At 36.4% G+C, this 144179-nt stretch overlaps 1 protein-coding gene across 11 annotated transcripts; it reads left to right on the forward strand.

Moving 5' to 3' along the window:
* The first annotated feature begins 7982 nt into the window (after nt 1-7982).
* Nucleotides 7983-116595, forward strand: LOC121326868 (adhesion G protein-coupled receptor L2-like). Of its 11 annotated transcripts, XM_041270468.1 has the most exons (26): nt 7984-8562; nt 37076-37251; nt 58565-58778; nt 72497-72606; nt 76285-76299; nt 77237-78037; nt 82866-83153; nt 83729-83832; nt 84436-84621; nt 85280-85318; nt 92419-92602; nt 93681-93806; nt 94414-94619; nt 95076-95249; nt 95749-95958; nt 96842-97062; nt 97766-97832; nt 101295-101386; nt 103440-103484; nt 103748-103774; nt 106131-106299; nt 109317-109445; nt 109599-109695; nt 111120-111248; nt 112136-112153; nt 114598-116595. In XM_041270468.1, exons 2-26 carry the CDS (start codon nt 37176-37178, stop codon nt 115350-115352), a joined length of 4482 nt encoding a protein of 1493 aa, XP_041126402.1. In that variant the 5' UTR covers nt 7984-8562; nt 37076-37175; the 3' UTR covers nt 115353-116595. The 11 variants fall into 11 exon arrangements, with proteins under 11 accessions (XP_041126392.1, XP_041126393.1, XP_041126402.1 ...); XM_041270460.1 differs by lacking the exons at nt 103440-103484; nt 103748-103774 and having other exon boundaries at nt 7985-8562; XM_041270458.1 differs by lacking the exons at nt 103440-103484; nt 103748-103774 and having other exon boundaries at nt 7983-8562; nt 109317-109695.
* Nucleotides 116596-144179: the final 27584 nt, after the last annotated feature.

Here is a 144179-nt window from a genome sequence, read left to right on the forward strand (position 1 = left end):
AAACGTTCCATCAAACCGTCCATCTGCGGGTGATAAACAGAGGTTTGAATGGACTTAATTTGCAACAATTTATACAATTCTTTCAAACATTGTGACATGAAGTTCGTTCCGTGATCAGTGAGAATTTCTTTTGGAATCCCTACTCTCGTTATAATTTGTACTAGCTCTCGAGCAACTGCTGCGGCACTAGTGGATCTCAATGGTACTGCCTCTGGATATCTGGTCGCGTAGTCCACCACTACTAAAATATGCGTGTATCCAGAGTCAGACTGGCTAAATGGACCCACTATGTCCATAGCAATGCGTTCAAAGGAAACTGAGATCAGGGGCAGTGGGACCAGCGGGGCCGGGCGAACCCGCCTCGGCGCTACTTGCTAACATTCCGGACACTCCGTTACATATCGCGTCACCTCACTATAGACTCCCATCCAATAAAATCGAGCCAATATTCGTTCCCGAGCCTTATCGCTACCTAAATGGCCCGAACATGGGACATCGTGAGCCAACCGCATGATCTCACGTCGAAAAGACTGAGGAACGAGTAATTGTGTTACAGTCTGGCTTGTGCTCGTGGCTTGAGATACCCTATACAGCAAATCCCCAACAATAATGTGGTGAGGATATGTAAGCGGCCGGTTACCCTCTATATCCTTCCCCTCGATAGACCGAACCTGCCCCCACATGTGTGCCAGCGAAGGATCATTTTTTTGTTCCAATGCTAGGTCCACATCTCGGTCCCAGAACTTTGGGATATCGAGCGGAGCTACAGTAGCTTCAGCACTGGGGGCCTCAGTAACCCACCCCCGCAGGTCACACTGAGTCCCAATCCCCTTTCCCTTACATTTAACAGACTCTGAAGTTTTCCCCACCAAACCCCAGCCTTGTCTCATTGACATTCCTTCCCATTTCTCGACCCTTTGCTCTTTTTTTGTTTTTTTCGGGCGAAATCGGGAATGGAACAAATCAGCTTGCAGCGGGAATATTTTCCCAATAGTTTCCCCCGCTGCTCCCATGGTCTTACTGGAGACTGGCGTTACCGTTTTTTTAATCATTGTTTCAAAATATGACCAGCCTTGACCTAAAATAACTGGATATGGCAACTTTGCAGCCACTGCCACGATTATGCGGCGGGTATGACATCCAATCGTGACATCTAATTTAGTGAGGGGGTAATCCTTGTTATCCACGTGAATACAGGAAATGACCACCACCCCGCGTGACCACCAAGGTACCCCCGCCAACAGAGCTTCTTCAATTAAAGTCTGCCCACATCCTGAGTCCACTAACGCGTGGGTACTCACATCACCAACTCGTACATCAACAATGCAAGGCCCCTCCCATTACCCCTGGACTTACCTGGTGCTGTTAGTAAGTAATGGGAGGTCGCACCACATTCCATCGCTGCTAGATAATTCCGCGCGAGGTGGCTGACCTCATGGCACCGGTAGCACGTGGAGTGAAAGGGCGCCCACGGAGCTTGTATGTCCCGCTGCCAATTTGGCAGTGGGGAGGGGTTCTCTGCTCTCACCCCGCTGGGGGTTGACCTCGCCCTCCATTGGGGTGGAGGAAGGCCGCCCGTGGCGTGTTGATGAGAAGTAGCCCCGTGGGGGGACTGTCCTTGGACTCGCCATCCGGGGTCGGTTGGAGGGAGGAGCGGGGGTAGCTGCCATGGGAGCTAGGGCTTGCTCATGTGTCAGGGCTTGGTAGGCTGCCTGGGCCTCTCTGATCAAATTTGGGCCCAACTGGGTAGCCCACCACTCCCGAGGCCACTGAGCTGCTGTTGCCTGCCTTTCAAAGGCAACCAAGTAAGCCTCGGGGTCATTCTCCAGCGACATCTTCACTACCCTCCCCCGACTGGCCTCAAGGAACAAGCCATGCATCCTCTCCATCATGGCCGTCAATGATTGTTGATGCCTCCGCTCCTGCGCCTCCAACAGCGCTGCCAATGCGGTTGGGTCCATTATAATCCCTCTTCTTGACACCAAGTGTGGTCAGGTGCAGTGAATGAAGCAGGTCCACACAATCTTTCTCCCAAAACAGTGCTTGTTTTAATGATAACAAAAATAATAACAAAACAACAACACAAATAAGTCCACCCCTTTACGCAGCAGCTCTTCTTAGTTGAAAATAAAAAGTAAACAAAAACGGGACTTTGTCCGTCCCCACGTTCTCCGTGCATGCAGTGCTCTTGGTGCTGAGAAGCGTGGTGCCGTGAGTGGTGCTGTGCTGTGCTGTGCTGTGCAGTGCAGTGCAGTGCAGGGACGTGCTCTATGTTTTACCGGTCCGCGGCTCGCTCCTCCTCTGCAACACAAAACACACGTAATCCCAAAAACAAAGCAATACAGGCTCCGGCCGTCTATTTTCATTATCAGCGTAAGGGGAGGTTTTGACGTAGCTGCTCCCCTTTGTACCCAGCAAACTCCTCCCCGCAGTCACCGCGTTGCCATGGTTTCCCTAATAGAGGGCTGCCCCGCAGCTGACTGCAATGGAATCGTCCTGAGTACTTGCAGCTACACGCCCCTCCTAATATGGTCACCTTCCGGTTTCCACCTACCACAGAGGTGGCAGCTCTAGGAGGCAGCTTACCTTCCCCCTTACACAGCGCCCTTTCTAATTGGGAGGGAGATTTACAGCATCGATCCTTTCTCTCTCTATCACAGTGTTATAAACATGCTTCAAAATAAAGATTTTAAAGCTGTTTAACATAAATAGTTGTTACCAAGTTATAATTTAGACTTCAAACTATCAAAATAACACAAAAAGAAATAAAATTGTTCAGGAACGCCATTGTTTCTATTTTCGCCTCTGTAGCAAAAGGAATCTTGGCGACATGCAACTGATTTTGTGGGAGCAGGTCACATTTGAGCATTTTCTTATGAACACTCTTGTCTGTTTACCTCCCCAGTGGTAGTTTCTTGATACCAGTGCTTGCCATTATGCTACTCTGTGAGACAAACATGCCCCTGTTTACTTGCAGCAGGAGTAGGTTACAAACTGATATTGAGTTATAGCCTAGGAAACAAAACAGATTTTTACAACATGGCCTTGTGCAAATATGGGTACACATTACATAGTAATAACTGAGCTATTTTGGAAACTAAAGTGTAATTATAGGATCATTGAACTGTAATCCAGTGATAATGATTCAAGCATTACTTGATAACTAAGTACTATAATTTTTAATTAAATCCTTTTATTTTGTATTAAGTGGTGGTTATAAAAATTGATGTTTTTTATATTAATTATCCAGTTATAGGAATCACTGAAATGAACTCATAGTCTTATATATTAAATTACTTTTCTTATTCCAAATGCTGCGTATGAGCCATGCTTTAACAAGTGAACGTTGTTATCCCTTACTGTACTTTAATTGCACTATAGCTACCAAAGTAATTATGTACCCTGCAACTGAAAGTGTAACATCTTGAAAAACAATGAATCCACTTTGTTTTGCAGGCTAGAGATTCAAACTGTGACCAAAAAATGAACATCAGCCAAAGAAACAGCCTTTTACAGACTATATAGATTTAAAATGTAAAACACATGCAAATAAAAAAAAAAAAAGTAATAATACTCACAAGCTTATTGCAAATCCGAATGCTGGAAAGAAAAATCTACTCAACATCCCTCAGTAACTTACAGACACTATCTAATGAGATTCCTTTAATTTTAAGGAAACAAGGAACAGATTCACGGGAATGGATTTTTGCACTCATTGCAAGTCTTTAATGATTAATCCCGCTGTATAACAAGCACTCAGTAAATCCAATGGTTTGTATATTCCCATGATTAATCCCGCTGTATAACAAGCACTCAGTAGATCCAATGGTTTGTATATTCCCAGAAGACTGCAGCTCTTATTTGTAGACTGAAAATTGCTTTTTGGTGTGTCATTGGTAGGAGTAAGAGATTTAAAACTACCCTTACAGATGTAAGCAGACATTTATAACTGTAATAAAACTAAGTGCACCGAATGCTGCTTTACTGATAACACTATATAACACAGTTTTTGTTCCTGGGTAGTAAGTGTTATTTCCTAATTGCTTATGCCTCAAAAGTATAGAAAATGGCTATTATTCCCCACAAACTTTACTTTTGTGACCAGGACAGTGATATTTTGAACTATCACTATTTCCAATGAGAAAACGGGAGCTTTTGTGTCTTTTTGTTCACATAAAGTCAGCCTTGCCTTTTCTTTGATTAACCAGGTGAAACACTAAACACTCAATATTAGGAACACAACATTTTACAGATAGGTAGAGTGAAACACACAGAATGCTTTTAAGTAAAATGTCAGGAGGAAAAAGGTAGCCTCACCCAGAAGCTGTTCTCCCAAGTGATAGAATCTTTACAACATTTGGTAATGGAAGGTTCCTAAAAAAAATCCAGTCAACCTTTTCATCTCAAGTGAAATCAATTCCGTTTATATGGCAGGAAGTTACAGCTTGAGAGAGAACAGGTTTAGCAAAAATTGCCATTGAACCAAGAGACTAAATAGAAGTATTAAATACAGAGGGTAACACAAATATAATTGCTTCCCTAAATGCGCAGTCTTTCGATTACTGGTCTGGAAAGGCAACTGTTTGAGCCAGACGGGAACTTAGATACAGGTCACAACTCCAAGTTGCCCAGTTGCCCATGCCTACATAAATATTAACTAAGCTACTGTGGTAGTGTTATGATTGGTAGACTGATTGGCTTTTTCCTCTGTGAATTGGTTGTTCCAAAAGGTCACATTAAAGATTTAGACTAAGCTTTGATAATTATATATATATATATATATATATATATATATATATATATATATATATATATATATATACACACACACACAAACACACACACACACACATATATATATATATATATATATATATATATATATATATATATATATAATATATATATATATATATCCAAGCCTAAAACTCTAATAATGGGTTCAGAAAAAAACCCAAAAAACTGAAGAACTGTATTAATGTCAGTGAGCTCACATCTGGTGAATATTTATAACCACACATTGTGTTGTTATGTTTTTTGGCAAAAGCAACCTGAACCTGTTCACAATCTGTAGTCTGAATCAATGTACACCAGGGATTTCAGAAACTAAAGTGTTCAATGACAAAGCTGCCCAAAACATATTAGGAGTGCACACAAGGTTAATCTCGGAACATTTCTACTCCATGGAGTGTGTATTATTTTTGTGAATTCTATATAATAGCTTGACAGCAAGTAAGCAAGTGGTAGTCCATCTGGCTACTAAAGGGAAAAAGCCCTCCCCTGCCTGCCATCCCCTTTTTAGTTTCAAAACATGAATTGAAGTGGAACTGAAAAGCTTCAAGGATGGAACCAATAATAATAATATTTGTTAATATAATATTTTAAATGGTTTCAGATAAAGATTGCAATTAATTTGTTCACATTCATTCAGGATTATGATACAAAAGCATGATGTTAAGACTTTCCAGTTGAACAGATGCATTTGGATATTACATTTAAAGTATGTTCTGCTATAATTTCCCCCTTCTCATACTTATGTGTTTATTATTCAGATTATTTTCTTTTACTTTTTTAATCAATAGGATCTACGTCTTACATGTAGGATAGCTACACAAACAAACGCCCTGACTGAAGAATTGGTATTTACATGCCTTTGTCGGAAAGGAAAAAAAAAAAAAAATCTGTGAATTCCAATGTTTGGTTTGCCAACACCGTGATTTATCAACTTCTTTTTTTTTAAACACAAACATAATTTTGTTGGATGAAACGAAAGGTTTTTTTTTTAGTGTGAAGAAAATCTGAATTGAAAACAGTTTTCCAACGGTTAAAAAAAAAGTCTGGTTAAAATGTTTGAAGCCCAGCAACCTCTGCTAGCCACTGAGGTAATGCATTCCTTCTGTTTATTTGAAGTGAAATTGTCATGACCGGTAAGAGAATCATTTAACATAAAACAAATGGAACGTGTGTTTTCAAGGTAGACCGTGAAATATATTATCAATTTCATTTGCAAGTACTATGAGTGAGTTTCCTAATAGGTTTGTGTATTTCCCATACATAATATGTACAGCAAATCTCTTGAGTGCAGGCAGGGAGTAAAACATTATGTGAATACCATATTGTATGAGTAGCTGACAGCCTCTTTGGGTTTACTTGTATTTTGTAATCCTACATATTGTATTCTTCCTTAGAACTGAAATAATTCCATAATTCCTGTAATGCCATGAAAGTACAACTTAACTGCAAATCAAAAGGGTTCTGTACGATCACCATCTGCTTGGCTTACAATATTATAAAAATTGCAATTATTAAAGTGAGAATGGCTACTTAGTGGTCTCCAATTGATACATGGACACATAAAAAAAAAAAAAAAAAAAAAAAAAAAAAACCATAGATGAATTAAAAATATAAAGGTTTGAGACTTAAAGATTTGGTTTAAAGGAACCACATATGCTATTACTTTCAGTAGTACTTATACATAAACATTATTTCACAAACTATGAATTTCTGCCATTGGATGACCTTTTATACATCTGTTTTCTCTTATTGTATAGCAAAAGATCTATTATTATGTAAAATTATGCTTATGAAAACATAAGTATGCCCCATTCATCCTTTCACCTTCACCTGGTTAATTTTACTTAAATTAACATTTCCCCTAACAGTTTCAAGTAGTCTTTTATTAAAGCCAGGTGTATGCCAGCTCTTTGCCAAGTGTACTGCATTTGGACATAAAGCTCCAGTCAGAGTAGTAATCCCAGGGATTTTTTTTCTTTACTGTTAGTGAACATATGGATACTAAAATAGAAGGGGATCATGGTTTCATTGAACAATAAAATGTTTGTGGATATTCATAGATTTTTACAAGTGTGCTGTTTTGTTAAAAGATAGTTCTGTCAGTGAGAAATGATGCTTTTCTTTTATAGAAAATAGCTTGTTACAAATTTGCTGTTTTTCAGAGAATTAAGAAGGAAATTGTGACTTGTGGGGCAGCATACGAAACACAACACAAATATAGAAAATTCTTAAATAAAATTTAAGATCCATTTTGTGAATTCCATTTGAATTGTTATTATGAATTATCATTTGCGAAATGAAATGTGTTTTTTTAATGTTTGCATTTTGATGATTATGCACACATAGTGCTATGCTTGTAATAAAAAAGGTGTAATGAAATTACAACCTGATCCAAACATTAACATTATCTGGATCTGATGTTTGCTAAACTGTTTTATTAATTCATAAATAGGTTAACATATATTAACTAACAGGTAACAAAAAATGAGCAACACTATTGTAAGCTTGTGCTGAGCAATTAATAAATAAAAAAGGTGCCACTTAAAATAAAGTGTGACCAAACTTTGTTCAGTACAAGGGCTGTGAGATATACAGTGATCTTCTGAGATGTTTTAGAGTACAGTAAAATAAATGAATACCTGTGCCTGGAATGAGTGATGACAAATTCATCAGCAAGTGATTGCCTTAGCCACAGCTCCTCTGTGGCAGGCAGCTCAACTTTCCTCTCATCATTGCCGCAATGCCTTTTCAGTATTTATTGAGTCCAGCTAGAGAAAAAAGGGATCTACTCTGTTTTTTTTTTTTTTCTGTAGCACTAGTTTTACTGTAAGAATAGGTCTTCAATCATTGGTTGAGCAGGGTGGACTGCCTACTGTGAGAGAGATTACAGGGCATGTAGCAGTTGAAATGGAGTGGGAAATGACCAGTGGTGGCATATACTTACAGATAATCTGCTTTGCTTTTGTGCTTTGTTGTCTGTAATCTTCTTTTTGCAATAGCCTGGGCTAAAAAGGAGCTGAGATTTAGTCTTGCTATACATGAAAATATGTTTATATGATTAGTTGCTTTTGGAGCTTGAGAAGGGAGACTCCAGTCCAGTGCTGGTGGGAGAATCTCTGTCAGGTCTTGCCTGCAACTCATTCAAAGCTTGCTCATGCAGAAGGGGAGCCTGCATACAAATCACTCAGCTTTTTTTTTTTTTTTGTTCTGCACTGGATCTGTTTGCTGGCTGCTTGCTTAGTCTCAAGCCATTCCCAGAGCCTTGTGAATCGGAGCTTCTCAAATGTTAGGAGCTGAAACTGTATCACACTTAAGGCCTCACTGTCAACCAGGGAAATACAGATTGGATTCACATCAGCAGAGTGAAAGGCAGAGGAAAAAGCTTTCATTTAAGAAATTTTGAGCTAATCATAGCTCCTTTTTCTGCTGTTTCTCCAGCAGTTTTTTTTTTTTATTTGGCAGTAAGAGAAAGCCAGAATAAAGACTGTTCTTCATTCTAGTTCCACTAATAGCTTGACATGGAGCACTGTATTCAAACTGCGGAAATGTGTGGACTTCAAGAGAAATCTGCTGCCTGATAAAGCACTATCTGCGCAGATAACTAAAGCATGCAACAGAGCTGCAGAGCTTTGCTTTCATACTTCATGCTGTGCATTGAGCTGCATTGGAGTTCCTATTACAAGTTTGCCTGCCTTCTACTTTGCTTGATTGTTTGACTGAATCTGCCTTTCCTAAAAAAAGAAAATCAATTTTACTGTTTTCAAAAAGGTAAGAGTCAAAACAAGAGCATGTTTTTTTTCTCATTTGTGGTTCTCTTTTTTTTTTTGGTTTGCTTTTGTGTGTGCCTAAAACGTTTTAACCAAATGATGAGGTCTAGCTGTTGTATTGTAACCTAACTTTGGGGGAGTCTTAAATACTAAGAAATACTGTCAAATTCCTTGCTCAGTTTAGACAGCTTCAAGCTCCTTTTTACTGACATTTGTACTCTTTAAATCATTCATCGTTCTCTGAAGGTATACGTGGAAGTACTCCTGGTACTAAACAAATTAGACAGGCGCTGGACAACTTTAAGGATTCAAACAGATAACAAAAAAAATAGAAAGCACGTTTCAACATGAATTATGTTTTAAAAAAGAACAGAACCGGCCTGTTCGAAGTAATTAAAATGATCCAAGAGGTGCCATGGTTAATTGAAAAAATGGTTAATCAAAACACAACCAGATGTGGACTGATTTGGTAGGCAGCCTTTTTTCAGAGTCCGAATGAATGGAAACGATTAGGAGGGTGGATATAGCTTTCATATGAACCAGAACAAGTAAAGCACCATTTAATTGGAATTCATGCTTTTAAAGTTATGGCAAGAAAAGTTCTGTGGAATAATTGTTGGTTTTGTAAATATTATGCAGTGTCGGGGAAGGATGCAGGAGTCACTGTGTGTTTAAAAGAAAAAAATAGTTCAGAAGGCTAGCTATCTGACTATTCAAGGCCTATACCTAAATACACTATACACTAAAGGAAACCCTTCAGATGATAAATTGCCAGATATACAGTGTGTGGTTTTTTTTTCCTTATTTTTTTGTATGTCTGCTAAGCTTGGTATTTAAAAAGAGCAGTTCCCTTCCACCTTGTAAATACTCTGGCTAAATAGTAAACATAGGTGAGTGTATGTTACAAAGAACTATGCAATAACGCAGAGCAGCAGTGCAAATTAGATCTTGACACTGCACATGTATATTATTTACAAATATGCAAATACTTCACGGCATCCATGTGTAAACCTGAGGCATATTTTAGTCCTAAGATTATTTAGATTTTTGCAGGCAAACTAATTGTGAAAATGCTATCTTGAAGTGTAGTGTTTTTTAAATTGAGTAGTGAAACTGCTGATTTTGATGTAAAAGTGCAGCTCAAATCCATATATTCCTCTAAGCTTTGTGGCATAAATGCACACAATGACACTTAGGCCTGTCTAATATGTACTGGTTAATGTGAATGCATTCAGGTATACTTTCAGCATGCATTCTGGATGAAAGCAGCTGCATATACGTGGTTAGGTTTATTAGACTTATATCAAAGGGTATCTGATTTTCCGTAAATTTACAAAATAATGCAATATTTATTTGAAATGTTTTGTTTCACAAATATAATGATTATCAGTAAAAAAATAAATCTATACATGCTTAAGTTTTTAGTTAAGGTAAATTTGAAGGAATATTTGGATTTGCAATTGATAGAAACTACACAAAACCCATAGTTATTTAAATATGAAGAGCATAGAAAATAAATTAAATTGTGTTAACTAGAACTGGAATAACAGTCCTTATTAGTTTTAAAAAAAGTCAAATAAAACAAAGATAGAGCACTGCGATTTTAAAATTATTTAAAACTCTAAAATTACTTTAAAAACAACACATTGGCAGAATATAATAGCTTTAATATACATTAGCTTACTCTAAAACAAAACTCGTATGTGTAACAAAATGCTTCAGATTTTCTTTAGAACTTGCTTTTTTTCTTTATTGTTTTTTTTACAGTGCACAGTATCTGCATTTTTTTAAGTAATGGCAGAATTTGAAAAAAATAACTTTAAAATGTGACTTGCCGTTTTTTTAAATTTATTCTTTTATCAAATGTTACAGAATTGTTTTCATAATTGTACTTCACAGATGACTGATAAACTATAATATTTTGAGGTTCGGTGGTTCCCAGATAAAATGATGGCACATTTATTTAAAATTTGTGCTGCACAACAGACATGTTTAACAGAAAAGAAAAAAAACAGTGCAGCATTTGAGTGAAGGGAGGAATTCAGGAGAACAAATGTTCTGTTGTTTGATTTCTTTGGCCACACTGTGATTCACTCCCTTTGTTCTGTTTCCCTTAAAAAGAGGTGCCATTTCACATCATTCTGCGCAAATTGTTTGAATTAATGGAAGTGCGAATTCCTACTGTTTGAAGGAATTGATTAGCATATCAAAGTAGTCACAGATCCAGCTCAATTGAGAAGACTTCAGCCTGTCTCCCATTTGTAATGAAGCTTAGGCCGAAAGGGCAAGGGAGATTGCAAAAGGATAAAATAGGGAGGTGGACTGGCTCTGTGTCTACACTTTCACTATTTTGTGATGATGTGTGTGGGGACATTTAATTTATGCTGAGGATCCCTTATAAGTAGTTTTTGAAAAATGTGTTACTTTTTTTTAATTAGGTGATGGTGCGGGTTGTTTTATTTGTTTTGTTTTATTTTACTTAGATGACTTTGTGGGAAAGCAAATAATTACCCGAGTTACAGTGATTTGTGAACTTTGTCGCTGAAATGTTGAAAAAAAACATATCAAAGTCCATTTGAAAATGGCTTAGCTAAAGTGTAATGTGTCTTCTTTTATTTTCAAGATCTTGAAATGCGTGACAGTCTCCTAGAATTGCTCCTCATTTTCTGAAAAACCTGTCTTCTCTTTTGTTACTACGACAACAAAGACCCAGGGTGTGCGTTTTTGTGTTTTTTGAGAGAAGGATTAGAGGTCTTAATTGCTTAACTTTAAAAACAACTTTCTTTTTTGTAGTTCGATACAGGTAAACCATTGCAAATTTTCACCAGAAAATGACCTTTATTTTAGTCATCATTGGTAACAAATAAAACAGAAGGATCCAAAATTACGTTCCATGCAGTTTTTGTAGCCCTGCTGTGATTCTCACATTCCCAACCTAAACTCAATCTGGTTTTAATAAAGCTGTGCTTTAGAACTTGTTTCTACGAGTTAACGTTGTTTATTCCAGTAGACACTCACATATATGATTTTTAGTTATTTGGTTCAGCCAAATATACTTTTCATAAAAAAGCCATAAGCTTTGTGTGGAGATTGACAATGCATTTATTTGCCTCAAACTGCAGCTGCTGTTTGTCTTTGGCTAAGAGGGATATCTCCGCTTCTATTTGTATTCCTCTTCAAAATCAATACTCCAATCTAGCTTGGATACGATTTACAATTAATGAAGATATTCTTTAATAATGGGGGTGTTAATGAGAAGATGGTACAGCTTACAGCATGTTTAGTGTCTGTGGAAGTTCAATAAAGTATTATAGTTGAAATGATCTGTAGTTATCTAGATTTTGACTGACACATAAAGTGCTGAACCCTAGCAATTATTTGATTATTTACTATGTAAGTGTCCAGCAACTAAGGACTTCTATAAGGGACTTTAGAACTTTAATTATGGTGATGAATTTAGTTTCAGGTTGTTTTTTTTTTTTTTTTACTGGAGGTTTTGTTGGTCGCCTGTCCAAGTCACAGTAATGTAGCTTTAAGTTATTTCCCAGGAATGTATTTTACCAGTGTATCAGTACACTAAATATGAAGCTTTTTGTGGTGTCAAAGGACCACATATCGACGTAATTGCCATTATCACACTTAGGTCGCTGTTAACCAGGCTGTTCTGAATTCAGAGTGCTGCAAAAAAGTACATTAGCCATTGTGCTATTAGTGATAATCTGTAGATTGCCTTGGAATTGTAATACTTATATTCACACCACGCAGGACATGAATTTGGCAAAAAAGAAAAGGAAGGTATGTGAGGTAAATGCATGTAGATGCGACAAAATTGGACCACTTAAAGAAAAATTAAAGTGGTGCAGTTAGTCCTTCACCTAACATTTTCAATCACAGCAGGTTAATTTGTCTCACAACAGGAAACAAACTGGAAGGTGCAGATAGGTCTGGCTGAAGAGAAGGATTTTGTGGTTAGGTGGGGGACATGTAAATCAATGATTTCTGTTTCAGCTGACAAAGTCGAGACGCTTTCCTCTTTTTCCAGCAAATTTGGGAGCCACGCTGTGTAGATAACTGCCCACCATCACAGTGAGTAAACAAGCCCTTTTAAAATAGCTACAGCAAATTTAAGGCAACACATCCGCCGTGTTGAGCTTGCTCCAGAATGTCTTTTTTATGACTTTCACAATTAGCAATCAGTAAACACAGGGGGTTTGGATGTTTCCTCACTCTTGAATTGGACCACAAGTGCCTTTTCATCAAACATGTCTTTCCATTCCATTGCCAAATTATTCCTCAGCAGTAGAGAGATCACCACCCCTCTCAAACTACCTAAATCCTCTTGTGCGCTTTACTACTCTTCGATTGCGACATTAACGCCCTGAGACAGGGATAAAAGAGGTTAGTCTTTGGGTTGTGTGGCAAACAATTGTAACTCAGGGGGTTATTTGGTGTGTGGCAGTCAGACAAAATCATTTCATGTGGCCAAAGGGCCCATTGTATGTACCGTATAGTCAGAATTTGCGGCACAATTTAATTTAAAACTAGTCTTTATTTTTATTATTTAGAAGAAAAAAAGATAGCTTATGGAAGAAATATATTTCCAATCGCACACTTTCCATGTATATAAATTGGAGGTGTAATATTACAGCCAGCAGAAATGTGAGCACCATGTTTTAAATACATACAGTATAACTTTCAAGACACAAGTATTAGTCCAAACCTGAACTTTATCTCAGTTTAACTGGAGACATTGTGCTGGAAGTTAACCAGAACAGCAAATAGCACCCAGTACAAGCGTTGGTTGTGCAGATTCATATAACTTTCATGATCAGAAAAGCAGGCTTCATTTTAAAAAAGGATACCCCTGTGTGATGGTAAATATCGCTTCCAGAGCCAGGTGAAGTATTAGGAAGGACACTAATACCATCTGGTGGAAAGTTTATATATTTTAAGAGATTAACATTCAATTATGAAATTTCCAGAATCCCCTCAAACCATGTTTAACAGCAGATTACTGTCATTATCATCTGTTGTATCTAGCCATGTCACTTTCAGAAGGAAGGGAGCTATTCACTGTAGGAGTTTAATGTTCAGCATTAACATCAAAGGCAGATGGAAGGCACTCTTTTTCAAGGAAATCATACCGATTAAAAAAGGCGCTACAAACAAAAGATACTGTAGTCTCTTGCAAATGTACCCCACGCTGTAATCTTGTAAACCACTGACTGCTGTGTAATATTAAATCGCCAGTACTATTTAGACTACACTGATCAAGAGGTCGCTTTCTGACATTTTTTTTCAAATACTTGGATGAATTACTTTGATAATGTATCAGGTGTGTTTCAATGACTCACAGTTTTGTATTTTACTTTTGGCCTGATTTGTGCAAGTCTTGTTAGACTGCTCTATCAGGTTCAGCCTGGCAACTTGAGCGCATTTAAACAATTAAAATAACTGAACAGATCATACCAAAATAACTGTGTGTGGTATATAAACATAAATGCAAAAAATAAACAATTGGCTGTAAAAGTCAACTGTAAATATGACAAATAGAACAGTATAGTAAGTTTTATGGTTGACTTGTGAAAGAATCTGATATACAAATTAGGTTAATTTACATCTCCTCACACACAAAAAATTAACACTGATCTGTATTTATTTTGCATTTATATATTAATTTATTCATTCATTTTAAGGAAAGTATTTCCTTCTGTTATGATGCACTGCGCCAATATCTACACAATGTAATGAGGAGTTAAAATTCAGTTTTCCAAGATACATGAAAGGCATCTAAATAGGCAGAATAAAACTGCTGTACAATTGTATATGCCTTTATGGTAGACTCTCTTCCCTCCACAAGAAATCAGCTAGAAGTATGTGAAATATATTTGACAATACTTGAGCATTAAAGGCACTAAGTTGCCTTCATCTGGTGGTGAGAATGGAAAATGTTTATTTATTAGACAATACTCATGTTTGCTGTGCCACAATACATTCAGATTTTTTGATAAACAAGATATGGATTCTTACTGTTGAGCTGCATCTGTGTTGTGAAACATTTTCCATTTAAGTGTCACATAAGTAAGCCTGCAAGGCAGAGCTTAAAATAAACACTTGTTACTGGGCACTAGTCATGACTGCCGAAAGAGTAGCTTGGCTCTCAGATACGAAGCCTGTAGCAGCCTGCCAAGGAAATATAGCATCATTGTAAAGCTAAAACCAAACTCCTTCTGTCCATCGTTCAGACAACTTGTACCTCGTCTCTATTAAAACATGCAGGAGAATCATTTAGAGATGGTACAGTGAGATTTTAGTTTTTTGACTGCTCTTGGTTGTAAAGGTCACTGTCCTTGGCAAAATAATTGCAAGGTAGACTAAGAGGGAGCAAAATGGAAAATTCTCAAAGTTATATATTTTTTTGTTTGTTTCGCCAACCCACATCGATGGCAGTTTATCAAAAGCGGGAAAGAAGTAGAAATGCTGTGACGTGTTTTTCTTGGAAAGGATTGAAAACCAAGAGGAAGTTGACACTTAAAATATGAATTCATGAAAATACAAGGATGGTTCAGACTATTCTGTTTTTTTAATGAGTTATTTATAATTAGTATTTATTATTTTTTATATAATTAGTACTAACACATTAGATGCCCGATACTCAGCAGGTTACATCAATTTCTTAATTTATTTCTATATTTGCTTGAACTATTACATCTATATATTTGTAGTTTTAAATAACGGGAATTAACTGGATATTAATTCCCGTTTATTTAAAACTACTATGTATAACTACTATGATATATATATATATATATATATATATATATATATATATATATATATATATATATCCTCATAAATTCTGGCATGTGATTGGTTAAAAAGAAATACCAACTATTGCTCCTGTGATGCTACATATGATGAATAGTTTTTTTTTTTTTTTTTTTTACAAACTCTCTCAAATTACGTCATCATGCTGAGCATCTTTCCTCTCTTCACTCAAAGCAAAATGGCGTATCTGTCTTGCTGGACAGAAAATAAATTACAAAACATACTACAAAACAAAGGTGCTACAAACACTAAAGTCGTCATAAAAACTTAACTTTCAGTGTTTTCTGACTTCCTAAAATTCAAACAAATCCAACCTGTTGAAATTAATATGACTTTCACATACTCAATTGACCTCAGAGATTCTATGCCACAGTGAGAAAGTTATTTCTTTATTTGTTCTGTGACAGCTATATTTAAACAAAATATATAAAATCATATTTAGTATACAATCTTGCCTCACTTACTTTCTTGACTAAAACAAACAACAATTGGCCGTTGGGGGGGGGGGGGGGGGTGGGGTGGTGGGTGGGGGGTCCCGAGGGGAGGGGGGGCTTAGGTCGGCTAGGGTGTCCTTAGCTCACCGTGCACCAGCGACCCCTGTAGTCTGGCCAGGCGCCTGCGGGCTTGCCTGTAAGCTGTCCGGGAGCTGTGTTGTCCTCCGGCGCTGTAGCTCCTGGATGGCTGCATGGTGAATTCGCAGTGTGTAAAGAAGCGGTCGGCTGATGGCACACGCTTCAGAGGAGAGCGTTTGTTCATTTTCGCCACTCACGAGTCAGCGCAGGGGTGGTATCGGTGAGCTGAGCCTAAATAATAATTGGGCATTTCAAACTGGGAGAAAATAACAACAACAACAAAAAAAAAAAATTGGCAAACGACTCAATTTAAAAAAACAAAAAACCCCAAAAAGCAAATATGGACTGCAGACCTCGGCACATAGTGTGAAACTAAAGGCCCCTTGGGAAGAACTATAATTACCTCCAGGACTTTTGCTTCGGGCAATACAGTTCCCTCTTCAGGGGTGAAATTCTCAACAAAAAGGTGCAGGTACTCATATGCAAACATTTATTTATGTTGTTTTGTTTCAAGATATCCTAGAAAAGGGATGATGTTATAAAAAATTGTATAAAAAAATAACTATGTGCTATGAAAAAATTATACAAAAAGGTCTAAGTCAAACAATGCACAATAGGGGCTAAAATACCCCTCAATTTTTTTTTTTTTTTTTTTTTTTTTTATGTAATGGGTACTACGACTACTAATGATGTCATTGGCCATTTTAATCTCCATAGTATTCTCTGAAATCATCGCCATACTTTCCAGACCCTGAGTATGCATATACAACAGGACCTGGCTATGCTACATTAATAGCCTTGGGTTAGAACATATAACCCTGTTTTTTTAAATTTATTTTGTACTTATTACCTATCTTATAATAATATGTTCTGTGTGCTTCTCTGTTGTGTTTCTGTGTAGATTAATTACCACCAAATATTTTTCAGGCAGAAACTGTATAAAAGTCAACTTTTTAAAAATGTATTTTATCCCTGGTATTGTGATTTCTGCACAAGAAACAAAGTGACACATTTTCATAAAGTAATATCATTATTGTGGTTTACATCTGCCTTTTTTTTTAGATGTGCACACAAGTGAAAACTCACATTTAATTTAAATAAACTCTTCAGATTGTTTTAGATAAGGGGGCATTGTACAAAGAAAAAAACACTTCACCATTTTTTTTCCTGTTTATTGCAGTCCTCATAACAGAAAATACTAGGATCACAAAAAAAAAAATGTTGATCATTTGCTTAACATGTGCCTTGCACGTTGGGCCAGTGTTTGAAAAGTGTGAAGCTCACCTCCATCTATATCCCTATTCTGACTCACTTACCAAATCTGAAGCATCGCTTTGTTAATCCTGTTTTTTTTATTTTATTTATTAGTCTGTAGTTGACTTTTACCCCATTTTGAAAAAGCCAATTGTATTATTTTAGGCTTGTCTCACCGTTACCACCCCCAGCTGACTTGGGAGTGGCGAAGACGAACACACGCTCTCCTCCGAAACGTTTGCCGTCAGCCAACCAATTTTATTCACTCTGCAGGCCCACCAGGTGGTCACCTCAGAGCTACAGTGTCGGAGGACAGCGCAGCTTTGGGAAGCTTACAGGCAAGCCCGCAGGTGCCCGGCCAGTCCACCAGGATCGCTGGTGTGTGGTAAGCTGAGCACACCCTGACCGACCTAAGCCCTCCCCACCCAGGCGACGCTCTGCTAATTGTGCGCCGCCCCTTGGGAACTCCCATCCACGGTTGGCAGTGGAATAGCCTGGACTCAGACCAACCAGCACCTCCAGGGCTGCGAGCTGCTAGTCTGTCACCCCACGGTTGGCAGTGGGAGGGCATGGACTCGTTTAAAAGTGCAAATTCTGGCAATGCGGTAAATTAGTGCAAGGCAAAACGCGTTATGATAATTATTTCTAATATTTATCAGCTATGTAATTTATGGTGAACACTGCCATGGATTTTTGCCTTCAAATTCATGTGCAGCAATGGGCATTTGAATATTCAAATATTCTCAGCCACAGTAAAGAAAAAAATTATTAATTCATAATAATGATAATTACTCCACACCACTGTTTTCATGTTGCACTGCTAAGGTCTTCACTTGTTGATCAACAAATGAGCATTGACACAAAGCAAAATCGGCAGAGATTTGTGACGAATGCCAGAATGAAATCTGATCAGAATGAAAGCTTGGCCCATCATCATGCAGTGATTATACTGATGTTAATGGTGTTCAATAGCAGCTAACAGAAGCAGTATGAGGAAACAGAATGCAAGCAGCGGGAACTGTGCTGAATGAAAGCTCATTTGAGAAACCTTGCGCTAGTAGACTGTGTGAGTGGATGGAATGCATCCATGTTGGATGAAAAGCAGATTACTGTAAAACTTCAATTAAACGTTTTTAAAAATGAACAATAAAAGCAGTAAGTATCATTATCAAAAATAATGTATTGTTTAATCTTAAACTTGTACATTTTTAATACAACAAAACACGTTAAAATACGCCAAGAGGTTTGTATCGGTCCCATTTTCAGCAAGTTTAAAATTATCAAAACTTTAATAATGTAATAACTGCATTAAACAAATATGCATTACATGTAGGCCTACCTATTTATTAATCCTGAGAATCACTTTCATCACTGTCATTTATTAGCAGTTCATTACACTCAAGCTCCTTCTCATCTTCCTCAGCTTCAATGGCAATGTACAATATTTGCCAGCAGACCCGGCACGTATTGGAGACAGGCGATTATTTGAGACCCAGCAATTATTTTAAGTTTTACGGTAAATAAGTGCAGCCAGGGCCGGAGGTACATGGTCGTCTAGAGTGGGGACGGGCACCCCTGCCCCAGTTGAGTAACCGGAATCAAAGATATACCCTCAGGGGCCTTCAGTTTTTCCCACTATGACCTCCTCTCCAGTATATATATATATATATATATATATATTATATTATAATATATTACTCCTACTATTCTGACTTTCTGACTCACACATTCTTCTGTGACTTATTCAGTAATAACAGTAATAAATACATTATAACCTATGAAGCGGTAAACTTTTAAAGAGCTGTTATGCAGTTCACAGGTCATGTGATTAGTTTATTATTACCTAGACACTGAAGAATGTTGTTTTCTACTAACTAGCAAAAACAGTTAATTTCCTGAAAATGCATTTACATTTGAATGTAGCTTCTTTTCTTTCCCTCCTTGATTGTCATCCTAATAACCTGCTTGGGTTCCCTGAAGTCAAACTGCAAGGCCTGCGCCTGTCTCTTAAATATGTCCTTTGCTTTTGCAGAACTTCATTACCACTATGTGAATAATGCAATATGATAGGTGTCCCCAGAAATGTATCTGTGTTGCTCGAAAAAAAAAGAAAAAAAAAAGCAATTTAGAAGCAGTGACATGCTGCTTAACAAATAATGATGGCCAGTCGGGCCATAAAGAGCTGTATACCCAATCCTAATTAGGGCCGCAAGAGTATTCCAGAGGATGCGAAATGGTTCTCATATAGCTATTTTGTTTTTTTCATCAAGGTTTATTGCTTTGAGCCTGGAAGCAGTCTATCCACACTAGTCTGTTATTTACTAAATAATTATTTCCAATGCATAATAATAAAGAACGATACACACTATTAGAAGTGCACACAATGACTACCACATGCAGGCAAAGTGCAGCCTGCAGCCAAACTCCATTGATTTCTTTGGAGGCACATAGTAAACTTAAATACAATTTGCTTATAATTACAAAGAAATGTGGTTTGATAAACTAATGCATCCTGTGTTCGTAGCTAGGTTAATGTGAAGTGCAGTGATTATTTCAGTCTCTGTGGATTTGTTCAATTACTTGGGTTGCTTAAAGAAAAACAACATTGTATTTTAATGTAAAAAAAAAAAAAAAAAAAATAGTAGGACTTGTTATTAAGACCACCCAAGATCATTGGAATGTGTGTATTATGCATGTGTTTATCTTTCTGTTACTTGTTAGGTTAAGCATGTAGTTAATATAAGAAACAAGCTGTCTTCTTTATCTGACTAACTTTTCTGTTTGTTGTGTAATAATCTTACCAGTGTTTTGTAATCTGTCAAAGGGCTGTTAACACAAAAGAAGCATTGTTGTAGTCAGTATATAAACCATTAACTTGAATTACCACATCTGTGATTTTAATCTCGACTACTGAAGGCTGGTATCAACAACGCAACTGGGGGCTCAGCACCTGCTGCTGTCTCTGGGAGTGTGCTTCCCCAGAACATTCAGCAGCATCATACTCATACAGCCCCACTGACTCAGCCAAGAGGATCGGAAATATGACAACCCAAAAGCAATGGGCCATTTGTGGGTCATGGAGTCAACTTACAGAATTTCTGGGGAAACTGCTTGAAAACAAAAGGACAAATGTCACTCCAAATAGAGATGTTTAAATGAGAATCCTGCCCCTGGGGTGAAATTTAGTTCTGTTGAAGTTGGATGTAATGTCTCCCTCTACAGAGCACAGCATTAATCACGGCCTGACAAGAGAACGTGTGCTGAACAAAACAGGCCCCCTGTTGGTCTTGTCATTGATTTTCGCAATCTGTTAGGAGTACATTATTAACAGTAAAATTCACACTCGGGGACTCAGGCTTGCCCTCTTTATTTCAAAGTTGAGAGTAGGTGTCTTAGAAACTGTCTGTTTCATCTGAAAGTCTTCAGGGGTACCTATCCTCACTGGCTGCTTGACTATACTGTGTGAAAAGCTGCTTCCTTTCCAAATTGCTGTTCATTTACCTCAGGTAATTGAGTAAATAACAATCTAAAGTCTAAGACCTGGTTTTCTAAATTGCTCAGTTTTACACACCTCACTGCAGGGAATTGCTTGGGAGAAGATATCTTTAAAATAACATAGATCACAGGTGTAGCACTGGCCTGTCTCTCTAATCTTTTTTTTTTTGTCCTCAAGGTCACAGACTAAAGAGTGTTTCATAATAGTTTCCTAAACCCTTTTTCAACTTTATGTTCAGCATGCTTTATTCAGAGTAGAATCAATATTATTTAGGAGCACCAGTCTGTTTTTATGGACTATGCAACCCAGACAAAAGAAGTATGAGTGTGCCATTGCTATAATATAAATGGATTTCAAAGATTTCTTTTAGGTTTATTGACTGTGGAAAGCCTCACCTTTTATTAGACCTTTTATTTGGTGCATGATTCCATGTATTAAAATGAAAAAATAATCAGTGCAATAAATCATTTAGTTTATCTCTTTAAAAAAATAAAAAATACATTGTATTTTCATTTGCACTATTTAAAGTTATGTTATTGTTTAAATTAAAATGTAAATTATTTCTCACAAACCAGCATAAAAAATCTTAGTTTTTTCTTTATTAAAACCCAAAAGCAACATATTATAAATGTGATGTGTAACTCTATATCCCATTCTGTTATCATTTTTTAATAACATTTTGTTTAACATTTTAAAACTCTTAATGTATACTCTAAAGGACACCAGAAGTTGTCTTGCCAAGATTTTGATAAAACAAACAAACAAACAAAAAGTATATGTGCTGGATAAGTTACTAAGAGAGAAAAATAAAATGCGAATATGTCCAGCGATGCCACCTAATACAAAATTGTTGTTTTTCACTCAAGTAAACTTTCCTACAAAACACACATTAGATTCTGCATTATTGTACCTGCAAGGCTGCTTTGGGCATTTACGGTATTGAACATTATTCAACATCTGACATTGATTGCTAGTTTGTCTGACAGGATGCTACCCAGCACCCATTATAGTCAGAAATCATTCTTAACAGCCTGGAGGGGACCGAGGAGCCACTGCTCCTTAAACTTTGTTTTAAGCTTCTAATAGTTGTTCTTTGTTGTGTCTGATAATATCTCTCAGGCTCTTTTTTTTTTTTTTTTATACTTGCTCTCAAAATATCTTCCTGTTATTTGCCCCATAGCTCTAGTTCAATTAGTACAGACCGAGGCAGTCACACAAACATCAGATAACATTCCCTGTTAGAGAAGCAGTGCTTCTGGAATATAGATCTTGTTGTGCAATGCATGTACTCTGGGTTTACTTTATTTACACCACTTGGTTACAGTTGCACTGTTTAGCCAGAACAGCTAAAACATGTGCATTTATTGCTGTTGTTTAATTGATTGTGTAACTGAAAAGGTTGTAGCCCAAGGGGAAAAAACACACTTTAAAATTTCTACAGTAATTGCAGCTTGAGTGCTGAGATGATTTGTTTATTGTTGAGCTGTATAGATGAATCAGATTAGCAATATGTGATATGTTGCTTTGGGTGGTCTTTCCTTTCCGTCAGTTGGTAGGGCATGTGGTAAGGTGTCTTTTTCTGTAGTGCTGGAATGTAAAACATTCCCTTGGCTAAGTGTGACAATTGTCTGTATTGGGTGACATACAGAATGTATACAAAAATCAAGAATAACATTATATTTTTTATCCTGCAACATGGATATAATGGAGGCTTGTGGATATGTGTGCCAGTTTTGCATTTACCTCAACAACCACTCATCCAGTTGTGACGATACTTGGCTAAGAAATCCTATAGCACACATTATTGAGAGTATCAGAATCTGGGGATATATATATATATATATATATATATATATATATATATATATATATATATATATATTATTATATATATATATATAATATTTGGTGGCACCGACAGGAAAAAATTTAAAGATTCAAGTGTGTTCGCTATTGATTTTCTCAACCTTTCCACTCGTCTAGGCCGGTAGAGGGAGCCTTTGAAATGAAGGCAAGGCCGTATTTTGGTCAAAGCCAAGGTTTACAGACTTGAAGATATTATATTTTATTTTATCATGTTTTGGATATGCACAGTTTTGACATATCAAATTATAATTTTTTATTGAAAAATAAAATAATCTTAATTTTATCTGTAAACCGATAATGAAATAGGGGGTTCTGTTATTCAAAACACATTAAAGGGATTTTGCATTAAAAAATAAATCATCAGCCACAGATATACCTGTTTCATAGGTAAGTAAACTCTGATTAAAAATTCAGAAGATAAAGAAAAATAAAAATGTGTGGTAGTTTTAATTTATATTTATAGGATTTTAAATACATTTTATTCAAAATACTTTTTGTCTTGCAACTTTATTGTTTAATTTGAAATTTAAACCATATTTTAAAATAATAAAAAGGCGGGATTATTATTATTATTATTATTATTATTATTATTATTTATTATTATTATTATTATTTATTATTATTAAATGAGTATTATAATAATTATTATAATAATATTTGCCATTTTTCTTTTATAATAATTGCCATAAATTACAAAGAAAAAATCAGAATTGTACAATAACCCAAAGTACATCTACAGTACATAAATTCAGCATAGCAACTCTGGTTCATACATAACTATTGTAGTGACCTCGGTTAACGCAGACAGACGCATTACAGAGGTCGAGGCAATCCACACACAGCCGGAGGGTGGGCATGAACCTGGTACCTCTTGCACAAAAGCATAGCGCAGATACCGCTGTACAAAAGAGCCGGCTCCTCTGTGATGCACCTGCCTGCATCAACTGAGATCGCTACATTTGTGTCAGAAGTGGACACAGGTACCCTGGCGAGCAAGTCCGGGGCAGACTTGAGGCTGGCAGTGGAGAGTGTAGTGTGCACTGGGGAAGGCAGTAGCAGGGCTGGTAGGTGACGTAATCTCACACAGAGACATAAACCCGTTATACGCTTCTTGCAAAGAAGCCGGCTCTTTTGTACAGCAGTGTAGACGCTATGCTTTAGTGCAAGAGGTCCCGGGTTTGTGCCCACCCTCCGCCTGTTTGTGGATTGCCTCACCGTGTCTGATGCACCTGTCTGTGTTAACCGAGATCGCTACACTACATAATACTCAATGTAAAATATGTAGTTAAGCTAAAATAACATTGTCAAATGGTTTTGAATTAGAAATGCTTCTCTGTGTATTCAACATTGAGAAAGACAGTATTATTGCTACTTATTAGCCATGGATCTTCAAAAACCTTGATTAGGTCAATCCTTTTAACAAATTACCTTTGCTAAAGCCACACATGTCTTTAAATAGGATAATCCCAGCTAGTCTGGAAGTTCAGTATGCCTTTGTGGCACTAAATAGCTTCTCAAGTCAAGAAACAGTTTAGTAGATATCTCTGGAAGCGACTGATGTCTAACAAGGAGATTTACTTTACTGGCAAGGGCTATTGTCTAAGAATGATCCTCTCACAGCACGTTCATGAATTATCTTAACTACTTAGTTGCATGTTGATATGAAACATGTTTATAACGGTAAGAGTGTTAGCCTCAGCAATTACACTTCATTAGGATTACTGCATGCAGATTTACATGGAAATCTTGATTAGAGTTTGAATTCCTATTTTGCAGCACCAGATGGAAACTACCCCCAAATTGTCTTTACAGAGTGCCCAGACAGCCACCTTTCAGGATTTGCACCAGCGTTGTATTTCCTGAATGAAAAACAATTATAATTAGGGGTCTACCTAAATCGAGATGTTGCGGAAATGGGGAAATTGAGGGGGTCACTGCAAACTTCAGCTCTTTTAGGAGCCAATGCACACTGGACAAGTACAGAGGAAAAAAAAAGAAACCTTGCACAAAGCAAGCAGCACAAACTACATATCTTCTTTCTGTAGATAGGCTTTTTTTTATTATTCCTTCGCCATCCTGTGGGTATTGTACTTAGGCAAAATAAATAAATAAATAAATAACATTTACAAAAAAAAAATACTCCAAAGCGGTTAACATTATTTTTTACTGTTCAAATGACAACAATGTTTTAATCATGCTATCGGTGTGTCTGTACTGGCTTTTCTGTGACCTGGACTATATAGTACGGGGTGGTTCAAAGTCAGTGCTGCATTGTTTTGATTTTGGTTGCTAAAATCTAGTTTTCAGCATTGGAGGTAGAATACCAGAAATGGACGATAAAGCAAAGTATATTTCCCAAAGAAACTGTAGATGGAGGTTTTTGTTTTGCACATCTTGTAATGTGTCTTTGGAGAAAATAAGATTGATCGCTATTTAACTTCAGAATCAGGATCGCACATTAAATGAAAGGTTACTACAGAAGAACAGAACGTAAAATAAACAGCTTTCAGAAAACAAACTGGGAAGTCAGCGCAGACAAAAAGTCGCCAAGTTAAATCAGCCCTACAGGTACGATCTAGCACAGACACCTCACATTTTAGACCCGAATAGGCACATTTTCTTTGTTTTGACTCTGTACTAATAAAATAAATTGTACATGACAGCGAATGTGCTGCATGCATTGCCTTTATTAAAGTATGCCAGATGCCCTTGGGTAACCGAGTTTTGGGACTGCTTCTGATCGATTTTCACATCTGTATAATTTGGCAAAGCTTTGCCTTACACTTACAACCAATTCAGTGGCTGCAGACGTGCCGTCTCAATGTATGGGCAGGTCCACACCAGACAGAGGATGTCGGCAGTAACTGCAGGGGGATGTTGCATGCTTGCCTTTAACAAATGACAGCACACTGTTTTAGTAAAGAAGCAAGTACCAATATTTTTAGGCTTTTGTAGTTCTCTGAAATATTTTCTGCTTATGTTTATTTAGTGTTTAAACAGGTCAGTGAAATCCTAATTTTATTCCATAACCTACCCACAAAAAATATGTAAATTTACCGCGATTTAAGTAGACCCATAATTATAATAAATACGAAAATGACCAACAATGTGTTCTTGGATAAAATATCCAATTATGAGTAATCACAGACAACAGAAGTGCAGTTGGCAGATCTGCCTGTGTCTATGAATATACAAACTGTAGTGATATTAATTAGAATTATATTTGTTATCACAGAGAAGCATACTGTCTTAAACATACACAGGGCTTGGTGGTAGTGATTGCTATATCTGCTGCCCTGCTATGGGTGGAACGAGATAACAACTCTGCAAGCAATCCATTTACATTAGCCATTTTTATCACCTCATGATTTCAATTCTTGAAAAGACTCAAGGTTGAGAAAAGAACGCTAAACAACGACAGACATTCTGCATGACTACCACTGTGCCAGATTTTTTTTTTTTTTTTTAAACTAAAATGTCCCCTTTCTCTAACCTTATAAAATATTAAGCCAGGAAATTGAAACTGGTGTGGAAACAACATTATGCAAGAGGAAAGGAAAGAAATCACAGACAGACAAACAGTTTTGTATTTGATTTGCACAGAATTTACAACACCTTATACTTAAAGTGCAAGCCTTTCAAATGCTGTCTAACTTCCAGATGGATTTCTTTTTGCAGTCATATCTCATAACACTTAATTTAATTAGTGAAATATTTTGCTTTTATCTAAAAAAAAAAAAAAATGTATTCAGTACAGTCAGTACTGAAGCATAACAATCTGTCCTAACATCTTCCTGTACTTCTTTTAACAAAAGACAAGATAGTATGTCTTATTACAGTGCATATTTTAATAATATAATGAATGCTTTTCATCACTGTAAACAAGGTAAGCTGCTTGCAGCAGAAATCTACCCCAGTACCCCTTTTTTTAAACTTAACAAGCTTGTAAATGAAGCAATTCAAATACATTCATATCATAATAATTCTGGTAATGTTGGTCTTTAGCATGTGTTAACGAACATGTAATGATGCTGACTGAGCCCTAAGCATCTGAGAGACCGCAGCATCAGATGCATTGAAACAGGATCTAATTTAACTTGGTTTAGGGGACGATGTTTTTCCTTGTTACTATGCTTTACTTTTGACCTAAAATAGCATTGTTGTTTCTGTATGTGTGCCAGTAAAGTTTTATGCTGACAAAGGGATGGTGTTATTTGTTAAACCAAGGCAGTGTAACTGAATAATATGTTTTTTTATTCATTCTATGGGCAGGAATAGGGGGTGAATGTTTAATGACACATTGGATGATTTGTTGAAATGTCTTTAAGTATTGTATTTTTAATATATAATTTTGTTCTCACTAAAAACTTTTTTCTCCAAAACAGTGTGGAGTATGTTGTGTAGATAAGTGGGAAAAAATCCTCATTTAAATGCATGAAACTCTGAGGCACTGAGCTTTATTAATTTAATGATATTCACGATGGGTGTTGTTAAAAAAGTTAAATTAAATAAGGATGCAGTACCATCCATTTATCGGGTTGGTACCTGCAGGACAGAAGCATCTTCTAGTAAAAAATGTAAAATCACCAGGAATCAAGTGGTTGCCAGGAAAATAGAGGTGCAGTGTAAGGGTATGATCCTATCATTTCATTATAATTATCTCTTACTGTTTGATGAAAATATGTATAAAGTGACGCGATTATATACCCATGTACATTATTAATAAATAATGTAATAAAATGATCTTGTATGCATTCCTGTGAAGTCTCTCGATTTCGTCGGGACACTCTCGTGTAAGATGATCTGCCTCCGGATTATTTAGATCGCCAATCTTAACATAAAGTTCAACTTTATTTATTTGTTATTATTTTCTCCATCCAACTTGCAAAAATGTCTTAGGCTGCTTTATGATGTTGATATAAGCTATATCAGATTCTAATTGGCTACAAGTTAAGAATAAAGTATTATTTACTGTATATGTAAGAATTATTATATTGATTTGCTCTGAGAAAGTTGTGTAGTAAGTCCGAAAAAGGAGACCTCTGGTTCTCGTGTTTTCATAACTATGTACTAAACCGCATTCCAAATACATCATATAATACACAGATTCTACTTGACGTATTGACAATACCAGTCTTTGGAAACTGGTCTCTGGTTAAAGCATGTGCTAGTGTAATCACAGTTGTGTTGTGTGCATGGGCTGAAACAAAGCAACACTCTTGCATTCTGCAGAGGTCAAGGTGAGCTTTAGGGAACTTGTCAGACCGACAAGGTTTACAATTTCTGACTAATTCGGTACTTCTGCAGAATATTTCTTAAAATAAATGGATTAAAGTATTGGGTTTGGGCGGTGGCTGTTACACTTATTCCCATCCGGTCATTTTGAATGATTGTACGGTAGTGTTTTCTTCAATGATCCCCCACGTGTAACGTGAGAGAGATGCAATGCCTGTTTCAATCTGTTGGCGTGTGTGTGTGTGTGGTTTAATGTGGTAAATCTTTTGTGAATAGCTGTTTACAAGATTATTAGTCTTATTTTATTGATGTCAGGATAGTTCTGCATTAAGTTTTGATACATGTTTTGCACAGAACAACCAGTCTCATTAAATTAAGTATGACATATTAAATGGTTTACATGTCTTAATTAGACTGGCCTGTTGCACTTCATCTTTAATGTCTCATTGTTTGTGTATAAAGGAAAAACTAGGTGCGTTTGTTGTCAAGCTGCATTTGTTGTATCTAATAAGTTTAATTAGACTGACATTTCTAAATGCCATACCTGAGTAACCACTCATTTAATAAATAAATAAATAAATAAATAAAAAGTCATAGTGACATTGTGTGATTTTTTTATATCGAGTATTAATTCGGTACTTCATCTACTTTTTGCGAAAAAGGGGGTAAAGATATCATCACTATATAAATATATATATATATATATAATATCGGAGATATATATATATATAATATATATTTAAATTTTATAATTCTTATTAATGTTATAAATAAGGCTCGGTCGATGCCTAATTTTTCACTATCGATATATCGTTCTCCAAATATGACAATGCATCGATTCACTGACGTTATGAAAGAGTAAAAAAAAAGTGGACCTGTGGATTACTGTGTAACATTTCAAGTAATGCTTTAAAAACTATTACGCATATTAAATTGATTATATCAGTATAGTAATTAAATATATTAAACTATTGTTTATTACCTTATTCGTGTTGATTTGTACTAGTTGGGGTCAAAGCAGAATCCAAAGTTGTTTAAATCCATAACCAGTCAGAGTAACAATCAATCATGAGAAAAACTATGCAGGACCTTTTAATAAAACGCACAACAGTAACAGCAGTGTGTTTCTAAAACACAGATATAAAAGACCACATTTCTGTTTTTCATCCCTATCCGGTAATTTAGTTTGTATTACAAAGTAGTTTTATGCAATGCAACGTGTAAAAATGGTTCCACTGCTCCCTGCATCCTCTTTAAAAAATAAAAATAATAAAATAAAAAATTTGCGGCAGTCCCGATGTAGTGTACCAGCAGAACAGGGTATTGCAGTAGTGTGCTAAACGATAAAAACAAAAACTAAATAGTTATGATGTTGACAGCTACCCTCAGACATGTTCTACAACATTGATTTTTATGTCATGAACGGTTTGAGATGGTGTGCTTTTTACAAATGCACATTTTTTAAAGGGTAGCGCTACCTCTGCATCTAAATGATCAATCAAATTAGTTGTGTTACAGGAGTATCCCAAACATTATTTTCTTTGAGCTCAATTCACAGACTAAAATATATTTTAAATATATAAAAAAAAGGGGCCAATTTCTATATATCAAAGTATAAGGATCATAATTTTCTACCATATATTAAAAAAATATGTTTGTTCAGACCTGAGGGGAGCAGAGAAGCTCTACGCTTAATAGATTAAAAAAAAAAAAAAAAAAAACAGATTCCAATTTTAATAAAAAAAAAAAATAAATCCTTTCTTAAAACCCTTAAGAACGGCTTAACTATCGATAGTTGTCTCAGCCTTAAATTATGAAATCGTAATTATGGATAAGAATGTAAATGACATTTCTGTAAGCTCATCTACTGTATTATGTTTTAGTTCTTGCTTCCTATGTGATCAGAGTGCATATCAATGCAGAATGAATAGTGGTGTATTTGCATGTCATCTCAAAGCTTAATATGGTAGATGTTTAGCATAACACTCCAACATATCTAACAGAAGAAAAATCTACATCAAATCCATATTTGGTGTGACCACCCTTTGCCTTCAAAACAGCATCAATTCTTCTAGGTACACTTGCACAAAGTCAGGGATTTTGTAGGCATATAGTCAGGTGTATGATTAAACAATTATACCCAACAGGTGCTAATGATCATCAATTCAATATGTAGGTTGAAACACAATCATTAACTGAAACAGAAACAGCTGTGTAGGAGGAATGAAACTGGGTGAGGAACAGCCAAACTCAGCTAACAAGGTGAGGTTGCTGAAGACAGTTTACTGTCAAAAGTCATACACCATGGCAAGACTGAGCACAGCAACAAGACACAAGGTAGTTATACTGCATCAGCAAGGTCTCTCCCAGGCAGAAATTTCAAGGCAGACAGGGTTTCCAGATGTGCTGTCCAAGCTCTTTTGAAGAAGCACAAAGAAACGGGCAACGTTGAGGACCGTAGACGCAGTGGTCGGCCAAGGAAACTTACTGCAGCAGATGAAAGACACATCATGCTTACTTCCCTTCGCAATCGGAAGATGTCCAGCAGTGCCATCAGCTCAGAATTGGCAGAAAACAGTGGGACCCTGGTACACCCATCTACTGTCCGGAGAAGTCTGGTCAGAAGTGGCCTTCATGGAAAACTTGCGGCCAAAAAGCCATACCTCCGACGTGGAAACAAGGCCAAGCGACTCAACTATGTATGAAAACACAGGAACTGGGGTGCCGAAAATTGGCAGCAGGTGCTCTGGACTGATGAGTCAAAATTTGAAATATTTGGCTGTAGCAGAAGGCAGTTTGTTCGCCGAAGGGCTGGAGAGCGGTACACGAATGAGTGTCTGCAGGCAACAGTGAAGCATGGTGGAGGTTCCTTGCAAGTTTGGGGCTGCATTTCTGCAAATGGAGTTGGGGATTTGGTCAGAATTAATGGTCTCCTCAATGCTGAGAAGTACAGGCAGATACTTATCCATCATGCAATACCATCAGGGAGGCATCTGATTGGCCCCAAATTTATTCTGCAGCATGACAACGACCCCAAACATACAGTGAAAGTCATTAAGAACTATCTTCAGTGTAAAGAAGAACAAGGAGTCTTGGAAGTGATGCTATGGCCCCCACAGAGTCTGATCTCAACATCCTCAAGTCTGTCTGGGATTACATGAAGAGAGAGAAGCAACTGAGGCTGCCTAAATCCACAGAAGAACTGTGGTTAGTTCTCCAAGATGTTTGGGCCAACCTACCTGCCGAGTTCCTTCAAAAACTGTGTGCAAGTGTACCTAGAAGAATTGATGCTGTTTTGAAGGCAAAGGGTGGTCACACCAAATATTGATTTGATGTAGATTTTTCTTCTGTTCACTCACTTTGCATTTTGTTAATTGATAAATATAATCTATTAACATGTCTATTTTTGAAAGCATTCTTACTTTACAGCATTTTTTCACACCTGCCTAAAACTTTTGCACAGTACTATATATATATATATACCTATATATATGTATAATTATATATATATATATATTCTATATATATAGATATATATATATATATACATATATATATATTATATATATATATATATATATATATATAGATATATATATATATATATATATATATATATTATATATATATTATATATATATCTATATATAATAATATATATATATCATAGTCAGTTGAACAGTTGAATGTGATGTGTAAATTTACTAAATCTCAAGGACTAATGTAAAATTTATTTAACTGTAGTTGATTGAATGGTATTCTCTCTCTTTAGAGCTTTAGTCCTTTTCTTCACCTTCTGATTAATCTGCTTGTATTAATGTCAGACCATTATTAATTCCTGACCTGGGATGGACTAGGTGAAGACACCATTTAAATTTGTGGTAAAATTAACCATATCTTTCAGGATGTGAAAGGAATCATTTTGTGTTATCTGTAAATGAATGTCACTTTAAAATTTAATTTACGATAATTCACTTCACTTCTACTGAAACATTAAGATTATTGCTAAAATTGTATAACACCCATACTAAAGCTGTGTAACCTTTACAAATCATTCCTGTTACAGGCAATATTGACAGACAAGTCTAGTCCTCGGTTTAACAGGATTTATACTGCATGGTCTAACCTAGTCCCAGGAATTTAACACAATATTTTTTCCCCTGTCTTCAAAATGACATTTTTACCACAGAACCTGTTTTTTCTCATCTCATTAAGAATTTATATACATAGCCATTGCTTGTATTAAAAGATATACAAAATGTCAGGTACTTGGGGGTACAGGGGGGGACACATCTGATTTACTCACCATGCATTTTTAATGCCGGCTTTGTTTGACTTTGAAACCTTGGCTTGCCTAAACTGATTTATGGAATAAGTCCTAATAAGTTCAGGACTGAGTTAAGCGTTGCATTCATAAAAAAGCTAAACATTAGCATGTGGGACTTCGTCTAAGAAAATGAGTTGAAGCTTCATTTCATTTTTATGTTGTGAGTGTTAGTGTCTGTTTTTCAATTGTTCTGTGAGTCCTTCACTTCAGTTTATATTCACTCAGTCACAGTAAAGAATAATATTCATAAATGAATGCTGGGATATACGTAGGTTTGTGTGTAAAACAAAGTACTAAATGCTCTTGAATCAGTATTACGATCCGACTGTTTCTTTCTGTATGTCTCTTTTGTTACCGATTCTACAGGTAAATATTAGCCACACACTGCATTCAAGGATAGAATCTCGTCATAAGTTAAGAAAGTCATCTGATTTTAGTCCTTTATTTTTATTTTAGGTTTTATCAACCAAATTACTGTCCAAGTTTTATGTGTTGTAATTTTTTCACCACTTTTCACACAGAATGTTGCCCTCTCAAGCATGAAGATAAGTAATTTCCAAAGGTAACCATTGGTTTTGTGAACATTTAAGTATTTAATTATTCTTAGGAAAGGGAGAAATGTGACGGTCCTTTCCTATTTGTCTTGGAAAATCCATAATTATTGTGATACATGGCAAACAACCTTTTAAAACAACAAAAAAAAGATTTTTACAGTAATAAAGTAAAAGTTTTAGAACCTATTGCTCTGATCTTTTGCAGCAGGTAGATCCTGTACAGTCCAACTGTTTTCTAATTAACCTGTTTTAGGACTATCTCTTTTTCATGCTCTCATTTTTTAAGGTTACTGGAAGAGTCAGTTAAGGGCTTGTATTTAGTGCTTATTCAGCTTGCAGTATATTTATTTAGCTTCAATTCTCCCTATTTTCTTTGAAAGCTTAATTAACGTAGTCTTCCAAAAACCTTTCTTTAACCTTTACCCACCCCTTATTGATGGCCAAGTGTATGACAGATTGGGGGTCATTATTGTTTCATTTAGTAGCCATATGTTTTGTCCAAGAGGGAATGTGTGTATCGATTAATTGAATGGCTAGTAGCAATGATTTATGCATTTTGAACAGTGAGTGAAATATATTTTGTTGTTTAAATGTAGTCACTTTCTATGTTGCACTAAATTGGATATATATTAAAAAATAATCTAAGATCTTTAGCAGAAACAAATATATAATGTAATTTGATGTTTGTGTCAGACTACAAGTTTCTGTATGTTGGATCTAATGATTATAAGCAGTAAGATTTTTACCAGTATTCTTTTTAAAGGTGTCAAGAAGAATACTGGATGCGTAAACCTTAACGTGGCCACCCAGTTTGGATTCTTTCTCGACTAAAAATGGAATGGCTGTAACAGAGTGTACAACTTATCTGAGTTCTCCAGATTGGTGATGACCTTTGGTCCTGGTCATGTGTGGTACTCAAGACTGGATCAAGCATAGCAACTCAACTGCCCAAATTCAGTGCTGTATCAGTCCCCACAGAACAGGCACATCTGATCACCTGCGAGCTGCTCACATTTTTTAAACTTTTGAAAAGCTGTGTAAATGACATACAATCCTACCGGAAAATATACCTTCTTAAAGCCTTGTCAGGGCTGTCATTATATAATATGCCTCAGCTGCAAGACAGGGTCCTTGGCTGGTTGATATTAGAGTGACAGGGTGTGCAGGAAAAGTCACGCTGAGATTAGCAGAAATGGGGGCACTTTACCCTCTCTATAATCTGCATATTCCCCTCAGATGCCTTTAAAAAAACAAGTTTGGGGATATGACTGTCAGGAATATATGTTTATTTGAAGTTAATTCAGGTGGAAATAAAGTAAAATAATTGTTGTTTGGGATGTCCCTATAATATAGGGCTGCTTATAGAAGATACGCATTTCAGAGCACTGTCTATTAACCTCTTAAATGTGAAGTGGTACACATATTTAGCTATGTTGGCTTACAAAAAAAAAAAAAAAAAAATATCCAACTGAGAAGGGAGACCTAACAGTGTTTAATGAGGAAAATGGCAGTCAGGCAGACTGCCTAAGACTTACCCTTTGGTGTCTAAAACGATCAGCATGTTAAACATTCTCAGCATGATACAAAGATATTACAGCTTGTAACTGTTAGCACTGATTTACAGAACACCATCTTCATGAAAAGGGATTTTTTTGGGGGGGCACCAACTGTTTCTTTACTACAGTTGTACATAGGTGCTGTAGGTATTTTGCTGGCTGTTTAGAACTTTCATGAGAGAGAATTAGTGCAGTGCTAAGTGAAATTAAACCAAGAACTAATGTAGCCAGGAGTAAGTGACCCTGGTAGTTTTTGAAGATTTAACAGGGTCAAAAAGAAGAGAGGTAAAAACTGGTGAAAGGAATAAGCCTGAAGCTATCACCCAAGTTCTGAGGTCTTTCTTTTACCCAGTAGGAAATGTTCAGAATAGGAGCGCAAGTCCTTATCAAATGTACTGTTGTAGAACAAATCCTTATCAAATGTACAGTATATTATTATTATTATTATTATTATTATTATTATTATTAGGCTTCCAAGCCCATGGCTGTGAAGCCTGTTTTGTTGTTATTATTTTTATTATATTTGTAATTTTTTTTTTTTTAACCTTAAAAGTTGCATAAAATGAAAAGCATTGCATGAAAGCTCTTGAAATTTCATAGAGTTGTAGATGCCAATGGGAACTAATGTCCACAGCTGAATTGGTAACAACGTTTGGCAGCCATATTGGATTTTACGACAAAATTTGGACAATTTACAAACATCTTGTCGGAAACCACTTATGTTCTGAAACTTGGTATACATGGTTAGGGATTGTTCAAGGTGCACAGTGCTTGAAATGAAGCTGACTGGTTCAGTGGTATGGCGGCCATGTTGGATAACCTAATTAACACACAAATGTCTTCTCCAAAACTGCTAATCTGATAGAAGCAAAACTTCATACGTAATCCAAGTATGGTTTTCTTTAAGTCTGCCCTAATTAAGTTGATATACAGTAAAAAAAAACATGACTGCCATGGGCCAATCAAATTTCAGCATTGCTCTAGTTGCATATGTTGTGCATAAAATGAACACCATTGACAAAAACTGTTAAATTTCACAATAACTCCTTGGAAGCCGTAAAGTTGCTTGCAACTTCTTCTTCTTCTTCTTCTTCTTCTTCATTTATTTATTTATTTTACAAAAGGTGGAATTAAGTCTGCAGTTTGTAACTTATTAAAATGTCAGAAAAATCCCTTCAACTTTTATGTCTCTTAAAATGATGAGGGTTTTTTAAGGCTTATTCTTACCTGCTGATACATTCTCCCTATACATGTATAATACAAAAAGAGTGGTCCCTGCAGTGTTTTTGTTCTTTTCATTATAAGCCGACTGCATGTGTCTAGTGACTAAACCGCAGAGCTGAGACAGAGGATTTGATCTATAGAGAATGTGTAGGGTTGTGATCTCCAATTTTCTGTTTAGATTCATAATACATGTGCAGTATATAGGCTTATATGTCCCATGTTGTTTCAAATCTTGCTCCAACTTAATGTATCACTTCACAAAGCACAATCAGTTGATTTTCTTGTACTTTCCATGTATGAATTAATGAGTATACTGCTGGTTAGAAACAGATTTTAAACAGGCTCTCTCATTTTAGATATGTTTTAATGCAGTTTTTTTTTTTTTTTTTTTTTAAAGAATATGTGCATTGTAAATGTTGCATTCAACTTTAGTAGTTAGGCGATACATTCCTAGACATGCTATACTAAAAGGTTTGCTTTAATAAATTGAACTGTTCCTTCTAAAATAATTATAGTGGGACCAGACTTAAGATCTATAAATCACCAGCTGAAATACAAAAACAAATGAAAACATGGTGCACCAGCTTGTGTTACTTCAAGGGCTTGATCATTTTATTTTATACAGCTGCTTTGCAAACAAAAAAGAAGGTGTGCTTTTCATTGTTAGAAGCCACTGAGGTATACCGGGAAAACAAGGAATAGAAAGTAGAGTGGTTTATTTGTCTGAAGGAATGACTCATTTAGTGGCATTTTTGGCATGCTGTCTTTTTCAAATTTGACAAACATTTAAAATCTTTTCAGTGGATCTAAACTAAAGTTTATAGAGTGCTGTGTTAGAGAGTCAAATCTTTATTCCTAAAAAAAAATACATGTCTGTAATGGGGACTTACAAGCGGTTGTCTGCATTCCCCTTGATTTTCCCCAGTAAGGTAATTGTTTGGTTAGGTAAGGTGTTGGGTGCAGTCAGTTTAAACAGTTGGGAAAACAGGGCAGTTAAAGGAGCGACAACTATCTGTCTAAATACACAGGTAGGGATTGTGTTTCAACCAAAGCTTCTTCAGCAGCTGCCTTATCTAATCAGTACACTGCCTGTAAGTCTTTGGCAGCTCTAAAAGGAATTAAAAGCCTCCCAATAGATTGGTTTGAAGGGAGGGCCTACCAGTTACCTCTTCAGTTTACTTAGGGAGAACTTTATACTGTTTGGCTATTTGTTTGTTTATGTGAAAGTGTTTTTGTAGCCATTCCGGTGTCAGTTGTGTGGTTTGGAGGCGGGCCTTTGAGCAGTGGTAAGTTTGCTTCTAGTAGTGTCTTGCTTAGGGCAAATAGTTATTTTCCGTGCGGGATCTCCCTTTTCCAGGATTACCTTCCTTCTGACTATCTCAAGGATTGTCATCATTGAAACAGTTGCTGGCTAACAACAAGAGGGGATTTATACCAAAGTCTTTCATTTTACAAAAAGGATTCCACTAAAAAAAGCAGTTTTGATACATTCTGAAAAAAAATGTAAAAATACATTTTGTAAAAAGAACAAGGAGAAGAAATTGTTTACTTTGGTCTATCATTTCTACATTATGAATAACTGATCCTTTTGATTGTTTTTAGGCAAGAAGATCAATAATGAAGATCGTTAACATTAGCAAGGCTGGAATTGTATAACTACAAATCTCATTATTACTTTTCTGGAAAATCTCTGAGAAGTACAATGGCATCTTCTGTTTGGAAGCTACCGATTCTGTGGTGTCTGATTTTTGCAGCGGCTCACTTGCAGTGTACAGAAGGTAGGTCCGCTCACTATTCAAAATTAAATGGCTTTTGATCAATAGATGCAAATCTACATTTTAACATAATAATAATACACAATATTTAAAAATGGGGTACTGATTAGGCTTCCCTGTTTTTTTAATGCAATTTATTAAAATGTGTAAATGTGAATTATTTTAACCCTAATGAATACTAAAATTTATTTACAATTTTAATTGTACTGTTTTTTATATATATATATATATATATATATATATATATATATATAATTTTGTAACTTTGGATGTGTCTTTTACGGGTTCCCAAGGATGAAACCAGAGATACACAGAAATTTCCTTGAGGGTTTGTTCCTCCATGGGGTTTTAGTTTTGCCAAAACACTTTTAAGCCTTCATACATTTCTTATGGTGTGTAGTTTTGAAGAGGGGTGTCTCCAAGGACAGACAACTAATCTTATGAGGTTTCATTAGAAGGTAAATTGTGATTTGTTTGAGATTTTATGCATGTGTGCGTACCTTGCCCCTGGAGGCCATATAGATTTTTATTCATGCATTATAGTCAAGTCTCAAAACATGAAAGGTGAAGCTGGGTTCTGGAACCTCTAAGACAGACATGTGTTAATTAGAATGTGGTTATCTTTGACTTGCATAATTCATTGTGTCTTGAATTAAACACACAGCAATGTATTAAGTTTTTTTTTTAATATATATATATATAGGATTATAGAATATATAGATATAATATATATATATATATATATAATGTATCACCATATTTCCCTCATCATTACGTTTTGTTCACAAAAAAAAATGACGACGTGTACTAAGCAAACATATATATATATATATATATATATATATATATATATATATATATATATATATATATATATTTTTTTTTTTTTTAATTGGCTCGTGTCTGATTGTGTTTTTGATCACTTGAATCTTTAACATTGTTTCATGTGTGATGTACATACTAAGAAATCGCAAAATCATATGTTATTTTAGCTCTAAAATATTTCTAATTTTCTGATCTTGCACAAAGTGATGATTAGGCATAATGTATTTTGTTTTCTAAAAACAACATATCAGAGAATTTTACTGAATGCCTATCTTACTGTTTCCACAGTAAATTCATAAATTATTTTTGATTTTGCAGAGATTAGTGGTTGAATTAGTGAGCTTAATTTCTTTGAAATCCTCTCGTGTTGTGCAGAAACAAATTATTCTCATCATGTGGAGAGGACATGGGTTTTAAAAAATGGCTCTCATTATCTAGTATACCATATTTATGATGTTATTCAGGATGTAAAAAACTATTGGTTGCATGAGAGAGAAGCTGCAGTGGTATTAATAATGATTAACACAAGACACTGCAGACAGGGCATGTCCTGCAGTCTGTCTATTTTACAGTAAAATTATGGGTTCGATTCTAAATTACTATTGTGCTCCTCTGACTTTAGGCCACTTTTCTTAGCTGGTTTGCAAGGAGTTCTTAAATAAAATCTAATAATATTCACCTTATTATTGACCTTCAATATATGTAAGAAAAATTACTATATTACTATATTGTAATATAGTAATAAAGTGCCATTTAAAAAAAAAAAAAAAAAAAAGAAAAAAAAACAGCCAAAAATAAGCTGTACAATACATCTGAGAAAAGTTGAAATGTCCACAAAACAAAGGCAAGCAAAACATTTGTAAACTGTCATATCTATCAACATTTACTTTTAACACAATGTAAAACATGCCATTGTCTTCTAACTTAACAGTGTCTGCTAATTCAGATTCCTAAACTCCAAATAAACATGAAAAGCATACAGCCTTGCAAAATGTTGCCATCATACAGTGTCACTGAGGCTATGCTTTACCGTTCCTCTTTGGTTACTACAGCTGTAATTTAGAAGGTGTAGCAGTAGGTAATTAATAACCTGTCTGTATAAAAGTAGTTAAAAATAATTCCAGCAGCTATAGACGCAGGTAAATGATACAGTGAAAGCAGTCTATTAAGAGTTTAAAAATGTAGACAGTTGTCAATTAGTCTGTAAAATCATTGCTAAGCTATTGCTGTAGGATTATTTGTTAATTGGAAGTGTGTCTGTAATGTGTGCACATTTTAAAATGACTGTTTGCAAGTGGTGGTCCATTGTGGACCTCTATTTTACTGCAAAGTATTCACCCAATTGATCATAATTTTTGTTGAAAGGCTGAAGGACAAAAATAATGTATATATTTACTCCAGTCAAAGGCCAGATACGTGTGTGAACAAGACTGCAACTAAATTACTACACATGGTGACCTTCAGTGCTGCTCACAGTGGACAATACAAATATAAATATGTGTGTATATCAAGAAAATAGACTGGAGTTTGCAAAATATTACGTTTATATGCCTCAATGATTTATTCAGTATATTTTCAATTTTTTTTCCTAAGCCTAATGACAAATAAATATTTAACTACTTACAGTTGTTGAATTCCACTCCAAACGATAAGGATCTAACTTACACATTCATGATAGTAGCTTTGAAGAGTTGATACTGACTGTGATATACAAACACTAGTTTTCAAGACCTCAAAAGTCTCTTCAGGTGTAAGTTGACATTTTAGTGACATTTAAATTAGGTCTCAATGTCCACTTGCACCTTAAGAAGAGACTTTTGAGGTCTTGAAAACTGTTTTGGTATATCACAGTTAATCTAATAAAAAGTATGAACTTTTTACATCTATTAACTGGATTATGTTTTTTTTATTTTTTTTATTTGCTGTGTACCACACTCTTATCTTTTGACTTTTATTTTATAAGGTGTTAATTAACATTACATTGTTGAATAATTTCTATTTCTATAATTGATGGCAAGCTTCTGACAATGAAGTAGTTTATTCTGGAATACTCAATTCCTATTGTCATAGTTCTGGGTTTTATTTTGCATCTCATTACACTGTCCAGACATATTTTTGTTTTGGTTGTCAAAGCCTTGCATGTTTTTATTTTGTTTTGTTTTGTTTTGGGAAGTACTTGCTTCTAGTGTGCCTTGGTAATGACAGGAAACTTCTTAATCCCTTTGTTTTAGAGGTTATAGTAAACAGTTTTAGTAGTATCAGCTTTCAGACTCCTACAACTTCTAATGTCCACATGGAATTCAAAGCACACTTAGGGGCACAGTCTGGCAGCCCACGGAGCCAGGCTTGAGAGGCCATCATTCCAGTCCATCATCAGCTGTCAATCTGCTGATCCAGAGATAAGGTGACAATAGGCTAAGAATCTTCAGTTACAAGGTGTGACTGAACTGGTCTCCACCTCTTGGTAGTCCTTTAATTCCCACTGATTTGTGCTAGAGAAGGTAGATTTAAGGTAGTTTTCGACAACTTCACAGATGTCTTTACACACGTTCCCCATTGTCGTGTAGGGTGGTTTGTGATGGGCATTCATTCAAATGCCAATGAATCTATGCAAATGCATAAGTGCTTCACCCATCTTCACACCATGCCTATTTGTGTTAAACAAAAGAAAAATTGCCATTTTCAATAAAATACAGATAATCTTTTAGAGGTTCACATCTGTTACTTTAAATGTACTTAAGGAAGACCAAATTGGTTTGTGAATAAAGACTATAATGGTTGCTTGATGTTTTAGAAGTACAGTGTTGGCGCTATGAAATCCTGTGTGCTGGATGAAAGGCTCTGTACAAATGCAAGTTCCATTCCCAAATGTGTAGTTACATTAAAATGCAACCCTACACTGAGAACGTGTTTCAAAGACATTTATTTTCTTTGCTCAGATGCAAGATCTACCAGCATGATAGCTCTTTATGAACAAGTTTCCTGAACCTTTTATTGTAAATTAATACAATGCATTTGTATTGATGGTGTATGCAAAATGGAGCTCTTTGTCTTGAGTTTTGTTACTGAATCCTCCAAAAAAACTTTAACGTTTTGTTTTGTTCCTTTTTTTTCCATCCTTGACAATGATATCACAAGTTATCTGACACTATACAGTCAGATAATATACAGTATAACAGTACTGACTGGACATGAGTCACAAATGTTGATACAGTGAACTAGCAGCCGTGCAGGTGACTCTAGAGCGAGAATGGCCTTGTTTTATGGCTAGGATTGTTCATGGCTTTGATACCCTTCACTACATAATGTGTTCTATATGAAAAAACAAGAAAATACACTGGAGGGGTGTAATCTGTCTGAAGAATGCGCCGAATTAAAGCAGCATACATGTGGGAATGCAAGAGTTGCATGCAGAATGCCTTGGCAGATAAGTACAATTGCAATTACCATTCTATTGTATATTTAAATTATATAAAACACAATTAAATTCATTTTAAACCCTGACATGTACCTCAAACAAAGACAGCTGTAAAACAGGGCATGGTAATAAAGGTCATGGATGACCATGGGTTTGTCTTTTCTAAACTGCCTCAATATTGTTGAGTCTTAAGGTTATTAGGCTTCAGAGGATTAGGATGCTAAAAGCAGTAGCATTCATTTCACATGACTGGCATGAGCTTATGCATTCCTTGTGGAAAAAAAAAAGCCAGGCATGATCCAAAAACACCCTGTTACAGAGTAAATAAGTGAATCCCATCTGGTCTGGAGAAGAAGGCCTGCATCCTACATAAAATGTTCATGTCAGTGCTGCCTTTTGTGGTTTCTCGGTTCTCATCGAAGAAGAAGGTTTTGCATCTTGACAGGCCAAATGGTGTGCTGAATGAGAATGATCATATCCAGCAGCTCTCATTTCCAGGTGGCAGTTTGGTGTGAGCATGGATAGAAAAGCTGCACCATTCTTTCGGGCCGCACCAGGAATAGTTCCATTAGCAAGTTACCCATTACCTCAGCCAGTTTACATTTTGTGAACAAACAGCTTTACCAGATGCTTTTTTTTTGCAAGAACATGTAGTCAGTACACAAATTTGGTGTAAAATTATTAACGTACATGAGAAAATATGTGATACTAACCTTAAGTCTCAGTTGTGGAGAGTAACTTGCTTTGACGTTGAAAATGTAGATAAGCTGCCAAATGGTTACATACTGTAAATAGTTCAATGCACACAGCTCTCTTTGTATTTCAGAATGCTATTCATCAATAAAAAAGTAATTCATATAATTGATTTGTGCATTTACCTTATACTATGGTATGTCAGGTCAAAGTGGTAATGCATTTAAAAAAAAAAAGATTAATAAAGCATTGAAATAATTTAACAGCAATCCATTTCTTTTTTAGAAAGGGTCCTATTTTAGATGTCACTCATCTTGTGTTATGCTATGAATTTGAATGTAATGAAATTGGACCTCTTGGTTATTATCCACTCACACTTTGCGAAGTGCCATCTTATGCATTCACAAGTGAGGAAGATTGCAGTTTTATTTTCTACTGTCAATTGTAGATTCACAAGCTAGCTGCATTATTAGAATAAACCTGTAATTGATTTGAATTCTGACACCGTGCATTGCAGATTATGGTAAGGAAAATATTCTAAATAAAATAAAATATTTAGTGAGGTGTTGTGGTGTGATTAGGATCAAACACTGTAAAAACTCAGAGACAAGTCCTTGTCATTTTTTTTTTTTTTTTTAATGGCTTAAGATGTGGTATCTTCTGCCTGCATTTAGAAAAGGTCATGTCCTCTTTGAGGATGGCCCAGTAAACTGGAGCCAGTAAGAAAATAGTACAGTAGAGCAGATGTAGTTTGTGCTTAGATGGAAAAAAGCTACCCCAGTTCTGTTTTGTCATTGTGATTTATTTCCTAATTACAGCTATGCAGGGATATTCTAATTTACCTCTAAGCAATGAACATTTCAAGAAATTATCATGGTAAATGTTCAAATTTTGTATTCCAGAAATAAAAAATGTGACTCTGAGACACACTGTGTGTGTGTGTGTGTGTGTGTGTGTGTGTGTGTGTGTGTATATATATATATATATATATATATATATATATATATATATATATATATATATATATATATATATATATATCAGACTTGTAGTCGAGTCCAAGTCTTGAGTATCGAGTCCAAGTCACTATCGTTCGAGGTCGAGTCACGAGTCATCGGGGTCTGTTACTATCATTCGAGTCTGAGACACGAGCCATCAGGGTCCGAGTTATTATCATTCAAGTCAGAGTCACGAGCCATCAGAGTCCGAGTCACTATCATTCAAGTCCGAGTGTTGAGTCCGAGTTACTATCATTCGAGTCCGAGTCACTATCATTTGAGTCCGAGTCACGAGTCATCAGGGTCCCAGTCACTATCATTTGAGTCCAAGTCTCGAGCCATCAGTATCCAAGTCACTATCATTCGAGTCCGAGTCACTATCATTCGAGTCGAAGTCATGAGCCATCAGAGTCCGAGTCACTATCATTAAATTCAGAGTCACGAGGCATCGGGGTCCGAGTTACTATCATTCGAGGCTGAGTCACGAGCCATCAGGGTCCGAGTCACTATCATTCGAGTCCGAATGTCGAATCCGAGTTACTATCATTCGAGTCTGAGTTACGAGCCATCAGGCTCCGAGTCGCTATCATTCGAGTCCGAGTCACAAATCTGAGTCCTTGAAACAAACTCAAATTAGTGTTCATTCAACTAGTGGCAGTAGTGGGGGACCAGTTTACCTAATGAACATTGTCCGATTTGTATTTTCTAGCTAGATTATTATTAAAATACATTAAAAACAACGTAAAAGACTGGAAAATATGATAAATTAAATTTAAAAAAAGATGTAAACAACCGAAAAAAGCATAACGTAATCTTGTAACAGAAGATTCTAGAGGAGAATGTCAGTCCATCCACCCTTGAGCTGAAGCTAAACTGAAAGTGGGTCTGCAGCAAGACATACAAGCAGATCTACAAAAGAATGGCTGCAAAAGAAATTCCACGTTTTAGAAAGGCCTAGTCAAAATCCAAACCTAAACCCAATGGAAATGTTGTGGCAGGACCTGAAGCGAGCTGTCCATGCAAGGAAGCTCTCAAATGTCACCGTGTTGAAGGAGGAATGGGCCAGAATTCCTCAAAACCAATGAGAGACACTAACCAACAGTTATAGGAAATGCTTAGTTGAAGTCATTGCTGCTCAAGGGGGTACCACCAGTTACTGAATCTAAAGGTTCACATACTTTTTTCACACATGGATATTGAATGATGAATCGTTTGTGGATAAATAAATGTTGAAAAAGTATCATGTTTTTTGTGAGGTTGTGTGTACGCTGAAATCTAACTTGCTTCCAATTTCTTATTTTTACTATGATTGGCTGCAGATAACAGAGCTAACCAATGATTGGATAATGTTTTGTTGGGTGGGTTTTTATTGTGCCCAGGTTTCCTAGTAACTAATATTATTGGTGTAATGAAAATAAAAAAGGACTCCATTAATATCTCCGAGTTACGAAGCCCAAGTTTCAGACTTCAATAGTAATTGAAACCTTTGCTGACATACTGTATGTGTCTCCCTGTCCTTTACATTCTGTCTGTTCACTGAGGATGAAGATAGAACATGTCAGAAGGTCAGCAATCAGATAATTTTTCTACCTTGTTTTTCAAACACTGCTGCTAGTCACTTTATTACCACTGTATGTACTTAAGTCTTGAAAATAAAAGATTGTAAAAGAACAAACTGAGTTAAGATTTTCTTTTACAACTAAAATCAATACAGGCATGCTTTGTACTGCATCTTCACATGTATCTTTTTTCTTTGTCAAGAAGTAATAATCATACAGGTTCTGTAAAACAGGATATACTGTATGTCTGCTTCAGTTAGTCTTGGTATGTCTAGGTTATTGAAGCTGCAGTAGTTGAAGAAGCCAATATACAGTAGAGCTGTGAAAACCAAAAATATTTTGTTGTTGTATAGTGAGAAACAATAGACCAGGACTTTCACAGTATTGTCAAGAGTATTGTGACACAAACTATCGGCAACCCCTAGCCAGAACATTGTCTAACGCAGTTTATAACTTAATTCTGTGTACAATTACATAAATAAAGGATTCGGTTTGTGCATTAGTGCCATCAAGCACGAATACCCTAGTGAACTGGGAAATAAATGCCATGTGTGGGTCAGATGCAACACAGGCTGAATAACACTAAGAAAATGTATACATATTAGGTAAGGAACAGTGCTCCTGATGCAGAAAAAATTGAATGTGCCTTGCGAAGTCTAGATGGGGCATAAAGACAACTTGTGTTTGCCTGAACTGCCATCATTGACCCATGTAGAATATTCCATTATGGATAGAGTCATACAATGGGTTATTGAGGGCAAAAAGGAAGCCTTGTGTTTCCAGATCCTTTTTTATTTTATCACTGGGTCTGTTTCTTTCAGAAAAGGATCACAGAACAGCAAGGTCAGCAATGGAGTCAATCAAAAGACAGAAAACTGCTTTTGTAGATAAAAGTCATATTGAAAATGTCATGTATCATATTTTATAAAAACATTTTTCATTTTCTAAAAAAATCCTCTTCTGAGGAAGCTCTTTGCAAGCAGTTCACTTATGATTGCCATGGTTACCGTTGGGCCTTTTTAAATGTATATTTGTCGTCTTAACTGCTTCTTGACTCTTGTAACTGAAACGTTTATTTTTCTGTAGTATTTTGGATAGGTCTCTCGGAATGAACTGGCCAAACAAGTACGTTTTTAGTTTGAATTGGTTATTATAAAAGACAATAGCATCCTTATATTTTCACATGTTTGTTTGCAGTGTAAAACATGTCATGTTTTCAGAAAGGCACTCCTTTTGTAACCCACAGTGTTTACTTAGAAAATAAATGGTTTAGCCCAGGTCAGCATCAATTAATGGTCCTCTTTAAAATCCTTAATGGGTTATTTTTTATGGTTCATAAAATATGTGCTTTTTATGCTCATAGTGCATCGTTCTTAAAACATATTTTATTTTCTACTTCATTATCCAGAAAAGATGTCTTTCTGTGCAAGCACATCTCTGTAATTAATTGGTCTGTTAAATTGAAGGTACATGCTGCATTGAAGAGGGTAATTCATCTGTGATAAGCCGGGAGCTTAGTGATGTCATACTGGGGCTGAGAGGGACCAAACCTGAAGCAGGGCTGGGAGTCCTGCCTTGTTCCTAATTAGTAGTACAAGTAGGATCTTTTGGGTTGTCTCTGAACATAAGACAACTCTGAGCAAATGGAATTTATAAAGATCACTTACTGGAGATAATAACAGTTTTTAAAAGTCCCAAATGATACCCTTCCATAACGAACCAGTCTTGCTGCAGTATACCAGGTTGTTCTGTGAGCTCTGTGGATACCGTTATTGGAAGGGAACAATTCTGTGCAGCTATTATTATTTTTTATTATTATAATTTTTTTTCAAATCCCATCCAAAAAGGTTGTCCTTCTGCTACTGAAAGTAAAACAAATGCACGATTGATTTTTCAATTGGTTAAACAACATAATAAAATACAATATAATTTAATCCCTACTTGAAAATGCTGTATGTTTTAAATTACATTATTTGATAAGTAATATGTACTGTTCTTGGTTTTGATAAGTAATATGTATTGTTCTTGGTTTATTCATCAGTATACAGCTAATTTATAACATAATACTTAAGGAAAACATACATTGCTTTTATTATCAACACTTATGTGAGAGGGGGTGTGGAGTTCATGCCAGGAATCGCTCGACCATGGTCATCTCCACAAGCCTGGCTTTGGTGGTCGCATCCTGGTTCAGCCATCCCATGGCGTAATCCTTCAGCCGATGGGCGATGGTCCGGGAGTGTTTCCCCGCTGAAAAGATCTCCTGAAATTTCCTCTGGAAGCCCTCTGGAGCAGCTCCCACTCGATTGAGGATAGCCATCTTCAGAGTGGGGTTGTCCATCATCCCGGCCGGTGACAGAATTCCCACCGCCGCCTGTGCCTCCCCCCTGGCCTCAAACGCGTCCAGATCGGCTTGCCCTCTTTTCTTGTTCCAGACACTGTCAGTCTTGTTTTGTTTACTCCATGTTTACGAATCCCGCTCCTACTGTCATTTCTCCTAAAGGGCAAGAGCAAAGGAACATCAAAGAGTCATTTTTATTGGTCGATCGACACTCCAAGACCCTCCTCCCAACCACTCAGAGAGAGACGCAACACACCCTCACCTAACCTCTGTGTCATTGATTGGCAGGCGGATCCCAGAGGGTTCCCAACTCCCCCCCCGAGGATCATTTAATAAATTTAATGTAAAATAAATCCACCTGTGCTTTACAGTTCTGGTAAATTTGGACTGTTAACTAGCTGCTTTAAAATATCAGTTGAAAAATGTTTGCACCATCTGACTATATTTATGTCTGCTTCCTGGAAAACTGCATTTTCTAAAGACTGGAATGTTTTCCAAAACAGCCTTTTATTTGCTTAGAAGATGAATAAGAGTCACCATAGTCATCAGATCAGAATCAGATTTCAGAATTCATAATCGGGTATTCAGTATACAGGACTAATCTGGTTATATTCTGAAAATGTCGCAACATGAACTGTTTGGAATATTCTTACCCTACATATTCTGTAATCTAAATCTGGAGTGTACATGATTGTTCTACTCAGAAGGTTAAACATTATGAATATGTGGTCACACGTATGTAGACTGATTGCCTATCATGTCAAGATGTCCTTGATTCCCAATGTCAGTGTCCCTGGGTTATCAGATATTGGACACTGACATTGTTCATCTGCAACTCAGTCTCTCGACATTTAAAGTAGATTCTTAGTCAATAATGAACAGTAAAATGATTTATGTCCTTGATGAGCTACATTGGTTTTAATTTCATTTAAAAGTGGATTTATTAGAAGCCTTTGTTCTATAAAATAATTATGTTTGCAGTTAAGACAGTAAGCTATATGCTTCCTTGTATCACAATTAAATCATAGGCGTGTCTTTCCTGTTTTAACAGTTCACCACTTTATTTAAATACATAAAGTAGGCATGTCCTACTTGGCTTATGTTTACCGGGAGCATCCTCTATGAGATACTGTGCCGACCCCAGCAACGAATCTGTTGTGTCTGTGAGGTTTTGTGGGATTTTTTTTCCAGTCTATGGGTTTCTTTAGATGATAGAATGTAAACATTTGCTTAGGCAATAAAAACTTTTCTTCAAAGGAAACCCTCCTGAAAGCCAAAGGCAAAACCTGGGGCGTTCTTTTATAATTCCTATATACAATAAATGCTAAGTTCTGTTTTGCAAAAGCATATACCTATATCAAAGATGGTACTGATAGCCCATCCGTTGTTGCTATGGAAGAAAAAGATGCAAATGAGGTGGAGGAAGCTGGATCTGAATACAAATGAGGTTTAGAACCTATACTTTCACTAAGAGCTGCAGAGATTAATGCCATGTGGAGGGAAAAGACTGAAGGCTGTCAATCAGGATTATGCTTTTTTCCTCTATAATCGAAACCAGGATTTTGGCTAAAGACAGCCTAAGAATGTGTGTTTTCTTCTGAGTTAATTCCACTGCTTAATTCTTTTTGCAGAAATATTTAATGTAAATAAGCAAACACATGACTAAATATGTACTACCGGTACTTCATCTTTTGCAGATGTGTTAAATACAGTACAAGGAAAGTATATAATTTAAGTAACATATTTTGACCAACCTATTGCAGTATAATGACTGAAGCAAATGTGGAGTTAATGCCTTGATGTAACAGATGGCCTGATGGCTTCTTAACAGAAAATCCAAACCTATGTTATAACCAGTGGAGTAGCATATTTTATGACTTGTTGTATATATCTATTAATTTTATCAGCCTAGGTGACCCATTGTAAAACAATTGCAGAACATGAAAGCTTACCTTTATTAAGCATGTTATAGCACTGCCATTTATTTGGGGCTTATGACATTTCTATTATATTACATTAAAGCTTGGACAGATACAAATCTAAGGTGTTGCAGCTGGTGGTAAAATGCAATATCTTGTTGGTATTTCCAGGGTGCTGTATTCAAACATGCATACACATTTTTCAATGAAAACCTGACTTCCTAAGACAACATGTTTCTTTAAAGGATATTGGTGGATTATGGAATCAGCACTGTGGGGAGGAATCTTGACTTGAAAGCTCCTTTTCCTCCGTTATACGTCCTCTGCTGGTGTTACTGAAACAAAATGAGAGAACTCAAGCTGAGTTTCCTGTGGTTCAAATCTAATTCTATAGGCTGCACTCTCCTTTCCCCCCAAATCCCCATAGCAAGTGACCTTGTCAACCAAAAGTGTGGAATAAAGGGAGGCAGCCAGGGACTGCAGCTCATTTACAAGCAGCTGTTTGCTACTGTCAGAACAAAGGCAAATCAAAGCTGTATTAAAGGAGGATGACAAGCATCATGAGGTCTGTGCCCCCTCTACTCCCTTTCTTGTAGATTGTTCTTTGCAGAATCACCAGTTTTCCAAAGATATACTCTAGAAACATGTACATTCTGAAAAAAAAGTATGAACAGCATGATGGCAGGTGATTCATCCTAAAACAGGTGGATTTGACTTGAATTAAAACCTTTTTCGTTTAATTTACACTTGATCAGAACCCTGTTGGTGAAGAGACAATGTGTTAAACCTGTACATTATTATTATTATTATTATTATATTATTATTATTATTATTATTATTAGTACATCTTTCCAGTCAATACATAAACAGTAGACTAGCTAAGCCTGGTAGTCTGACTTGATTTTAGAGCTGGCTGTTTACTAGTTATTCAAAAGGTTATTACTGATATTTCATCAACAACATAAAACATAGACGAGATAATGCAAGTCTAGTATGGAACATATTATGATCAATCCCAAATGGTCCGGATTAGTCAGTCTACATTAATTTTGTTTCTAAGGTCAAATAAAACGGTGCTCCTTAACCTTGTTCCCTCATCTTATTTATCAGCATGATTTTAAACACATGGTAATGTTGAAGGCAATGTAGAATTTAATTCTGAATTCCATTTTGAATTGAAGAACTTTAGATTTGTATTCAGCTTTTAAAATGACCTAAGAAAACTCACAAGTTACACAGGGATACAAGTCTCATCTGACACAAAGAGCACTTAATAGAAAAAATAGGAACGAGTTGCTGAAATTCATTTTTCAACTCATTGGAAAGCACTTACTCTCCTCCACACAGACAGTATTTGAAGTGAGGGGGAGGGAATGTTGGAGGCACATGGCATTATTAGCCTGTTTTATAGAACTACTGTATACTGTTTTCAGAGTACAGCTTTGTACCACAACTTTTTCTAGGGCCATTAATTATCATCGCTTCTGCTTTAGGATTTCATCTTAACTGTAGGCAGGCCTTAAAAACACTCTGAAGAATTGGGAGTACAATTACTCTTTTATTATCAGCCGTCTTGAATTCAATATGTTAAGCATTAATTTGAAAAAATGTATCAATCTGTTAAAAACTGCACTTGTATCTCAACGGTGCCCATGTTAATGATCCTCAGGTTGTAAAACTGAGGAGGACATTTTGTTCATTGTAGTCACATACAAGCAGATGGTTACTTTCCAATTGGTTTGCCTTGAAGAAGAAATGAAAATATTATAGCACCAGGGAGAGATGCTGTAAATTTTCAAATTAGCGGGTCGTTTTTTCGACAACTTTATGCTTGTAAAACAGCTCAATGTCACGTAAAAGGTTAAAAGCTAGTGTAAATAGCATAATGGGGATTTAGAAATAAATAGTGCCTCATATGGTTTATGGCCGTGTATAGCATGCAGGGAAGAGATTTCAGCACCGATAGAGCGTTTTTTTTTTGACTGGCTTTTTCATGTTTCATGACTGGCTTTTTCATGTTGGTTATCATATTTCAGTACAGCACACTTACTATAAACTTTTATATACCACAAACCCATGTTTTACAAAAAAAAAAAAAACACAGCTTGGGGGGTATTGCTGTATTTTCTGACAAATCTCCCACTTCAGGAGAATATTCAGGATTGGCGATGTTTCTTAACGCTCGAAGGGCTGATGAGGGCATCAGTACCAGCCAAAGAGGAATGGTGCGAAATAAAATCCCTGGTCTATTAAACTGTATGCATTCAAGAAAGAAAGAAAAAAAAGCTTTGGTTATTGATTTAGAAACAGTTGCTGTAAGTCACAAGATCCAGTGATTGCCTAGACAGTAGCAATAATCAGGAGAACCATAGGCTCTGGGTTTTAACACTAAATTAGTGAGACCTAGCTACTAAACACAGCTGCTAAGACCTTTCCAATGCAGCTATAATTCAATTCGATTTCTAATCTTGGGCCCTGATAAAAATATACTCTATTATTATTTTTATTAATATTTACTGGGGCTTGCCAGTTAATTACAGTCTGCAGACAGAAAAAGGAGGTCCCTGAATACAGCATATTGTGTTGTAGCATTGCTCTGTTCACTTGAGTTCAATGCCGGCTCCACGACTGCTTGAAAGGAATAGAAAAGCTACTTTCTCAGTCGCAGACCAGAATGGGTGATAAGGCTTGGTGTCAACAGGGTCAGGACTGGGATCACAGCAATTATGGCACTGGAATACTGGTTTCCATGGCAAAAGGATTGAGGAGTCCTTGTAATTTATTATTTACTGCTTTGGATCCTCATTCCATCATTTAATTAGCAGGAGGAAAGTCTTTGAAGCCAGTCACTTTCATGTTTAAATAGAAGCATTGTAGCACTACGTATGTATTTATTGATTTCATTGTTTTAAAAGAAGGCCCATTAAGAGTGTCTTGGACTGAGTGTGAAATTGTGAAAGGCAACAAAGGGAGGAATTTGTGATGAAACAAAAGCTGCTGGTATTTTGTGCACTGACTCAACATTCGCTTTGTACTTCAACACTAAAACTCTTGCCCCCTATTCTCCCTATTTTACAACTGGGCCCAGCAGATCTTTTGCATTAAATACAGCAACATGTACTCCCAGGACTGCTAAGAAAGCTGTCATAGGGTTGCTGAGTGTCATAAATAATGCAGCACAGGTAAAGGTCATGTTTATTTCAGTAGAGACACACTGCCACATGAGGTTGTCTGTTTTAAGAAATCATATTAGAATTTGATTTCTTAAACAAAGTAATGAGATGAATACCATTTTAAAATACTTGACTAAAATGACTATGATTTTTTTTTTTTTTTTAATTCAGGCATTTCAATAAAACCTGTTGAAAGTTAAATATTGGCCTGAAGTAGTCAAAATTCCAACCACGAATAAACAACCAAGGGCTGTTCCCTTCCTTTACTTGAGTATAACAGAGCATGGATTATCAAAATGGAGCATATAAAATAACTTATGTAATACATTAGTGTTTTTTTTTTAAATGCAATTTAGTGAAATATGTATTTAAACATTTTTCTTGCGCCATTACAGAATTCCGCTGGTATGACATCATTTTTTTTAAAAAGACAAAGTACCAGGACGTTCACATTTTTTAAAAACAAAATTGTTGTAATGAGCTAGTTAAATCATTTTAAATAAGCCTTCAAATAACACAGTACATTCTACTCTTGTCACTGAGGTCCTAAGGCATTACTGATTTCTCTTTCATTTGTTTTTCAAGCCAGCTCAATAAAAGGCTGCAGGTGAGAATGCTGAAGTCGTCATGAAAAGGAATCGTTATATTTGAAATAAAGCTGGGGTTATTGTCTTTAAAGTTATTGTTTATATTCCTTTAGTAAGGGAATTGCTTTATCTGGATACTTTTTAATGCGTGTCTTTGTGTGGTGTACAGTATGATAAAATTATTTCAAGGCAACAATCAACTGTATAAATAGCATTTCATAGAAATACTGAGACTTGTAAATGAATACTGGTAAATGCAAACATAGTTTTTGGCAGGCCTACCATATTAAATATGTGTGTGTGTCTGTTTTTGTTTTGTTTTTTCATACCTTGGATCAAAAATGTAAACTGTTATTTAAACAGAAAAATAAAAACATGTTTATATTGTATGACCTTTATTTTGTGTGTATTTCAGGGTGGGTGACATTTGTGTAAGGCACTGTGCAGACTTGAATATGACTTGGCGACCAGGCAATTTTAAATTGAGTTTTGCTGGTCTCAGTCTTAATCCACTTTGCATTACTGTCTATGGCTGTGCATGAACTATTGATGTTGATCTCAAAATGGCTTCTCCCATGACCTACTGCAGTCATTGAAGGTAGTTTAAATGTGCTGTAAAGTGCTTTGAGGTGCTTTATTGTATAATGAAAATAAAAACCAAACTGATTGTAAGTCTTTATCAGACATTTGCAAAGTATAAATTGAGCGTGTCTAAGCCATTTGTCTCTATTTTCTAAATATTTTTTAGAGAAACCCTACTGAGATAAAAGGTGGTTCGTGTGACAGAAGTTGTGACTGAAGCCATTTGTTCACAGATAGTTGTGGGACAGACTAGCAGTTACTGCCTTCCTGAAATTGATTTGCCAATGTCACTCAACACTAGCCCAGGGACATCATTCTACATGGGGGTGAGAAAGTAGTTCAGCCCCAGCCTTAATCAATCCAGAGGCCCCTGACATGTGTTTGGGAGTGTGCAGTGGTTTTGTCATATATGAACTGCACATTCGATCATTTCACAATAAAAAAGAATCTTACAAGCAAAATATATTGTGGTATCATATGCAAACATGAATGCTGTCTGTTTTATTTTATGTCTATTGCTAATCTCCTGTTCGTCCTATAAATATGTACTGACTTTCAATTTACTGCTGTTTGACTATAAAATGTGTTTTATGGAACACCACTATGTTTTGGCTTCTGCATCCTACTCAAATCAACCTAAATCACACTCAGTACAGTATTACATGGAAACTGTGGGGAAAGTGAAAACAACTGCTTTCCTAACTTTTGATTTATTGTTGAAAAGGATAACCAGTTCCTTTTGAAATGCTCAAATCTTCTGAAGTCTAGTTTGACTTTTATATAATAAAGTATAAAAACAGCCTTGTACAGTGTTGTAGCATTCAGAGTTTTAGACTGTGTTTAGTAGGGCAATGCTAACCAATGTATCATATTTATGAGACCATAGCACAATTGATTTGTGCTTGGTACATGTGACCTTGTCTACTTGATGACACTGGACTAACAATGTAGGCCAAAGGGAAAAAAAAAAAAAACTAATCTGTAAAAATGTTTTTCTCCTCAGATAAACTAGGAGTCAACAATCTGACAGAGATCTGCAATAAAAAAATTGAAATGAAAGTGTGTCATGTCTTGATTAAAGTGCAATAAAATCTGAGCATCAAACAATATATTTAATTATTCGATTGGTTTGTATCTTACATTGTTAGAAGTTCTTTCCAAATCCATCAATAACAGTTGACTGAACAGTGGAGAATTTGTTTTCATCTAATGACATTAAAATGAAATCAGCTGTCAAAAGTGTTCATGTAACCATCGTTTAATTTTTAAAAAAACTTTTAAGCATACTGCTCCGTAAAGCCTTGAAGTGCTTCAAGGCTTTACAGAAAAATATATACTACTGCTGAACAGTAAAATTAAATAAAACCAGTTTTAAACAATATTTTATTGCATGTGGAACAGATTTTCATTGACATGCAATATTAGTGTGGAAATCTATTTGAAGCAGAGACAAACTTAAGTTAACCTAATAATTAATATTTGCCATATCCTTCAAGTTGTAATAAATTTAAAGAGCCCATAAATGAAAACACTAATCATTGAGTCCAATCTTGGGTCCAGTAGCTTTCAGTTGAATTACTTGGCCCATTAAACATAATGAACAGGTCATGACATCAGCCCTATTTGAAAAACAGGGCAGGTTAGGGGTCAATGTTGTTGTTCTTCTGTCCAGTGGCATTTGTGTGTACCCAGTGAGTACCACCATCTCAAAAACGCCAGTAACCACAAATGTAAATAAACTTCATAGCATTTTGAATTTGCATTAACGCTTTAGAGAAACAATTTTTTTCTTAGTTATGCACAAAAATGTCATTAAGACACAAATGTGGTAAATGGGGCAGAACATGTCATTCTGCAATTGCAAAAAAAAAAAAAAGAAAAAATTATAAAAAATATGCACGTTATAATATGTCTTAATTTATTCTTGTAAGCTACAGTATGTCCTACAAAAAAAACAAGATGTACAGCCTGCATATACCATAAAGACACACATAGCAAATTGGCCAGTGTTGAAATCTCAGTGTTAATCTTTAGTGTTGATTTTAGGTGTTAAATTTTCACATTTGACACCATGCAGTGTTGTTTTATATCTAAACCAAGGTATGTTTCACAGTGTAAAATAAAGTACACTAATCCAGACTAACAACATCCAGGATTTTAGTCAGTGGTTTCTGTAATGGCGCTGCTTCTGCCAATGCTGGAGAAGTTCAAGATAGGCTAATATTGTAACGGGCACAGCTGGACGGACTTGCCTTGCCACCTGTTGGCTGATTGTGTGCCGTGCCCAGAGCTGACCTCCACAAATATGTTCATTAGAAGCAGAGGATATAGGGTAAGGGAAACACTGTTGTTATAAATGTTGTGATTATTTTAAGTGCCCCTATTGGTTATTTTGCCATACCCTGTAACTGTTGAAACCTTCCTGTGTTGTTTTATGTACTAGTTCTCTGGAGTGGGGAAAGGGCTTTCTGTGTGTGGATTGGAGTGTTTGGATGGGCTGACTTGGTGATGGCTGCCTAAATAAACCATGTTGTATCTGTGAGCCTTGATGTGTGTCTCCCCGATCATTCCTGTGCTCGCCACAATATTTTCATTTACTTTAGAGGCAATGAAGCAATATTTGACAAATTATGAAAATATTAGATTATATTTGTTAAGTGTACATAGTTTATATACAGAGAGTACAATTGTGTGCTCATATGAGTTAAGTTGTCACTACTGCAGTGTTAATATCACTCTCCCAGTGTTATTTCCAAACACTTAAGTAGTTAATTTTGCAATAAATGGGTGCTAGTTATACAGTGAAAGAGACGTAAATTTAACTCCCATTGTGTTAAATGTTTTACACTATGAAAGTGTTATTTAAAAAAAAAAAACTTTTCAAAAGTGTAACTTTTACACTGTGGAGTGTGAAGCCATATGTACACTGGAAAAGTGTTAGATTTGACTCCTACAGAGTTAATTTAACACTGGCCAATTTGCTGTGCATATTGTATACTGTTCTGTAGCTAGGAAGAACGGAACACCTTAAAGTTGCAAAGTCGATCATCTGGAAGTCTGTTAAACGGATTGCCCATTTATCCTTTAATGTGTGTTCCGACATTCATTTGGGTTTTTCTGGCTACAGAACAAAGGTTTATATCTGGCAGCTCTGCTTTTAAAAATTTTAAAACTTGATGCTTTCCATGTTTTTTGAACATGCGATGCATCATTGTTACTTTCAGGTATGGTTCAATTATACAGACAATCAGTTAACCAGACTGTTTATATCCTCCATTTTGTTCACTTACTTGACATTGTACTGTATCGCTACAAGGTACTTACACAATTATCTAAAAAGGGCTGTTTCATGGGGATACAGGTATTAATCATCTTACGGGGGGGGTCTGGTTTACTATGTTCATTCTCAAAGGTTGGTTGTGTTGTACAGTAAGTACGATAGCTGATTTCTTAAGAACATAAGAAAGTTTATAAACGAGAGGAGGACATTCGGCCCATCTTTCTCGTTTGGTTGTTAGTAGCTTATTGATCTCAGAATCTTGTTGCCTAGTATTCAGTAGTAAAAACAAACAAATAGTAAACATGCACTATGTGCAGTTACTGGGTAGATGGCACCCAGCATCATAGCCTTAGCCCAGTGAAGGTCTCTGGTAAACAGTTAGAGCTATGTACACTTAAACTTTAAGAAGTGCAAACAGTGTCATCCATGACAGCCAGGGTCTTTGAGTAATTAGCAGGAATAGCACAAGAGAAGAAGGCAGTGTTTTCAAGTGCCAATCTTACAAAACAAATTAGAGTATGAAAGGAGTAATGACACTTTTTTTGCAAGGCACCAGAGTGTGAACAGAGATTCATTAGGGAAGCACAGCACTGTAAACATAAACGGCCTTGGCGACGGCCAAGTCAGAAAGTTGCCACTAACAACAATAATTATTGACATTGCATGTAATGCAACAGTCCTCTTAAACAAAGCAGAAATCTACAGTCATCTCAATCGATACCATTCTTTTCTCCAAAGTGTTGTATATCCAAAGTCCACTTAAAAACAAATAGTACATTAACAGGTTTGTAACTCGCCTTTATTTTATAGCTGGGGAAAACAAAGCTGTCTTCAAAATCATTTATACAAAAAGGTGAAAAGTGGAGCAAAATAGTTAATTTTACCATAAGCACTACTATTTGGCCGTGCTCACATTTGCAGAGCACAAAGCCAGGCTATTGATTTTCCCCTCGCTCAGCTTCCCACCACTTCTTTCTTCGATTGTCGGGGCTGCAAAATGGATTCAATTACACTTCATGTTGTTCAGATGCTTGTTTTTTTTCTTTACTGATAGAAAAAAGATTGCAAATAACCCAACAGATACCAATGATATGTTAGTAAGCATTGTACCACACCAACTGCTCTGGTCTGGTGTTATGTTTACATATAGCTGACTTCAGATACAAAAACATTTACATTAAACATTTTGTTCCTAGCATACATGATAAATCTTTTTTTTTTTTTTTTTTTTTTTTTTTTTTTTTGTTCAGTCTGAGGTGACCAAGAAAGTAATCACTTTTTGTCAACTATATTTGCAGGCATTTTAGTTTATTGACTGGTTTCACAAACCCCAATTATAAGGTCATTATCATAATTAAATGCAAGCTTATGCGCTGTTCGTAGTGTAAAACCAGCCTTTTTTCTTTCTTTTTTATTTGTTATATTTTTATCATTGAATCCAATTTGTTTGACACATGTCACATATGATGGTTCACTGTACTGATGTGTAAAATAAAGCTCTTTTTGGTTCAGCTCAGTAAGGTTGCACTTTATTCATAATATACCCAGTTCAGTGTACTCTCTTTGTGACAGAGGGAAGATCATTCTGTGTGGTTTATTGTTAACAGTGCCACATTAATTATCTAGACACTGCTTGAAATACATTCTTTACGGTGACCCTTGCAGAACAGTGGAGTATGTCGAATCCCAGCAAAATTTCAGCTACTACAGTACAATGGGAACAGACTACAATGAACTCACTGAAAACAGTTTTCATTTTAATGAATGGGTACGGACAAATTTGAATGGCATGTTTGCGGAGCATAGTGACGTGGGTTAACAAGAATAAATCAGTACTCAAAAACTCTTTCTTTACTTTTTACCCCTGACAGGAATGTTTACTTTTTAACTTTGATTTGCTATCTGCCTGTGCTGATGAAAGGGTTTGTTCTTTTGCCTCAGGGTTCAGCCGAGCAGCACTGCCATTTGGTCTGGTAAGGAGAGAGCTGTCTTGTGAGGGATATCCTATCGATCTGCGCTGTCCAGGAAGTGATGTCATCATGATTGAAAGCGCTAACTATGGCCGGACAGATGACAAGATCTGTGATGCCGATCCCTTTCAGATGGAAAATGTCAACTGCTACCTCCCAGATGCCTACAAAATCATGTCACACAGGTCAGTCATGTCAAACACTTTCAGAACACGCAGTAACTACAGTATTGTTGCATGTGTTCAGAATATGATTTTTATGGAGAAGTATTTCAGCTTGTCACAACTCAATCATTATACATTCTATAAGATGCAGCCAACTCAAAAAAAAGTACAACAACAAAAAAAAAAAGTAAGAAATATGTTTAGCAAATTTTCACTTTTATGAACCCGGCTCTTAGCAATTTTAAATATTGGGGTTATCTGTTGCTTGTGGAAGATGGGGGGTTAACTTTAATTAGTTTAGAAAAGCTAGATTTGGAGTTCCAGGACTCCCTTCTCTCTGGCAGGCTTGAACGCAGTTAGACCACCCTTCATTATGGCAAGGGAACAGTGGGGCCTTCATGCATATTAAGCTTAAACCCTTTCCTGCCTAAATAAAATGACCATATACAGGCATGAATATGACCACTTTGAGTTTTAGTGCTTGTAGTTTGGCAACCCTAAATCAGAAATTCAAACCGAATAGATCCACAGAAAGGCCTTACATAGTTGTTTCCAATGATATAATATCTTTTGTTGTGTAATGTATATGATCTTTTTTATATAAGACGCGATCCTAGAACAATCATAACAAACCTTTATAATTATAAATAATATTATAATAAAACTGCCAATTTCTACCCCCTTCTAAGTTACATATAGAAAAAATATTGGACCATTACAGTTGCGAAAATACAAAATCAGATTTCAAATGTCTTCTATGTCTGCATGACAAAACGCCCTACTTACAGACACTGTCAGCTATTTTATGGGAGTAGTGCAGACTAAGCAAAATATCACAAAGTACATTGCCAAATCACTTGTAAAACCTTTTAACCTTGAAATATGTGAATAAATTCAAGTAATGCATTGTTTTTATTAAATTATGCAATAATTTTGCATTATGAAGAGAAACATCATGTTTATAAACAAACGTTACAGAAGTCAATATAACCATGAATAGCAAATAAAACAAATTAAAAGTTTATAGAAAAACTAACTTTAACCACAACAAAAAGTGTATAGAAAAACTATCTATAAATGGCGACAAAGCTATATTGGGGTACTGAAATAACTGTTGCCACCACTATAGAGCAAACAAATAAAAAAATGCATTTCATTTTTGGCATATAAACATAATGTATTGTATATCTCCTGACTTTCAATAATTTTGCATGAAGAGATCATATTTATATACAAAAGTTATAGAATTCAATATAACCACGAGCACTATATGGTGATCTTAAAGCTGTGAGCGTAAAGATAATGGGGTGATACAATAAATGTGGCCACAACTGTTAGCAAGCAAACAAATAAATACAAGTGATGTAGTGGGGTGTATATACTGTCAAGTATTAGAATTAGTCTCCCCTCGATATTGTCCTCTTCCACTTCATGCGTTTCCTGTGTATGCATTTTTGAAGTGTATCATCCAAATTGGCATGTAGGGATACCATTTTTTTATTCCTAGTGCCCAACCTTATTCAATGACAAAGCTCAGAAAGACTGATTTGATTTCCCCACGGCATATTATTATTAAAAGAGATTACGTCATGCTTAAGCTCTGAAATTAGAGTGGTCTGGCACGTAGGGGTCAAATTGTACTAAATTAGTGCCATGTGTAAGAGCCATAAGATCAGGCTGGTTTTGGTCCTTGTTGGATTATATCCAGGGAATGACCAGAGCGTCAATATGCAGTGCTATGTAGCATGGCCCATAATATATATATATATATATATATATATATATATATATATATATATATATATATATATATATATATTCCAATGCATTATCAGTTTAGACAAGATCTTGGTATGGATAGGTTGTGAAAAAGAATTTCTCTAATGTTGTAGGTCATTATCATGTCTAATTTGGCCATGTTAAGCAAGGTTTTTTTTCTGTTTTCTGGCAAAACAGTGAAATAGGAGGATATGAGCCTGTCAGCAAATTTATCTGTCTGGGGAAATAAGAAATAATGAAATAAAAACTCCACAGCAGCAACATCAGATGTATTCATGGGTTCAGTTAACTCTTATTTGGTAAAGTCAGGTAGCTGATTTCGTATTGCTGTCTTGAAGATTCAGTATACTATTCTATCCCTTAAATTACCTTGTAAGGTAGGTTTACTGTAAATATGTCAATTTTGTTTGTTTTTTTATCAGTTACTCTTGTCGTAATACCCTCTTCCTCTTCTATTATATGAAAGCAAATTAATATATATATATATATATTATATATATTATGATGTAAATATATAATATATATATATATATATATATATAAATATATGTACCTCTGGATACTAGTAAAATATATTTAAATTAATATGATATTGACATTAAATTGCATTTTTAATTGTCAAATAACCCAAAGGCAATGATGGATTTCAATTTTACAAACAGCCATCAGTTTGGCTGAGAGACTTTCATGGAAAGCTATTCCATCTTTGAGAACACAAATCCAAATAATGCATTGCCCAATTAGAAGGGCTTTATATACTGTAATTGTGCTATAGTACAGTAAGGCTCTGCAAAACTCCAACACTGAGCATTCTTGCTGAAAAGCTGTGCAGTTATTTTATTACATATCAAGTCAGTTAATCAAAGTCAAATAAACTAAAGCCTCAGGATGGAGTTAAATTTGATTATAAACACACACATTTTTGCCTCCACCTGAAGAGATTGGATAAATTGACCTTCATGTGATAGCCAGCTTGAAAAGAAAAACGACTATTGTATCTTAACTAGGAAGTTTAACTGGAATTGAGGTAATGCTTTACATTTCTGACTTTAACAGTGGTTTGTTCCCCAACTGAACACTTTTGAGACTGTGCTTTAATTTCAAACATGCGAACAGGTCTATTCTGAACACTACAAAGATTATCTAGAGCAATATTGATTCAGTTCAAACTATGAAATGAAAGGTATAAAAATGATTTTATGCACATCTGTTGAATTGTTCATTGTCTCTGTTCAATATATCATTGTCCGCAAAGCAATACTAAGACCAGTCAATGTTCCAGGAGTCTTTTTGGTGCTGGCTTTTGTCTCTCCAGCTGATGCCGAGGTAACCTGGAGCTTGCAGTGCTTTCAAATATAATAATATGCCGCTATAGGATTTCACCCATCCTTTAAGTATTTGTAATTCATTATCATGTTGAAAAAGTGTAATATTTTTCAGTTTGATGAGTGGCTACATTTAACTTTCAACACATGCAGTAAGCTTTTAACACTACTTGGTTTATATCTGTTCAGCTTCATTCCACAAGTCAGGCACTGAGGACTTTTAACTATGTACTGTAGTAATGTTCCAATATGTAATTATTTGTTATTGTTTTCTTTCTGCACCCCTATAAATATGTTAATGTAGAAATATAAAACCTTGGCCAAACCACTCTGAATGAAACCAGTATCCACTACTGCTGAAGGGTGAATAGAACATTTAAATGAGATGAAGTTTTTTATTCAAATATCATTTAAATATTCATCAAAGAAAAGTAATGCTCAAAACTGACTGAGACAATTAACATCAAAAAATATAATAAACTGCAGTGGGTATTGGAATGCACAGTTGGCCAAATAACCGAGAGGTCTAATTGATCCAGAGTTCATGAAGAGAGTTTTGATTTATACTTCAGCTTTAGAACTAATAGAAAATAAAATGGTTTCCTATGTGAGGCAATTAAACATTGCTTACAAAAATAGCAATTGGACAGTGAGCTAGTCATTGGCTTGCACTTGTTGTCATAAAGATTGCCAATACAATAAATACATAGTTTCTCATGGACAATTGTTTCAAATAAGATTGTGGAAGCAGTTCACTTACAATTGTGACATGCAAGTAGCTTTGCAGTAATTAAACACCTAAAAAATAACACTATGTAACACAATTTTTGTTCCTGGGTAGTAAGTGTTATTTCCTAATTGCTTATGCCTCAAAAGTATAGAAAATGGCTATTATTCCCCACAAACTTTGCTTTTGTGACCAGGACAGTGATATTTCAAAATATCACTATTTCCAATGGGAAAATGGGCAAATGTGTGTCTTTTCGTTCACATAAAGTCAGAAAAAAACAACATATGAATCCAAATTAACATGTATTTATACTAAAGTAATACAAAAATGACTACAAAAGATTTAGAAGTAAGAAGCTTTTCGAGATTTACAATTATACCGTGGGGAATAATAGCTATTTTCTATACTTTTGAGGCATAAGCAATTATGAAATAACACTTACTACCCAGGAACAAAATAAAAATAAAAATTGTTACATAGTGTAACCTGTTATGGAATTCATCAAATGTGGCTTCATGCAACAACACTAAATGCACTCAAAAAGTTAATGTTCTTTGCTAAAGCTAGTGCTAAGGGCAGACACATACATAGTTTCTTTCATTTATATTATTTGATGTAATAAAAATGATGGCTATACAAGGTTCTTTCCAGCTTAGAATATACCCTGAGTTCTAATAAAAATAGCCCCAAGGCCCACAGCAGCTCAATTAGAGTTTTCAGCTGTAAGCAATTAGTCTTGTAGATTGGGAGATAATCTATACAGGAAATTTATCAGAAGGAACCTCACAAGTGTTTGCATAAGCATGGACTTGAAACTACACTTTCGCCAGAGGTCAGCGAAAAAAAGAAAAACTTAAAAAAACAAAACAAAAAAAAAATCTGTATCTAGGGAAGAAAAAGTGTATTTAGCATAGCACTCAGTCCAATTCACTGTGTGCTTATTAAAGCAGAATGCCTAATACATTTTCAGCAGGCCTTTCCATTTGATGATATTTTTATATTAATGATTTGGTTGAAATGGAACAATTTATGGATGAACAGAATCAGAATCATTGACATGTATTTTTCACCAATTTATTTAGACTAATGAGGACACATCTAGTTACTCAATATAACTGGAGTTGATTGGTGGAAATGTAATGTAGAGTATGCCTTTTCTGCTTTGTCTACCATGTGCCAAAAGGCACATGGTCCAGTTAAAAACAGGATCAATATATACAAACAGGAAAGGGTCTTTACAGAGGTAAACAGTATTAACTGGTTTTAATTGTTTTGATATTATCTTTATTATGGCGCATTTTATATTAGCAGTGAGCAAGGCATGGATATAGCTAAAATTCATAATTTTATTTAATCGTAAATCTCGAAAAACGACTCACTTCTAAATCTTTTGTAGTCATTTTTGTATTACTTTAGTATAAATACATGTTAACTTGGATTCATGTGTTGTTTTGTTCTGACTTTATGTGAACGAAAAGACACACATTTGCCCATTTTCCCATTGGAAATAGTGATATTTTGAAATATCACTGTCCTGGTCACAGAAGCAAAGTTTGTGGGGAATAATAGCCATTTTCTATACTTTTGAGGCATAAGCAATTAGGAAATAACACTTACTACCCAGGAACAAAAATTCTGTTACATAGTGTTATATGTTTTTTTTTTACAGCATTTACAACTATTAAAAATGAGTGGATATAAGCATACTTCATGAACTAAATGTATCAGTGTAGGAGGATAGTGGGCTGAGTCAAATGGTTACGTAAATGGGACTGGCAAAAAAATACACAGGATACGTGACTTAGTTCTCAAAAATAATGAAATAAATAAATTAAAAAATAAATAAATAAATTCCCCCACCTATATCAACCATGATAAAGGAGGAGGTGCAAAATAAAAATGTACAACTAACGAAGTCCCGCATACAATAACAGATTAAAACAAATAGATATAAGTTTCACTAGCGCTCCTGCGCTGGTCTCTACGGGGCTCCCGGTCCTGGGTAGGATTTTAGCGGCGAGGTCTCGGTCGTTCTTCCAGGTAACACGCTGGTGTCGTCTCCAGTCTGTGAAACACAACACGCTATTATACAGAGCGGAGCGAGCGATCTTTCTGGAATTCCCAGACGATTCGACCTTTGTCTTTTCGCCGGTTTTGTCCCGTTTTATGCAGCGCCACCAGCGATCAGGAGGATCGACCACAGCTCCGACCCGTTGCACCCCCGTCACAATCAGGTACATTTTTTTTGCCGTATTACTGATGATAATGGAATGAACAACTATTATTTATCAATATTTATTTATAAATCAAGAGCAGTGTCCATTATGGCTTATAAAGATCCTGAGAATAAACATGCATTATATCATTGCTATCACTCAGAAACAACGTCTTGTTATTTACCCAAACATCAATATTTTTCAACTATTTTCAAAACTTTCAGGAAGTATTGTAAGGTCCCTCGAGTCATAGAATAACACATTTGTATACATGTATCACTAAGTAGAATACATAATAAAAAATACTTTATAAAAAGAAAGAAAAAATATTGTGTTGGGGGGGGGGTGGGGGGGGGGCAAAAAGTTTGTATGGTTTCTGAAGTAATTTTATAATGTTCCCAAGAGTGTTCTGAAACAAACAACACAATTTTCAAGATGCTACTATAAAAAGAGTCAACTATAGCCAAAAGCACTTGGTCCTGGGGGAGCATCCCCCTGAAAAATGCTTGGTCCTGAAAGGGTTACCTCGGTCTCTAAACAAGGCAGTGACTTTAATTTTAATAACTGTTTATGAATAAAGTGTACCAAGATTAAGTTTACTTTAGTCACTGCACACAACAACCATGTTGAACCTGTTTAATAATTTAGTGCTGCTATTTGTTGAAGGTTCTCTTTTTCTGGACTTCTAGGATAAACATAAATATCCCATGATGCTGTTAGAAATGAATGGGAAATCCATAACCAGTATAGTCTTGACTGGTTAATATTACAAGTTCACCAGTCAATGAGCAGCAGACTTGCTTTTGGGTACCACAACTTTAGAACATTTGATGTTCTACTCTCATTTTCGTCATATAAATGAACAACAAATGACAATAAATTCATAATTGTAACTATACTCTCTCTGTTGTGCAATCTTTTGGAATAATATTTTAGCCCATGGATGTAAACATTGTTTTGTCCAGATCACATCAGGTTCCAAGACAACTGATTAAATGATGTTGGAATTAACCCTGACTCTATTAAGCTGTGAAAAGAGCAGCACTGCGTGACCTCTGTATTTAAAACAGTTGAGGATCTGTCTCAACCGTATCGCTCAGTTGATTGCACCATATGACAATAATTATTAACAGGGGGATTTTTGCCTAGGGTAGTTTCAAGGCCCGAAAAATAAAAAGTAGCTTTTGTCAGCAATCATTTAATTTTCAATAAGTTGTTTCCTTTAATTGTCCTCCACTAGAGCTACAAATTTATCTAAACTTAAAGCCACGGGTGTTTAAGTTTATTTGGATTTGTAATTGTGTCTTAATGACTATTATTGTTCAATTGCTACTGCTGTCAGCAAGTCACTCAAATGTGGTGCTTCCCCTAATTGGACTCACTAGCATGTAAAAAATAAATTGATCAAAACTAATTAAAATGCAAGGTAACGGTATGACCATGCAAAAAACTAGTACAGCTTTTGTCTGTCTTTTGTTTGTTTGTTGAACTTGATGTGCTCAGGATGACATGGCTTCCAAATAACCTCCTTAAACTGATATCATCAGGACTTTGGAAAAAGTCATGTTCTAGTGACTGGTGTCATTTTTGATTCACTACTGTACTGTGACATAAGCAGCAACACGCTTGCCACTCACAATGGTGATGGAGCTAGTGCCTGGCATTCCAACCATGTTAAAACCTTATAAGCAGAAACATATGTATTATTTTATATTAAGTGTTCCAGCTAATGCAGTTCGGAGCATTATTTATCCTCAAATGAGTGCTACCTATTCACAGGTGGCTGAAAATAAATGAACCTAGAATCTTGAACACAACACTAGTCTTACACTTACCTACATGGTAAACTAATTGGTGGTTTTCGAAACAGTATTGCATTGTTTTAAAAATTCAGATTTTCAATTTTTTGTTTTATTATAACTTTCAAAAAAGGCTGAGCAATTGCGTGTTGATGACATAAAACGGCTTATGGCATATTCCACTTGCACAGAATTATGTCATCACTGTCACCCATTACTAATTCTAAGCAGGGTGTTAATTACAGTGTAAATTGCTTTGTTAACAGATATATAAATATAAATATGCACAATGAAAAAGGTGCCTTACAAATAACAGTGCATCAGGAGTCCTACTGACAGCTAGAGTAAGAAATGTCTGATTCTGATATACTGTACAAGTATGATTCTGTTGTTTTTAAAATGACAAAGAACAAGCGTAGCGCAACTGATGGTCAAAAACAAACTTCTCAGGCTTGTCCAGCCATATATATTGAGTAAAGTATTCTGGGCAGAATTCATATGAGGCACATGTTCATGTTATCATGAATGCCATCTGAACTGCCTTGTTGCCTTCTTATCAGACACTTCCTGCTGTCAGCCTGGTGCTTATTTCAATAGAAAAAGATTTACATTTAGATTTACTACTGCAGTATTATTTTGCGCTAACACTGTGATTTTAATTGTGCAGGCATATGAGACTCTTGAAAGGTTATGCTGATTGATAGGGTTAGATTATGAATATTTTGGTGCGATTAAAAGATTACTGCAGTTTAGGGCAGCTAAAATTATGAAAGTTTTTGCATCTGTCATTTACCTAAAGCCACTTGGATATTTAAACCGGCATGTAATTTCAAATACTAACATGGTGTTAAAAACATGTATCTGGTCAAATAAACCAAATTCTTCATAGGTATGGTATGTGTAATTGAATTACATTTTATTCTGAAGACAGTCCTCAACTTATTGATGCATATAATATATATTTGTGAGATATATGAAGAATGTAATCATTCTAAAGCATCAGAATTAATTTTGTATGTTGCTGTCCATTTGGTCTGTGGAGATTGTATGAGTCACACAAATGAGTGAACAACACAACCCGCTGGAGTTAAATGGTATCTAGCTACAGAGCTTCACTGCATTGTATGAAAATCATAAGGAAATACTTACAAAAGTCATCTTGGATGCAGATTCTTTTGCATTATCACCAACTCTAATCCTCTGAGTGGATAATTAACTGTGCATAAGCCACAGGCGCAAAACATATTTCACCATTGAATGATCTTTAAAGAATAATTACAGGAGGAGAGAACTTGGTTGACCGATGAATGTTTAAAAATAATTAGGACAAACAGGGAGCTGAAATCGAAGCAACTTCCATAAATAACTTTCTAGTTTGATAATAAATGTAAAAGCTGATAATGTAGCTGGTCAGTGAAAGATAACCAGCCAAAAGAATTCGGAAAATAAGTATATTGATTAAATTCCTTTGATATTTCTGATCAGTGTCTTAATGATTTTAACAACAAAAAATAATGTTTTATTCATAGTTATGAAGAAGTGTTTCATTTTTTTAATTTTATTTCTCCATGTTATAAAAAATGTCCCATTGGCACCAATTTGCTGTGGTGTGTATCAAATCCGTTATGCAAAGCAGGCAATTACAAGTTGTGGTCTAGTCATAAAATGCATTTTAAATTAGATTTTAAAAGCAATACATATAACTGTAAGCAATAAATGCTTCATTTGCATGGTCTATTACTCGAAAGGTTTGCTTGAATGATGAAGGCCAGTGAAATATCAAAGATCATGTTAAAAGTTACCCCTGGCATTTGAAAAATGTTTATGTGTGTAAAACATAAAATGTCTACAGGTTTGGCTAATTACCTTAAATGCTGAGTCTTGATTGTACAGAGATATCAACATATAAGTATGTATAAACTGTTTCTGTTCATCACACCACAGCAGACCCTAATGGCGCCAATGCCTACAGATGTGAAATGAGCTGAAGCTGACACCTTCGGGGGCTGGGGGGCTTGCTGAGCTCCTGGGTGTAAAGAGGCAATTGGCATGGTGGTTGGATCAGAGGACCCTCAGTTCTCCTGAGTGGTTATGGGGAGCTGCAGTGGGGGAACATAATTGTGCATTCTAAATTGGGGAAACACAGGTTAAAATAATTGGGCACTGAATTTTAATTTACTATATTCAAACCATGTGGAATACAATAGACCTGGTGATGTTTACAGGATTTAATCTGGCTTCCAGTAGAGTATGATTACAGTAAATGACATCACATACGCATTTAAAAAATGCCTTTGAATAATATGCAGCAAGACATGTAATAATACAAGAAAAACAGTCAAGAAAAAAACGATTGCAGGAACATTTTTACGTTATCTCAATATTCTTGGCTATTTCTTGTCTGGAATCACTTGTGTAGCTGTAAAGCATTTGTCATTCCTAGCCAATTTTTAACATTTCTATTCACACCTGTCGTCAAAAAAGATGGTTGTTAATCGAGTAAATTCCCTCACTGCTGTCCCTCTTCCCTCCGTGAAAGCCCTCGGAGGCTGCAGCATGACCAGGAGTGAATCGCGGTGTTTAGAATGAAACACTAGTCATGTTTCATGTCACATTTTTTTTTTTTTCTTGGAGTTTTTGGGTTTTTTTTGTGAATTCAGATTGCAAAGTCCACTTTCCAGACACACTCAATGTTTTTGCATTCTCAGTGTCAATGTAGATTCCTTCACCAGTCTACAAAAGTGTGAAGGAAACTGTCACATCTAAGCAAAGAACTAAAATTAAAATTCAGTTTGGAAAGTGCATGTCTACCAAAATTATAGAGCTGTTAATTAAAGATTCTGAGGAAACTGCATATGTTTTGTTCCAGTACTTGAAGATTTTCAAGGTAAAAAAAGAGATTGCCTTAAGCTCTGGTCAAAAATATTCTCTAGGTCATTGCTGTTTTCCATTCCTGCCATGATATACTGAGCTTTTCATTTTAATGTAGGGGTATTTGTTCAAGTCGGTAGAGTTTGCATTTTAATCTTCCTTAGAACAGTAGTGAATAATGGCCCTTGGCAGGAGATAATGAAATGTTCTTAATTTATATTTTCAAACTGAAGCCTCAATTGGAAATGGCATCCTGTGGCCTGCAGACATAGCTCTGGTGCAAGTTTCAGGGGAGTTCTAGTAATAATATGGCGCTGGCAGTGACAGGGAATGATCGGACAGTGAAGAAGTAATTTAAGGTAGAAAAAAAAGAATGTACTGGACCTTTATTGTTGCAAATCTAATGATCTGTTGAAGATCCACAATGGTTTTTGGAGCATGACAAGAGAAACAAATGGTATCTTGCCAAAACAGAAGTCATTGCTAAATCAGCAGAACAAGGCTATTGATTTAGGACAACTCACACTATAGATTACAAATAAAGTCTTATCTCTACACGATGCACTTTGTAAATTATAATTATGACTATCGGAAAGTGTGGGGGGGGGCATGTGGATGGAATATACATTTTGCAGGAATGGGAATTGGTCACAGTTGTATATTGCGAAAACAGGTTTATGTTAGAAAGCTGGAAATGCTGCAGGAACCTAATTGAGTTTTCTGTGGTGCAGCGTTTTAATATTTTTTTTTGTCACACCAGCTCAAGTCTTGTAAATCATCTGTGTGAGACTAGAAAACATCGCAAGACACATTCTTTTTTACTGCACCAGTTCTGTAGCAAAACACATCTCTTTACCCTCACTGCATTTTAGAACAACATCAGGTGATTCATTTAACACCTCTTGTGTGTCGGATCTCATGTGGGAATATTCCCCCCTAACGGTAGAAAAACAAAACAAAACAAAACAATAAAAAAAAAAAAAAAAAAAACTGCAAAACAGTGCCGTCTAATTGTGCAGTCAGCCTGTGCTCATGTACAATTTGTAATTAAATCAGACATGGCTGTTACAATGAAATAATTAATTTACATGTGTAATAATTCCCTCACAAATTACTGTTGTTGCCTGTAAATGACACATTTATTACCGTGTTAAGATTTTGTAGGTATAATGGATTGCATGACATTGTATTTAACCTTCTTAAATATTAATTATTGGTGTGGAAATTGATAATATTTTCATTTTGATGGATAGCTGTACCCCCCCTGCGATGGTCTCATTAAATCTTTAGCTTAAGCACGACTGGTGTTTCAAATTCGATAGTTTACCAGGAAAAAGGGAAAAAAAAGAAAATATTATATATTATATAATACAAAATTAAGAGACCACTGCAAAATTATCAGTTTCTCTGGTTTTACCATTTATAGGTATGTGTTTGGGTAAAATGAACATTTTTGTTTTATTCTATAAACTACTGACAATATTTCTCCCAAATTCCAAATAAAAAAATTGTCATTTAGAGCATTTATTTGCAGAAAATGACAACTGGTCAAAATAACAAAAAAGATGCAGTGTTGTCAGACCTCGAATAATGCAAAGAAAATAAGTTCATATTTATTTTTAAACAACACAATACTAATGTTTTAATTTAGGAAGAGTTCAGAAATCAATATTTGGTGGAATAACCCTGATTTTCAAGCACAGCTTTCATGCGTCTTGGCATGCTCTCCACCAGTCTTTCACATTGATGTTGGGTGACTTTATGCCACTCCTGGCACAAAAATTCAAGCAGCTCGGCTTTGTTTGACGGCTTGTGACCATCCATCTTCCTCTTGATCACATTCCAGAGGTTTTCAATGGGGTTCAGGTCTGGAGATTGGGCTGGCCATGACAGGGTCTTGATCTGGTGGCCCTCCATCCACACCTTGATTGACCTGGCTGTGTGGCATGGAGCATTGTCCTGCTGGAAAAACCAATCCTCAAAGTTGGGGAACATTGTCAGAGCAGAAGGAAGCAAGTTTTCTTCCAGGGCAACCTTGTACTTGGCTTGATTCATGCGTTCTTCACAAAGACAAATCTGCCCGATTCCAGCCATGCTGAAGCACCCCCAGATGAGTCCAATTTTCAGCTTTGCCCAACACCTGGTCGTCTAATGGTTAGACGGAGACCTGGAGAGGCCTACAAGCCACAGTGTCTCGCACCCACTGTGAAATGTGGTGGAGGATCGGTGATGATCTGGGGGTGCTTCAGCAAGGCTGGAATCGGGCAGCTTTGGCATGAATCAAGCCAAGTACAAGGTTGTCCTGGAAGAAAACTTGTTTACCTCTGCTCTGATGATATTCCCCAACTCTGAGGATTGGTTTTTCCAATGCTCTAAATGACAATATTTTTATTTGGAATTTGGGAGAAATGTTGTCAGTAGTTTATAGAATAAAACAAAAATGTTCATTTTACCCAAACACATACCTATAAATAGTAAAACCAGAGAAACTGATGGTCTCTTAATTTTTTCCAGAGCTGTATATATATTTCTTTTTTTCCCCTAACAATTTGTTACTGATATCCAAGGTCATTTTGAAGCATAAAGTAAAGAGCAATTCCCTTAACAACTGCAGCAGAGGTTTTGTGTAATGCAACTTGTCAAACAGAGATGACCTAAATGGAGTATAAGAATTAATACAAACCTCTCTCACTGTTACTATAAACAAAGCTGAGGATTTGTACCTGAACATAAATTACTAGCAAATCAAGTCCCTAATGTCAGCATGAAAGTGGCCTAAAATGTTATTGATTCTGGTCTGTGCAGTCACACAGGTTGCATGAAGCCTCAGTTTTGATTGGCACTGCTTTGTTTTCTGATATTGACTAATGTAATATTAATTAGCTGTGTCACTTTATTGATCGTTGCCATCCAAGTGTGAAAAGGAGTCAGCAGTGTTTTATACCAAGAACATGTTAACTTTCAAATGTAAGTCCAGGCTTAAATTATTTATCTTGCTCTTCTGTCCTTCTTATTACAGGTGCAACAATCGAACACAGTGTGTTGTGATTACTGGGTCTGATGTGTTTCCTGACCCTTGTCCTGGGACTTACAAATACCTAGAAGTCCAGTATGAATGTGTTCCCTACAGTAAGTATAGACCTTCATTCAGTGACGTGTACTCCCTAAAAATCACGAAATTCCATGCTGAAATTATGCAAGCAGAACATTTGGATATTCTGGAGTTCCTGTGATCCATTGTTAGAGATGAGGAAGTATCACACTTTCCCAGTATAAATTGAAAGGAAATGGGGATGCTGGCTTCCCTTATTGAGTTAGAGCACTTCTGTTTACAAGCCCTGTTATTCACAATGAAAGCTCCAAAACTGCTACTTGGATCACTTTGGCTTTTGGGTATCCATTTGCTGTCAATGTTTTGTTATTCTTATTATTCATTTATTTTTTAAAATTGTGGACAGGAGACAAAGTTTGCTGGTTGGGCGCTTGCTCGCATTATCAATTTTAGTTTCCCCTATCTTTAAGCCTGGTATTTTTATTCCTCTACAGAAGTTCTGTATTTGTTATTCAGGGTGATGGATGGAAACTTCTACTGATTCCTGGTACCAGCTGCTTAATTGTTTTGGCCTACGTTTAGTTTAAAGGACAAATCAAACTAAATTTTGATCATGTGCAAGTTGAAAAACTACCTACTGCTAGAGTTGTTGGGTGGCACAGCTGTCAGAGCTAAAAAGAAAAGCACCTTCCTATTTCCCTAGCTAATATTTTTCTCTGGCAGGGTACAGAGGTATGTAATTGAAAGGATAATGAACTGTGCCATCTTCACACAAGCACATCTTATATACAGAGTTTTTTCTTAGATTTAATTCTGCTCCTAGTCTGCAGCATCCAGTCCAGTGTTGTCTTGTACACTACAGACACTTGTCTACTACTGATATATGCAATATGCAACTTACCCATATGAAACAATACTCTCAAGAGCTGCCAAAAGTCCTGTAGTACACACACCTATTTGGTAATCGTTTTTTCAGAGGCTAGCAGTGCTGTTCAGTTTACATTGTATACATATAGTATTTGCAACTTGGCTACACTGATTTGTCTTTGCTTATGTTACTTCAGACTGTTTTAATCTTTGGCTTGATGGCAGTAAACTTTTTCCAGCCCTTCATCTCAAGCAAGCACATATACAGAGAAACATGCATACTAGTAGTTTGATAATACCATAGACTGATAGATACTACAGTTACCTTCACCAGCTACATTTAGGATGTATCCGTTGACCACTAATACATTATTTTTCTCTGCAACGCGTGCGAAACCTTTCTGAAACTTCATTAGAATCTGAACTTATTATAAAAGGCGAAGTCCCTCAGGAAAAGCTTCGATCGTATATTATATATATACGATATATATATATATATATATATATATATATATAGATATATGGTATGATTCTTTTAACACTCTGTTTTTATATATATATATATATATATATATATATATATGGTGGGTGGACTTTTTTGAAAAAAAATATTTTTTTTTTATTTGTAGGAAATAATTTTTGAGTGGTGTTTTATTGATGTTGTTCTTTTAAATCTTTTTCACTCTTTTCTTGTACTATCTGCAGGACCCTTCTTCTGCGAACCCTGACTCTATTTACTGTACCTCTAGAACTGGGACTGATTTGAGTCTTCTTAACTTTGTCTCAGGTCAAAAGTGTTGTCTGTTTTCCTTTCAGATCTTTACCCTCTGTTCGCTGCTTCTGTGTCGTCTACATTTCTTAATTTGTTTTTCTGTGTTTGATTTCTTAGGCAGAGAGAATGACGTTCACTGTGTACCAATCCATTCACTAAGCATGCTTAACAGCACTTTGTATTACTGAATATCTATCAGAAACATACTGCAGTTGTTGCTACTCTTTCACCAAACGCACTGTCAATTAACAACACCTCAAGTATACATATGGTTGAAGTAGGAGCTTGAGAGAGACAAGTCAATTATAACAGTATTGGAACCCGTTTCGCTCTTGTGTTTTTCAAGGAATTGATTAAGGTTACTACATTACATGCTGACCCTTTAGCAAGTATCATAATCCTTACTCTGCAGGGAAATGGAAAACTATTTTGATTGCTAGATTAAATATGACTTATTTTTACACTTATGTTGAGGAAAAAGAAAAAATATCTTGAATAGAAGAGCAGTGCCTTTTTCATCAAATTTTGGCATCATTTACATATAGTTGGAGATGCTTTAGTCCATTGATAAACATCCTCAAGTATAGAAATGCAAAAACTGAGTTTACATCTTACCTTTAATGGAGATTTACGAAGTGATGATGAAATTGCTCTTGTTCCTGAATCTGTCCAGGAGAAATGTGAAATCGGAATTAGAAGTGGGGATATTTATGTGGAAGTGAATTTGTAATTATGATTTTTTTCGTTATTATGTTAATGTATAATTATATTACTTTTGTTTAACTATATTAAATTACTAGCCCTTTCCGTTTTTAACAGCATGCTATTGTTAAGTGGTATTAGGCATTTATAAAATGGGATAATTGTTAAAAAATATATATTTGCACCATAATAAAATCTTTATATAAAAAATAATTAAAAGGTTTCATTATTGCATTGCACCAGCTATTATTATTATTATTATTATTATTATTATTATTATTATTATTATTATTATTTTGACCACCATTTATTATTTTTATTTAAAAAAAAATCCAGTTTCTCGTGCCTAACCTGTCAACACTTACCGTTGTTTATCCCTTACATAAATATGCTATACATTAGCATATGTGTTCACATTTAAGGCACAACTCAAATGGTAAAAAGACCATGTATTTAAGGAAGGCAAGCCACCACTGGTTTCTATTGTCCTGTACTGTTATTAGGGATTCAAAGCAGGTACAGTACTTAGAATAAGGTCCTGCAGAAAAGTTCAAAGAAGGAATCTTTTGAAAATCATTAATGTTGAGTTGGTAAAATCTACAAATACTGTTTGATTGTACACTGTAACTTAGTAATTTATCATTCACAAATATAAAAGAAACTAGATATATCATATTTAATTATATAAACAATTTTCATAATCAATACAATTACAGCTACAGTTTTGTTTTCCTGTTTGTTTTAGTACCAGTTATTCTTGAGATCAATGTATCTCAATGTATCAGTTCTGTAAAGTATTAAGGAGTTACAATGTGAATTACTGTAGTACATGTGAAAAAAATACTATAGTTAGCAATGTACTTCTACTAATAATATAAAAATTGATAAATTGGTTGAGATTTTATATATATATATATATATAATATATATATATATATATATATATATATATAGGCACACATACACACACACTCACATACAGTAGAGCCTGACTGGTAAAATGTAGGTAGCTTGTCCTTATCAATTTAAAGGGACAATAAATACTTAATGAATAAGTAATGTAGTCTGACTTTGTTAAAGAGATATATAACCCTGTATAAACCCACGAAAGGCCAGGTGTGCCACAGCCTTTCTCTATTTACTCTAGACATGTCCCTAAATCTGTGTTAATCTGTGTATTGTCCCTTTAAGCTTTCATCTAACCCAGTCTTTCTTCATGTCAGGTACGCCTGCTGTTTCTGATATTTACTTTCTTTCTATTTTCCCTCCCAAATAGGAATCCTTCCCTTACTCCTTGTCTCATAACGTGTGTTAATACTTTAAATAACATTCTAACTGACAGTTAATTCATGTTAATCTCTTTTCTTGTTTCCTTGCACCCCTTTTTCATTCTCTCTTCCAATGCTTAAAATAGAAGTGGAGCAAAAAGGTAAATAACCTACACAATCCAAACCCTAGCTCCTTGTTTTGTGCCATATGGTTGTAAACCTTCCTACCCCACTCTGGTGTTCTCCAGGCAATAGAACAAAGAACGCATAGTGACTGTAAAGGTCAGTAGACTGTAATAGACGTAAAGGGAACTTGCAGCTTTAACAAGATGGTGGGGTGTAGTCGCTGGTGTCCTTTGGGGCACCTTTTCCATACCCCTGGGTACTTTCCTGTGTTAGTAGATGTCATCTTGCCTGGCTTCCAGAAACCTCTCCATAGCATGCAATGGGAGCAGGGTTTCTCGGCCTTCTAAACTTACTGCTTCTACTGTCTTTTTCCCCATCCTACTTGCTTCTCCACCTTTTTATTCCTTTTTTGTGTTTCCAAAAAGAAATATAACCCAAAACTAGTTTCACTTCCTCAAGTACTAAGCATTTATGAACCAACATGCATTTATTTATTTTCTTTTTTTCAAGTTTAATTTTTATTTTTTGGTACTTAAAAGTAAATGACATTAGCAGCACAATAGTAGATAATTAAGAGTATCTCAGATACCAGATAAACTTGCTGAGCCAACTATATCATCTTTTGCTCAGTAGTTTTATGTTGGTTGTGTCAATTGGCAAAATAACATTGGCTGTACAGATATAGGTCAAAAAAGAAGGAATCAGTGGCTACAGATAGTCAAATGCTCAACACAATAATCATTCCTGTGTAATTTTTGATGTATTGACTGTATTAATACTATCCCAGTTCAATCTGCTTATAATTGCTGATTATCTGGTATCTGTAGTTTGATTGCCACTGATATGGTTCATCCCTACTATCCTTGGGCAACCCTTAATACTGAGATAATGTAATATTTAGACATCCACTGGTACAGTGGCATCAATGTTGTTGACTTAATCTGCTTTTTGTTTTGCTCTCCCCATTATTAGTTTTTGTTTGCCCTGGGACTCTGAAAGCAGTTGGGGATTCTTCCTTTGTCTTTGAGGCGGAACAGCAAGCAGGTGCCTGGTGTAAAGACCCCCTTCAGGCAGGGGACAAAATCTACTTCATGCCCTGGACCCCATACCGCACTGACACTCTGATAGAGTACGCTTCACTGGACGACTTCCAAAGCGCACGTCAAACAACAACGTACAAGCTCCCTCATCGTGTCGATGGCACTGGGTTTGTGGTGTACGATGGTGCTGTATTTTTCAACAAAGAGAGGACCAGAAACATTGTAAAGTTTGACCTGAGGACTAGAATCAAAAGCGGGGAAGCAATCATCAATAATGCCAACTACCATGACACCTCGCCCTACAAATGGGGAGGCAAAACTGACATTGACCTGGCGGTAGATGAGAATGGTTTGTGGGTCATTTATGCCACCGAGCAGAACAATGGAATGATTGTCATTAGCCAGTTGAACCCTTACACTCTCCGCTTTGAAGCAACCTGGGAAACCAATTATGACAAGCGGTCGGCGTCCAATGCTTTCATGATCTGTGGAGTTCTTTATGTCGTTCGATCCACTTATGAAGACAATGAGAGTGAAGTGAGCAAAAACCTAGTTGATTATATTTACAATACCAAACAAACCAGGGGGGAGTATGTGGATATTCCCTTCCCCAACCAATACCAGTACATTGCTGCAGTGGATTATAACCCAAGAGACAACCAGCTATACGTGTGGAATAATTATTACATACTGAGGTATACCATGGAGTTTGGACCACCTGACCCAGCCCAAGGTAAAAGTAATTTCTTTATCTTTCTCTTCATGTTTTGTTCTACAGCATATGAAAGTCACTCTGGATGTTTTTCAATGGGGATATAGAGAGCAGTTAATGCATTTATATGCAATGTGCAATCTTACACTACCTGTGGCACCCATATCCTCTGCATTAACCTTCATAGCTAAGAACTACTACTTCTGGTAAAAATGAGAGTTGATCTCTAACCCTATAAGGGTTATTGTATCTGCCTGGACAAGCACAAAAACAGCCAGCTCCAGGGTATTTATGCAAGATCAGACTCACAAACTCACCCTCCCAATGCACCTACATTATAGTTTGTTCTAAATACAGTAGAATGCAAAATGTGTTATACAATGACCATAATAAAAGAGCTTCTCAAAGGGCACCCTTATAAAAGTTTACCATAGTAAAAGCATAGCAAACCATAATAAAGCATAGTGAAAGCATGGTAAAGAATAGGAAAGCAATGTAAAGAACAGTGAGGTATGGTAAAGCATATAAAACATGGTAAACTAGGGTAAATTATGGTTAATACATGGTATTTAAAAAAAAAAAAAAAAGATGATAATTGTACACTGACTTGTTCTTGTTAACCTGCACCTCACCTACAAGATTGCTGTGCGTACCTCCTTTTTTGTTTTCTAATACATGGTATTACCATGGAATAAATAAAGAATGGTAAAAGTGCAAAAATACAGTGCAAAAATAAGGGCAGAGCAGAGGTCCAAAACTAATGAGTAGGCCATGTCAAACAAATAGAGGCTTTAGGTCTAGTTTTGATGAGCTTTATTGAGTCAGAATAGAATTAGAGATATGTTTGGCCAGGGAGTTTCCCAATGTGGTTGCACAATTACTGTAATTGCTAAACTGTCTGCCACCCAGAATCTTGAGTTGGGGTGTAGAGACAGAAGGCTGACATATTTTTCGACAACCTCCAAGAGTAACCAGGGGTGTATGGTGACACCATGTTGCTATGTTAAAGTCTCTGTTAGAGCTAGAATGGATACCCCACTGCAATGCAGGCTTTAGCCAATGAAAACACAGTAATTTTCCTACTACTGTATATCAGAGGTTCAATCTGACCATCATTTGAACAATATGTCCCCTATAAATTTTGACTGAGCTTTTCTTTAAAGGAAAATAAATATACATTTACTACTAGAAAACGTCTAATGGTTTGTTTAACAGTGAACCGTCTTCATCATGGGACGCTGGAAGACAGCATAACTCTTACATGCTATAACTCAGTGTGGCTGTCAGCTCTCATTACCTGTCAATGTTTAAAGTGGAATTCCAATGCATTTATTAGATGTTCTCACAACTGCAGACTTACAACATTTGTATTCCACGAATGTGGAAATCATAAAACAGATATACTAGGCAGTGCTGAGTTTTGTCTTTCAAGTGAAATTGCCATTGCTGAGACATAATATTCACCACCACAACATCTATGGCACAATTGCTGCAGTATTATTAAAACAGAAAAATCTAATTAGATACATATTAATCACAAGAAGTGTGAGTGGATTACCCATGGAACATAAATTTAAGGAATTTCGGAGTTAAGATGTGGAACATGTACATAGAATGAACTGAATATGCAAATGTCTACCAAGAAGCCTGTTTATTTACCTGGAGTTTGCCCTTGAGAAAAGCCACAGCCACTCGTTATTTTGGGTCCTCAAGAGTTATCAGACTTCACATGGCATACTTGATCTGATCATAACCCACATAAATTATTTGACCCAATATATATTGTAAGAATGATATCAACTTAATGCAGTGAGACTTTATAAACAACTTGTTCTTAGCGTGTATGTTTTATTTATTTTGTCATTCCCATCCTGTGGCATAAATATTGTTTTCAAACATTGAGTGCAGTGAGACCAAATGGGACCATTTATTTCATGCTTACTAAATGCACCTGGACACTGTTGATCATAGGTTGAAACCAAACACATGTAAGTAATCACCTCTGAGTGGCAGAGGTTCAATTACTTACAGCTATTTAACAGCCTGGGTAAGATAGTGAGGCTGATATACATTTGCTGACATCCGTATATACCCAGGCTTCACAAAACATGGGACATAGACTTAAGGACTTCAGACCACCAGCACAGCACTTAAACAACCCTCTACCAACAGGGGTTATTTGACCTCTTAATTATGTTGTGTAGAAATTCTTCTTACATTAGCCGTCTAGGTCATCCCTCACATGGATTTTTTATTTTTTTTTACCGTCTTCTCACACATATTCGCCATGAAGAGACTTTCAAATATATACTCTTTTGCACACGACATCTGGAGCCGTTGTCACAATCAACACAGGGTTTATGTATCATCAACTACAAACAGAGGAAACAGCTCCCACGAATGTGATCAGTATGAGCTTGAATGACCTGTAGTCTGTTTAGTTTCCTGCAAGTATTAACAATGCTTTAAAAGTAAAGTCACTGTCATCTAAATCTATGTTTGATCCATAAATATAAAAAGCAACTGATACAAACAACCACCCCTGCCAGACGGTTTTAATACAACATTTTGGCTCTCTCTAAAACATTTGAATACAATAAATGGTTAACTTTGCAGTGTCAGTGACTTTTCAAGCAGATGGTGTATTCATTTATTTCTACACTCTTTTTTTCTTTGCTACTTCACAAAAAAAAAAAAAACTGTCCATTTTGATCTTGGAACAGGGTTTAATTGTTTGAGTTGCTATTGACTCATTCTGAGAGCTAGTACTCTTCCATTAATTGGTGATTACCACCTGGGACATACATTTCACAACTGGTAAAACTTATGTGTAAAGGATTCTTTTAGCTTAGTACAAATAAGGTTATCCTGTATAGTGCTCTTCTATGGTTTCATTTACCTAACCAAGGCATTCAAGATAATACCAACACAAATAAACTTAAATTTCATATTTCTTTCAGCGAGTAAATGATCTGAACCAGCAATCTTGTCAGTGCACTACATTCTAGGAAAAAAAAAGCACACAGGCATATATAGAACAGTTAAAACATGCATTACTTCTATAACTGTAGTCATTAGAAATAATATGAAAGACACACTTGCCTGTTAGCATCTGTTTCTCACAGAATGGGAGCAATGTTGAGAAAGCTATCGAGGTCCCATCTAAGTTGTTAAAATGTTGAGAAAACAAGACAGCTGTGTTATGTGCAATATACTTCTCTCCTGTCAGGGATTATTAGGTCTCAGTCTCAGTTAAAACTTTCTTTTTTTCTTTTTTTGCCAAGTGCTAATTACAGTGCTATTAATACATATGCTGAGATATCAAGTGGGTGCTGATTAGCTAAGAGCGACATAAATGCATTGCTTACAGCTCAAGACTACAAGTTTGCTTTCTCTAGACTTGTGATTTCACAATAATAATTTATGGATAATGTGGCTTGAGACACAAACTGAATAGGAATTGGATTATCCAGTTTGAAAGATTGCTTGTGATGTAATCAGAAAGTACAATTAAATCAATTTCAGGGGGGTAGGAGGGTTCTCGTGGAATTGACAGCAGATGGGTTAGAATAGTTTTTGTGGCAGTCAGTGAGATACAAAGTAACAGCTGGATGAGAGATACTGTACAACTCTCTAGCAATCAATGAAAACAGCCTTGAAAAACAAAGCAGTGTGCAGGACTTTGTTGTCCTGAGATGGCCGATAGCACACAATGCAAACCAGTCAGACAGGAACAGTTGAACAGATGGGTGGTTGTTTTAATACCCTTAGCTTTAATTGATGATGGTTTTCTGTGGTTTACGGATGAGAAGGCTGTCTCGTGCTAATGGTCTCAGGTTAGATGCCAGGTTTAAAAACAACAACACTGAGGTCACTTTGACCAAGCAAGTAAGCCACTGTTTAAATAAAACTAAAGAAAAAAAAATGCAGCATTCCTACTTTCAGTAACCATAGCAGCAGTGCAGGCAACCACATTTGAGTGACTTTTTCAGCACTGGCTTGGAAAGGACAAAAGAAAGTCAACGTAACCTTTAAATGACATCGGAATCACTTTGGTTGTGGTCTGGGAATAAATGCTGCAGTTTAATGAGCTAGGTATTATACTTTACAGTTTCATGTAATATTGTTTTATGTCATAATCTTCCGTATATATATATATATTATATATATATATATATATAGATATATCTATATAGATATTATACTGTATGGGACTAAAGTCCTTGTATAAGATGCCATACCTAGTATATTCAATTAATTAATAAAGAGGTTCTTTATCATTAAACTTAATTAATTAGACACAGAAATACTAAGTCTTTTATGTAACACAACTACGTTGATCGTACTGTCATCAACGATGAAGTAGGACGAGAAATTTTTAAAAAAAAAAGGAAAAAAATTAAAAAAAAAAAAATAATAATAATAATAATAATAATAATAATAATAATAATGATAAGTCTAAAATGCTTAAACAGCACATGCATTATATATCCTCTGTTGAAATCTAATCAGGCATGCTCCAAAATCTCTCAAGCAAGAATGATGTGAAGCTGTTTTAGTAATTATTTTCTTGTAAGGTGTAGACAGAGAGACTGGAATAAGATCAGGCTTAGAAAGAAGATGGTTCATTTGCACTGAGCATTTTTTTTTATTTTGCTACATGCCAATACTTGTAAGTAGTATACTATGTTTAATCTACTGCTGAAGCAGACAAATTCTCCAATAAGTAAATTACAATACTGTAATTTATTTATTGGAGATGGAGCCATTGATGTGTAGCGGAATGCTCTATGACAGAATTATATGATATGAAATATATGCTTATTTTACCTATTTCAACCTGTTCCAGTGCCAACGACTGCAGTTTCAACCAGTTCTCCGGCAGAACCGCCCAAAACCACAGTTTCCACCACAACTGTCACGTTACAAAAAGGCCTCGTTACCTCCGGAGGCATGAAGGAAGGAAGCAGAGGGCCTAAACCACAACCAGGGGTTCCTGTTACAAAAGCACCCCCAACCCCCGACTCCTTCCCCTTACCAGAAAGGTTCTGTGACAGTGCAGAGAAAAGGGGTATCGCCTGGCCTCAAACACAAAGAGGCATGTTAGTTGAAAGGCCATGTCCCAAGGGAACAAGAGGTAGCTATACACATTTCCATTTGCACTGTCTCTAACCTACAACTTTGATTATTGTGGCTCTATCCTTTGTTGTTAACACTAAGCCTACATTAAAATGTATTTCATGTTTTTGCAGATCAAATCAAATTCTGCAGTTTTTTTTTTGTTATATTTTATGTATTTTTGTATTATTGTTAGTTTTGTTTTTATTAAGCTTTTTACAAATGTCTTACCTATAACTTTGTTTAAATCTCACATATTTTAAATGGTATTTAACTTAATTCAAAAGTTTTTGCTTGGTTTAATTAAAGTCCTTAATGCACAATAATAAGAAAATATATATTTTTATTCCTAAATCCTTTTATTTTCAAAATCAATTCGGTTTGAATGAATATTTATTGATGTGTAACTTAGGTAGCAGTGTATACCTTTCTGTATTTACGTGTTTACAGTGTTTGTACCTGGCAGTACTTGCTCTTTTCAGCCTTGAGCTGCATAATATCCTGTGACTCTCAAAAAGCAAAGTACTGTATTTATCTCTAGCTAGTGTCAGATAAACAAATCTGGTTTCCCTAATTCTTCCCTGTCTGTTGCAGGCACGGCCTCGTATCTTTGTATGCTTTCTACTGGAACGTGGAGCCCCAAGGGCCCTGATCTTAGCAACTGCACCTCACACTGGGTGAATCAAGTTGCACAGAAGGTTGGTTGTCAGCTTTTTATATCCTAGCCACAGGTCATTAGATTATTTAAATTTTAAATAATGGATAAGACACACTTCTGACAGAAACCAAACAATCGGTTTATTAGTCTCATTCGCATTGCTTGCAATTAATACAAAGTAGGCATCTCCCTGTTTTCCTTTCATCCAAAATATGACATATTGGGCAATTCAGAAATTGAATGTAGATAATATAAGAAGACCAAACTGTTTAGTAGAATATCCTGCTGTGTGATCCGGTAATACTTATTTAGATTTGTGCTTAACATGTAGGAGCCTTTAGTGCTTGCTTGTTAGGGTAAAACATGCAATCATTTCCGTACATTGGAAGATTATTATACATTCCTCACCTCTGACACTGACGTGTTAACTTATTTTTTTATCAAAGAAGCTTAGCTAATAAATCCTACGTAGTGAAACGGGCACAACGTTATTAGCTTCAATTAGTTACACGTTTTCCACACATTATAGTGTAAAAGAATATGTCATCACTGTATGGGTATGTCATAAGGAGAGAGGAGATCCTCAAAGCTGAAAATCATATATTTTTTAACCATGCTGAGATGATTATTTATGTCACACCAGATCAGAAGTGGAGAAAATGCTGCTAACCTTGCAAATGAGCTGGCCAAGCATACCAAAGGCCCCATCTTTGCTGGAGACGTGAGTTCATCAGTGAGATTGATGGAACAGCTGGTTGACATCTTAGACGCTCAGCTTCAAGAGCTGAGGCCTAGCGAAAAGGACTCGGCAGGCCGAAGTTTTAACAAGGTAATTGCTCAAACCCTGTATAAGATTTTGTCTGTCGTCCCCTGTTACTAATACTATTTTATTAAGCTTTGTTTTTTGCTGTTTTTTCCTGTCAGATCTTTCAGCCTTCAAAAACAATATATTACATTTTTTAGGCCCTTCTCTCTTAAGTAATATATTGCCTTGAATCCACAGTAGAGTACAAGTGACATTTATGCTCAATACTCACAAATAAAATCTAAGACCAAAAAAAACCCAAAAAACAGCAACTCACAATTGTATTTTAAAATGCTTATGATGTGCAAATGTAAAAAATAACACCTGTCTATAAATGTAGACTTAGTGAAGAAGACTTTCAAAATTTTGAAAGCTAGTGTTTGTATAACAAATATACAGTATCATATTCAATTTAATGAATCCTACTTGTTGCTACTGAATAATACTACTTTCTAGTTGTATAATGTTTACATTTCTCTTAAAACAAATACAACTCTAAAAGGTAAAATACAATAGGTTTAATTGGCAAAAATATGTATAATATTTCTATACATATATATGTAAAGAAATATGTGTGCTTTTAAGGGATGCTTTACAATTTGAGTAAGCTCTGGATCCTAATATTCTTCTTCTGTTTTCTGTGCTTGATCTTGTTTTTTGTTTTGTTTTAATAATAAAAAAGCTTCAGAAACGAGAAAGGACATGCAGAGCATACATGAAGGTATCACAGCTTTGCTCTCACCCTGCTTCTCCCTGCTCCACTCTGCTCAGCAGCATGACCCTTTTGTACAGTGTATTGCTATGCAGCCTCTTTCCTTTTAATGTGCATCGTACATTGCATTGATAATTGCATTCACACAACCATATTTGCACCTCAAATCTGACATCCGGAGCTTGACCAAAGGGAATAATTTGTTTTTCTACTTTTGATTAAGCCTTTTAATTGGTATATAAGCCCTATTTTTATCTGCTGCTGTCTTGTGCTTTTCGCTTGGGTGCTGGGTATTTCCATTTGTGTTTTTAAGATACATAAGATGATAAAGAAGCTAGAGATGGTTCCAAATTTGACAATCATTATCAAATTGAATTGAAATGTTTACATTACAGTATCCACCACACAATACAGGGTTACTTCGCAGCTGCTTATATTGGACAAATAGTGTTTGCTATTTGCTATTTCCATTGATTTCAGTAACAAAGGCATTTATACTGGGTGAAGCACACCGTATATTTCAGGCAAGCTGTTTGGATCTCGTTATGTGCCATTCACATAATTTAAATAACAAATGCACTGCTTGCACTGTAGTAATCACTCTTACTAATCCACCAATTAGCTGTTTTCACCTTGTTACCTTGCCATTCACACAGATTTCAATACAAAAGGCAGCGCTTTACTGTAGTAAAAGCTTGACAGATCGATCAATCAGCTGTTTGCACCTTGTTACTGAAAAATTACTCCTGTACTGTACCTTGTTTACTTAATCCCTCTACGCAGTGTCGGGTTTATAGTTTGAAAAACAGCACTGACTGCAACAGCAAAGTGTCACTTAGATACTGTGCACTTGCTGAAGCAGTGGTCCTCAAAATAATTTGGGCACGGGTATAAATTGATCTTACTTGGCTGTTTGTGGGCATGCTGACTATTTAAATAGGTTCTTGTCTTAAAAACTGTCTTCATGAGACATGTGCAGTATATGTATATATTAAGAGTTTTAGTAGGAGTTATTCTTTGCTCACTCTGATAAGGCCAAGTCTCGGGCAGTAATTGTGCGTGCTGCACTTATTATTTACATTTATATAAAATATTCAGTGCAAATATTTATAAATAGCATGTTTACACAGATAACCATGAATAAACTAAAATAAAAGAGGATAGATAGCGTCTCGCTTTGTTTCAATTTAGCAATTTGTCTACATTACTCTGCTTTAAAGATCGCTCATCTCCAGTACAATTTTTCAGAGAAAGTGGATTCGTAACTAAATCTACTACAGTGTTTTCCTTATCTGTTGAAATAAAAAAAAAATATGTAGAGAGAATTAAATTCTAAATGCTGAAATGTATTATTTTTCTCAATAAGTCAGCGAAATTCAGTGCTTACCCGACATATTAATACCCCGTCTCTGCTCACGAATGATTGGACAGCTGTCAGATATTTCACTTTCCCATTGGCTACTCACTCGCCTTCAATTTGCATGCAGAATAACGTGAACGGCCTCTTCTTGGTTATGATTGGACAGCTGCATAAAACTTGGCAGATATTTGACTCTCCTATTGGTTAAACTTACTGTCAGTACCTGCAACTGAAACAGACACAGTTTATGTCCCACCCAGCTAACTTATGATTAGGCTACCGCAGAGAAAATGCAGATATTCAACTGGTTGAACATATCGCAGAGGTCCTTCAGGATAAAAAATATATATATGTTGAGTAAGTACAACCACAGCATAAGCGAGCAGCACTGTCAAAGACTGCTGTAACGTGTTTGTTGGAAAATGTGTTTAAAGCTTTATTTATTTTCCCACATTACGACCCGCCAGAAGTGTGTTCACGACCCATAATTTAAGAAAAGCTGCCATGGGCACGATGGCCTGGCTTCGCGGGCACGAATTTGCCCGCGGGTACCACTTTGAGGACCACTGTGCTCAAGCATACTTGGAACTTGGTCAGCAATCAGTGCAACATTGCTTCAGAAAGCTGGGGACAATGGGAATGAACCTGATCATGGACTGGGGAATGGGAGTACTCCTGTGTGGTTGTAAACTGTGTTATTCTTGTTCAGATCTGTTAGCGTTCTTTGTTTGTTTTGGAGTTTGTGTGACTTAGAGCTGAAAGACTGCCTGCGTGTGAGTATGTCACTTAGGGGGGTGGGAGCAGGTCTGACACAAGCAGTCAGAGATAGGGAGTGGTGGACCAATGAGTGAGGAAAGGGGAGGGTCAGGTGTGTGTGGAGATGACAGTTGAGAGAGAGAGAAGCGGGATCTGGCGGCGGGATAACTGAGAGAGTTGAGAGGCTGAGTTTAAAGAGGAGAGGAATGAGAGTCATTGTTCACTATAAACTAAAAACAATATAAATACAGCATATTCCAACTGCTTTGAACCGAAATTGTTGTCTGTCTTATTATATCCTGGAAACCCTGCAGCTCATCGTTACAATTTGAAAATAAATCCTGTTCGCCTGCCGGATGTATCAACTTCAACCTCCAAATCAATCTCCTGCCTGTCACTTAGCAGCGAATGCACGCACCCACATGGCAGACAGCTACTCTGTCACAAGCAATAATACTCTGCATCTTTCTAAACAAGGGACTTAGGGGCTCTCCCTAATAAAAGCTGAATCTCAAAGCAATAATAATATAGTACAGTAATTTTTACAGCTGTTTATAATGGTATTTAAAACAGGATTCATTTATCTGCCTTTTTACGTATCCGCTCTTACTCTAGTCCCATCGCCGTCTGATTATTAGTGTAATGAGTGTCTTAAAGATTTTAAACCGCATACACACTAGTTTGTTTTGATTACTGTACTGGTGATTGGGGGATATTTTGAATGTCAGGTTATTGTGTGGGAGTTTATACCGTCCATCGCTAACTGCGGGCAAATAACGTTAACACAAACACATCTGTTCTAAGTGGTGGCGACTGAACCAGAAAACTATAGCACCACACTGTAATATTCAGACCAGTGGCACTTTAAATGTGAAATATTCTTAAAATCTGTTAACATATCATAACCACATGCTAAGATGCACTATTCAAATTAAGATGGCTCACTCTTCTGACACAGAGTATAATTTGTACTATAGATTGCAGTCACAAATGTATAGTTCTTGGTGACTAATAAGGCTGGTCTCGGCAGACCAATTTATGTCCTTCTTTAGTTCATGGCCGCTGCAGTATACATGAGCATTTTGATATTCTGTCTCCCATTAGGGAGATAAAAAGCCTTTTCTGTCACATGGAGGAATCTTCCACCTGCCAAGAAGGTTGAGGTGATTCAAAAAACAGAAAGAAAGAGGATATTAAGATGGATTAGCCTAATTAATCTTATTCTGACAGCAGCCATAGCTGTTTTTATTCTAATCATTCAAGCTTGCATAATGTTGTGTTTTCAATAAACATGGTATTATTTGTATACTGCACTATGATCTCTGACCCAAATATTTTAAAATTGGTCAGGCAGGTATATATATTTGTCTATGATTGGGTAGCTGGGATTCAAGTAAAACCATTATTATTTCCTTCCGTCCCAAAAATCTGCTAAATCCTACAATACTATCGAAATGTGTCTCTTCTTCCCCTCTGACTGGTATTTTCCCGTCTTCGGTCGATGCTGCGGTATCCCTCTACAACGCCACCCATACTCAGATCATCCACACAGTTGCCCCGCTTACAACCAAAATAGTGAAGAAACATCAAAACTGTCCATGGTATACCCACGAACTTCAACTGCTTAAGTCTGCCTGTCACAGGTCAGAGCACAAATGGAGGTTGTCTGGACCAACAATTCACAGATAGATTTGGATTGATTACCTCAGTAGCTACAGGCGTGCGCTAGCTGCCACCAGGGTGAAGTACTTCTCAGAACTCGTATCTCTGGGACACGGTAAACCAAATATTCTCTTCAAAACCACTGATCAAATCCTGCATCCAGCCATCGATAAATCCACCTTCTATTCATCCTCCTGTCTTACCTGCAATGATTTGTCTTCTTTCTTTCAGAACAAAATTGATACCATTTATTCTATGCTCTCCTGCCACAAACCCAGTATAGTATAGTATAGTAGTTAACCACCTTGACTCTCCTCTGATTGCCCCTCTCTCATCCTTCTCTTCTCTCTCCATTACTGATGTCTCCAGCCTGTTGTTGAAATCAACTACTGCCATGCGCCCCTTGGACCCGTGGCTAACAAATCTTGTCTGTCTCTTCTGAGGCCTGGTACCTGCTACTCTCAAGACTGCCCGAGTAACACCAGTGCTCAAAAAACCCTTCCTTGACCCGGCTGTCTTATAAAACTCTTGAAAGGGCTGTAGCCAGCCAGCTGACGAAACATCTCACAGATAAGAATTTGCTTGAATCTCTGCAGTCTGGCTTCCGGCCACATCACAGTACTGAAACTGCTCTCCTCCGGATTGTAAATGATCTCCTGCTCAATGCTGATGCTGCTGCTCCCTATATCCTTGTCCTCCTTGACCTTGACTGCTGCTTTTGATACCATAGATCATGCCATTATTCTTGACCGCTTTCAGAAATATGCTGGCATCTGTGGAACCTGTCTCTCCTTTTATTTAATGTATTATGCATATATTTAATGTGTTTGCATTGTTTTTAATGTTGTATTTAATGTACTATGCCCTGTATTTCACTGTATTTAATGTATTATGCATTGTTCCTCACAATCTTTTAAAGCACTTTGATACATTTTTAAAGAGATTTTAATGATGTCTCATTGAATTTCTGCATTTAGTTTACAATCTGAGTGTAGGATGCACCCTACAGCCCGGACGTCGCCGGTTCAAGTCTGGGCTATTCCACAGCCGACCGTGGACGAGAGTTCCCAGGAGACGGCGTTCAATTGGCTGAGGGGCGCCGGGGGTGGGGGGGATTTAGGTCGGCCAGAGTGTCCTCAGCTCACCGCGCACCAGCGACCCCTGTAGTCTGGCCGGAAGCCTGCAGGCTTGCCTGTTAGCTGCCCGGGAGCTGCGTTGGCCTCTGACGCTGTAGCTCCTGGGTGGCTGCATGGTGAATCCGCAGCGTGTAAAGAAGAGGTTGGCTGACAGCACACGCCTTGGAGGACAGCGTGTGTTCGTCTTTACCGCTCCCAAGTCAGCGCCGGGGAGGTAGCGGTGAGCTGAGCCTAAGTAATAATAATTGCCATTTCAGATTGGGAGAAAATAACAAAAAAATTATTGGCAACGACTAAATTTTAAAAAAATAAATAAATATTCTATTAAATAATATTACATTGGGCATTTCAAACTGGGAGAAAATAACAAAAAAATAATTGGCAACAACTAAATTAAAAAAAAAAAAATTCTATTAAATAATATTACATTTGGTGGCGTGTTTGTTTTCTCAAAATAAGAATATTTACCAGCGGTAGCTCTGTTCACTAAGCTAATTATTTGCACAAATAAAGCAAGCTAAATAATTAATTTGCAAGTTGTCACAACGTGCAGAATTCAACACACAGAATTGTGCATGAGGTTTACTCACATTGTATTATAGTATATTTATAAGTGCTCTCGAAAGAAAAGGTATTCTGAGTATGTCACAGTGACAGCAACCAAGGAAGACAGAGTGAGGAATCTCAAGTTTACAGACCAGGAGCTAAATGTATTAGCAGAAGAAGTGGTGGGGAATTATGAAAGGCTTTTTGGTGCTGAATCAGCAGGAACATTAACTTCAATGAAACATTAAGGACAAAATAAATGCGCTCTGTAGGGCAGGGGTTCTGTCCCAGATCACAGCGTCCCGCGAGACAGTCAAAGCAGAGAAAGTCATTGTCAATGGAACATTTATGTTTAGCTCTGGAAATCAAATAAATATTTGTTTGTTCAACTTGATTTATTTTGTAATATAAATCAAAAGTCAGCAAAGCAATATTTCATTGACCAGCCTTTGTATTGTTGTGTTCGATGCACAAAGACACAAAGTTGAACAAAACAGAATCCCACCATCTGCATGCAACGTCCCTTTTTCGTAGCTCTGAACGCGATCTTCTGTTGAAATTAATTCAGCTTTTTTATTATTTGTCAGCTCTCCGCATTTGTGATGTTGATCATACACTGTAAGCTAATAAATCAACAATATCTAAACAACCATTTTAAACTTCCTGCCTCTGACTCGCATGGTACATCATTGTACAGTATGAGGAATTCATCAGTCATGAAGCCAGTATTTGTTTGACCCCGTTGCCATAGTAACCAACTGCATGCCATTGACACCAGACCATGTACAGGTACTGTAGCGCTGCTTCTATTTGATAAAAGTATGAAATAAATGGGAGGTGAAGAGTAATGTAAAATACTGAAAGTAAAATACAATGCATATTTTTCAAAGTAGGCAAATACACAGTTTCTGTGAAATTCATGATATTGTGAATTTTCCAGGGCCCTACATATAAGGCTAGTATGATCTGTGCTCAGTCTGTATCTGGTTATTACCTCCTCCTCACACAGCCCTAGTAACATTTGCCTTGTCTGAAATAATCTCTCCTTGACTCTTCTTCTCGCTGTTCTGTGCAGTTCTTCTGCTGGTTCTGTGACACACATTTTGCATTAAAATAGTAGGTTTGTCTACCTGCCTTATTACTTTAGATAAAGTGTACTAATGATATATTAATTAGCAGGAAGAAAACAGTGACATTCCTGATCTATTGTTTGCCTACCTGAAGCAGTCAACATAAGCACATCAAGCTATCAACCTATGGGACAATAAACTTTTTTTTCCTTTCCTTTTTTTAATTGTTTTTACATATTTAATTTTCTCCTTGAACGCACAGATACACTTCAGCAAACTTAATGTCATGCGTTAATGGGAGTGGAATTCTTGGCGGTCCCAATTGCTTTTAATGCAGCAGTAAAGCTCAGTGTCTTTAAGCTTATCACATTGCACATCAAACGTTGTTCATTTTGCACCAAACCTATCCGAAGATTTTACATTTTTTTGAAAGAATGATTCATATAATTTATTCTGGCTGGTTTGGACAGCTCCATCTTCAAACTACTAATTCAAATGTATTCCTTGACCTCTTTCCATGGCTAGATACACAGTAATCCTAAGAACATTTTTTTAATTTTTTCTTTTGGGTGGGTATAGGCTATTGTGGACACAGTTGACAACTTACTGAGACCGGAGGCTTTGAAATCCTGGGAGGATATGAACTCGACAGAGCAAACCCACGCAGCAACGATGTTACTTGATACCCTGGAAGAGGGAGCTTTCGTCCTGGCAGACAATCTAATTGAACCGGCTGTAGTGAAAGTACCCGCTGAGAATATAAGTAAGTGATTCCAGAGCTGATAAACAAATTAAAAGCATTTCCAGTAAACTAGGATTGAAGCATTACTTACAGTTTCTCACTGTCTGCTAGGGTCCTTATATTAATAAAAAAATGTAGACAATTACTGTTTCACTTTAAATATGGCTACCTTTTCCTGTTGCATTTACTGTAATAAATAAATAAATAAAGAAGTGGCTTAAATGCCTGAGTGTGAAAGGTGAAAAGAGTGAAGCTACTGGCTATCTCTCACTGTCAAAAGTGAAATATATCAGAAGGGAACAGATGCCAATTTTTCACTGAGATGGAAGAAACTGTGTTGATAAATGGGTAGTTCTGCCCTAAGTAATTTCACAGATCAAAGAGAATTCAACCTTGCATTGTAATCCTATGAAGCTGTTTAGGTATTTAGATCCTCTGCTCTTCTGCATGGGCTGGTTAGTTGTATGAGCTGAACTACAGAGAATTAGGACACAATTCTGCAGTGCTGTTATTTCATGTATTGTTTCTGTCAAATGCTGCTATTATATTTCAGCAACGCAAACACAGATGTTCTTTTATTAGCAGCAGACCAGTTATAAATGGACTCCTTAAAAAATGCACATGAGTATTCAATATGTTGTACCTTGCGAGACAGGATGATTTTGTTCTGTTTAGTTGTTTTTTTAAATAACAAACAGAGAAAGATACTTAATTAAAATCTTAATTACATTTTTATAAGGAGTTGACATGTTGAAGATGTCTCAAACACTAATTGAAAAAAAAAAAAAACACCCATGAGGCAGATTTTGGAGGGCCCCTGAAAACAATGCGACAAAATTACCAGTGTTCCATTGAGTGACATATTGCTCATCCAGAAACATAATTGTAATGACTTTCTAACCCCAGTGCAGTCAAGCATTGTATGTTTAATATCTCAATCTAAGCACACTTTTTTTTTTATAATATCTTTATCGTTAACTAGAACATGCATTAAAACACTGGAAGGATTTTTCAGCAGATTGTCACTTTGTAACCTGAGCACATACTAATGACAGAATGTTTTTCCTTGTATCTCTTGAACTCGTCTCTGGCCAATCAGTTCTGGACGTTTATGTACTCAGTACAGATGGTGTACAAGTGGAGGACTTCAGATTTCCCCAGCCATGCAAGGGAGGGATCTCCATTCAGCTGTCTGCCAACACTGTCAAACTAAATAGTCGCAATGGTGAGTTACAGACGCACAAACAATTGGGCATTGTAGTGAGGGCAGGGATGCAGTAAACTACTTCATCATTGACAGGCTGAGCTACATTTTTTCCTCTTTTTTGGATGCAATTGTTTATTTATTTTTTTGTACAGGGTGTGGCCTCTTTGTGGGACCCACATCTGCTCCTCAGTGATGCATTTACTTGACAAGGCATCATTACGTGTCTTTTAGAATGACAGGCTATTTCTTTTAGTTAGTGCAGAGCTCATTTGGTCCAAAGTGGTTGTCAAATATGGACAGTGACTTTAAGATTACGTTCCAGTTTACCCCAATGAAGCTCAGTAGGACTGAGATCTGGGGACTGTGTGTCTTGCTCCTCGAACAGTCCCAAACACAGTGGCATGTGGACTGGTCTCATTGTCGTTGTGAAATAATCCTTTTTCATCTGGGAGTTTTATGTGTTAATGTTAGTGGATGAAGTTGATCTGCTATATATATGCAGAGGCATTGACAAGACCCTCCCTGGGAATGAATGATGCAAGACCACCATGTCTAGCATAACGGTTAGCGATAGGAATGTTGTTATTGTTTGTTTTTAATCTTGGTACTCTTGTTTGCTTTGCAGGTGTGGCCAAATTGGTATTCATTCTCTACAAACAGTTGGGCAGGTTCCTCAGCACAGAAAATGCAACTATTAAATTTGGAAATGAAGTTAATGGCCGAAACAATTCTGTTGCTGTCAATTCTGACATCATCTCAGCCTCTATCAACAAGGAGTCGAACCGCGTGTTCCTGTCAGAACCTGTGCATTTTACCCTGGAGCATATCGATGTAAGTCCTCGTGAAAAATTAATGAGAGGGGGTCATGAAATCAGCAGGAGAGAACAGTAAAGCGTGCAAAAATCCCCATTTGCATTGTAAATAACACAGTAGGTCATGGAAGAGTTTATTTAACTCAATGAACATAACATTAAATAAGCTTGGTTCTGTGACTGTTAGAACTTAAGTGAATTCTTAATGAAAACTAATTCTGTAATCAACATTAGTATGGAAATGATACTATTCTCCTTTACAGAGGAAAAGGAACTCCTAGATTAGCCATATGATACCAGCTTCAATTGCTTGTGGACCAATTATCTAACTTCTTTAATGAAGTCACCATAACTCTCAAGGGGTAGTATACCAAAAAAATGGTTGAAAAAAAACAAAGCAACTTAGACTGTGTTTAATACTGTAGGGGCCAAAGCTAATATACTGTTATTTCTTTTTGCTATTCATAATTGTCAGGCTGAAAAGTACTTCAACTCAAACTGCTCGTTCTGGAACTATTCTGAAAGGAGCATGATGGGACACTGGTCCACTCAGGGATGCAGACTGGTAGAAGCCAATAAAACGCACACAACCTGCGCATGTAGCCACCTGACCAATTTTGCAATTCTTATGGCTCACAAGGAAGTAGCGGTGAGTTATTGTTTTTTCTTTGTTTATTTGCTTGCAGGAATGATCTCTGTTTTATGAAAGTGGACAACAGTGTACTAACTGCACACATGTAGAAATGTCTCGCTCCTCTTGAGTGAAAAAAAATAGACACCACAATCAGCCTCCATTATTAAACCTTGCAGTACAGTTGTCAAGAGCAGCCCTACAATTTCCTTTTAAACAAGTTTGACAGGGAGTGAAAAAAAGAAGATTAATATTTCTCAAACCTAAACCACAGTCTAGCTTAAAATTCAGGCAGGGTATGTACAGGCCTGGCCCTGCTTATAGACATTAATCATGCTCTACTAATGGGCTTAGCCAGTGATTGATGGCCATTGAGCATTTATTTCTGTGTGTCATCTATAAAATAGAACAGTAATTTTGCAGCCACTACCTGCTGGAATGATGTATGGGAGCATCCTTGTTCCTCTATTTGTATTGATAAACAGGCTTATTAATTTGCCGCATTCTTTATTTTCAGCACACAGATGGAGTGCACGAGTTACTTCTCGATGTCATCACCAAGGTGGGGATTGTTGTCTCGCTCATTTGCTTGGCCATCTGCATCTTTACGTTCTGCTTCTTCCGTGGCCTGCAGAGCGATCGGAACACCATCCACAAAAACCTCTGCATCAATCTCTTCATTGCCGAGTTCATTTTCCTAATTGGCATCGATATGACAGAACCTAAGGTAAGCCCAAGATCTTAGGTATTGATTTTGTGATCTGTTTCCCTGTTCTTCTAAAATGACTTAATCTGAAATGGATGTGAGTTTAAACATGACACTGCCATCAACCTCTGTGTGTATTACATTGACACAGCAAGGTTAAGGCCAGAGGATTATTAAAGATTAAAAGATAGGCAGACATGCTGTCAACACATTTTGGAGTCACCTTTATACAAAATAGATTTGGCTATTTTTTTTTCCAAGGATGTCAGATATTTTTTTCATGTGAGTAATCAGTTCTGTACACTTATATACGTAGAAAGATGTCATCCTTTTATTATGCTCTGCTTAGACGTTATACTTGGCTTTTGCGTAAAAACTCAAGCTTATGATTGTCAGTATGTAAATCAAAACAGAGGCAAAAAGACTAACCCCGGGACTCTTTGTTCGTCATTTCCTTACAATGACAAGGCTTTATACAACAGGGACAGATCTGCCTGTGGTAAGGTTCAAAGTGTCAGATTTAAGGTGATTGTTCTTCCTATTGAAAGAGTATTCTGTGAAGTGCTGTGCTGACAGAACACACATATCATATCTAACATCTTGTTGTTCTGAAGCAGTTGCAACAATTTTTATTATAAAAATTATATAAAAAGGCCTCATTTTACAGGAAAGGCAGCATTTCTTAGAGCACTAAAACCACTGTCATGGTAGAAAACTAGTAAGAAGCTACTCAGAGTAATAATTTAACTATTCCGTCTGGGAACAAAGTTGTTTCTTGCTAGTCTTCCGGTTTTATCCATCTCAGAAAATGTCCCTGTGCCATTGCACATGTACAAGACTTGGTTGTATTAAAACTTGGAATTGTTATTTTGTTTTTACATATAAATTTTTTCCCTTCTTTCAGATTGGCTGTTCAATAATTGCAGGCCTTTTGCACTTTTTCTTCCTTGCCGCTATTGCTTGGATGTGCCTGGAAGGGGTTCAGCTCTATCTAATGTTGATCGAGGTTTTCGAAAGTGAATACTCTCGGAAAAAGTACTATTACTTTTCTGGCTACCTCATTCCAGCCATTGTGGTGGGTGTAGCTGCAGCTGTCGACTATAATGGCTATGGAACAGAGAAATAGTAAGTAATTCTGAGCGTTCTTGCATTTCTTTATGTAAGGATTTTGTTAAAGCTTTATTAGCACTAAGTATAACTATTGGTAGTGGAATAAGCCACTAAAAGCCTCTATAAAACAAAAATAGGAAGCCAATGCTGGGACATCTGTTATTGTCTAGACTCGTAATAGTTTTCACAATGACAGTTATTGATCATCATCTGCCAACCAGACCTGAAACTAACTGAAAAGTGAATAACATCGAGAGCTTTTCCCTCAAATTCATATTAAGTTTGTTCTCAAAATACCGACACACTTCGTGGTTTGAGCTAATGCTTCATTAATGTCGTTCTTGAAAGACCCTCTAGCAACCTAATATTTGTAAATGCATTTCCAAAGAAAGCAGCGCAGGATTCTATAAAAGCTTTTACACAGATTATTAATACTGCTTGGGTTAAGCCTTTGTCCATTAAAACAGTTTTTTTTGTCCTTTCCGTCAAATGTACACGCTAGTGGTTACACGTCAATAAGCTTGATTACTTATAGCAATTGCTTGAACTTTTAAAATGAGTTCAGCTTGTTGGATTTGTTTTAATGCACCTCAAAATAGCACCGATGTCATCACTAATGCAAGACCCTAGTTTGAGTGTGGATATTTCTTCCAGATATGTTTTTGTTACTCCTATGATTAACTGATTGTGTATTCTTTCTTTTTTTTTTAATTCACAGCTGCTGGCTAAGGTTGAATACACACTTTGTTTGGAGTTTTATAGGACCTTGCACTTGTATGATTATGGTGAGATTTATTTCCTATTTCTTTAATATATTTTTAGTATATTATTGAATGTGAACAACCACAAGGCAATAATGTTCTCAGGGTTTGCAGATGACGGCATGTGCCAGAACAGATTTAAAGGAAAGGAGGTTTCAGGAAAACAAGGACAGATGGAATACATTCAGGAATTCACTGTATGAAGTGTTAAGTGATGTTTCCTTGTTATTTGTCTGATTATTCAAATATTCCACAATGGTGGAGTGCTGTAATGAATCTTAGGAAATATTGTCAATGCCTGTATGTGCGCAAATATGTCCTAAATAGCTTGTGCAAAAAACTCTACACAATGGTCTTGCGGAATTAAAGAAACAAAAGAAAAATAAAGCTCAAATCTCCCCATTATCAAAGATCTACATTACAGAATTCCACAGCCTTTTCCCAATGGATAAAATTAAATGTGATTCAAAAGTTTTTTTTGTTGGTTACGTGATTTCCCCCAAAGGTTTTTTAATGACACTGTTTTGATTATGTACAGTAAATTACACTATAAGACTGTTATAAATACAACATTTACATGTAACCATTGCTTGCTAAATCTATGTAACAAAGACTCTGTCTAGAACATGTAATTTATATTTCACAGGAATTATCTTAAAATGTTGTGTCGAAACAATTGTCAGTAGAGAACTGCTTTTAATTATCTGTGTGGTGGTTTTACACATGGTTTTCAAAGCATTTGTTTCAACTGTACACCTGGTCAGGGAGGATATAGGTGAAGGGCATTCTTTATATCATATTGACTATGTTCTGACAGAGTGCACAATTATTTACTGGTTGTGACATTATTATTCTCAACTAAATCAGTTAGACTTAGAACTAAAGGTCCTTGGGGAGTTGCACTCCTTAAAAAAAATGAAATGGCAGGTTGCAATCATTGGACAGGATCTGGAGAGTAATTCTGCTACCATATATTGCTTTGCCCTCTAGTCTTCCCAACAGACAGAAACATAGCTGTTACAAACAATATCATGTACGAAATAGGAGAGGCAAGGGTAATATTTGCTCAGCAGTGTATCCATTAAATCTGTTGTGGTTGTTACCAAAAATACAGTAACCTCTTTCAACCTTTTTGACTGGTGTGAACATTAATTAATCTTCACTAGCTGTGTGCCATCGGGTTATTTAAACTTGCTTGGACAGCAGTACTTTTTGACATAACAACATCAGTTCAGTAAATGGAAGGGGTCAATAGTTTCGGTATATGCTTAGTTACTGTGCCCACATAATGCCACCCATATGTCTTCATTTATTAGTGTTGCAATAGTTGACTTAGTTTGCCAGGTTATACAGTTTGTAGAATCTATACATGTGTTTATATAGGCTACTTGTAAAGTGAAGCAAATAATAAATGTAAACCCATAATAGCATAAGTTAGTAGCTCAAAGAGATTGAATAAGGACATTAGAACCAAGGTTGAGTATCAAATGGAATAACCTATGTTGTGAACTAAATTCTTCAGCACATGATCTTGTCCATGTTACCCACATGTATCATTTTTTCCCCTAAAACTAACATACATCCCATGTTGAGCTTTGGCTACTCCCAAAGGTGGCCTGTGTCGCAAATAAAAAAATGCTACTTTGTTTAAAAAAAGCCAAATATTTCCAGTTTTAGCACAAACAGATAGAGTGTCATGCCTCTGGGCACCAGGGTTATTATCTCCATGAAGAGGAACATGTAAGTAATGAATGGTGGGAAACCATTAGTATGCCTGAAATACTTTAATGAAAGCTTGGATCATGACACGTCAGGAGCAGTTCTTATCATTTGGACAGCTCCATCTGCACCTTAAATATTTAATTCAGTTCATTTAAAGTTCAACTGACACACTTGCTCGAAACCCTTCTTTGGAGAGTATTGCTCTGCCTGGCAGTCCCAGGGAGAAAAGGGTTTCTGCATGGCTAAGAGCAAAGACTTGGAGAAACAAATGCAGCTTTAGAGCTGCTTTCGCAAGGTAACTAAAGCTCTAAGGAGGCCAAGAGGGGTTTGGAAAATGTGCAGTTCAGATAGGTTACTTTAGTGTAGTGTTTCACTTCTTCTGTCTCATCATATCAATGTCTGCACTGTGGGCTGAGTGAAATGCATTTCAAGCCATAAACTCAAATGCACATGATAAAGATGAGTCGACTGATGGCTTGGAAACAAACTCTGCACCACAGTAATATATGATCTAAAACCCCCTGGTCCCTTTTTTCCAGTGATCTTATTCTACAGTAACACTCAATCGTTACGGTAAAGGGGTGATATTGATTAGCCCGCAGTTTATAATGTGGTGTCGGCAATCAAGAATTGTATTAATGTCTATGTCAATTCATAGTATAGGAACTCCAATCAGGAGGTTTAATATTATTATTATTATTATTATTATTATTATTATTATTATTATTATTATTATTATGTGTGTGTTTGAGAAAAAAAAAAAGCTATATTAAATTTTGAAAATTGAAATTGGCAAAATGTGTATTTTTTGCCATGTAAAAATCTGTATTATTATTATTATTATTATTATTTATGATTACAGCCTGTTGTGACTATTCTGATTACCTGTACAATACCAATCAGTGCAATCAATGATCCTCTTTTAAACAGCATAGCTTCCTGAATATGCATGGTCAACAGGAGTCTGCAGTGTCATTTTATCATACTACTTAGCAAAATGGTCACAGAATGCCTTGCATTCTGTTGTCATAGCTACTTTAAGTCAACATCATATAAAGTCTTTATCAAGACTGCAGTCTGCTCTAGACGCTTTTATATTATGCTCGCCCTGGTTTATATACAGCAGCCTATATAATTGTAAGGGGTTTTCACAGTAATTGTTTGCATTTCAGAATAAGCAGTTGCTGAGTAAATTATGTACAGAAGTGCCCAGCAGTCACCTTTCATCTAGCTACCTTGTATATCTTTAAATCATTGTATTGATTTTTAGAGCCAAATAAATGCCCTCAAATGCAGCAAGCTGTAACCTTGTCTGAACTTCATAGCCACAGTTTGCTTTTGGAAGATTTAATGTGGTAGTAAAACAAGGAAGCCAAATTGATGCAAAGCCCCTCTGGTTCCCAAAGGAAAAGTGCCAGTCGGACCGTGTGAAAGAAATATTTCGAATTCCTGGACGCTTTATCTAGTTTTTTCAACGCTATTCTTATTCCGAAACCCAGCCTTGTCTTTATTGTTTCACAATTCCAGGATCTCCAATTTCAAGTGTTTCATTGCTTGACTTCAGAAGTCATACATCAGTTGTCTTTTGTTGGTTTTAAATGCATCCTCATACTGTTATTGATATTGAATGTCACCGAGCTTGGCGTCAGTCTGCTTCAGCTTTCAGAGAAGAAGAACTACTTTCGTCCCTCTGTGTTGATCCCAGTTGTGATCTGTTTGTGTCTATTTTTTCTATACTAATGTTGCCCTTTTCTGTTTTGACAGCTAAATCTTATCTTCCTGGTTATTACAATGTATAAAATGGTGAAGCACTCTACATCCTTGAAACCAGACTCCAGCAGGTTGGAAAATATTAAGTAAGTGAGGACTTTGAGATTTCCTGATTGCGCCACTGATTGAAGATTATTGGCCATGGATAGTTAATGGCATGGGCGCCTAGCAACTGCTAATGCCAATTAAAAAAACTAAACAAACTTTTGTGTAAGGTCACAGATTCTAGGTATAAAAGAAAAAAAAAAAGATTACTTGAATACATTAAGGATTGAACATCCACAAATTTGTCTCTAAAATGCCTCTACTGAAACGTACTTACTTTTTGATTTTTTTTTGTATCCCAGTTCTCTTTGGAGCGGTAGCATTTTGTTTGTTTTTTTTCTGGCTAATTGAGCAAATGTTTGCCTTATCCTAAGTGCTTTAGTTCCACGTCGCTTTGCAACACAGCCCCTTCTGTTGAGTTAACTAAGGGCTCAGGTCTTGTACATATTACAGATTCTACATTTCGATCACAAAACTGCAAAGCAGCAGGCTGCAGCAGCTCAATCTGTGCTGAACCGAGTGACACACACGCAAGAGAACACGACTTTCGTTTTTACAATTTTGTATGTACATATACCTGTTTATAACTGCTGGCACATTAGTTTCTTTTGAAATGTTTATTTTATTATAGTTTTTCATTTTCTGAAGTCGTGCTTTATATATTGAAAGTTAGAAAATAAACCCTTTAGTGTTTCATTTAAATACAGTGTTTTGGCTGTGCAGATGTGTGTGAATAAAACTTTTGAGTTGTATCCAATAGTTTGTCTTTCATTTTATCGATGTTGTTTAAAATGCAACAGTCATAATGACTGCCGGTGGCAGTTTTTGTTATGAGTATAACCGCAGTGGATCTAGTGTTAAACCATATTAGTTGCCTTTAAACCGGCTAATATACTTTAAAAAGTGCTAAATACGGTTAGTGTCTACACTATGCAGCATTTAATACCGTACTCGAGAACCAGACTCGAGACCACCTCAGGGGGTAATCACGAATCCAGTTCTAAATTAGATCGCATCAGGTAGTGCGGTTTGTCAGATGCATGGACGCTGTAATACCAAACTATAGTTTTTGTGTATCCTCCAATATCCCAAAATGCTTTCTGATATGTTTTGGCGCATGGACATTGCAAATACAGTACAGAACAACTGCCTGAAGAAGTTGAGAATGACTATCAGTACTGCTGTACAGTATACAATTTCTGAGGCTTGTTGTAAATTGTTGGATCATGGAGCTATATGAGCGATGAAATCGGTCAAGGAGAACTTCAGAGTTCAAAACAAAAAGCACACATCATGATAAAATGTGCCTTGTGTTTTTAAGAAACAAAGCCATAATGTTCATGTTAAGAAGCGCTATGTCTTCCGTGGGCACAGACTCCGTATTTGCTGGTTTGTATACATAAAATCCAGTGCATGATGGGATATTGTCATATTAAGTCCCACAGTGCACTGTGCTGCTAGTAACTGTAACTGGACTATTTTAATAGTGTTTGTACGCATTAAGCCTGACTAAACATGAAACATGTACTTTAGTGTGGACGCTTTGAGCTGGACTAATCAATTACTTTTTTTGAGTAGGGGTCTCGAGATTGGTTATGTAGTGTGGACAGGGCCTTAGTTACAGATCACTGCACCATGATACTGTGTGCTGTTGTATTATTCTATTATTCAAATTAAGTTTGAGCCCTAAGTCAACGGCCATTGCCCATTGCGGGGGGAAGTGCAGTTTAATTGGGACTGGGCACTTAAAGACAAACAACAATAACAACAACAATCAATACATCCAAAACTGTTGTTGATTTATTTGTTTATTTTTAAAATAGTTTTTCACCAAATAAAAAAATTAGGTGAAATTTAATTTCACCTAATTTAAATTAGGTGAAAATAATCTGTAATCAAAAAAATGAATACAAAAAAATATTCCTGTTTGTTTTCAAGATGGCAAATAATTAAGAAACAAACCTTTCTGAACTATATTTAAAAATGTGTTGCCTAGCCTAACACCAGCTTCATCGCATGTTGCATGACAAGAGAGATAATCTATCGCATCTCTTTCCTCTTCTTTCCCTTTTCCTATCTTCTCATCTACACCAGTAATTACCGTGTTTGTGACGGCTACTATAATACAGACTTACCAGGGTAAGCTTGAACTGTCCATTAAAACTTATTCAACTCACAAATTCTATTATTTCTTGCAGTGTTTCATCAACAATTAGGTACAATTTCACAAGCCATTAAAATTTTTTATTTTTTTTTGCAAAAAAAAGAGGAACATTTTTTTTTTTTCAAACCTTAATTTCAAAAGCTGTCTTAATTTGCATTTACTAAAATACTGACACATGTACTCTTCTATCCCAATGGTCTAATTTCTGTTTCTCTTTCCTGCTTGTCATGCTTTCTAGCTATGAAGATAATAAACCATTAATCAAGTAAGATCAATAGCAAGATCTGGAATGTTTTGAGCACAATTACTCCTGCCCCCTCTCCCTTCCATTCTTCTTTTCCTGTTGTTTATAACAATTTTATAAGTTTGACAGTTCATCATTATTTGTCATGTGTCAGCATCTCAGCTGTTTGTAGCCACCCTAATGTATTGTTGTGCAAAGTAATCCTAAAGGGTTTCTGGAGGCCTGCATCTCCTTCAGACATCTTTTGCGTTCTTCCCTCGTCTGTAACTTTTCCATATTTATTTAGTTTCTCTCACCTTGATTATCCCTCAAACAAACAATGAGTATAATTGGCTGTGAGCTAAAATGATTAAAAACGACCCAGGGGTGTGCAATTTTTGAAAAAAAAACTTGTTGTCCAAGGGACAAAATGCTAGAAAAATCTACTTGTCCTTCTTAAAAATCTACTTGCCCCCTACCCGTCGCACAAAACACACACAAAAAAGTAGAATACAACCTGTAGGATTTTGGTTTTATTTAACAGTGAACATACTCAATCAATTAGTGATTAACAGGGCGGATCCAGCCTAGTAGCTTGACATTTAATGAACATACTAAGATTACAACTATAATAAGCAATACTTCAGAATTATTCAGATATCAAAATAGCTTCTGCCTGTTTTTTTTCCCACTTTCTCTACAAGCTGAATCCAACTCCTGATGTCCAGGTGTTTTAGTTTGTGGCATCACAGATACAGTCATTGACAACTATGACTGCTGCTTTGTGGAATTGTGATTTTTCAGTTTTGTTTTGTAACTGCTGATCCCAGATTTCTAAACCTGTCAAGTTTCTCTGCATTTTTTATAGTTTTTCTACCAAAATGCACACAATATTTACAGTAGACCATCAAATTCTACAAAGAGAAAATATATTTTTCCTTTGTTTATTTATGTTATATACTTTTTTTTTTTAAACAGTGTATTTTACAGCTATTTTTCCTCATCTAACATTTTGCCCCATGATGGCTAACTGGAACACTGCTGCAGTAGGTTGATTCTGGTTTCATACCCTGATGGAATTTTAAACAGAAATTGATTAATACATATACACATTGCCATGAGATTTACAGTGTTATTAATATATATATATATATATATATATATATATATATATATATATATATATATATATATATATATATATATATATATATATTTACATTTTTTTTATATTTAAAAGTTAGAGCTAACCTAGTTTGCAATTTTAAATCTTTTTAAATTTTTTTTATTTATAAATTAGCAATCTCTAATTTATAATTTTATTATATCTATATATATATATTATATATATTATATATATAATCATATATAAGGTTCATTATATCATTTCTATAAATTATATTGATATTTGTCAATCTTCATGTTTTAATAGTTTCACAAATTGATGGATTGTGCATGTCCAATAAATAACTAATATCGCTTATAGTGTATATATATATATATATATATATATATATATATATATATATATATATATATATATATATATATATATATATATTAAACATTTAACGTTAACGTTTAAATAAAAAAAAAATGTAAACATAGAAAATAGCAAACTAGGTTAGCAACACTAAAATCGAAAGAAAAAGTAAAGCAATACATTTTTTGCCACAGAAAGTTTGTTCTGTAATGCTTCTAAACAGTAAACTTTAGATCCCAAGAAGTAAATTGACCATGAAGTGTTATAAATTACACAACATGATTGTTTCTAATCCGCTAATACCTTAGCCACTATGGTGTTTTTTTTTTTACTTTGCTAGATTGCAGCATTAAATGTCATGTTCATGTATTAAGAAAGCAGTCCCACTTACTTGCTAATTTACAAAAAACATAAATAACACCAGCCATTTATTGGTTTCTTTGTAATCAATAGAAGATCAGTTTCTTCTACAGCTAGCCAATCAGAAGTAAAAGGAGTGGGATGTAAACACTTTGAAAAATATTTGTGCTTTGGTGCTAGACTTCTGCATTTAAGTTTTCAGAAACTTACAAATATACCTGGAGTGTCTTTCTTGCAACAGAACAAATATAGGACAAATACATAAATAAAAACTATTTGTAAAGTATAACAGCAAAACTTATTATCCGTCACACCAATCTTGTTGGCCTGGGCGTCGGGCATCGGGCAATATGAATTGCACACCCCTAATGACCTATGGTGTATTTTTTACTGCATACAATGTGACCTTATAGTTTACAATTTATCAACATTTTACTTGCAGCACTTTAACTTCATACAGGTAAACTGTTTTGACATAATCCTATGTGTTGCATGTTCTGAATGTTTGCATTTTTGCAATTCAAATTTATTTTGTTTCCTGTTTGACTCTTTCAGATCCTGGGCCCTTGGTGCTTTTGGCCTTATTTGCCTTCTTGGATTGACCTGGTCATTTGGGTTGCTGTATATCAATGAGTCCACTGTTGTGATGGCTTACCTCTTTACAATATTCAATGCATTTCAGGGGATGTTTCTCTTACTGTTCCTCTGTATCCTCCAGAAGAAAGTAAGTACTGCAAAAGAATGCGCGTTTATATCTGATATGCAATTTAATGACATTACTTAGTAACTTGTGTTCAGTGAATCTCTTAATAAAGCTCTGGTATAAAATTAAATACATACATATTTCACTCCAGAAAAAGTTGTGCAATAATAGTAGGGAGTCACTCGTGTAAATGTTCCCCTGGGACACCTCAAATGACGAAACCAGCTGTGAAATATTGAAAGAAACAGCAGGAAACTTGGAACACCTAATCCAGTTCAAATTAAAGTTCTTTATTCATGGAACTAGAAATAGAACCCATGCATTTACAGTCACAACAGGGGGTCATTATTCAGGTCTCTTCATAGATTTTTATAAGAAGAATCACTCTATAAATTAAATACTAAATAAAATTATATTCACCCTCTGGAGTTGGGCAAAAAAAAAGGTCTCACTGGAATTCATACAATGTAACATAATTAGTCCTTGAATTTTTGGGGGTTTATTTTTTGTTGAGTTCGGGGGGTGTTTTTTTCCCCAGTTTTTATTGTTTGGCAAAATCAGAAAAAATTTTCAGTTGTTAAAAATAAATAACATTCAAATGCATCCATTTTCAGTTTCTTATTATCAATTGACTTATTAGCCTTTTAAAAGTAAGTATTTTTATTTATTACAATTATTTTATTAATTGTAATACTGATGTTGTTTTATTCATTTTTAATATTTTACACAGAAAATTTGTAAATTTAAATGTTAACCTAACATTAAAATAATTACTGGTCCTGAATGTATTGGTCCTAAACAATAACAAAAATAATCTTACAACTTTTTAACAGCTACAAGTTGTTTTATTCAGTGTAATGTATCAAGCCCTGGTAATATTCTATTGTATTTCTTGTTCTGTGTTCACATGTTCCTTTCCACTTTGTCCCTCATTTGTACTGCAGTTTCTGTAGTTTACAAAAAATGCATTCATTAAAAAAAGTCACTCAAACAAGTGTATTCTATTACAAAGGCCCACAAAAATTGTCGATTGGTCAGTAGCAATGTCTTTGTACACTGCCCGCCTTCTGAAAGACGTTTTCTTTATGTAGAACGAGTAGTGAATGATTGACATTATTAAATATATATTGCCGAAACCAAGGTTTATCGGTTTAAAAGAATAAAAACAAAATTTTCAAAATAGATCTTCGGGGGTGATTTTTTTGGGCTATTATCGGTTAAAACCGAAAAATTCAAGCCCTACAAATAATAAACATATTAACATATAGTTCAGTTGGGTACAAAATCAGTCATCTTTAGAATGTTCTGAAATCATTAGTCAAATGATTGTCTTGATCGTTGCATTTTGCTGCTCCCCCTTTGGAGAGTCGACTGTGTCAATTAGCTTATCTGCATGATAAAGTAAAGCACAGTGAAACACCTTTTTAGTTGTACTGTTTTTTATATTGAGTTGAGTCAGCGAAAGAAGAGATAATAAATACTACAGATAATACAGAATCTGCTTTTTAAGGTACAAGTTAAATTGCTGTTCCCTGAAAACCATCCAATCTGTTCCTGAATACATGCAGTCTGTTCTTTATTCTGTTATTACAAGGTGGTCACTAAATTGAACTCAGAAATGGGACAGTAAAAGCAAAGAGCATTACATTTTCAATTGTGGCATGATAACAGGGCTGTTACTTTCATCATTTTTGAAGGAGCTGTAATTTAGAGATAATGATGATGGGATGTGCAGTGTGGCAAGATAGTGTTTCTTTCTACTATAGGTACAAAAGACAAACTAACTTTGAAATGTTTTATTTAGATAAAATAATATTTTGATTGAATGACATTTTGGATGACATGCTTAAGTAATCCTGATTTTATTACAGTAGTTTTCTTGACAACTAGATTTCTGTGATCACAGTTTTTTTTTTTTTTTTTTTTTTCTTGTCCCATACTATAGTACTTAAAACTGCATTACTTTAATTTTACCAAGATGGCTGACTTCCAGTTTCCTGTGAAGGTATACGACCAACCTTACTTAGCGCCCCTCCTGGTCGGGAGGTAGATTTTCAGCTGAGATTCCTTCTCTCCTGTTCACACAGGCCCATTGTTGAGCTAAAAAAGAGATCTCACATGCATGTTAAGTACATGTAAGAATAATAAAGAACTGCCTAGCAATTAATAATAATAATAATAATAATAATAATAATAATAATAATAATAATAATAATAATAATATATTAAAAAACCTGAATCCAGTCGCAGGTCTCCTCCTGCCTGCCCCACACTGCCAGCTGTTAATGTTACGAATTGTGGGAAGCTTGGTCCTTATTAGCACTGTAAATGTCTGCCAGTAGTACTGTTGACTAGATACCCTAGGGCATGAATTTCATGAGCTAATTTAGGCTAAATACTAAAATGAATTAAGCTGATCAGCCACCATATCGGAATCTGCATTGAGTTAGCTGTCATTGTGCAAATCAAAGGTTTACATCCAGTATTCACACCTCTGTTTGGTAAATAAAAGCAGCAGCAGGTATTGTTAAACTAAACAGACTGTCTCATCATGTACGAAACAATATCAGTACCACAACAAGAAAACAAACAGTCCAATACAACCTGCTCTACAGCCCTTTACATCTGCATTCCACTGACAAACAATCTTCACAGATTTCCCCAATATATTCATAAAAATGCTGCTGTGAAAGCATATACTTCCAGTACAAACATATCATTGTAATACAAAGAATCCCCAGTTTGCTGCCTTCACCACCTGCAAGTATAGACACCTGATTGCAATAACTCCTTATTCAGAGCAACTCGGGATTCTCGTGGGTTCAGCTATAAGATAGAGAGAGCTTTGTTTCATCTACTGTTCATACACTGATCATCAGCTCTTTAACATAGACAGTATATTGCTGAAATCTGCAAACTGGGAATGCTTTAAACACAGTTCATTTTCTATGCAGTGCATGGTGTTTTCTCATGGGAGGGCTGATACATTGTTAAGATGAAAGCTCAGATACTAATTTCCACATATTATTTACCTGTAGGTTCGTAAAGAGTACAGCAGATGTTTCCGACACACGTACTGTTGTGGTGGACTACCAACCGAGAACTCGCACAGCGCAGTGAAGGCATCGACAACAAGGACTAGTGCTCGTTATTCCTCTGGCACTCAGGTAAAGAAAATTGACAGGCTTTTTTTAAAATTCTATTTCTTTACAGGAAGGCATGTTGAGACCAATGTAAACAATCTGCAGACACATACTGTTTGTACAAAATCACCAAGAAAGTTAATGGATGTCCTGTTAAATATTCTGTTTCATGAACAGAGCCGAATTAGGAGGATGTGGAATGACACTGTTAGAAAACAATCAGAGTCTTCTTTTATCACGGGTGACATCAACAGCACTTCAACCCTTAACCAAGGTCAGTTTATAACTTTTTACATTTCTGTTTCAAGTATCTGTAAGTCTATCCATGAACCCTTAAAGCAAGTAAAAAACTTTAAGGTCAACTTCAATTTCAAAGCCTTGAAAGGGTACATCAGTCAGCTTGCAAGGGATGCAAAGAGACTTCTATTTATAGGAATTGTTTTTTAAAATGATTTCATATATTGTTTAACTTGAGAATAAATATGATGTTGGAGTAGATGATGTTAAACTTTCATTCACCTTAACCGTCTGGAATATGTTATTCAGCTTACACGACAATGGTGTACTTTTAAAATAACAAACATTAAGGCATGTGTTAAGTTTGTGTATGTTTTTCTATATTGGTTTGCTGCAGAACCAATTCATACCAAGTGATATGGTGCACCGTGTTTGAATAGGTGTTTCATCTGGGTTTAATTTCATTGATTCTTACACCAGCTGATATCATCAGCTACTGGATAACTGCAATTGGAATTTAACAGAATACAACATTGGAGCACTTCAACAATTGCTTTATGTTCTATAGGGAGTCAAAACAGCAATATCTGAGTAAAGACCCAGGGACTAGCATTTAGCAGAGAAGTGGCACATGCTGGCAACAGTATTGAAGGCTGAATTTAAACAGATAGGTTGATTTGTTTGAAATGGCTGGGTACTAAAAACAAATTAAAATGCAGTTAAATGAAAACAGGATCTTTAGCTAGTAAACTGTGGAAGCATATTTTTTTCAATTGTCTGATGTTTTTGAGCACATGGACTTGTACCATATATCCCCTTGTCTTTTTTTGATTGGCATTAATGCAAGACCCTGGCAGGCTGTTTCGGAATGCACGTTGCTTTGGCTGACCTATATCATTGTATCCTGGCTTTAAATACCATTACTATTCCACTTAATGTCACATAAGTCTCAAAATACCATGAGTAGTGTCTTTAGAAGTAGAGATGTCTGACATACTTTTTCATATTTAGTTCAGATTCCCTTTTTCATAACCCTATATAATTCTAAATACTGTATTTGTTTCATCTTTTTGTAACTGATTTCAACCTAAATATGACAGTGTTTACATTTCTTAACAAACCTCAAGAACCTTGCTCTTTTCTGTCTTGTTTTGTCTTGCAAATTTAACTTTTGGGTTTATAATTGCTAATTTAGTTTAACAGCAATTTTATATGAATTAGGAAATGTCATGCTCAGCAGATGTTTACATAAAGAGATCCGTTCTACACCTCTGAATCAATGAAACTCTAATGATCTTCTCTGACTTCTGTTAAATGTACAAATATAATCTTAGCTACTCTGGCAAATTTGAAATGGGCTTTTTTAACCTGCTCCTAAAACTGCATGTACAGAATATGATTAAGACTTTAGGTATAGATGTAGAAAACTGATATCTCTTTTTCTGTCTCTCATTGCTTTAGGGATGACGGGCAATTACCTACTAACAAACCCTCTTCTTCGACCTCACGGCACTAACAACCCTTATAACACCTTACTTGCTGAAAAGATTGTTTGTAATGCCCCTTCAGCTCCCGTCTTTAACTCACCAGGTGTGCTTACTTACTACTTTAAAAGAAAAAAAGAAAACAAAATGTTCACATGTGCAAAGGCCTCATCATACTGTCAAGATATGAAAGTCGTGGTATCATTTACCATAGCTATATAATTTCATTTCAATGGCCATTGTAATGGTTTAGAATTGACCCTTCTGTCATTACTACGATTTAGACACATGGTTTACAAGAATCCTTGTAATGTAATGAGTTTATTGGTCTAAAATGATGACGTAAAGTCTGAGCTGGTGTATTTACTGTCTATTTTTTTTCTGTGACAGAAATTAAGGACGTTTTGATATTACATTTGGAAAAGAGATACTTCACTTTATTCTTGATAATATTGTTGAAAGCTGTATTGTAAAAGCAGTTTTAGTCCTGAAAATAGTGCTTCCATTATTTGTTCTGCCGCGATTTAAAACACATTTTAAATAGTATCATAGGTTATCTGATATACATCTTTCCTGTACAGTTCCTGAGGGGCATGTTTTCTTGTATTAGGTACTATAAGACCACAGCACAAAGAAACTGAAAGCACTTTCAATAGCTACTTGAAGTACAAAAACAGCAGATCAAGCCCTCTTGTGCACTTCATATTTAATATTATGTAGACGTACACTGATCCCATCAAAAGTAGGTGTTCTAAAATAAGTAATTCTAGGACATTAAAAGTATTTTGCCTCCCAATTGATCAGCTTCCATCTTATATTTGTTTTATTAAATAATTCATTTGTAATTATAAGTTAAAATGAATTAATTTGTGATTTTGGAACAGATCTAGGCAAAAACAAACTTTTTTTTTTTTTTTTTTTTTTTTTTTTAACTGTTTCAATATTGTATTGTCTTTATCTTATTTCTTGCTTTTTCCTTACGCTTTCCTCTAGTGACCTACAGAGAGACAAGTATGGGAGTAAAACTTAACTTTGCCTATCAAATGTAATTTTTTTTCAGCATGATTACTAAAAAAAGGCACAAGCAAACATCATGCAGTAGACTCAGTGGGCAAGTGGTTCACAATTTTATATTTGATAATACACACATTCCTTTCCCCAATCCAAACCATTCAATTGGTTTTCAAAATGTATTTTAGCCCAAATTTAAATTGAGATAATCTAGCATGCAGTGCAATTTCTTCTGCTGTATAAAAAACAAAACAGTTTTGAAAGGGGTGACTAACATGGTGCTTCCATTGACTCCATTTTATCTAAAGGCTGAAGAAAGTCTCTGATTCCATTTGCAAGAGGCACATCAACATAGGGGTGGCTCATCAAGACACATACCTAAAGAATTGTACGACTGCATAAAGCTGCAGCGTAATATAGAAGCTTTACATATATATCAACTACATTTATTAGATTGTATTTGCAATTATGTTGACTCCTTTCTTTGGTATTCTTGCAAGGAAGAATATAAAGCATACCTTTAAAATGAAAAAAACACCATTCCTTAATAATTCATAACAGAAAATGCACTGTATGTTTTCCCGAAACCTGCAGTCTTAGTTCAGTACTTGACCAATACATCTGCATTTTATACTTGCTTTCTCTGAGAATCTGTTTATGGTTGACAGTTTGTTTCTGCTTTTTCTTTTGTTTCTTTTTCTATAATAAACTGTAGCTTTAGCTGTCTCACAGATAAGTCAAAACTGAAACTGATGCAGTGCTTTTTCAGTAGCTTCCGAGTGCAATCCCTAAAAGCCTTGCATATATTGCAGCAGCCTTACAGTGGTCAGTTTTCATTCCAGTCACATTACTCCATCCTTTCTCCAGTCATACCTGACTGTCTATCTGAAAATGTTTTCTTTATATTTTTTAATGCATAAACAAATATAGCAATCTCTACATCACCAACTGTTCATAATCTTTTTTTTCTTTTTTCTTTGCCTAATACACACTGTGATGCCTATTTTACATGTTTGTGTGTCTACAAAAGAGGACTTATCTCAATAACAGCATGTCACCATTAAATGCCCATTTTTCTTAATCTCCCTTTCATATCTCCAGCAGGTTCTGCGCAATCTATCATTCTTTCAGTGGTAAATAGATGTCAGCGCCAGCTGATACCTTCCTCCCATTCCATGACTAATATGCATTCTTTGACTTAATTTCTGTGACCTGTGCTTCCAGAAACTCCTAACATGTCTACATCTGACCCAGGCCATGGTTCCCATGGCCAAGCTGTTTATAGCCTCTAAGGTTCATTCAGTACTGTCACTGTGGCTGATGTAAGCTGCAGGGCTGCAGAAAAATGTTGACCTTTTTAGGCCTGAAACAGTGGCTGCTAGACAAAGTACCATATATATATATATATATATATATATATATATATATATATATATATATAGCACACACATAAATGTAAAAGATTTATTGAATGGGGAAAACAGAACAAAAAAAGCTGTTATTGCTTGTTAATTTAGTTTGCTGAACCCTTGCTCTGACTAAGTTGCTAAGATTTTTTTTTTTGTGATCAGTCCTCATGCTACAATAAATCATTTCACTTTTATCTTGTTTTTGTTTTGTTTTTTTTGTTTTTTTTTTGTATATCAGCAACTCTTAGACCAGATAGCCTGAGCAAACAGACATGATGTGAGTTGTCCAAAGTTGTCATTCCACCTGCTGTCTATCGTGATGTCCGATGGTGCTTGTGGGCCCCCTGTAGTGCGAGAGATGGCTGCCATTGTATAACTTAATTCTTTTTTATTTGTTTATTTTTTCCTATTCATTTTTCGTCATCTCCAGATAAGGAGTTGTTATAACTTCTGTTATGTAGTAGCTTGCCCATTTGTGGCTACACATTTGTACATTTACCTATACTTTTGTGAATGTGATCTCGCTCTCTCTCTCTCTCTTATATGTATGTGTATATATATGTATGTATATATATATATATATATATATATATATATATATATATATATATATATATATATATATATTATGTTAGTTGTTTTTTAGGACAAAAGTCAGTTTTTTATTTCTCAGGGGGGATGTTTATGGGATGTAACTGTTTAGCAGCTTTTTTTATCATGCAATGACATTCCTTATGGATTTATTTAGTTTTTTTTTTTTTCAAATACTCATTTCGGCATTCATGATATTGTATTTGGCAATGTAGAATGCAGTTCTCAGTATTCATGAAAATGACAGTGTACAAATATCATGGTTCCGTAAGGATTTTCAAATTCTGTATAACTGTTATAGTTGAAATACAATTTGATTTAAAAATAGAGTTTTGTCCTGAACCACATTAAATGTATATTATTTATTTACCTATTTACTTTCATTTTGGGAATGGAAGTGGCATTTCCCTACAGTTAAATCTCGCCTGTGTTTTTTAATTTCAGGACACTCCCTGAACAAGGCCAGGGATGCAAGTGCAATGGATACTCTACCGCTAAATGGTAACTTTAACAATAGCTACTCACTTCGCAATGGGGACTACAGTGACAGCGTGCAGGTCATGGATTGTGGACTCAGCCTTGACGACGCAGCCTTTGAAAAGATGATCATTTCTGAACTGGTGCACAATAACCTTCGGGCCTGCAACAAGAACCATAACATTGAGAGAACTCCTTCAGCCAAAGTAACCGTGGGCGGGAGCAGCAGCGAAGATGACGCCATCGTGGCAGACGCTTCATCTTTGGTGCTCAGCGACAACCCAGGACTAGAGCTACACCACACAGAGCTGGAGGCCCCACTAATCCCCCAACGGACTCACTCGCTTTTGTATCACCCTCAGAAGAAAGTGAAGACCGAGGGAACAGACAGCTATGTTTCACAGCTAACAGCAGAGGCTGAGGACACCCTGCATTCCCCAAACAGAGACTCCCTTTATACTAGTATGCCTAACATAAGAGACTCTCCATACCCAGAGAGCAGCCCCGACATGGAGGAAGATCTGTCTCTTTCAAAGAGGAGTGACGACGACGATGTTTACTACAAAAGCATGCCCAATCTCGGACCTGGGAATCAGCTTCAGGCGTACTATCAAATCAGCAGAGGTAACAGTGATGGATATATTATTCCCATTAACAAAGAAGACTGTATCCCAGAAGGAGATGTGAGAGAAGGACAAATGCAGCTGGTGACAAGTCTTTAAATGTGTTTTTAAAACTCTTGATGCAGGTATTAGGAAATTTGAACAGACCTGCTTCCCTTTTATGTCTATGGACAGACGGACGCTGCGGTCTGATTTGAATATCTGCATTTTTTTTTTTTTTTTTTGGTGAAATTTTATGATGAACTATCTATATAATATGCAGAATATAGTAATACAAAGAATTGTCAAAGACAAACCAACAATGTATTTCTGTGCTGCTGCTGCTGAACAATTTGAGAATAACTGGCAATTCCAATTCAGCAGTTTTTGAACTGAGGTTGTACATACATTTGCATTATTTCTTGTAATAGCCCATGTTGTATTATGTACACATGCAGGTGCTAGGACCCAGTGTGGAGTGATTTGAACTGTCTTGAGATATTCCTGACAAGAATTTCTGAAATCCGGAATAGAAAGGTCCTGGATCATTTGGTAGTTACAAGTAATGTCCATCAAGGTTGAAGATTGGGAATGTATGACCACTAGCAATCAAGCCACAGGCCTTATATTTTCTCAATTGTACATTGAACTGTTCTCAAGAATAACGGCTAAAGAAAATATATTTTGTTGTATTGCTAGTGTAAAATAAAATTAATTCATGACAACCATAAATACAAAAAAATTAAAAAATTAAGACTATTGTGTAAAAGTTGCACATATGTTATAAAATGTGTTTATTCTTCTTACACTTTGTTCGTTGTAGTATGTTTGAAAAAAAAAAAAGATCAACCCATGTTCACTTTTTCCACTTGTAAACAGTGTTTTGCTTACATATAAATTATAAATATTGTCCTTTTAAAAATCAATTTTGCATTGCCAAATGAACTTAGTCTAAGGGGAGAAGTGCCCCATATTGAAGCCAATAATGCCATGCCTTGCACAATTTGGGGTAAATTAGGCAATACTGTAATTTGTTTTACTGTAAAATACTTGACAAAAGAAAATGGGCAACCGGCAGTTGAAACAAACTCTTCAATATCGGTATGTTTTCATCCTTTTTTTTTTATTTTTAAAGTCATGGGTATTACGATACCATATTTCAGATTCCTACATTTGGAAACTAATTTATTTCTGTCTTAAAAAAAAAAAAAAAAAAAGGTCTAACAAGGTGTGTAAATTCTTTCAGCACTGGTATGCTTCATTCATTATTTTGTGTAAACCTGTTAATAGAGCCCATCACTAATAACTGATGTAAAGTTTAACACTTGTTTGACAGTAAATAAATGTGAGATTTTTTCAAATACTCTAGTTGTTTTATTGAATGTTGATTTCATAGCTGCAATGAAAAAAAAAAAAATTGTCACAAATGTATTTGATTACCTTCAGTAAAATATATTTTATATTGTAAGATTAAATCACACAGTTCTTTATTCATTTAAAATAATCTGTTAATAACATAAAACTAGTTACCTACTAGTTATGTCGGTAAAATAGATTCATTTTATAGCTGTGGTCAAATGTATTTGTTTTTCTTTCTAAAGAAACATAATCAGCATAAATATAACCTAGATGCACACATATTTCTATTGTAAAATGCTTAACATACCATCGGATAAGATTTTGTTGACTTCCAGTTTCTTATGCTTTAGATTTTGTTCATTCATTGCCTTGCATATATTTCGGAAGATGAAGGTACATGCACTGAACATCACATTCATGCTTACAATGCATTCATGCAAAGTGTTACTATCTGATTTTTAAAAGGTTTCCAAACTCATACTCATTGCAAAGTGACAGAAGACATTATCGAGTCAGAAACATTTTTGTATATTTCGTGGATTCTAAAAATGATACATTTCTACAATGGCATATTGTTTGAAATAAACTGATTTTCGGGCTAAACTGCATGTGTTGTAACCCTTTTCTTTACACACATAATGGTAGTTATCTAAATTTTACAATATAAAAACATTGTATAAAGTTCTAATTTCATGTAAAATAATGTAAGCAATGGCTTGCAATGGTACAATAGCTATAAAATCACATGCTATGAAAAGCCACTTAGGACTGTTTTTTTCTTACAGAATTAAAACCAGAAATGAAGAAAAAAATTACAATTGTGGCCCTTTAAATAAAAAAAAAAAAAGGTTTTGTAGTATTCTCAGAAAAGAAAGGGCAGGATTTTCAAAAGTTGGTAAATGGTAACTCCAGTGTTAATCAACAAATCATTATATAGCATTGATTTTGGCATTTTCAAGAGGTTGTTATGCCTATCTGTTATTAAATAATCATGCTAACAATTTCCGAAATAATGTTAATATCTTAATGAGCAGTGCTTCTTTCGACTATTTCTTTTGTTTCCATGGGAATTTAAAAGCAAATTCGTGTTAATTGCCATCATTTATCAGGAGTTAATTTGCAATAGCAAAAGGAGGGTTTTAATTAACGAAAGATTAAGTCAATTTAACAGGCCACAGCTGTGATACCGACAATACAGAGACTACCCAGATAACCCAGTATTTGTAGTAATGAAAATATTTTACAATGGTATATACTTGTGGCTATGAATGAGATTTGTTCACTTGTTTTAACAATTTGTAATCTTAAGCCCATAACACAGTGGCCAATGACATCGCAGGAAGGGATGCATAAATTAAAGAGGCAATGGGGGGAATCAATATGCGAAAAGATAAGGCTATAAATAAATATCTACAATTTTGGCTAGAACTTAAGGCGATTTTATCGTGAAAACCACATATGTCTGGAGACATGCATGTATTTTCTCTCTATTAAACACACACACACACACACACACATAGCCATACATACATACATACATTCATACACGGTATTCCATTGGTTTGTATATAATGTCCATGATTATATTTTTTGAAAACAAGACCTGACAGCCCCACATTGTACTTTTTAACTATTAGACAAAATCTTTACTTAGAAACTGCTGCTATAATCGTGATTCATTTATTAGTAATAGCATTAATTATATCAAATTGTGTTTTTTTTTTTTTTTTTTTATTTACAATGAAGGTGTCATATACTGTGTCGCCCAAATGCTTATAAAGACATGTTTTCCCTTCACTGTAAATAACACCATGATTTGGCATAGTTTAATTATAACGCTATTAATAATAAACGAGTCATAATAGCAGTTAAGTATTATGTAAACATTTAGTCTAATAGTTAAAAAGTGAAACATGGGGCTTATTTTCAAAAGACAGCACTACGGACATGAATGGAATACCTAATATTGTCAGACTGCCCTTACACTGTATGTGTACACTCTCACCTTCACATGACTCTATGCACATATTATAACATCTTCTTATAATACTGTAAGTGTTCAGTGGCTACTTCTATTCATGTTGAGTTTATTTATTGCGGAGATGAGCAAACAGTACCATAGAAAATGTATGATTCGCAAAACAATTATTAACAAATTGTGCATTGGTTGGGGAGTTCTGTTGTAATTTTAAAAGCTTAATAAATGTAAAATGAAGTGTTACATACATGTATCATGTATAACAACTACAAACACAAATGACACTTCAGACATATTTATTTAAAGCCTACAAAATATATACAAAAGTAGATGTCAACATAAGAAAATAAATTCCAACCAATATATATGTTTTCATGGCTAGCATCTCGTTTATATCAAATATAGTATCTCTATATATATAGATAGTACTTTATATATATATATATATATATATATATATATATATATATATATATATATATATATATATATATATATATAGTAATCTGTGCTGTCAGATTTTCAGTATCATGCATTTTGATAAGTTCCCCTTATTTAGTCATTGAGACAGGAAGTGATGTACATGACCTGCAACAATTGTGCTTTTTAACGAGAAATCTGTTCATTAACTACCTCAGACTCAATTTCAAAGCATTAACGGAGTGATTTAATTAACACATTTCATTTGAAAATCACTTGCTACTAAAGCTCTCGTTTCTATATAACGAGTTTGATGCAATAACACTGTTTTTTGAAAATCTTGTCCATTATGTGTTGTATTAAAATAAAGAGAGAGAGTTGCTGGTTTAGCAAAATCTGCAAAACTTCAATGGAACCCTGTGACAAAGTGCCCGCCCCTGTGTATATTATCTGTTATGTGTTGCGTGTGGTGTGTTTAAATGTTGGTGTATAGACATTGGTACATGGGATATAAACGGGTCTGTGTAACACGAATGTTTAAAAATGTATATGTGTATTTAGGCACGCGGATTGCACAGCACTTCACGTGCAAGTAAAATGTAGTAATATGTGAGCACGGGGAATTGCACTTTTTAATTCACGTGCTGGGATTCAAGTGAATAATTAATTGGTAATTGAATCCCAGCACAACAGTATATATAGATGCACGTTGTCACATACTCGCGGTTGGGTGTTCGGGAGTGGAGAACGGGAGATAGAGATAGAGATAGAGATAGAGATAGAGATAGAGATAGAGAAGTGTAAATATAGATTTCAATTGTTTGTGTAGCGTTCGTCCACTCTGTGTTTTGTCCGTGTCTATTCGTTTTGTTTGTCTGTTTATTTTGGCGCGAAGTGCCGTGTCCTGTCTTTTGTTTGTTAAACTCTTTTATTTTACAATAAACCGGCGCAAGCCAGCGCCATCATCATTTCATTTCATCCGTCCTGTGTTTTGTGTATTTCATTCCTTTTCCTGGTTCTGACGCCGCCCACTTCGGCCGTCTCTGTGACAAACCCTTTTATCATACTGTATATTGAAGGCAGTGTTTCTGTAAGAAATGTTACAGAAATATGCTACACATTATACAACTTCATATTGCCATAAAAAGGAATGAGGGCAGCAATAGTCCATATTTAAGACAACAAGTCCATGCCTTGCACAAAATGTGTAAGTTACTACTGTGTTTTGTATTATATAATATAAATGAGAGAAGGTTTGGTCTCAAATTGAAGCCTGACTCTTCTTGTTTGGAACAAACAAACAATCATCACTGACAGACGTTCCTGGTCGGAGCTACAAAGCAAAAGGTAAGTGGCCTGCCGGTGGGCAAAATCCCATATACCGGAGTTTAAAGGGTTAAATGACTTTGTGTTTCTATAAAACATATTTATGTTATACCTTCCTTCTATGCGTTAGCATTTAGAGTATTTTACTGGTCATTTTCTTGTTCACTATGTAATAATTAACTGCTTTTCACATCTAAAATATGTGCGTTAATCCTATTTTTCAAAAATGATACAGGTAGGGGAGCTGAAACTAGGTGCTGGGGGGTGTGGCAGCACCACCTGGATTGAAGTGCTTTGCATGGCTTCCATCATATACAGGGGTTACAGTTTTGTTCAATGGCTTTCAGCACCCCCATTATAAAAAATATTCCATCGCTTCTGAATACAGAAAACGTTTTAAGGCTAAACAGATATATCTTTTTATGTGGAAGCCTTTCTGTTAGATTATTGTGTCTATTTTATATAATGATGGAACAATGCATTGCTTGTTTGATGGCTACATTATGTTCTAGTCAATGGCAATATAGCAATCTAATGGAATGGGAATCATCTTGTTTTACTTCTGTCACATACTGTATCTTTACCAAATGTGTTTTAACCAACCATGTAAAAGATTAGCTCCCGCTTGTGGAATTCAACTTAAGCCCCAGGTACCAAATATGTATATAATGTGCATTACACTGACGATAGAAAGGGTAGTTAGCAAGCTGCTCACAATCTATGTTGGGGAGACCAAGAGCAGTATCTTATAAGGGCAATTTATGAAATGCCATACCTTAATATAAATAATATCAAATATAGTTTGCTTTAAAATATGCTTATCTCAAGGATGTTCAAGCACTAAGTATATTCTAAATTAAAACATTGTTATTAGAAATTAGTAATTTCCATACTTTACACAGTATGACAGGACTAGTGGTAATGAATATGTACAGATCTCTCTTTGGAAATAATCAGCTGAACCTATTGTATATCATTTTTACTATTATGTTCTTTCTGAGGCAAAGAAGGGAAGATATTTACTACTTTTGCAGTGTTAAATCATCTGCTTAGTAACTCATCTGTATTTGGCAAAGAGCTTGCACTGAATTAAATGAGGCTGACTTATCTATATTAAAAGAGCTTTCTATTCCCTGCACTTCAGAGGGCCACATCCTGTACAATACTCTGGCTATGCCATCACTCTAAACATGTTATTCGCCTTGTATGGTGTAATTTAAATGCATACAATATATGCATGCATAAGATGATCTTTCAGATCTCTAATACTAAGCCTGTAGCTGGCGGATACAGATAGGCCTTTGTGACATTTTAAATGTCCTGTGCCCCATAAGGTTTATAAAAAAAAGTTTCTCATAGCCTGTTTAAGAGCGTTCCTGTAATATGTTATCAGCACAATAAAAACATAATAAAAAATTGCATCCCAGGCTAATTTCTGTTTTGCTTCTGAGCTCTGTCAGTGCTTGAAGGTGTATTTAATATACAATAAAACAAGGCAAATATTTCAAATATGCTACAGGTAATAAATGGTGGTATACAGGGAACATTTGCTGTAGGTCTGATTGAGGTTTTAGAAATATCCAAACTGAATATTAAAATATACAAGTCAAGAAACAAAAGCTCTTCAAAAGGGGGACCAGCTAGACATATTATTGCTTGTGCTAATATGGTTAGAAAATTGATTTTAAACCTGCACAGTAGCTTTTAAATCAAACACATTTTTTTTTTATTATTTTTATTTTTTTTTTTTAATGCAATTTTCCATGGCTATCAAACTGTATAGAACTATAATATTTTTCTCCACATTAAACCTGGAGGCAGTTGTAAATGAAGGACTGTATGGTAAGTTACATTATCACTTAATACTTAAACAAGATTTGCTATTAAATACAGTTGTTAACATATTATATGCCAGTGTGACCAGGATGACTAGTGGTAACGTCAGACCTGGAAGAACAGAGAAACCAAAATAGGTAATGGCGGTGAACCTGAGACACTACGGCGTCCAGTGTTTTATTAAACAATAAACAAACAAAAGATTTAAACAAAACACACAACTGAAAATGAAGGGCGCGTTGGCCAAACAAACAGACAGACAAAATGCAAAACGGACGTGGACGAACCCAACAAACAAATACTGTGCTGGCGCTTCCAGCATGCTGTATCAATTGTTATTTTAAATTAACTCTCCTCTCTCTCTCACCTGTTCTCCACATCCCGAACACACAACCCCGAGTGAGTGAAAACATGTTGCTTTTATGCAGCTGTATAGAGACTCGATTGCTAATCAATCATTCAATTGGAGTCTCGGTACAACTGCACGTGAATGTGTAATTTCCTGTGCTCACATATTACATTTTACTTGTTCGTGAAGTGCTGTGCAAACCTCATGCCTAAATACAAATATACATTTTAAACACTTGTGCTCATAACCCATATTTATATCCTGTGTATTTTATACATAAACACCAAAATTAACACACTGCATACAACATAAAACACTAATAACATAAAGGGGCGGGACACTCCACCATATATGCCCCCCCTTGTGCACAGCACACCTGACCTCAATGGCCACCTCCCCTCTCAGTCCCAAAGTCCCGGTTTATAGTCCTGGCCCAGGAACAGGGGCAGCAACAGGCCAAAGGTGGCCACGGTGGGAGGTCCTCCTCCCACCCCAACAGCTGTAGCGGCCAGGCCGACTGTACACAGGCCGGCTCCTCCAGCCAAGGCAATCCTGGCCGCCACCCAGCTGTCTGTGGGGGTGGTATCCTGACCTTCTCCCCCTTCTCTGTAGCCGGCATCTCCCCCTTGTGGGGCTCCAGCCACCAAATTCCCTGCAGCGAAAGTACTGCAGGGGGGAGGTGGTCTCCTAACCTCTCCCGCCTTCTTCACAGCCGACAATTCCCCCTTGTGGGGCTCTGGCCACCATATTCCCTGCATCGAAATTGCTGCGGGGGGAGGTGTTCTCCTGACCCATCCCCCCTATCTCATAGCTGACAGCTCCCCCTTGTTGGGCTCAGGCCACAGTATTTCCTGCGGAAAAGCAGGGCTGACACTAACCCCAGGCAAAGCAGTTCTGGTGACCCCAGGCGTCGGGAGCAGCAGTGGACCCTAGAGAGGCAACGGCACCAGCAGCGGATCATGGGGAGGCGACGGCAGTAGCAGCGGACTCTCGTGAGACAACGACGGCAGCAGCAGCGGACCCTCGGGAGGCGAACTCGGGAGGGGAACCCCTGCCCATAAAGGTGGCAGTGGGAGCGCCACTTATCCCTCATACCCTGTAACCGGTAGCTCCCCAGGCGATGCGGAGCAGCGGGCAACCCCAGGCAATGAGGAGCAGTGGGCAACCATGGGTGACGCATGGCAGGCATGCTTGGGCGGTTGGGGCGGAACCACCAGGAATTCACCCTCTGCTGCTGGAGGTGGAAGCTGCAAGCAGTCCTCCTATGGCAGTGGAGGCGGAACCAGTAGGAATTCACCCTCTGCTGGTGGACGGGGACCCAGCAGGCATTCACCCTCTGCTGGTGGAGGCGGCAGAGGCAAAGGCAGCTCCTGCTGCTCTGCTCCTGCCGATGGAGGTGGTGGAGGCAAAGGCAGTGTGTGTGTAGTCTCCTGGCGACGGAGGTGGGAGTGGCATGTAGTCTTCCGCTGATGGATGTGGGAGTGGCGTGTAGTCTCCTGGCTACAGAGGAGGGAGAGGCTTGTAGTCTCCCCCTGTTGCAGGGGACTGGTGCGGCTCTCCCTCACTTGCAGGGGACTGGTGCAGCTCTCCTTCACTTGCAGAGGACTGGTGTGGCTCTCCGTCTGGCAGCGTTTCTCCCACCGATGCTGGACACTTGGGAGCTGACAGCAGGAGGGGACCCTGGAGAGGCAATGACAGGTACTCTCCCTATGGCGATGGAGGTGAAACCAGCAAGCATTCTCCTTCTGCTGGTGGAGGTGGAAACAGCAGGTATTCTTCCTCTGCTGGTGGAGACTTGGGCTGTGGACGCTCTGCCTTCCCCTTCTGGAGTTGGGAATGCATCGACTCCCCCTTTCTTGGCTGTAGACACCTGTGCTCACCCAGTAGCTGGGTGCTCAAGCTCCTCCCACTCAGACGTAGGACGTTCAGGCTCTTGCTCTTGGCAGTCTTCGTCCTCATGCCCATAGGCAACGGACAGGGTGCACCACCTTGGCCCCTTCTGCTTCCTCCTCACCTTTCCCCCCTCTCTGCCTCTTTCTCCTCACCTTCCTCTCCTGGGCCTCTAGGCGCTCTGGCTCCTTTGAAAAACAATAAAAAACGCTGTCCTTCTGACTTGGAGGCTGGGGTGACCAGGATGACTAGTGGTGACGTCAGACCCGGAAGAACAGAGAAACCAAACAGGTAATGGCAGTGAACCTGAGATGCTATGGCATCCAGTGTTTTATTAAATAATAAACAAACAAAAGATTTAAACAAAACACACAATGGAAAATAAAGGACGTGGTGGCCAAACAAACAGACAGACAAAACGCAAAACGGACGTGGACGAACCCAACAAATAAGTACCGTGCTGGCACTTCCAGCACACTGTAGCAATTGTTATTTTAAATTAACTGTAATGGAAGTTTCCACGATAACTTCTGTAAGACAGAGACTCAGTAGGACAAGCAAATTTGATTAAACAAGTTTAATAGTTTGCAAACCCGAGAACAATCTCAACACATGCAGGTGTTTGGAAACCGAGCAATGTTCTAAACCCCGCAGAGCTAGTAAGCATAATATATACCTTGTAACCTATAGTTATTGCGAGCCAATCACAGAGCTTAACTCAATATTAGTGGATAGCAACAACTTGGAAAATTAAGAAGAGAACAATCATAACAACTTATTTAAATTGCAAGCCCCCCTAAAATAAAAGTAGGTCAGTGACATTTCTTGTGAAGTGCCACGGATGCACCTGCTAGCATCTTATTCTACTAAAATGGTGACATTTCTGTGAAGTGTCACGGAAACGGCTTGCGGTTGCTAACGCTTCTAGCTCGTAGTCAGTAATTTTCCATTTCTTGTATGAGTCACCTGCCCTTCAGCAATGGGAAAGAGAAAAAACAACTACTGTATGAGCATAATCAAATACAACTACTATATAAGCAAACATATAGCGCAGAGCCAGTAATGACATCAAAATGGCCTATCAAATTATACAATAACAACACATCTTATAACTAACTTATTATGGTTTTAGCAAGCAGTTGTGTTCCTCCTGGTACCATGACAATTTCTATCTTGTCACGTAGGCTTCTTGCAGTTACTTCAAAAGCATGACTATATGTGGACATTTCTGGTCTACCTTAGACTCTCTTCACTTAGCAATAACAGAATGCAGGTGAAGGGTAAAAGGAGACAGAAACGTCTAGACTGCTAAAGACCATATAACTAAACTTAATAGAAATAAGCTTTCAAACTTCTTATTGCATTGGTATAATCCCTTTTTAAGTCACACAGGTTTAACAAACACATGAACACACAGCTCAGAGGTTACTACATAAATTGCATAGGATGTAATTTTCCCACCACATAACTCTCCTCTCTCTCTCAACCATTCTCCACTTCCTGAACACACAACCCAGAGTGAGTGAAAACATTCTGCTTTTATGCAGCTGTACCGAGACTCAATTGCTAATCAATCATTCAATTGGAGTCTCGGTACAACTGCACGTGAATTAATGAAGTGCAATTTCCCGTGCTCACATACATTTTACCTGCATGTGAAGTGCTGTGCAATCCTCGTGCCTAAATACAAATATACATTTTAAACACTTGTGCTCGTAACCCATATTTATATCCTGTGTATTTTATACATAAACGCCAACATTAACACACTACATACAACTTAACACTAATAATCAAAAAGGGGTGGGACTACCTTAAAGGGCCATTTCAACAGAAAGTGAAAACTCATAGCTGTCACATCACATATCCTAATTAATTGAACAGGACGATCCTTGCTGATGAGGATTACGCTTATTATCCTCAAGCTGATATACTGAAATAATGATTCATGATGTCACACTATTCTAACCGCAAACATGTTTTTGTTAGAGATGCTATTAACATTATACAAATGTAGGCCTAGATTCAGAGTCACATGTTTCATTTTGATTTTAGTGATACAATCTGAAACTGCAGGGAGAGGTAACAGGACCATTCCTGTGTGGCTCTTCGAGAGATGTACTGGCAAGGGGTTTCGGAGGGGAAGGTAATCAAAGTCCCTGCAACTGAAACACTCTTGGGGAGAAACACATCCTGTTTAATTTATCTTCTGACTACCAAAGACACTCAAATCTCATGATTTACTTAAACAACAGCACGCTACTCAGCATCTGTTTACAAAGGAAGGAGGCACTTTCGCTCTGTTGTGCTGTAATGTACTGGAATTAATGCGATATCCCACAATTTAATAACATACCTTGTGTGTTAAAGCACAGTTTATTATAATTAAAAACATCTGTGTCCCCAAATTCATCAATTAAACAAGTCAAGGTGGACCTGCTGATCAAACTTTCTTGGTATCCAGGAGAATTAATGATTTAATAGAACTGTTTTATATTGCGTTCATGTAATAAGGTATTCATGCAATATTATGCTATGCAGGTTCAGAACTTTCTGAAATGAGACTGTTACTCTCCTGAAAGCTATTTCTTGTAAAATATGCTAAATTAACTACTCTTCACCTTGTTTACTGCAATCTGGGCCACAAAGCCAATGGATGTCTGGTCAAAATGGGAGTTTATTATAAGACAGTTACCATCAAACACCAACATATGGCTCAATGTCTAGCCTTGTGTATGCCTTTCTCGGCAGGCAAATTCCTTGACAGCCCCTTAACAGGGGAGGCTGATTCTTTGTCAAACATTGATTTAGAAGTAGGGCATAAGTCTAGGGGCTCAGGGAGATGCTGCTCCCAGTGAACCAAATATGTTTCTCAAAGAGAAAAAAGAATCATGTCAGCAAAATGCAGAGAAAATTCAATGATTGCTCATTTATTAGAGAATGTGGTGGAATTTATTTATGTGTAATATTTCACTATGAAACCCACAAAAAAACATCTAATTTATAAGTCCCAGGTAGTGTTGCCAACTTTCCATTTTCTCAAAACCGGACACTACAGTTATTGTCAATTTTTTGAATCACCCATAGAATTGTATTGTGTTGGTAATAGTAAATTTGCGGGAAAAAAATGAAGGCTATAGTTCATTTTAATGTAGCGGCTTGGAGTCGCTGTTCCCAGTGGGAGAACAAGAGACGGGACAGTGGTGAGTGAGTTAAAACTGCTTCTAGTGCTGTGGACACATGCAAATTAGCCCTCACAGGGCTCCAATAACACAGCACATACTCCACAGACACATAGTTTCACCTAAGGTTACAACAAGCATCGTTTGATTACAGCACAGAACATATTGCATATAAAATATAATTTAGAGCAAATTCCCAGCACCAGTCTGAATGATTTTGTATGTCTAAGAAAGACCCAAGTAAAGAGTTCAATAGTTGCAACACGTAGTTTACCCTATGTATATTTATTTATTCTGTACTTAGGTATTGTTGTAGGTTACTGTTAATTTAAAATGTGTTATATAGACTGTGTAATGTTATACATGTAACATAGTATTTTAATGATAGAATAATCACAGAAATTGCCGTGGATACGGGTATCAGCTAAATGACTTAATAATAATAATAATTTCTGAAACATACCCTTTCTTTCTTTCCTCCCTACTTAAAATTGTACTTCTGTCCTTTTTCTTCTGCTGCCACAAGCTCCTTAGCAGCTCCTCTCTTCAAAAATCCTGCAAACTCAAGTCTACTTGGACCTGATTCTTTTCATCGGTCCATAAGTTCTTCATAATGCTGAAAATGCGTTCCACAAATGCGTTGCTGAGTGGTATAGCAAGCACATGCTGCACAATTAGAAGTAAGTTTGGAGCCTTGCAGCGCTTAAAGAATTCCACCCATATATCAGAGACATTGGTTTGACTGTGGTGCTCCTGTTGCTGCTGGCACAGTGTCAATTCAGCATCATTTGCCGAACTCTTTAGGGCCAGTAGCACATCATTTAATGTACACATTTCTGTAAATAGTTCATCTCCATCCATTTAAATATACAAGTTGGTAGTCAAAGTACATAGTTTGTCCAGATCAAGAGGTCTGTCCAGATTGAGTGGTGCACACAACATGTAGAAAGAGTTTTCGCTGAAATCGAACCACTTTTCTAGATACTTTATGATGCATGTGTAAGCCTGTTGGGCATCTCCAACAAATGTATTCTGCTTCTTAATAGGTAGGGTTTTCAAGAACTGTGTCACCTTGTACCCACAGAAGCCTTTCGCTTGTTGATTCTGAATCTCACTTCTCAGCTTGTTGAATGTATCATGCAGTTCAGTTACCTGAATGTAATCACTTTCAAGAAACTTTATGGTGTTGTTAAATTGGTTCATAATATTGCGCACAAAGTAGATGTACAGCTCGGGAAGTGTAATATTTTCATCATCAGACACTGCATCCTCTTGTTCAGAAATAAAGGTCCATATTGCGTAGTTCACATTTTCCTCTCCTTTGCTCACAAAGCAAGATTTGAGTGTAGGCCAATTTTTCAGTAGCCTGTCCACGGCAGTGAAAAGTGTCAGAAAACGTGTAGGTACATGGCGTAAGATTTCTGAATATTCTGTCTCCATGAAGTCAAATAACTCTTTAAGTACACTAATATTTTTTGCACTAGATGAGAATTCACAGAAAACCTTGATGACCAGGTTCTCTACATCACACGAGAGCATTTTCAATCCATGTTTCCCTGTATTGTGTACTATGTGAGCACTATAATGCCCTAGCACAAGGTTTGGCAAAGCCAACATTTGTTTTAGGTGCACGAAAACAGACTTATGTTTCCCGAAATTGACAGACGCGTTGCCTGCTCCATATGCCACTGTGGCAGGCTGGCGAGTGGACAGAGGCCCAGAGACAGACTGCAGTTCAAAAGATATATACTTTTATTATAAATTAATGCAAAATAAATGTGCACAAGGGCAAAATAACAGATACTCAAACACAAAGAAAGCAAAAACAAAACTCACAAAAACAAAGGTTTCCAGGCTGGGCAATGCCTTCACTGGTTTTAGCAAAATTTAAAAAATCACACACAACCACCAACACCAACACCAACACCAACACGCTTCCTCAGCTCCCTCCTCCTAAATGAGAAGCAGAGGCCTCCTTTTATGTCAGGTGGCTGGGCGGTGATTGATTGTTAATTAAGTTAATCATTTAATCAACCCCAGCCACCTGAACATAATAAACCCAGGCAGGTAGGGGAAATTAACCCCATCCCTGCCAATTTAAAAAGGGCAGAGCTTTGCTCTGCCACAGCCACAATTCTATTATACATCAGATCTGCATTTTGAAGACAACTTCTTAAGTTGTTTGCGATCCCCACTGATGTTTCGTCTGAATCCTCAAAAAAGTATATGATAGACATGCAGGTTCCTTTATCTTTATTAAAATAGTGGATGGCAACTGGGAATAATTTATTAGAAGCATCTGTCGCTATTCAGAATGAGGTAGATCCAATGTCTTGCACAGATTTAATGAATGAGGTGCTAATGCATTCTCTTCCAAAGCCTCTGCTTTTGTCCTTCCACAGTGAATTTTGGAAACTATCTTGGAATCAGTAAAAATTTCCACAATCTTCAGAATAGTAACTGTGGTCTTGTTTAACTCCATGATATGTTAAAAGCAATTCAGCCACGCACAAGTGTTCTTCGGAGGAGGAATCAGTCTTTACGAAGAATGTAATAGTACTGGAACGTACCTGTGCTCATACTTTGATTTTGTGACCCCCTGTCTCCGGATGATGCTTGATAGCTTTTACAGAATCAAACTTATCCGTGAATTGAACACGACAAATTGAACAATATGCTGAGTCATCACTTGCCTTTGTAAACCAATTCCGATATTCCAGGAGTTGTAACCACTCGTCTTTAAAAGAGCACAGCCTACGAATCATCTTATTTTCAGGTTCCGCTATTTCACCTTGCACTAGTCTGCAGCACAGTTAGGCGACAGCGAAAGGAAGTTAAATACGTCATTAAACGTTGAACGTTTTTATACTCTACTCTTTAGAAACCAGTTGCTCCACTGCTTGTGGTTGCGCACCAAGAAAGTTGTTCAAAGATTAAACATAAATCAAATACATTGTTTTTACAGTTAAATTATGGTACTTCTAAGCTTTATTTGTACAGGACGCTTATAAGAAGATAGAACATTGCTGTAACCGGACTTTTGATGTCCGGTCAATGCTTCTGACCAGAGAGTGTACAGACCCCCTGTCACAAAGACGGCTGTAGCGGGTGACGTCAGACCAGTAATGAATACACATCACTGCGAGTAAAATAATGAATGAATGCGCTGCTGCGCAGTTTATTATTGTCAGAAAATAAAACAATTGTACAAAAACACTGACACCAAAACAAGACACGGCACTTGCAGCCAAAATAAATAGACAAACAAAACCAGTAGACACTAACAAAACAGGGTGGACTAACGCTACACAAAACAAGTACGGTGCTGATCCTTCCAGCACTCCTGGCAACTGATATCGTTTACTTTACGTTTCTTCTCTCTTTCTCTCCCATTCTCCACTCCGAACACACAAAACCCAGAGTGAGTGAAAACATTCTGCTTTTATGCAGCTGTACCGAGACTCAATTGCTAATCAATCATTCAATTGGAATCTCGGTACAACTGCACGTGAATTAATGAAGTGCAATTTCCCATGCTCACATATTACATTTTACCTGCATGTGAAGTGCTGTGCAATCCTCGTGCCTAAATACAAATATACATTTTAAACACTTGTGCTCGTAACCCATATTTATATCATGTGTATTTTATACATAAACACCAACATTAACACACTACATACAACTTAAAACACTAATAAACATAAAGGGGCGGGACTACCTTAAAGGGCCATTTCAACACAGTTTAATGGGGAGAAAGTAAAAACTCATAGCTGTCACATCACATATCCTAATTAATTGAACAGGACTATCCTTGCTGATGAGGATTACGCTTATTATTCCTCAAGTTGATATACTGAAATAATGATTCATGATGTCACACTATTCTAACCGCAAACAAGTGCAATTCCCTGTGCTCACATATTACTACATTTTACCTGCACGTGAAGTGTTGTGCAATCCTTGTGCCTAAATACAAATATACATTTTAAACCACTCGTGTTACACAGACCCATTTATATCCTGTGTACCAATGACTATACACCAACATTAACACACTACACGTAACATACAACACAAATAAATAGCCCAGGGGCGGGGCACTTTGCCACACCCCCTTACAACCGGACTTTTCGGTCGACAACCGGACACCTGGCAACCCTTGTCCCAGGTATAACTACACTAAAACAATATATGGAGCTATCAGTAGAGAACTAACACATGAGAAACATAAATGACAGTATGGTGTATATAAAGCAGCGGTCCTCAAAGTAATTTTGGCACGGGCATTAATTGATCTTACTTGGCTGTTTGCGGGCACGTTGTCTATTGCATAGGATCTTATCTTACACACTGCCTTCTTGTGATTATATATATAATATATATAATCACGACACACACACACACACACACACACACACACAGATACCTGTGAATAAACTAAAATAAAAAAGTGTAGATAGCATCTCGCTTTGTTTCAATTTGACAAATTTGTCAACACTACTATGTTTTAAAGATCGCTCATCTCCAGTACAATTATTCAGAGAAAGTGAATTCCTAACTAAATCGACTACGGTGTTTCCATTGTCTGGTGAAATAAAAAATATAATGATAGAGATTTTTCTCAGTAACAGTTGGTGAAATTCAGTGCTTACCCAGCATATTAACACCCTGTCTCTGCTCACAAATGATTGGACAGCTGTCAGATCTTTCACTTTTCATTTGGCTACTCACTCGTCTTCAATTTTCATGCAAATACCGTGAACGGCCTCTGATTGCTTATGATTGGACAGCTGCGTAAAACTTGGCAGATATTTGACTCTCCTATTGGTTAAACTTTGGTAGTAAATGCACTTGAAACAGGCACAGTTTATGTCCCACCTAGCTATCTTATGATTGGGCTACTGCAGAGACAATGCAGCTATTCAATTGGCTGATCGTATCGCAAAAGCCATTCAGGAAAAAAAAAACAAATGTCGTGTACGTACAAGCACAGCATAAGCGAGCAGCACTGTCAACAGACTGCTGTGGCGCTTTTGTTGGAAAACATGTTAAAAGTGTTCTTTATCCACGCTATGACCCGCCAGAAATGTGTTCATGACCCATAATTCAAGAATAGCTGCTGCGGGGGTCCACTTATCTAAAGGAATATTGTAAAAATTCAAAAGATATGGGCCTTAACAAGGAGATAAAATACACATTGACCACAATTACAGAAAGCTTTGAGGATAAAAAATGTATCTATGTGGTTACCCTTAAAGGTTTTCAACAGTTTTTTTCCCATGCTTTTCCCATGTTTATACTATGCATTTACCATACTTTAAATATGGTTTTCCATGTTTATTAATAATCTTTACCATACCTCACTATTTTCTACATGCTTTACTATGTTTTCATTGTGCTTTATCATGCCTTTCTTTGCTTTTACTATGGTGATCTTTAATAAAGGATAACTGGTAACAAAAAGTAAGAAAGTATTAAGATGCAAAAAGAGTCATTCATATGCTTGACTGATTTGGAAGATTTGTCTGCTGCCAGACTTATTTTGGTACATGTCTTTGCTGTCTGTCAAGGGCCCATTCACAGATAAGTCTGAAAGCACAGTACCGGGTTTGTCATTTCTGGATATACAGTACTTGCTATTAATTTAACACATTTTAACAAAATATTATATTAATTTGATTTCAACATGACTGAAATGTATTTCTAATAATAATTTGAATCTTACAAATAACATACTCACTTCATCAGGGGATTTCGTGTCTTAATACATTTTTTTCAATGGGGTGGGCACCAATTGGTTAGTCAAATGGTAAAGTGACAGTCGACCTCAGAAACTGGTTGTGAAATGATTGAGAAGTAATTGCAAAGCGTGCGGTTTCAAACCGCGACATTTAATGACATTTTAAAATAAAGTGTTATGAAACAGTATGTTCAGAAACAGAGCACCTGCTGACCATAATTAACAGAACTCTCTTCATCTCATTTCTGGTGGTGAGGATACCAGGTTCCGTCCTGCAGTGGGCTCGCAAATTCACCTCTGATAAGTGTTTTGTAAACAGTAGTTTAATTAAATGACTTGTGACAGCCCCCTGCCAGTTAAATTTAAATGTGCAAGGTGGTAAGTCTGAGCAGTGTACAACATTTCTGTTATGTATACATAGTGGAATGCTTGTGACAGCCTATATAGCCTATGGATTTCAGTGTCAGTGGGAGTTTTGTACTGATTGAGAAACTTAACCCAGTACAGCAATTTAAGCAGCATCATTTAAACTAAGTTACACAAGGGTAGATTACATGTAAACATTATTTGTTTTGAATATGTTCTTTCTTCTAGATGAAGGAAGATTGGATATAAAACATGACAGGACAAAAAGAAAACCTAGAGCAGCTGAACCTGATACTTACATGGATTTATCATTATTTTGAAGACAGAACACAGACCTGTGTTTGTAAATTCTTGATAAGGCAGACAAAACAAAAACCTTTTAGTGTTCTGTTATTTGTCAGCCACAAGAAACACACACACACACAAACCACCCAAGCAGAGAGCATCTGTAGCTCATAATGCTCACTAACAGACCAGAGCACTGCATGTTATCCAAGCCTACTTTTCAATAGATATTTTATATTTGGCAATTTTTATTTTAACGAATCTGGATTTGGAATCAATCTTGCATTTTTTCAAATCAAACGACAGAATGATTAGGGAAAATCTAACTCTTCCAAATGAAGCCACATCACTAACTATAACAGACAAGTGTTATGTGATGCACTGCTGGCACAGATTTTGTCCTCTGTTGGTGAAATGAGATGAAGATAAACCATTGTTGTTAAGATGCTCACTGGCCAGTTTGTGCCCAGTCTCCACCCTGTTACATTGATACCATGACGTGGATCTCATAGATTGACAGCAGTCGATTGCGGAGGATAAATGGGGTGTATTGGGCAGTGTTGTAATATACACTGCCATTACGGATTGTTTTCCTCTGTTGGTAAGATGAGGATAAAAGTCGAGCCCGGCTCCTTTGCATACTAGTTGCTTGCAATGTGCAATGTTGTTGGTTCGTGCCCAGTCTCCTCCTTGTTACATTGGTGCCATGACCGCAATGATCCTTTGTGCACAGGCAACACATTACCTGTTTTTTGTTTCAGATTTGGAGCTTGATCTAAGGAAAGTAATTATCTGCTAAACATGTGACAGCATATAGGTGTATTTTGGGGGATGAGATCCGGGGCTCCACCTTACTTTCCCTGTCAATCTTCTCCTTTTTCCTATTTAAGTCTGAATCTCACACATCTTGCTGCCTAGAGTTTTCAGTTGTATAGGAGCTATGAAATCTGCTCCAATAAATGCTATGCAGGTTTGGATAAATGAGATGCCATTGGAATTAAGGAGAAAATGGCTAAGTATAAAATATTGGATAAAGGCTAACTCTCTGCATACGGAATTTCCTCCATGGAAAAGCATGGAAGATAAGTGGATAAACCATTATAAAAAGGAGAGGTGGGAAACAAATGGGGGCACATTGGGGTATTGGATGCAAAAATGGATAGGGAATTGAAAATCTGAAGTTGGTAGAGAATGTTAATATAAATGTGTTACTGGGATGGTTGGCAGAAAAAACAAATTGTATAGAATTGAGTGAGCAAGTGAAGAAAGGAGGGGAAACAATGGAATTGAAAAGAAAGAGTCAAGCTTTTGTAGAGGAGAAGAGTGTGGAGGCGCTACAGTGGCTCTCAAAAGTATTCACCCCTTGGACTTTTCCACATTTTATTGTGTTACAATCAAAATGGATTTAATTAGGATTTTTTGCCACTGATCAACACAAAAAAGTCCATAATGTCAGTGAACAATAAAATCTACATTAATTACAAATATAAAACAGAAAATAATTGATTGCATAAGTATTCACCCCCTTTGCTATGACACACCTAAATAAGCTCTGGTGCAACCAATTGTCTTTAGAAGTCACATAATTAGTTGAATGGAGTCCACCTGTGTGCAATTAAGGTGTTTCACATGATTTCAGGTTAAATACACCTGTCTCTGGGAGGTCCCACAGTTGGTTAGTACATTTCCTAACAGAAACTATATCATGAAGATGAAGGAACATTCAAAGCAAATCCGGAATAAGGTTCTTCAAAAGCACCAATCAGGGGTAGATATAAGAACATTTCCAAGGCATTGAATATCCCCTGGAGCACAGTATAGTCCATTATTAAGAAACTGAGAGAATATGGCACAACTGTGAATCTGTCTAGAACAGGCCGTCCTCAAAAGCTGAGTAGGGCACTAGTCAGGGAGGCCACGAAGAGGCCTATGCCAACTCTAAAGGAATTACAGTCTTCCACGGCTGAGCTGGGAGACATTGTGCATACTGCAACAATAGCCCGAGTGCTTCACAAAACTGGCCTTTATGGGAGAGTGACAAAAAGAAAGCCACTGTTGAAAAAAGCTCACATCAAATCTCGGCTAGAGTTTGCCAGAAGGCATGTGGGAGACTCTGAGACCAAGTGGAAGAAGATTCTATGGTCTGATGAGACCAAAATAGAGCTTTTTGGCCTCAACGCTAAGCGCTATGTTTGGCGCATCATCCTGAGAACACCATCTCTACCATGAAGCATGGTGTTGGCAGCATCATGCTATGGGGATGCTTCTCTACGTCAGGGCATGGAAAGCTTGTGAAGATAGAGGGCAAAATGGATGCAGCAAAGTATCAAGAAATCCTGGAGGAAAACCTGCTAAAGTCTGCAAGAGACCTGGGACTTGGGAGAAGATTCATCTTCCAGCAGGACAAAACCCCCAAACATACAGCCAAAGTCTCACTGGAGTGGCTTCAAAACAAACAGGTCAATGTCCTGTAGTGGCCCAGTCAAAGCCGGGACCTCAATCCAATTGAGAATATGTGGAAAGAATTGAAAATTGCTGTTCATCAGAGGTCCCCATCCAACTTGACGGAGTTTGAGCAATTTTGCAAAGAGAATGGGCAATAATTGCAGCTGTGCTACGTCGGTGTAACCAGGCAGTTTCATGAGGACCTGTGAGCTCTGTGCCTCAGTACTGCAATCTTTCAGCTTCCTGCCGCTGCATTTTCACAACTGGAGAGAAAGTTCAACTAGCCAAATTTGTGACATTTAAATCAACTGCAGGCAAGTCTCGTGGACCTATGTTAACTTACTTCTATACATGCTTAACTGTCCTAAAATATGTATTCAATATATTTTTTAATTAATAAGAAATATATAAAGAATATGTAAAATGTCTTCATAGTCAGATAGATGATGCTCGGCAGGCCATGCCTCACTTACCTGTACTGACGAGCCGCCTGTGATTTCAACAGCTCCTTCTATCAGGCGTCACACTCTCTCCTAACATCAGAAAATAATTAATTGAAGTTTATCAATGTTACACTCAAGTTACGCAACATTAACTTCCACACCGCCATCAAGAGCTGGAGCAATACTTTATTCTACATTGTGAAGCTCTCGGATACAGGGGTACTATGTTGTACGAGTAACATAAAGCATACTCCACCAAAGCTGGCACCATCTTATCAGCAGATAACCATTTTGTTGACTAGTCTTATCCTGATTTTAGACCTCTTTTAACTGCATTTGCAGCAGTTTGTGAGCCAACACCTGTGGACTCTGCACATCCACAGCCCATTCTACTTTTCTCTGTATAAATACAATCCACCGTCATTTACTTTCTACACAGATTCGCCGCAATATTATAGAAGGTCGCCAGATTTCAGGTGTTGGCATGATAGTGTCAGAGCATTTAGGATAAATATTCCAATCACGTGGACTATTGATCACAATAATCAAATCTATTTTACCCTGCAGAATTATCTAAAGCCAATGGTTTTATTCTAATCATAACGTCCAGGTGGCATCATAATACCACAAGTTCTATATTTTAGCTTGTCCTTTCACTGCGAAAGTCATGTATTTTCAAATCAGCTTAGTATTTCATTCTATGTGAGCGCCAATCAGGTACAGAAACCATGTACTTCGATTTATCATCGTTTCAGTCAAACCAGCCTCCTACCTTGGAATGCACAGTACACTCAGGCTGCTTCTGATCAAATCCACCGCACTGTTTCAGAAAACCACTTCAGCAGTCTCTGCTCTCAATGAAGCAAGAAAGGATATTAAGATGTGAGCTACTTTCATTCGTCACTGAAATGGCCTGTCCTTATTCTATGAAGTCCTGATTTCAGCTCCTCGTGATTTGAATCTCTTTACTGACTCTTCATTCTTAGGGTTCAGGGGTTACCTAATGACTGAATTGTTCTCTAGTGAATGACCCCCTGAAATTCAGAATCTTTCTTCCCACCTCAAAGCTACAGCTCTTCTGGAAATCTATCCCATCAACGCAGCTGCTCACATCTGGGGCCACTGATGGTCAAGAAAATCTATCACGTTTTTTTGCGATAATAAATCTACAGTCCATGTCATCAATAAAGGAAGGTCTTCCTCTCCTCTTATAGTGCTGTTATTACATCGTCTCATTTGGATTTCAGTGTCTTTTAATTTCTTCATTCAAGCCCGTTACATTCCCGGGTCACATGCAGCTGATGCTCTTTCTCGTCTACAGAGCACCAGTTCCCACAGCATCTCCAGCACCTCTACAAGTTCCACAATACTAGCACCTAGTATTCCTGTGAGCTCTCCTGTCTTCAACCCTCTTCAATCTGCTAGAAATTACATGTCCGCTGCCCTATCTCCATGAACAAAACCATCCTACTCTACAGGCTGGTCTTTTTTCTCCTCCTTCTGTTTAAAAAAAAAAAAACACAAATTCAGCCAATTCCATTTAATCAAGACGGGATCCTAGCTTTTATCGTCCACTCAAGAGACATTCTACACCATTACGCTTCCACAATCAAATCCTACATCTCCAGAATTCAGTTCCATTACCGTCTCATGTCAGTGTCCTCTCTGATTCTTCTGGCCATTCCAGCAATTCACCTGATGCTCCATGGCATATCTAAGAGCTCACCTCCTACTTCCCCATCTCGACTTCCTATATCCTCGGATATTCTACAGTCACTCATACCAATCTTGCGAAAAGGCTCTTTCAACCCTTTCGATCTCCTCATGGAAGTCATTTACTTAACTGCTTTCTTTGAATTCCTCAGATGTTTCGAATATACTGCCCCATCCCTTTCCACCTTCCCTTCTCTCGGCATCTATTCCAATGACATCTCCTTAGTTCCAGATTCTCAGTTCCTAATTATGCTCTGCATCTCAAAGACTGATCAACTTCGACAGGGTCAATTTATACATCTGCCGAAGATTAATTCTCCATTATCTCCCTAGACCTCCATGTCTAGATAAATCTACAGCAAGAAGCCTTTCCTCATGATGGATTCACTGTTCACCAGCTCCTCCCGTGCAGTAGTTACAAGACATTGGTTCTCAACTCACCTTGCCTCTATTATCTCCAAAGCAAGCCTTTGTCCTCAGTTCTACACTCCTCACTCCTTTAGAATTCGAGCAGCCACATCAGCAGCAAAAGCCAAAATCAATCAGGATGTACAGTTCCTTTAGTAAGTATTCACCCCCCTTGGACATGTTCACAGTTTGTTGTGTTACAACCTAAAATCTTGATGCATTTAGACGGGATTTTTTTTTTCTTTGATACAAACAACCGACATTTTGAAGAGGCAGAGAATTTTTACTGTGAAACAACAGTTAATGAAAAAAAAACTGAAATGTCTTGGTTAGATAAGTATTCACCCCCCTGAGTCAATACTTGATAGAACCACCTTTGGCAGCAATTACAGCTGTGAGTCATTTGGGGTAAGTCTCTATCAGGTTTGCACATCTGGATTGTGCAATATTCGCCAATTCTTCTTGGCAAAATTGTTCAAGTTCTTCAAGTCTAGCCACAGATTCTCATTCAGATTCAAGCCCAGGCTTTGACTGTGCCACTCTAGGACATTCACTTTCTTGTTTTTAAGCCACTCCAGTGTCGCTTTGGCTGTGTGCTTGGGGTCATTGTCCTACTGAAAGGTGAATCTCCAGCCCAGTCTTAGGTCCATTTTGCTCTCTACCTTGACAAGCTTCCCAGTCCCTGTCTATGAAGCATAGCATGATGCTGCCACCACCATGCTTCACATTAGGGATGGTGTTACCTGGGTGATGTGCTGTGTTGGGTTTGTGCCAGACATAACACTTTGCATTTAGGCCAAATAGTTACATTTTTTTTTCATTGGAACAGAGAATCTTTTGCCACATCTTTTCAGATCCTTTTTACATATTCCAAGTGGGATTTTACATGGGCTTTTTTCAGAAATGGCTTCCTTCTTGCCAGTCTTCCATACAGGCCAGATTTGTGGAGTACATGAGCTATTGTTGACACATGGACTTTTTCTCCCATCTCAGCCATGGAACGCTGCAGGTCTTTCAGAGTTGTCATTGGCCTCTAAATGGCTTCTCTGAACAATGCCCTTCTTACCCGGCAGCTCAGTTTGGGAGGACGGTCTGCTCTGAGCAGATTCTAGATGGTGCCGTATACCTTCCACTTCTTAATGATCAATTTGACTGTGCTCCAAGGGATATTCAATCCCTTTGAAATCTTTTTATACCCCTCCCCTGATCTGCACCTTTCCACAACTTTATCCTGGAGTTGTTTTGAAAGCTCCTTGGTCTTCATGGTAATATCTTTGCTTTGAATGCACTACCCAACTGTGGGACCTTACAGAGACAAGTGAATTAATCTGAAATCATGTGAACCACTTTTATTACATACAGATGGACTCCATTTAACTTATTGTGTGAATTCTGAAGTCAATTGGTTGCACTTGAGCTTATTTAGGAGTATCATAGCAAAGGGGGTGAATACTTATCTAATTAACTCAGGTTTTTATTTTTAATTGATTTGTTCCCCCCCCCCATTTTTTCACACATTGAAAGGGTTGAGTAGGTTGTGTAAATCAAAGGAAAAAAATCAAATTTAAATGCATCAAGATTTCTAGTTGTAACACAACAAACTGTGAAAACGCCCAAGGGGGGTGAATACTTCCTATAGGCGCTGTAATTAAGAGCATAGGGCACTGGTCCTCCTCCTCAGCAGTAGAATCATACATACGCACATCAGTTTCTGATACAGCTGCAGCTCACTAAAAAACAAACTGTTAGCATGCCTGGAGTGGGGGCTACCTGATCCACTGGGGATTTCTCCCCTAATATGCGGCAGGTAAACACATCATTTCACTCTACACATTCTTTTGTCCAACAAAACAAGTAACCCAGTATGTCTTTGTTCCTCCTTTCATAAATGTTGTGCATTGGCACATGAACAATTGTTTGTCCGACGGGTATGGAGTTATGTGGGGAACCGGGGGTCCAATCTATGGGGGTAATTGAGGCTCACTTCCCCAACCTCAGAGGGGACCCCTGGCCACACATTTTTGATCATACCTGGCATTTGTAATGCTGCTTTCCACTGCGGTTTTGATTGGCCTAAGTTTTAAGTTTTAGAAGCACAGCACGCATGTACAGTTGCAACCTAGAGCTGCAACAATCTAGATTGAATCCAGTTGCGAGGGCTACTTTCCTCAAAGATGAGTTCTGTAGCTTCCCTCCAGGAGAGAAATAAAATGAATTCATTTTACATCTCAGTGATCATCACATTGGTACTGGCTACAAGAGAGCCTGAGGCGACTCCAGCCTTCTCTTGTCCAAAACTGAGGTCCCTGTAGAGCAAAGTGAAAATAATTTCAATTGTAATGGGGCAACTTGTACTGTACAGGGGAGAAAAACAATTAAACTAACGTTGCCTGACATAAAACATGTGCTGTGTATGTACTTTTTAAAGCACAAATGATGCTTTCACAGTGTGACTTTCATTATTTAATGTGTAAAGCCAAGGGGACACCTCACACTAGAAGACACTAGAAAATATAGAATAAAATCTGTTGCTTCTACATTGTTGCTTCAAATTTCAGGGGACACTATTCTACAGTATGTAGAAATTGTAGGTAGAATGTTGATGGACAACACAGAGAAGATAATACATAGATGAAATTTCCTATCAAAAAGTTTATTGGTGTTTTTCAGTGTCCACATAATTTACCAGCATTTTTTTCCCAATAAAATAAAATAAACTTTATTCTTAAATATATATATATATATATATATATATATATATATATATATATATATATATATATATATATCATTTTTGTTCGGAATGTGTTATTTTTGGCTTGAATGTTTTTTTGTTTTATGTGTGTAAATAAACATGTAAATAAAACAAATTGTAAATAGAGAGAAATTGAAATGTAATTATGTGTCTGCTGAACTGCAATGTTCAAATGGCTTTAATCAAAAAGTAGGACTCACTTTATCCATTACTATTAAGTTGTATCAAATGAAAGCCTTTATTTGAGACAAACTGACTGAAAACACAACTTGGGAACTTAAACGTAACACACCATTAACACACTGTTGCAGTTTAAAATAAACGCTCTAATGCTTCAGCATCAGTATCAAACCGGCTTCTTTGTTGTAATGTCTATTATGTTTAACCCTGTGCTGCCTACAGGGAATGAGCATGTTTGGTCATAAATATGAACATTTTGTGTTTAAGGGCTTGTAGTTTTGGAATCTTAAATCAGAAATTAAAACCCAATACACCTACAGAAAGGCAGTGATGTAATTTATTTTGTTGTGGGATGATTTTATTTTTTCCCTTTGACTTACACCTCCCAAAAACTATTGAAATATGAAAAATAATTTTTAAAAAAAATGGCCAATTTCAACCTCTTTCCAAGAATTATATATTTAAAAAAAAAAAAAAAAAAAACTTAAAGTATATTGTAGCTGCAGAATTTTCCAAGGATTTGAAATCTGAAAACAAAATTAAATTGAAATTTCTTGTACAGTTATAGAGCTAGATAAGCTTTTACAACGCATAGTATTTTACAAAAAAATTACCTCCGAAATGGCAGACCAGGGCTAAGACTTACCAAAAAGTGAGATTGGAAGCATTATTGCTTGAGATATACTGTTTGAGATATAATTAGAGTTCAGTGTAAAAATAAAGAAACAGCACACAAGTTATCAAGTAATTAAAATTTTTTTGAAGAAGAAGAAAAAGAAGAAAAAAAGCATATTAAGAATTTTAATTGGGAGGGCTGGAGACAAAAAAAACCTTCCCTATTCTGTATTTATTTACTTTCTTTTACCCTGCAGTTGAAGTGCTGGGCTGGGGCTCCTCCAGATCATTCTCCTCCTCTTCATTCTACTGCAGCAGCTCTTCATCAGGGAGGTCCTCCTCTATGCTGTCCATATCCTCAATCTCCTCCTCAGTCAGTGCCCTCCTCCTCTTCAGTGACTAGACCAGATGCTAGAACTGATTGCCTCCATCCATTTTCTGGCTTACAAACACCCATATAAAACATTAAAATAAATACCAGTTATAATAATAATAATAATAATAATAATAATAATAATAATAATAAACTAATCAATACATAAGTAATAATAATAATAATAATAATGATAATAATAATAAAAATTCCCCATGCTTTTTCACAACAGAAAAAAGTAAAACTATTATAATAATAATAATGACTGTTCTTTGGCACACACACCAGTAAACTAATATTAAAATACAGTACATGGCTAAATAATTGACGACTACAGCTAAATAATGTCTTTGTTCTTTACATAGGCTAAATACAAAGTAAGAACAAAAACTAAACCAATAATAATAATAAAAAAAAAAACTATGAAATAATTATTCCTCATTCTTTTATGCATCGAATAAAAAACATATTAAGTTAAAAAATGCACAGCTAAATAATGAGTACAGATAAATAATGACTCAACTAGAAAAGGTAAAGAACAATTAGCTGTAATACACAAACGTACACAAGAAAACTAACTTTTGGCATTAGTTTTTCCTTCTCTCCTTAGGAGAAAAAAGTTCATAAAATGAAAAAACAAATCTAAAATAAAAACTTATATGTGAAAATAACTTTTTTTTTTTTTTTCAAATGTGACGTTGGTACAGTAGTCTATAGTCATAAAAGTTAGCCCTGCCCAGCAAGCAAGCAAGCACACACACACATACACACACAGACATGACACAGGGAAAGAAAAACAGCAGATGTACTCAACACAAAAAAACTAATATGAAGTTTAAAAAAAAAACAACAACAATATGACTAATTAGCCCAAGTACTTATCGTTTCCATGATATGTAGATTATCACTCTTGGAATTGTAAAACCAGAGACACAGATCTTAGAATCCGCTGTGCACTCTATCGTAAAGTAGTAACTCGTCCTTGTAATCAAAATATTATCTGTTCTGCCCACCCTAACCCTAAACCAATTGTATCGTGACATGCCCAGTAGTCATGGCTATACCCACGCATAAAAAAAAAACAAGTTTGCTGGTTGGACGGCTGAGATATGACTTGTTTTGTCATCATAACAAAAGTTATGTAATTACAGCGAGACGGCAGCAAAGGTTTAAAATGGTTCATAATAATAAATAGTTTGTTTCAAGAAATATAATATTAGTAATTTTGTTGCTAATGCCGCTCCACTACATCTTGTGGTATTAACTGACAAATTGATCATA

The sequence above is a fragment of the Polyodon spathula genome, chromosome 14 (assembly GCF_017654505.1).
Source record: "Polyodon spathula isolate WHYD16114869_AA chromosome 14, ASM1765450v1, whole genome shotgun sequence".
NCBI classification, from domain to species: domain Eukaryota; kingdom Metazoa; phylum Chordata; class Actinopteri; order Acipenseriformes; family Polyodontidae; genus Polyodon; species Polyodon spathula.

Coding starts and splice junctions, on each gene's coding strand:
- LOC121326868 (XM_041270458.1), top strand. CDS start 37,176: ATGGCATCTTCTGTTTGGAAGCTACCGATTCTGTGGTGTCTGATTTTT. Junction 95,250..95,748: donor TGGCTCACAAGGAAGTAGCG/GTGAGTTATTGT, acceptor CTTTATTTTCAG/CACACAGATGGAGTGCACGA. Junction 97,833..101,294: donor CTTGCACTTGTATGATTATG/GTGAGATTTATT, acceptor CTGTTTTGACAG/CTAAATCTTATCTTCCTGGT.